Source organism: Paroedura picta, chromosome 1 (genome assembly GCF_049243985.1).
Source record: "Paroedura picta isolate Pp20150507F chromosome 1, Ppicta_v3.0, whole genome shotgun sequence".
Lineage (NCBI taxonomy): Eukaryota > Metazoa > Chordata > Lepidosauria > Squamata > Gekkonidae > Paroedura > Paroedura picta.
The window spans coordinates 89,000,065-89,131,280 of record NC_135369.1 but is presented as its reverse complement, the minus strand read 5'-3'; the positions used below and the strand labels follow the sequence as shown (position 1 = coordinate 89,131,280).

The window sequence follows — 131,216 nt, the reverse complement described above, 5'->3', positions numbered from 1 at the left end:
ATTCCAATGGTCTCCAAGGCAGCATTGGATTCCTGCTGTATTTTCTACAAACTAAAAGGGCTACCCATCTGGGATTATAATTATTTTGAGACATCTCCTTCCTCTTGTTTAAAACAAGTAAAGGGTTGTTCCTTTTCTCCGAATACTAAACAATGTATCTTATAATAAATAACAGTGAGAGCACAACTGAATTCCCTAATATTTTGGAAGGAGAACATTTTTTAAGCATTCTGAACATCTGTCTTTTAAATTTATTTATAATTTTATATACCACCCCTCCCAACATAGTTGGCTCCTGGCAGTTTACAATCAGGGAAGAACATAAAAATATCACTAACACTAAAAATATCATAAAACATACAATAAAATCCAACAATATCAATGTTGCAAAAATTGAAAAAAAATTTAGAAGAATCAAGATGACAGAGATAACAATTCTCAGTGGCTCAATGCCCTGGCACCAATTCACCACGGTGTCACCAATGGGTAGATGTAACCCGGGGGAGATTGTACCATAGTTCTGGACATGTCTAGCACTCAGTCCAGAAATCCAGGGGGCCCCTGCACCCAGCCTCAACCAAATACTTGGTGGAAGAACTCCATTTTGCAGGCCATGTGGAGCCCTGAAAACTCTGTCAGGGGCTGCAGCTCTCCTGGGAGCTCATTCCACCAGGTAAGGCCCAGATCTGAAAAAGCCCTGGCCCTGGTCAAGGCCAGGCGTGCCTCCCAGGGGCCGGGACAGCCAGCAGATTCATACCCACAGAGCGAAGTGCCCTGCAGGGGGCATAAGCAGGTAAGCGGTCCCATAGGTAGGTAAGACCAGCACATAGCCTTAAAGATCAAAACCAATACCTTGAACTTTATCCAGAAACAAACCGGCAACTAGTGAAGCTGTCTCAGCAATAGCTGAACATGGGTCCTCCATGATGACCTAGTGAGGACTTGCGCAGGTGCATTTTGTACCAGTTGCAGTTTCCGGATCAAGGACAAGGGTAAGCTCACATACAACGAGTTACAGAAGTCTAATGTGGAAGTGACTGCTGCATGGAGTACCATGGCCAGATGTTCAGAGAACAGGTAGGACGCTAGTAGCTGTGCCTAGCGCAAATGGAAAAATGCCATCTGGGCTACCTTGCTGACCTGTGCCTCCATGGACAAGGAGGCATCAAAAATCACCCCCAAATTCCTGGCCAGGGGTGCAGGGTGATGCAACAGACCACACTTTTAAAAAGCTTAGAAGTGCTGTGTAAACAGATACAGGGCTGTGAACAGGAGTGGTTTAAGTAGCACCAGAGTCAATTTAAAGATTTGTGGAGCCCTTGTAAAATACAATTTGGGCAGGAGCAGCTTGATCGGAGGCAGAGCCCCCCCCCCAGTGTAAAGAGGTGTCATTCCAAGTGTCCTTAAAGAAGAAAAAGGGGGGAGATATAACATCCTTATCCATTGTTGCTCCTCTATATATTTATGAAACAGCCTGGGGGGTGGGACGTGTCTGGCTGTCCAAGTTAGAATAGGGCCAATCAGGGTGCAGCCAGCTTTGCCCTGATTGGCCCTGCCACTGCAGCTCCCGCCCTCCATCCCTGGACTCTAGCCTCTTTGCTCTCAGACATCTCAGTCCCTGGAGCCAGCAGCAGGTAAGGGGAGAGGGCCCTGGGCAAAGGGTCATGGTGGAGGGCTTGCTAACGAGGGCCTCTTATCCTGCAAGGCTGGGCGTGCTGATGAGGGTCTCCTGGCATGCTGACTACCTGCTAAGGAGCTCTGTCTCGGCCCTGCTAATGAGCTGCCCAGCCCCCGCCCACCCCATTTGATCTGGCTGGGAGCTGCAACCCAAACCCACCTTAAGCTGCCTGGCCAAGGGCCAGGGGAAGGGGCCCTATCAAGGCCCATTTTTAGGAACGGGCTTTGAAGCTAGTTTATAATAAAATCATGCTGCAGAATAACTGGATGTGGCTCCACACCACTCAAGTGTGGTACAGTTGCCATCAATTATAAGGGCAGTTTCAGAAGACATCAGTAATTTCTTCCCTGTGACACTCCTGATTTTTTCAGGAGCCACAATACCCCCTAGTATTGTGTTCCAAGCTAGCCAGGATGAAGTTTGAGTCCAGTGGTACCTTAAGACCAACCAAGTTTATAGGGGAAGAGGCTGCACAAGTTTGCTGCCTGGGAAATAAATGCAAGATTAGCAAGTTGATGGTTTAATATCAATGAAGGGATGGGGAAATATTGAAATAGTGGCATGAAATAATTGTTGGTAGAGTTTAAATATGCAAAGAGGATACAGCACTAGGCTGCTGAAAAGAATAAAATAGTTTCATTGTGAAGAGAAACAAATTTTGTATAGAAAGAGGAGAGAGAATTCTTAACTAATGATCTAACTTTTCTGTTGCTTATTCTTTCTGTTCTGGAGGCAAGCAGGGAGGAAGTGTGCTCAAAAGGGTAGGAAGTCTCCTATTCAGCCAATCAGGACACTGGAGGTGATTATTTGAAAAAAAAAATCAGGAAGCTCCTAATCTAACTATGCTAAATACACATCTCCTCTCATGCTCCTGTAAGATATTCTTCATAAAGTTTTGAATCACACCCACTGCAGATTTGCATATTCCAATAATCATAGTGCAAACAGCAAAAGGAAGGTCATGGAGGGATACCTCTGCTGAAGTCAGCGAACAGGGAGTAAAGAGTAAAGAGTCAGGACAGGAGCATCCTCTGCACAGATGGGAACATTTTGATCCTCTCTTAATTCTACATGCCTGTAGGATTTGGACACTGTTGATTGGTTTGTGAAAAATACACTAAGGGTAAAGATGACAGTTCTTAGTGTTTCTCCTTTCTCTGACATGATCTCTCTGTCTATCCATCAGACTGTCTTTTCTTTTCTCCTTCACACACACACACACACACATCTCCAGGAGAAGGAGGAAGAAATGGAACTGTTTATTACTAAAAGCAGACCCCCCCCCCCCCCGCAAAAGGAACATGTCTAAGCTGAATAAATCCAGCAGAAAAAGTGATTACAGAAGACTTCAGTGGCTTTAATCTCTGGGAGCTTTCATTTAAAATACAGTAAAAACCTCCAAAGTAGAAGTTTAAAAAAAGGAGAAGGGGAGCAGTTGATCTATGAGGTTCATATCTTTTCAGTTTGTAGCTTTTTAGATAGGAATATCCTGTGGGTGGGTTGAAACGAAATACTGTATATATCACAGCAGTAGATACACTGGTCCAAACTCAGTTCTTATTTAACAGTAGAGAAATCTAATAAAAGCCAATTCTTTTGAATTTAAGCCTGTTCACAGGAGACTGTAATTCAGTTCAAGTAGAGTGCACATAACATAATTTCAGGGCAAAATGCAGGGCCAGTGTCACCGTAATGGTGGCCTGTGTAGTTTGGCCACTGGGACTGAACACAGCTTTCCACCCAAATGTAACAGCCTGCTGGGAGGCCTTGCCCAGGGAAGGGGCAAATACATAGGGCAACAGGCGGTCCCTCAGATATGTGAGTCCCAGACATATCAAAAACAAAATCTTGAACTGGATCCAGGCTGCAATGAAGCTGCCTCAGCACTGGCTGGATATGGGCCCTCCAAGATGTCCCTGTGAGAACTCTGGCAGCCACATTTTGCACCAGTTGCAATTTCTGGGTCAGGGACAAGGGCAGGCCCATGTAGAGCAAGTTACAGTAGGGAATCAAACCCAGCTCACCAGATTAGAAGTTGGCCACTACACCAAACTGGCTCCTAATCACTACACCAAGCTGGCAACATTTTGGAGAGCCACATGTTGGCCACCCCTATTCTAGAACAATAGTTCCCAAACTTTTTCGGACCGCCCCCCCCCCTTGATTCCCAGGCTGCATCCCTAGTGCTCACTCCCCCCCCTTGATTCCCAGGCTGCATCCCTAGTGCTCACCCCCCCCACACACACACACACTACATATGAACACAAACCTCTTTCATGGTGTTAGGTCTACTGCAAATTCAAAACATATTATATTGCTTACACTTCTTTTTTGATTTTTGTGCAGCAGCCATAACTTAATCTGGAATATATATATATAAATTCTTTGTAAAAGGCCTTTGTAAAAGCTACTTTGAGTCCCCATTGGGAAGAAAGAAAGATGAGAGAGAGAGAGAGAGAGAGAGAGAGAGCACATGCATAAGCACAAGAAAGAAGTAAGCAATGGCAAATCCTATAGCCAGGAGCAAGCAGAAGGCTTTTTCAGCCTCCCAAAGATGGAGATTTTTGGGGAAGGGTTGCCAACTCTTGGTTAAGAAATTCCTGGAGATCTGGGGAGGAGGCTGAGAGGAACAGAGTCTGAGGAGGGGAAGGAGCTCAGCTGGTATATGATCCCATCTAGCATACTTTCTGAAGTTCTCATTTTCTTCAGGAAGCTAAACAGGGTTGGCCCTGGTCAGCATTGGAATGGGAGAATACCAAGGACTGTTTCTGCACAGGGAATTTTCTCCTTGACAACCTCTGATTTTGGGTTTTAGAATCCCCTCTACATGGGGGGGACCTGCATCCTGAGGCTGTCCAGGGGCTGGCTCGTGTTTTGCCCTGATTTGCCTTGGGATGAGGGAAATTGCAAAAAGTGGATTTGCCACTTTTTATCTTGTATCCCATTGGTGACCAAGCAGCGACATCCCAGCCTCAAATCACAGACCAGTTGGGGAAGGGGGTGCATGTAGATGTTTAAAACATCAGGGAGAGGATAGCTTCCTGTGGGACTTTGCATATTAGAACTCACCACTGTGATATTCTGGGTGACTCTGGATGATTCACATATAGGTAAGCATTTTTGACACCCTATGCATCTTTCTTATATCAAATCATTTAAGTCCTAGCTAGTGGAAAATCTCAGCAACACTATAGGTTCATAAAGCAAACAAGTTAATACCATTAGAAAATCTTTGCTCCATTTTAATCTTTGTATTAAAGCATATTTATTGTATTCTTAACATACATCTACAAAACATTGTACCATCAATCCATCTTTGTTCCATAAATAATTAAAGGAGAGCAATTACATGAATCCATACCAGGGCTGGTTAATCCATGTAGCACACGTAGCACCTGTAGCACGTGCTACGGGCTCCATGCTTCCAGGAAACCAACATGGTGCCTCCCCCCCCCCCCGAACAGACCTGTAGCCTTTGTCCTTCCCTTTTCCTCTCTTTAAGAACACTTGGAGTGACAGCTCTTTCCCCTGTGGGGGCCCCGTCTGCCCTCAGAAGAAGCTGTCAACCAATGCAACTGCTAAGAAGAAGCTCTCAACCAATGCAACTCCTGTATTAATAGGGTTTTAACCTAACAAGGGTTAACTGTCCCATTTTATAATGGGGCACATTCTTATAGCAAGAATAATTTGGTCATTTAAAAAAAAATATATTGAAGAAGAGTTGGATTTTACGCCTCACTTTTGACTACCCAAAGGAGTCTCAGAGCAATTTACCTACCCTTCCTCTTACCACAACAGACAACCTGTGAAGTAGCTGAGGCTGAGAAAGCTCTGAGAGAACTGCAACTGGACCATGTGGATAAAGAGTGGGGAATCAAACTGAGTTTTCCAGACTAGAGTTTGCCACTTTTAAGCACTATATCATGCTGGCTCATAGAATCATAGAGTTGGAAGGGGCCATACAGGCCATCTAGTCCAACCCCCTGCTCAACGCAGGATCAGCCCTAAGCATCCTAAAGCATCCAAGAAAAGTGTGTATCCAACCTTTGCTTAAAGACTGCCAGTGAGGGGGGGGGGGGTTCACCACCTCCTTAGGCAGCCTATTCCACTGCTGAACTACTCTGACTGTGAAAAATTTTTTCCTGATATCTAGTGCTCTCTGATTGCTATGGTAATGTTTAAACATCCCTTCAAAATAAGATACAGACACGCCACAACAATGAACATAAGGAACATTTTATTTTCATGGAAATTTTAACTCATGACAATGACAAATCAATGGTAACCCTGAGCTTGTTTCTCTGCAACGAGATAGTCCCATCTGGGAGTGATGGGAGACAATGACACCCGAAGTGTGTTGTAAAGGGCCGGGGGGGGGATGAAGTAAAGGGCCGGGGGGGGGGGAAGGCGTCCTTCGGGGCCCACCTCCAATTAGTCAAAGGACCACATGTGGTCTGCGGCCCACAGGTTGGGGATCACTAATCTAGCCTATATTGTTGTACTTGTAGTTTAAATCCATTACTGCGTGTCCTCTCCTCTGCAGCCAACAGAAACAGCATCCTGCCCTCCTCCAAGTGACAACTTTTCAAATACTTAAAGAGGGCTATCATTTCCCCTCTCAACCTCCTTTTCTCCAGGCTGAACATTCCCAAGTCCCTCAACCTATCTTCATAGGGCTTGGTCCCTTGGCCCCAGATCATCTTCGTCGCTCTCCTCTGTACCCTTTCAATTTTATCTACGTCCTTCTTGAAGTGAGGCCTCCAGAACTGCACACAGTAGTCCAAGTGTGGTCTGACCAGTGCCGTATGCAATGGGACTATGACATCTTGTGATTTTGATGTGATGCCACTGTTGATACAGCCCAGAATGGCATTTGCCTTTTTTACCGCTGCATCACACTGCCTGCTCATGTTTAGTTTACAATCCACAAGTACCCCAAGGTCTCATTCACACACAGTGTTACCTAGAAGTGTATCCCCCATCCAGTAGGCATGCTTTTCATTTTTCTGACCCAGATGCAGAACTTTACACTTATCTTTATTAAATTGCATCTTGTTCTCATTTGCCCATTTTTCCATTGTGTTCAGATCTCGTTGAACTCTGTCTCTATCTTCCAGAGTATTTGCCAGTCCTCCCAATTTGGTGTCATCTGCAAACTTGATGAGTAGTCCCTCCACCCCCTCATCTAGATCGTTAGTACATATGTTAAAAAGTACCGGGCCAAGCACCGAGCCCTGAGGTACCCCGCTACTCACCTCTCTCCAGTCTGATGAAACACCATTGACAACAACTCTTTGAGTGCGGTTCTCTAACCAATTCCCTATCCACCTGACTATCTGAAAATCCAGATTGCAGTCCTTCAATTTATCTGAAAATCCAGATTGCAGTCCTTCAATTTATCCTTCAATTTATCCATCAGAACATCATGGGGAACCTTGTCAAAAGCTTTACTAAAATCCAAGTAAATGACATCAACTGAATTTCCCCGATCCAGCAAATCTGTTACTTGGTCAAAAAAGGAAACCAGGTTGTTCTGGCAGGACCTGTTGGAGACAAATCCATGCTGACTTCCTTGGATCACCAAATTGTCCTCCAGATGTGTGCAGATCGCTCCCTTTAATATCTGCTCCATTATCTTCCCCACAACAGAGGTCAGACTCACTGGTCTGTAGTTTCCCGAGTCATCCTTCCTCCCTTTTTTGAAGATCGGAATAACATTTGCTCTCTTCCAGTCCTCCGGGACATCTCCAGTCCTTAAAGAGGCTCCGAAGATGATGGACAAGGGCTGTGCAAGTTCTCTGGAAAGTTCTTTGAGTACTCTCGGGTGCATTTCATCCGGACCAGGGGATTTGAACTCATCCAGTGCAGCTAAATGCCTCTCGACAACCTCTCTATCCATGTTAACCTGCCACCCAGACACTGTCCTTTGGCTATGGCCATCTCTAGATGTGCCTAAACACTTTGACCTGTGGTTCTATTATTATTGTTACCGAAATTAGAAAAGCAAAATACAGGCTGCTTCATATGTGCCCGTTGACTCCCTAAGAACCATCTCAGATCAACACCACATACAGAGCATTCATATAATCTCACCTGCAGTGCTTTTCAACTTCACATTTTAAAACTGCTGGCCAAATGTCAAATAAGCAGCCGATATATGTGAACTGCTTTAAATGGCTTCTGTGAGTGACTTTTGGTAGATGGATCAGAGGACAAAAGACATGTGAATACCAAAAAAAGCAGTGCAGATGGCACAGAGTAATGCAGTACTTGCCTCTTCTGATTTTAAAGACCGGGCTTCTTATTGTTTTAACTCTGCCAGTATACTTCTTTTCTTCCCCCTTCAAGGATCGCTGCCTTGTTGTGGCAAGGGGGCTTGCGTAGCTCAGTGAAGCTATGAGCTATGCCGTGCAGGGCCACCCAAGACGGACAGGTCATAACTGAGAGCTCTGACAAAAGGTGATCCACTGGAGAAGGAAATGGCAAACCACTCCAGTATCTTTGCCATGAAAACTCTATGGACAGTTCCAAAAGGCAAAACGATATGACGCCGGAAGATGAGCCCCTCAGGTCGGAAGGTGTCCAATATGCTACTGGGGATGAGCAGACGGCTAGTACGAGTAGCGCCAGAATGAATGAAGCGGCTGGGCCAAAGCCGAAAGGACGCTCAGTTGTGGAAGTAACTGGTGGCGAAAAGACAGTCTGATGCTGTAAAGATTTTTATTCCATAGGAACCTGGAACGTCAGATCCATGAATCAAGGCAAGCTGGATGTGGTTAAACAAGAAATGACAAGACTGAACATCGACATTTTAGGAATCAGTGAACTAAAATGGACAGGAATGGGTGAATTTAATTCAGATGACCATCAGGTATACTACTGTGGACAAGAATCTTGCAGAAGAAATGGAGTAGCCTTCATAATCAATAAGAGACTAGGAAAAGCAGTCTTGGGATACAATCCCCAAAATGACAGAATGATCTCAGTTCGAATCCAAGGCAAGCCATTCAACATCACAGTGATCCAGGTCTATGCTCCAACCACTGCTGCTGAAGAGGATGAAGTTGATCAGTTCTATGAATCCCTACAACACCTTCTAGAAGCAACGCCAAAAAATGATGTGCTTATCATCATGGGGGATTGGAATGCTAAAGTAGGAAGCCAAAAGATAACCGGGATAACAGGCAAGTTTGGCCTTGGAGTACAAAATGAAGCAGGGCACAGGCTAGTAGAATACAATGGTCATAGCAAACACTCTTTTCCAACAACCCAAGAGATGACTCTACACATGGACATCACCAGACGGTCAACACAGAAATCAGATTGACTATGTGCTCTGCAGCCAAAGATGGAAAAGTTCTATCCAGTCAATAAAAACAAGACCAGGAGCTGATTGTGGTTCAGATCATGAGCTTCTTGTTGCAAAATTTAGGCTTGAATTGAAGAAAGTAGGGAAAAGCACTAGGCCACTCTGGTATGAACTAAACCATATCCCCGACGAATACACAGTAGAGGTGACAAATAGATTTAAGGAATTAGATCTGATAGACAGAGTGCCTGAAGAACTATGGACGTAGGTTTGCAACATTGTACAAGAGGTAGCAACTAAAACCATCTCAAAGAAAAAGAAATGCAAGAAATCAAAATGGCTGTCTGAGGAAGCTTTACAAATAGGTAAGGAGAGAAGAGAAGTGAAAGGCAAAGGAGAAAGAGAAAGATACACCCAATTGAATGCAGAATTCCAGAGAAAAGCTAGAAGAGGTAAGAATGCCTTCTTAAATGAACAGTGCAAACAAATAGAAGAAAACAATAGAATGGGGAGGACCAGAGATCTTTTCAAGAAAATTGGAGATACGCAAGAACGTTTCATGCAAAGATTGGTATGATAAGGGACCAAAATGGTAGGGACCTCACAGAAGCAGAAGAGATTAAACAAAGGTGGCAAAATTATACAGAAGAACTATACAAGAGCGATCTTAACATCCCTGATGACCACAATGGGGTAGTTACTGACCTGGAGCCAGACATCCTGGAATGTGAAGTCAAATGGGCCTTAGGAAGTATGAGCAACAATAAAGCTAGTGGTGGTGACAGCATTCCAGTTGACCTATTCAAAATCTTAAAAGACGATGCAGTAAAAGTGCTACACTCAATATGCCAGCAGATTTGGAAAACTCAACAATGGCCACAGGATTGGAAAAGGTCAGTTTACATTCCAATCCCAAAGAAGGGCAATGCCAAAGAATGTTCAAACTACCGCACCATTGCACTAATTTCTCATGCTAGCAAAGTTATGCTCAAAATCCTACAAGCTAGGCTCCAGCAATATGTGGACCGAGAACTTCCAGAAGTACAGGCAGGATTTCGAAGAGGCAGAGGAACTAGAGATCAAATTGCCAACATACGCTGGATCATGGAGAAAGCTAGGGAGTACCAGAAGAACGTCTACTTCTGCTTCATCGACTATGCTAAAGCCTTTGATTGTGTGGAGCACAACAAATTGTGGCAAGTTCTTAAAGAGATGGGAATACCAGAGCATCTTATTTGTCTCTTATATGCAGATCAAGAAGCAACAGTGAGAACTGAACATGGAATCACTAACTGGTTCAAAATTGAGAAAGGAGTTCGGCAAGGCTGTATACTGTTGCCTTGCCTATTCAACTTGTATGCAGAGCACATCATGAGAAATGCGGGATTAGAGGAGTCACAAATTGGGATCAAGATTGCAGGGAGAAATATCAACAACCTCAGATATGCAGATGATACCACTCTAATGGCAGAAAGTGAAGAGGAACTAAAGAGCCTGTTGATGCGGGTGAAGGAGGAGAGTGCAAAAGTTGGCTTGAAACTCAACATCAATAAAACAAAGATCATGGCATCCAGCCCTCTCAATTCCTGGCAAATAGATGGGGAAGAAATTGAGATAGTGACAGATTTTATTTTCCTGGGCTCCAAGATGGAGACTGCAGCAAAGAAATTAAAAGACGCTTGCTCCTGGGGAGGAAAGCTATGGCAAATCTAGACAGCATCCTAAAAAGCAGAGACATCACCCTGCCAACAAAAGTGCGTTTAGTGAAGGCTATGGTATTCCCAGTTGCAATGTATGGCTGCGAAAGTTGGACCATAAGGAAGGCTGAGCGTCAAAGAATTGAGGCTTTTGAACTCTGGTGCTGGAGAAGACTCTTGCGAGTCCCTTGGACTGCAAGGCGAACAAACCGGTCAGTCCTAGATGAGATCAGCCCTGACTGCTCTTTAGAAGGCCAGATCCTGAAGATGAAACTCAAATACTTTGGCCACCTCATGAGAAGGAAGGACTCCCTGGAGAAGAGCCTAATGCTGGGAGCGATCGAGGGCAAAAGAAGAAGGGGGCGACAGAGAATGAGGTGGCTGGATGGAGTCACTGAAGCAGTAGGTGCAAACTTAAATGGACTCCGGGGAATGGTAGAGGACAGGAAGGCCTGGAGGATCATTGTCCATGGGGTCGCGATGGGTTGGACACGACTTCGCACGTAACAACAACAAAATACTTCTTTTCTTAACAATTTCGCCTTTTTGCTTGGATGCTACATACAGCATAATGGCACAAGGGCTAAACTGTTGTTTTAACAAATGTTGTTTGACTTGCCTAATGGATGAGCCGGGAGGTCAAAAAGGGCTGCGTTTGTCACATTTCTGTATGCTAATTATCTGAAAGTTTCCATTAAGAGAATGTATTAGCTACTGCTATCCAGAGGTGGAGAGATACTCATGTGGCCACAATTAGCATGGATTTTCTGCTTTTATCTAGTGAGTTAGTCAATAAAACCATGGTTACTGCTGCAGCACAGGACCACTTCCATTACCTTCAGAGGTTTCCATCTCAAGGAAATAAATCTATACACTTCTCCAGTATCAGTGAAGGGTAAACACTTAACAAGAATTCTTCCTTACTGCTATGCACTTGCACATTGTTAAAAAGACTGGGTTGGATCCAAACATGCCCTTCCATTTAGAGAGGAAAGAGCCTAACCTCCACGGAACAGCTTTTGCTATAAATGGAAACAGTCCTTTTGTGCACAAAATATTCATGTGGAATGGAAGATTGCTCCTCGAGTGGAAGAATGCCTTTGAATCTGGCCCATGGTTCATGTTATACTGCATATCCATACAACTGTATGGATCCATGCATCTTCATATATGTGCTGAATAATTCTTGCATTACATCAAACATGTCTACAGTGGGCATATCATTCCTATCTGAATGTGCATTCAGTAATTCTTACTTTAGTGTTCTACATGTGATTTTTCTAGAGCCATCTGCTCACTAAGGGGCTTTGCTTCATCAAAGCATTCCCCGTGAGACTTCATTGAACTCTGGTGAGTTTTACTGTACTATAAAGGGCTGTCACTGAACAGGAGAAATCAACTTTTCTTCAGGTTTTAGTAGAAAGTGGACATAATTAAAAGGCATCCCACCCCCTTAAAATCATTTATTTGTGTTCGACACAAGTGCTTCCTGTCTTTAAAAAAATCTTGGAGGGGAATTAATCTCTGAGTGTGGCAGGATCCTGAACTCCTTGGGACTGAAGTAAAAAAAAATGTGTCTGAATATGTCAGGGTGAGTGGGTTCATATCTGATGCTCTAAGCTCCATGAAAGAAGATAAAAGATAAAGAGGAAGATGGGAGGATTGTATGTTGCCATTTCTTCTTTAAAGGGGGGGGGGGGGAGTTGCTTCATGTAAATTGCCCTGAGCTCTTTCAAGGAAGGGATGAAATAAAATTGGAATGTCTTGGAATTATTTGGTGGGTTAGCAGATGGCTCAAGGCACATAATGAAGCAGAAGTCTATCTGCTTATGTGTGCTGGTAAGGAACAAAATAACAAATGGAGCCTCTTTATCTTTGTAAATTCATTTATTGTAAGGAACTCCAATTTAGGCAGGATAGAGCCGGGATTCCCAATCAGGATTCCAGGGAAGCCTGAGGTTATGCAAGAGCTCCCCAGGGGTTACATAGCCTTTTCCTGAAGTTTGGATGGCCACTGATATAACTAGACATCACTGGAACCCGCTTCTCCTGTTGCTCCACAGGCCAAGGATTTTTCTCCACAATGGAAAAATGGTAAATGATGGAGTAATTGATTGGCTGGCTTCCACCTCTTATTTCCACTTCTCTGAAGGAGCATGTCACCTCTTCCAGGATTCCAAGAAGTCTGAAAAAAATATATCAGGGGTTCCTCCACAGTCAAAAGGATGAAAAGGGTTGGGATAGAGATTCTAATCTAGTCTAAGTAGCGAGAATATTGATTGATTGATTGATTGATTGGATTTTTATCCCGCCGCTCCCAGAAATGACTAGAGATGCAGCAGGCATGTCCTGCCCTCATTGTGCCAAGCTGGAGAAATCTGGCAGAGTATGGAAAGAAGGTGCCAAAGGAAGGAAGTTTCTCTAAAAGCAGCAGTCTACACATCAAAGGGATAGCAGCAGAACAGTGGAAAGCAATGCCCAGGGTCCTGGCCTATCACTCTGATTCTCTGCAGTCCTCCTCTGAAGCCAGAGGCAGAGGCATGTCTAGGGTGTGGCAGCTGGACACAAGGCCTCGGTGCCACATGAGGGGGCATGGGAGAGAGCAGCCTGTGCTATGATTGGCAAGAAAGGGAAGAGTGACCTGGCCACAGCTACAGAGGCGGCAGCAGGCATGCCTGATTCGCCCTCACCCATGCCGCCTCTCCCTCAGCTGCCCACCAGCCCTGGTGAAGGAGGAAGAAACACGGCCACATGTATCACAGCACAGTCTGTTCAAGACAATCTTGCTAGCTGCCAGCCAGCCCCACCTACCCCAAGACTGAAGCTGGAACCTCCTCTCTCCGCAGGCATAGAATCATAGAATCATAGAGTTGGAAGGGGCCATACAGGCCATCTAGTCCAACCCCCTGCTCAACGCAGGATTAGCCCTAAGCATCCTAAAGCATCCAAGAAAAGTGTGTATCCAACTTTTGTTTGAAGACTGCCAGTGAGGGGGAGCTCACCACCTCCTTAGGCAGCCTATTCCACTGCTGAACTACTCTGACTGTGATATTCCCCCCCCCCCGATATCTAGCTTATATCGTTGTACTTGTAGTTTAAACCCATTACTGCGTGTCCTTTCCTCTGCAGCCAATGGGAACAGCATCCTGCCCTCTTCCAAATGACAACCTTTCAAATACTTAAAGAGGGCTATCATATCCCCTCTCAGCCTCCTTTTCTCAAGGCTGAACATTCGCAAGTCCCTCAACCTATCTTCATAGGGCTTGGTCCCATGGCCCCAGATCATCCTCATCCCTCTCCTCTGTACCCTTTCAATTTTATCTACGTCCTTCTTGAAGTGAGGTCTCCAGAACTGCACACAGTACTCCAGTTATGGTCTGACCAGTGCCGTATACAATGGTACTATGACATCTTGTGATTTTGATGTGATGCCCCTGTTGATACAGCCCAAAATGGCATTTGCCTTTTTTACCGCTGCATCACACTGCTTGCTCATGTTTAGTTTACAATCCACAAGTACCCCAAGGTCTCGTTCACACACAGTGTTACCTAGAAGCGTATCCCCCATCCAGTAGGCATGCTTTTCATTTTTCTGACCCAGATGCAGAACTTTACACTTATCTTTATTAAATTGCATCTTGTTCTCATTTGCCCATTTTCCCATTGTGTTCAGATCTCGTTGAGCTCTGTCTCTATCTTCTGGAGTATTTGCCAGTCCTCCCAATCTGGTGTCATCTGAAAACTTGTTGAGTAGTCCCTCCACCCCCTCATCTAGATCATTAATAAATATGTTAAAAAGTACTGAACTGAGCACCGAGCCCTGAGGTACCCCGCTACTCACCTTCCTCCAGTCTGATGAAACACCATTGACAACAACCCTTTGAGTGCAGTTCGCTAACTTATTCCCTATCTACCTAACTATCTGAAAATCCAGATTGCAGTCCTTCAATTTTCCCTCAGCATGCCTCTCCTAGGCTTGGCCCCTCCCCATGGCACTCTGGTACCACAGACATTGGAGCTCAGGCAGGATAGCCTGAGGGCTGCTTCCGGTGTTTGAATTCTGGTGGCTCCAGGTTCCCACTGTCCCATGCCAGGCAGCCCTGCTACTGGAGGTGAGTGCTAGAAGCTGACGCTTCCCAGGCAGTCTACTGCTGTGAGTGGGCCTCTGGACTGCTGTGGAGCCTCCCCAGTCATTCACTCAAAGAGCTGGGACTTCCTCCCAACTATAAAAGAAGGAGAGCATTTGATCTGGCACCTGGTTAGTTCTGTCTCTTTAGCCACACAGGCAACTGGTTCATTGGGAAGGGTGGTTGTTGTTGTTGGTGGGGTGTCTTTCATTGTGGCCTTTTTGTTCTGAGAGGGTCAAGGCTTCCTGCCACTGCCCTCCCCATCTTCCCTGGATCTGGGGCAATGGGGTGGGCTGGGGTGCAGGCTACCCTCATGGGTGGCTACTGAGCATGGACCCCTGTGACTTCAAGCCCCAGTCCCATGTCACCAAATCCCACCCCTTGACTTCAAGCCCACCCCTGTGACTTCAAGCCCCAGTCCCATGTCACCAAGTCCCACATTGAAATTGCTAGGTATATGCCAAGGATTTTTTTTCTTTTTAAGAGGTGGCCTATTGATAATCAGCAATGTTTTGTACATCTTCCATTTTAAAGCAAAATGCACACGAACATAATTAAAAGGTAAAGGTAAGGAGCCGTCTGAAAGCTTTGCCCATGAGGCTGGGAGTTCAATCCCAGCAGCCGGCTCAAGGTTGACTCAGCCTTCCATCCTTCCGAGGTCGGTAAAATGAGTACCCAGCTTGCTGGGGGGTAAACGGTAATGACTGGGGAAGGCACTGGCAAACCACCCCGTATTGAGTCTGCCATGAAAACGCTGGAGGGCGTCACCCCAAGGGTCAGACATGACTCAGTGCTTGCACAGGGGATACCTTTACCTTTACCTTTATGCCTGGTCTGAGGCTAAGCAACAGCACAATGTCATTGACTTCCAACAGAATGTATGTAATTATGTTTGTGTGCATTTTGCTTTAAAATGGAAGATGTACAAAACATTGCTGATTATCAATAGGCCACCTCTTAAAAAGAAAAAAAAATCCTTGGATTGTGAGTGTCTAAATAGTATCTGTACTGTTTTTTCTCTTTACGTGACTTTTCCATAGCAAATATTTCATTTTTTAAAACACAGCAAGCTGAACTGCATACTGCTTTTTTACCTTAGAAGTATGTTTATGTTGAAGGAGAAGATATTGTTTATTATACTGCCACACGTATTGTTTATTATACTACCACACAGGATTGTTAGGATGATGATATATATGAAGTGCTTTGAGCACCTAAAAGCACTCTTCAAAGGTGAGGCATTATCTTTAACACTTTTCATTGTGAAAAGCCCTCCTGGGTGGAGACTGTCTTTATAGTCTGGAGATGAGCAGCAATTCTAGGAGATCTCCAGGCCCCACCTGGAGGCTGGCTGACCCTGGTCTGAGCATATTCCTTGAAGTCTGGAAGTGGGGCCTCAAAAGTGTGTAATGCTCCATAGCCACTTAGCATCCCCTGACCTATTTCAGGTCAAGAAAACATTGCAGAGAGGAGGAAAGGTTGCCAGATTGGTGTAGGTTCATGCTCTGGAATTCCACACTACCTAGGTGTGCATAAACCTGACTAGGGTCAAGACTGCTGTGCACAGAGTGATCTCCTCTTAGGGTTGCCAGCTTCAAAGTGAGGCACTAAACCTACACCAAAACGTGAGCTAGCACTCTCTCAACCCCACCTCCCTCACGGGGAGTCTGTTATGGGGAGAGGAAGAGAAGGTGATTGGAAACTGTTTTGAGACACCTGAGGGTTGCTGGGTGACTGTGGCCCATTCCCAGTTCTCTCAGACCTCTCTCAGCACCATATCCCTCACAGGTTGTCTATTGTGGGGAGATGAAAGGGAAAGGTATTTGTAAACTGCTTTGAGACTCCTTTGGGTAGTAAACAGCAGGGTACAAAAATCCAGCTCTTCTTCTTCTAATAGGCAACAGTGAAAGAAGAATGTGGGCACATAACATTATATCAACAGTAAAAAAAACAGTAAAAAATGGAGATAAAAGGAGCAGGGTGGACACCTGCGTACTGTGACTACCCCATGTGTATTAGGGCAGAGGGGCATTTCAGTGTCTGTGGCCTAATTCACACGAGAAGGAAATTACATTGAATGCAGAACTGGGAGGAATTGGTTGCCATGTAATCTCCTCCTAAGAAGAGTCTGCAATCTGATTTTTCCCTTCACATATCTGAAGACATAGCTCTGGAAAGCTCATCTGTAACCACTATGCCACAATTCCCAAAGGTCAGTCCTCTCCCACACTCAACTAACATTCCAAACCACAGGTTCTTAACACCCGGTTCTCCACACTCATGCCCTCATTTGTCACCATGCCACCACATCCCCACACACAACACACACATTCAACCTCATGCCCTTACAGACTGGACAACTCCTCCCCTTCCTCTTCCTCTTCCCAATGCCAAGCTCTTTCTATCTTAATCACTTCCTTTCTACCTCCCTCTCTCTTTGCTATTCCCCCCCACTAGCACCCATTGTATCAGCTATAACAGGCTTTAATTCTAGTAATAATGATAAATCAGCTTAAGTTTATCCATTTTCCCTAAGCATTCATAAACTCCAGGGATTTCCCGTTGTTCTAGTTCCATGCTAACAGAGGATTCACCAGACTGTCTATTAGCTCATACTATTTTCTATGGAAATTAGTTCTGAGTGCTTCTAGTTGCATGATTCAAAGGATGCAGAATGCCAGATGTTCATTTCTTCCTTGTCTTTAGCGTATCTGCACTAATGAGTAGCCAAATTTAAAGAGGCAAGGAAAATACTAGCAAGGCTGTGTATGCTGGGAAGAGGGAGAGTAAAATGATGCTTCTAAGCAATCCAAATTCTAGGTCAAGAAAGCTCTGTAATTTTTAAAGTATATGCAAACATAAATAACTTTTAAAGTTTCTGTAATTTATTCTCTCTCATCTAGGCTTGTTTGTGTTATTTGGTGGGTTTTATCGTTTTCTGGTTTGGTGAGTTGATAAGGTTTATATTCCTTTTCCTAGGATGTGCTTATTTGTTGTATTTTATTGTTTCATCTCCTGCTATATTATTCAGGGATTGTTGTTCTTATGATTTCTTGTATAAATGGCTTTGGAGAAGTTTGTCTTAAAGAAGCGGCATATAAATCTATTAAATTCCTCTACAATTATATTATGTAACTGACATTGAAAAGTACTATGACTGAAAAAGCCATAGCTGTAGTTTACTATAGCAATATGCCAATTTGGGGGGGGGGGGTTGCCATCAAATCACAGCTGATTTATGGTGAACTGCAAGGTTTTCTAGGCAAGATATTTCAGGGGTAGATTGCCATGGCCTGCCTCTGCGACATGACTCTGTATTCCTTGGAGGTTTCCCATCCAGGGCTGACCCTGCTTAGCTTCTGAGATCTCACTAGATCGGGCTAGCCTGGGCTATCCAAGTCAGAGCTAATATGTCAATTAACATTTTTAAAAGCCCTTAAAATTTTCAGTGGGAGTGATGGAGGTGACTGGTGAATGGAGGTGGGAATAGCAGCCAAGGGAAGGCTGGGTCAAACAAAGTGTGGGTAAAACCACTGAGTAGACACTTGCTATTGCAATTGCCTCTGCAGTGATGAAGGAATGCAGGGTGCTTGGATCAACATCTGAGAGGCCTTGCAAAGTCATGAATGCTTTGGGTTTCAGGTAGGGAGGATATTAGTTTCCTATTTATAGTGACAAATAACTAGGTCAGCAGAACCATTTTCCCACCTGTCAGGAAGGGGCAAGACAGATTTCTTTTGGGACACCCTGAGCTGAACCATAAAAGTCTGGAGGCATGCACTTTGGTGTGATTGGAGAAAGGTGCAGGGCAGTACCTGTGGGAACTCAAATTCAATCCCAGGTCCCAATCTGGATTCACAGTTTAATTTCAATTCTTACTGAATTAAAGCAGTGTACCTTTAATTCACATCCTGTTTGCATCTATTCCTGTACTCTGCATCTATCATCTTTCTTGTACTTTCTCTTCCAAATTGCAGAATTTAACTCTGCATGCTAATAAGAAAAAACTGGATTGCCAAGATTTCCCTCACCCCAATAGAGCTGTTGATTGGTCTCTGGTGATTGGTTTGCAGCAGGAGCAGGGCTTTGTACTTTAGTGCATTTTAATATTTCTTTCATTTTATGTAGCTTTACCAGCCCCCTCAAGTTATGTGATAAACATTAATGTCAGAAGAAGTAAAGAGGAGCCACACTCACCTCAAGCTACTTCTTCCTTCCTTCTTCCAGTCTGCACATGCGATGCACAGGTTAGGGTTGGGTGGAGGGTTAAATGCTCCCCAGTACTGCTGACTGGGGACTGATGCAGATTACTTTTTTTTAAAAAAACTGAGCCAATGAGCTTTAACAGCACAGTGCAGATAAGACCCAGGATATGTCATGGGGGGAAACTCCCAGCAGGGAAGGTAAGAGGTTAAAAGCTAAATACAGTGTGCAAAGCAAAGACTGAGGGAATGAGGTAGGGAGGGGAAGGGAGAAATAGTGTGAAGTTGGCTTTGACCAGCATCTGTTTTAAAGATCTATGTCCATTCCTTAGAATAGGATGGCAAGATAAAAAAATCTGTGACTTACACAATTTAACCTCATGTGATGTTTCCTTTTCTTAGTCTGTAACACCTCTGTAATATTTTGATATAGTTTCCCAATATTCCTTTAATCTGATGATTAAATAATCTTTTCCTTCTAAAGATCTCAAACTGTATCCAAAGATCTCACCCAGGACACCTGTCTGCTTGTTGACCTCTATTCTGTTTTCAAGAGACTTTGAATGAAGCTTGAATGAAACTTTTGGTTGCATACATAGCTGAAGAAGTTTCACAATGAAACTAGACATTACCCAGGAATCTAATCTGATGATATTAAAGATTCTGAAGACAAGAACTTTTCTTCATGCTTAATATTTCTCTCTAGTAAGAACATAGGAATTATCCTGTTAACTGTAAGATTTATTGAGCCACATGGTCCCCCCTTGTATTCATCCTCATGTGTATTTCCACCTTGTTATCTTCATTGTAGTAATGCCAGCTGATGTCAAGCACAGAATCACAGCCCAAACGGAGGGGGGGGGGTTGGAAGCCCAGCAGAACTAGTGCAATATATGGTGCCCAGCATACCTATTCCCTTCTGTTCATAATATTAACAAAGGTTTGCTATTCTACTACTCTCAGATACATTGTGTCACTAGGCAGGACAGGGATGAGAAGGTATTGAGACCGAGAAGTGAAAATAAGGAGGGGGAACAAGGAAAATTAGGGGAAGGCTGACAGAAATGAATGAGAAACTTGTGAAAAACAGAGAGATATAGAGAGGGAAAGGTTATTTTATCTTACTGCAACACTCCAAGTATTGCTTTGCAAGTTCTGGCTGAGCTGGATGCAAGGGAAGGAGGAGAAAAAGGCTGCACTATTGGAGAAAATGACCTGCAGATTGGCAATTACTGTAGCAGCTTTCAGTGTGCTGGCTTCATTGTATGATCGGTTAAGCAATTTTACTTCAGTTTTGGAGAAAGGGAAGTATAGCTACTCCAAGAGGGCTTTTTAAAATACTTTCTTGCACTCCTAGTAGCTGCAGTGTAAACTGCATTTTAAAAATAAAATAAAAAACGTTGGGTTGGACACAGCATGACACTGGTTTCAAGGGCCCTCCTTCATGCACCTTTCTCAAGTTACACTCAATGCGGAGCTCACCCCCTGCACCACACTTGGTATGCTGCTGTCTGAAGACTTAGCAGATTATGGTTTGACTGGTATCAGATGCAGAGGATAGTTTTCTCTTTGATTCTGAACTCCCTCTGCTTACCAAGAGGAACTTCCTCTGCTTGCCAAGAGGAATCTTACATTGTTTACTGCTCTGAGGGTTCTCCAGTATTCATTAGTCCCTTTCAGGAAGGGAGGACATCAAATCTGTGCTCTGCACACTGCGCCCTCTGGAACCAGTGTATGCTGTTGTATAGCCTAATTTAGTGTATACTATTATGGTGGGACTCTGAAACCTGTGTATCCCAATGTGTATTGTATTGTGGTGGGACTATGTTGGATACAATTAATACAATTACTCTGATCTGAGACTTTTGAACTATAATTGGCATATTTTTTCCTACTTTCATATGACATATTCATGTTGAAATACGATCTTAGTGTACTGGTTAAGAGCAATGGACTAATCTTAAGACTCAGGTTTGATTCTCCAGTCTTCCACATGAAGATTGCTGTTTGACCTTAGGCCAGTTACAGTTCTATCAGAACTCTCTCAGCACCAGCTACCTCACAAGATGCCTGTTGTGGGGAGTGGAAGGGAAGGTGTTGGCAAGCTGCTTTGAGACTCCTTTGGGCAGAGAAAAGTAGAGTATAAAAACCAACTCTTAGAAAACCCAGCTTTGATCAGGATGTTCTGACTTTCACTGTTAACTGCATGGGCAAATCAATGGGCTTACTTTATCAAGTTAATGCTTAAGGTGGGGTTTTGAATGGAGAGAGGCACTTACTATTTTCAAAATGGCTCCCTGCAAACATTTCCCCTCCTTTTCATGAAAATGATTACCTCTGCCCCTGCTACTTTTCTTTTCATATGAAACTTCATACGGATAAGCTACATGGAAATTTCCTCTGCTTCACATACAGATTTCACTGACCATTCTTTATGAGTTTTGTGGGAAGTATCACCCATGTAAGACCATGGGACTGACAGTTTTATCCTAAATACATTTTTCTGAAATGAGCGACTAATCTACTGTATTACTAGGGGGAAAAAGCCCACTTATTTCAATAGGCCTTATTTCCTGGTAAGCAGGCTTAAGATTGAAGCCTGAGTCATCAGCTTTGGTTTAAAGCTACCTTGATGGATATTTTTATGGTTATACAATTATACTGTTGTACTATCAGCAATAAAGATTAAGGGCAGACATGGACATACTTGTAAAAATATGTGTGTCTGAAGAATCTTGTCTTAGTGGTGCTTTTACAAAAACAGTTAGGGTATAGAACATTGCTTGTCAGCAAGAATATTCTTGTGCTAGCCTTACAGCATTATTTCTCAGTCAGAGTTGTGCATGTGCATTTGCATATAATGGCTTGAATGACAAACAATCATAGAATCATAGAGTTGTAAGGGGCCATACAGGCCATCTAGTCTAACCCCCTGCTCAATGCAGTATCAGCCTAAAGCATCCAGGTTAAGTACAGGCTGAACAGGCCCAACCACTGTTTAAAGATCTTCAAGGGGGAGCTCACTACTTCCTTAGGCAGCTGATTCCACTGTTGAACTGCTCTCACTGTGAAATCTCTCCCCTGATATCTATCCAATACCATTCAACATGTAGATTAAACCCATTACTGTGGTTCCTATCATCTGCTGCCAACAGAAACTACTCCCTGCCCTCGTCCAAGTGACAACCTTTCAAAAACTTAAAGAGAGCAATTACGTCCCCTCTCAACCTCCTTTTCTCCAAGTTGAACATTTCCAGGTCCCTCATAGGGCTTGGTCCCCTGGTCCCAGATCATCCTCACCACTGTCCTCTGAACCCTCTCCATTTTGTCCATGTCCTTTTTGAAGTGAGGCCTGCAGAACTGCACACAGTTTCTAAGTGCAGTCTCGCCAATGTGGTATACAGCAGGACTATGACATCTGGTGTTTTTGATGTGATACCTCTGTAGATACAGCTCAAGACTTCATTTGCTTTCTTTACCTCCACATCAAACTGTTTGCTCATACTTACCTTACAGTCCACAAGTACCCCAAGATCACATTCATACACACTGCTACCCAGAACTGTATCTCCCATTCAGTATGCATGTTTCTCATTTTGTGACCCAGATGTAGAACTCTGCACATCTCCTTCTTGAATTGCATCTCATTTTGCCCACTATTCCAGCATGTTCATATCTCTCTATCTTCTGGAGTGTTCACTACTCTTCCCAATTTGGTGTCATATGCAAATTTATTGGGTAGTCCCTCCACCCCCTCATCCATATCGTTGATAAAAATGTTGAAAATTACTGGACTCAGTACCAAGCCCTGTGGCACCTCACTGCTCTCTTCCCTCGAAACACCATTGACTACTCTTTAGGTGTGATTTTCGTACCCGTTCCCTATCCACTAACCATCTAAAAATCCAGTTTGCATGCAATAGCTCTTGTTTAAGGAGAGTCTGTCAATTGCTCTTTTCTCTTTCAACTTTCTTGTCCATGGAATGACACTCATCATGTCTCTGAGTTTATTAAAGTCTGCCCTACAAAAGTCTAACCTACATGTCTGACTATGAACTTCCTTGGGCCCTCACCTCAGAAGAAATTCTAGGAGGACATGGTCACTCCCCCCTGGATCTCCCCCTCCTTCACTCTATTCACCAGCTCTTGTCTGTTGATCAGTGTTAAGTCAAGTGTGGTCAAGCCTCTCATAGGTTCTTCCACCATTTGATAAATGAAATTATCAGACAGGCAGGTCAGAAATTTGCACTACTCTGGACATGTAACAGAGTCTGTTTCCCACTGGAATATTACAGCTGTGCAGCTGGGACAGCTTTTCCATGGTTCATGTCTGCATGCGTGATTGCAACAAAGGACCGCAACCCACCTGAAAATCACACTGATTCTGTCACCTCCATCCAGATAACAATTTCATGGCACATCCATATGAAACATTACAACTGTACTGTAGGATGAACCTACAGAATAGCAGCTGCCATACCACAGCTGTAAAAGTTACTTTGTCTTCTATTACAAAGAAGTGGGAAATAGGTCATCTAGTCCTCTTCACTTTATTTTATTACTTGATCTGCTCCCATAAGGTCTCAGGGCAGCTTTACCCTTCAGTGTTTTGATTCTCTGAAGAATTTTGTGGATGAGACTTTGCTTGCAGTGGGCTTAAAGAGGGGCGTGTGGAAGAGAAAACAGCTATCAAGGAGCAGAACTGACAACCTTTTCCTTTACGAGCCTCTCCTTGGTTTCATTTTAAATGACTAGAGGGAGTAATCCCACTTACTCTGGCTGTGGCTCATCAGGCAGTCTCCCTAAAAGAAATGATCTTGATTGGATTATAAGGGAACTTCAAAGATGCCCACCCTGGCAGCTGAAGAAATGGGATTGAATTAATAGACACAGCAGGGCAGTGGCACTGGAAGGCCACCATTCCTGAGGCTTCCTTCTTGTTTGGAGAGAAAGGCGAGTCACAGCTTCACAAGCGATCACATCCACAGGCCAAGCTGCTTAATCCAGGCGGTCTTGATTGGATGGAAATCTTCAATAACCTTCACAAAAGTGACCAAATAGTATGTAATGTTTGCATAGGTAAATCTTATGCATCTATCACAGTTGATGTACTCATCACAGCTCTTTATCACTTCTCTTCATACTAGTCAATTCAGGTAACTTCACAGGGGTTTTCACTGTTAATTAAGGTGACCAGATTGTCCTACTTTTGGAGGGACATCTGGGGACACCTGGCAAATTGTACTTATGTTGAAATTAAAAAAAATATTACAATACTATTTTGGCATTCTATGCGTTCTATGAAACTTTTTGTTGCTCCATATAGACCAAATTTTAAATCAAGAAACACCCCCACCCCCGGTCAATGGTGTCCCGCTTTACCAATGTTAAAATCTGGTCACCTTACTGTTAATCCATTTTATTCAAGGGAATGGGCTTTTAAAAGTTATGTATAAAAAGCAATGGTAAAAGCCAGTAGAACTTGCAGATGAGATTGCACTTTTCATTCCTACATCCAAAAATATAAGTGCTCATGATTTCTGAAGCAACTGCAAAAAACCTGTTCTACATTTTTGTGTATGGTTTGAGGAATTTGGGGTGAAGAGGAAAGGAAGATGAAATCAAATTGGTAAGAGGAATGAAGGAAAACCAGAGGGACTCATTTCATAAAAGTGACAATCAATTCTACAACATTTTCTCCATTAAAAAAATGGTTGTAAATTCAGAATTGTTCTGTGTTTTCAATGCAGGAAAATAATTGATTTTAATATTAAAGCCACTTGTTTTTCTGAGTACATAAAGACTTGTGAAAAGTACACAATGACAGATCTCTGTCAACTATTTTTAAAAACTTGATGAAGCATCACAGTGAATAAAGTTATTTTCTGTGTCCCATAATCTGCAAAAATAAAGGGGTTTCTTTTAACATGTATTGTATGTGCAAAACACACCTATCTCTTAAATGGATAGTGGGCCATAAACAGTTGCATCCTAACTGCAATAAAAGGGAATGCACAGATTTTTGAACATTTTTTAAAATATTAGTTTTAGGTATTGAATGGAATGCAGTGAATAAATAACAGGTATATTCAGAAATGTTAAGAACTATATATGGTCCACAGTGGCACCCAGTGGTATGTTGTTTCTTTGCACCTTAGGTATGAATGGATAGCTTGATGCATTTCTGGATGACTTCAGTTTGTAGGTGTTTGAAGACAAAAAGTTGATGGCATTTTTGTTACTCAGAGTAAACTCAAAAAGTTGACCTACAGACAGCATGGCATGCAAATGATAATTGCCATGAAGAAAAAAACTGGGAATAAATTTTAAAAAACCAAGAGATTAAGGCTAGCTTTGAAATACTCCTAGTTTGTGTCATAGACTGTTCAGATGTTGTACTTGCAGACTGATTCCACTACATAAAGAACCACAAAGCTATATGAGAAGAACGTGAAGACAAAGAAGAGCTGTTTTTTTCTGCTCCACTTTTCACTACCTGAAGGAATCCCACAGGGTCTTATATATTCCTTTCCCTTCCTCTCTCTACAACCGACATTCTATGAGGCGAGTGGGGCTGAGGGAGATCTTGTGACTAGCCCAAGGTCACTCAGTTGATTGCATGTGGAAGAGTGGGGGAATCAAACTCGGATCTCCAGATTACAGTCCGCCACTGTTTATCCAATGCTCCATGCTGGCTCTTAGTTTCAATCATTTTTAAGGATATCAATCAAGTAACTGCAAGAATAAAGTGTTACATTGCTGGGTTTGAAATAGTTTAATAGAAATGTCTTTCCAAAAGGTGGTGCAACAGCCACATGGCTTTATTATAGTGGGAATAATTGAACCACAAAATAAACATGGGAGTCAATGTAAGGTTTTGAACATCAAAAAAAGCAGTTGTGCCCTATTGCTAAACATTATAAAGTTGAAGTTGCATGCAGACGATTCTCCCTCCCTGATTGGCCCTCCCTGGTGGTGTGCTGCAAATAGGAAGAGAGCACTCTGTCAATGAGGGTCAGTCAGTTCAAACTGCATGCAGACCACTCATTCCCTACTGGATTGGCTCTCCTGAGGTGTGTGTCACCAATAGGGAAATAGCACTCTGCCAATGAGGGCCAATCAGTCCAAATAGCATGCAGAAATCTCACTTCTACCTGACTGGTACTCCCCTACAGTTGTGCCACCAATAGGGAGAGAGCACTCATCCAGTGAGGGCCAATCACTAGGCTTATCTGTCCTCTTCTTCCTCTTCCTGTTCCTCGTGGGGTAGAAGAGGTGCTGGCCTCTCTGCTGGTAAGTTGCCTCAGCCTCTTCCCACCCTCCCTCTCCCCCAGGCAAGGGAGGGAAGCCAGATGCTTCCTTTACCTCCTGTCTTGGTCTCAGTTCTCTGATGGAAGGATGCACAGACAAGCTGCAAGGAAGGCAGAGATGATCAGTATTTTAAACACAAAATACCAAAGTAAAGACAGAATGCAATGAATGTCTTAATTCAGTCCAGTGAGTCAAGGGCTCATTCAGGAAGTGTAAGGGCATCAGTTGAAAGAGCTGTTCCATAACCCAGGCCTCTCAGCCTCATTAATATAGGTTGTCAGCAGCCTCTCAGTCCTTACTTTGTGAATACTCCCAGTCTTCTGCAGTTAGCAACTGTCTTGCTAATGCAGTGTGGTGCATTTTAGACTGGAGCTCTCTTAATTGACTCAGGTGGGCTGACAAGGAAGGGAGCTGCAGCTGGAGGATGGGCAGAGGAATGAGGAGCTCTACAACAACTTTGGCATCTAAGCCCTGGCTTGTCTGCTGCTCCATTCCTTCCTCCTAGTCAGAGCTGTCTTCCTAATGAACATTTGGCTGGGCTAAGCTCTCATTCAGCTGAAGCACAGGTAAAGCAGGGAGCTTCTAGCACAGCTTTCCTCCCAGAGTCCTCCCTAACAGGACCTGGGCTCACAACACCTCCCCAGAGGTCTGCGGCTGGCCAATGAAGCACTCTTTACTTTCCCCCACCCTCCCTCTCCTCAAAAGGGCTGGGGGATCCAGCAGCCTCCCCACCCAGCCTGGTCCTTGGGAGATTTGAGGGAATGGGAAGGAGGCAACTCCTCCACAGCCTTAACTGTCCAGTCTTTCCTTTGGGAGATGTGGGTGGGGGTAGGAAGGAAGCAGCCCCCCTGCAACCTTCTTTGCCTGGCCCAGCATTTGGGAAATGGGGGGGGGGGGAGTGAAGAAGGTGGCAGCTCCACCTGTGACCTTCCTGACCTGGCTTTTGGAAGATACAGGGGGTAGGAAGGTGGCAGCCCACCCCTCCATGTCCTGCCCAACCTGGACTTTGCTACCACTTTACCACACTGGATCTCAGGATTGAGCAGGGAGCAGGGAGCAGGGAGCAGGGGGGGGAGGGCCCAAACCCAGGAAGGCCATAGTGCAGATGTATGTGCTAACACCTGTTGTATTCCTGTTTGCAACGGGCTTTTATTTATTTATTATATTTATTATATTTATATACTGCCCACCCCAGAGGTTCTAGTCATAAATATATTTAAGAGGTAATGTCACATTTATTTTAGTAGTGCTCTGTGATGATGAGGATGTTAGCCATTCAGTCATGTCCATCTCTTGGTGTTCCTATGGGTCAATTGCTTTTCAATCTTGCACTGCTTCTTTTAGTTGTATAATGCTCTGCTCAGTGTCCATTTTGGTTGTATCTAAGTACCATGTTGATTGTTGGTCTGGTTTCCTTTTACCCTACTAGTCCTAGCATAATTGCTAATTATGCTAATTGTGTGCTTACGAAGCATACAACATTAAAGCCCCTCAACCCTGGTAGTATCCTTGAAGAGGTGAAGCCTTGCTCACCAGGACTCCAGGTGGTGGCTGGCAATCTCTTGCAATTCCAACTGATCCAGGTGACAGAGATCAATTAAGCTGGAGAAAATGCCTGCTTTGGAAGGTAGACTCTATGGCATGATACCCCATTGAAGTCCCTCCCCTCCACAAACTCTGCCCTCCTCAAGCTCCACCCCCAAAATCTTCACTTATTTATCTACTCAGAGATGACAATCCTATTGCTGCATCTGCAAAAACATGTGCACTTCCCCGCAGAGGAGGCCAGGCTGGCACTCATCAATGCTGGGTTCAATACACTCACTGGCTTTCCAAATCTAATGGGGACCATTGACTGCACCCACATCTCACTCATTGTCCTTGAGAGGAAGATCTACCTGAATCCACATAGATGGGGTTTAGATTGCCTGCCAGGTACCACCATTGGCCATGCTAAGATGTGTGGGCAGGAGAATCAGTGGCTCAGCATGAGGGGCATAGTGTGCTGGCTCTGGCACCTATTGGCATTCAGTGGTTCTTGGACCAACAGGCATGGTGGCTGTGGGGGAAGATTGGATTTTGTGGACTCCAGAAGCACTGATGGGCTATGCCATGGGTTTTGCTGGTTTTACCTCTACCAGTTCTAGGGAGCATTCCCAGACTGGATTGATATCTGCCACTCCCCTGAACTGCCATCTCCCCCATCGACACAGGAGGTTATGTTATTGGTGTCCCAGTAGGGTGCTGGGGCATTGTGCCAGTGTATCTCCTGTTTATGCTGTTGTCTCTCCAGGACATGCTGGCATAGCAGCCAATGGGCTCCCCTCAGGACTGCACTATTAATTTTCCAGTTTAATCCATAGTTATTCAATGTGTAAATCAAAAGATCTTTTTATGTAAGAGTGAATTTTGTGTACTGATCTAGTTAAATCTGTGAAGCTTAATACATTCCATAGCAAAGAACTTGTAATTCTATAAAGTGTGCCCATAGTCCAGGACATATTTGATATTGCATCCCTAGTCTGATGCCTGGTTTTGTTTTAGTGCTTGGTAGTTCATGTTTCTGGAGATCTGTTGATCCTTCCCAGGTGGAACAATTGGCATGAACACATGGCCATTTATTTTTGCCGCCTTGGGCGTGTTTTTTTCATATTAGATTACCTTTTTATAATGTTAACTGGAAGGTTTTTATTGTTCAGATTTGCCAGACTTAAGCCTTTCCTTTGCTAGAGGTTATACAAGTGATTTGTGCAGCTCCATTTTCTCTCATGAAGCTTGTTTTTGTTCTTGGAGGAAGCTTTACATTGGGGTTCCAAGTTTATGAAAAGCTTTTCCATTAAAGGCAGTTTGCATAGTTTGTAAATTGTCTTTATTATTTCTCCTTAATGCTTCAAATTATTTTAGGATTGGTTTTGACATTGTATTATTCTTTTATGACATGAGTTTTCACATTGCAAGCTCATGTGAATCTTGAAGACTGCATGGTATAAGGCACAAAGATCATATCGGCCATCATTTTCCCTGTTGGAGAGCTATCTTCAGGTGTACAAAACCCAAGGTGGATTAGCTCAAGCGGAATCGGCTGAAGTTAAATACAGCTAAAACAGAGTTCCTCTGGCTGGGGCAGCACGCCCAAGTGCAACTCCCGGCTCTTGACACATTCAGTTAACAGCTTCACTGCTCATCGGGAATCTGGATGCCTTCTTGTCTATGGACAATGTTGCTCACCGGGCATTTTACCATCTTTGCCAGGCACGACAATTAGCACCTTAACTGTTGGTGTCCAACCTTACCACTGTGTTCTCTACAATGGCCACCTCCAGGTTAGATTATTGTAACTCACTCTATATGAGTTGCTCTGGAAACATCGGCGGGTCCAGAATACAGCAGCACAAGTCCTCATGGGACCCAAGGGAGAGCACATATTTGACCTGTGCTTTCCCAACTGCACTGGCTCCAGATTGGAGACTGGATTAAGTACAAGGTTTTGGTTTTAATCTTTAAGCCAGTGGTTCCCAACCCCCAGTCCGGGGACCGGTACCGGTCCGTAGATCAGTCGGTACTGGGCCACGGCTCCTCCTCGTCCTCCTCCCCGGCTGCGGCCTTGGGGGCCGCCCGCCACTCTGCCGCCGGCTCACCTTTGGTGCTCTCCAGCAGCTGCCATGGCTGGGGCTCCCCCTTGGCATGGCACTGTGCTGATGCTGCTGGCAGTGCCTCCAGTGGGCAGTGCTAAGGCAGGGGCACCGGTGGGAAAGCAAGTGGAACAGAGGCTCAGGCGACGACATCCCTTGGCAAAAGACTACCCCCCCTCAGGCCTCAGTAAAATTGTCAAGTGTTGACCGGTCCCCAGTGATAAAAAGGTTGGGGACCACTGCTTTAAGTCTTAAATGGTATGGGATTATTGTATTGGCAGGATTACTTTTCCCAATATGTTTCCCAAAGAACACTTAGAGTAAGCAATCAAAACCTGCTTAGAATCCCTGGCTCCCAAAAAATTCAAACTGGCCTTGACCAAAGCCAGGGCCTTTTTGGTCATGGCTCCACCTATTGGAATACTCTGCCTGATGAGATCAGGGCCCAGTGGAACCTTAAACAGTTCTGCAGGGCCTGCAAGACAGAGTTGTTCCACTAGAGTCTAGTGATTCTCAACCTGGGGGGTCAGGACATTTTCACAAGGGTCATGGCAGGGTGAGCAACTTGGCTGGGGTAGATCGAGATAGAGTGTTCATCTGTCTGGAGCAGCAGAAAACAGCGAGATCAGCATGGTGGGACAAGAGGCAGAATTGAACTGAGAAACCCTGGGGGGGGGGAACAATTTATATACAATCATGAACAGCCATTGGTCACTTTCGGTTTAATTTCTGTGAAAGAACACTTGCATAATTTTATGATTGGGGTCACCACTACATGAGGAACTGTATTAAAGGGTGGCAGCATTAGGAAGGTTGAGAACCACTGCACTAGATCTTTGGTTGGGGTCTCAGGGTACATCTGATTTCAGATGATCTCCCTGCTACCTACCTAAATCCATCAAGCCAACTCCAATTTAATGTAGTGGTACTTTCATACATTATCCTCCTCCTTTTTAAACATAGGTTGCCATACTAGGCAAACAGTGCTGTATTTTTGTATTTATAGAAAATTTATAATTTTGTATGTTTAGAATTAGAAGAGCCTCTTGTGGAGCAGAGTGGTAAGACAGCAGAAATACAGTCTGAAAGCTCTGACCATGAGGCTGGGAGTTCGATCCCAGCAGCTGGCTCAAGGTTGACTTCCATCCTTCCGAGGTCGGTAAAATGAGTATCCAGCTTGCTGGGGGAAGTACTGGCAAACCACCCCGCATTGAGTCTGACATGAAAACGCTAGAGGGCATCACCCCAAGGGTCAGACATGACCCAGTGCTTGCACAGGGAATACTTTTACCTTTACCTTTATGTTTAGAATTATATTTTTAAGTAAATTAATTTAAGATATAAAATTTTAGGACATGTCAAATTGTACTATTTTATCTGTTGGAAAACAGAGCCTACAGGGAAGGGTAGGCTAAAAGTATGATAATAACTAAATACAATCATTTTTTAAAGTCTGAAATTAGTTCTCCATTTTTATATTATTTACAGTTTCATTTATATACTGCCCCTGTTGGACTCACTGTCTTGGGGTGGCAAACAACAGAGTCAGATCAACAGTTCATTGCAAACAACAAAACTATATATATTAAATTATAGTTTAAAAGTGCTGTTATCAGCAACTGATGGGATGATATATACTGGCTTATTGATATTGCTAGCGAGGAGGTGGTATGAAATGCGGGGGGGGGGGGGGGTAGGACCAATTTGTTGTTTTAGTATATTTCCATAGCCATAAGCCTGGCAGAAGAGCTCCATTTTGTAGGACCTGAAGAACTTGGCAAGCCAGAACCACACATGCTTCTTTGGGGCCCGGGATCCTCAGTTGGCTGTCATTGGCTGACCAAAGTGCTCTCTGGGGAATTTATTCAGATAGACAGTCTCTTTTTATTATGCTTTAGCTGTCAGTTGCATCTTCAATAGAGAATGGAATCACACCTCTGAAACTTGTTCAAATATTCAATGGACCTGGAGAAAGGAAAATCAGAATCTCCTATGTTGACTTCCATATGTTCCTTTGGTTATCTGTACATGCATGCCTGCTGTATATGTGTAGTCTTTGTATAGATAAATAAGTTGAACTCTAGAATGGGAACACAGGACACTATTTCCATTCCACATTGTCACTGAAAATGATTATTGTCCTTGCTGGGTTCTTTTTTTCGGGGGGGGGGGGGTAGATCCTACCTGACACAAACTTAAAGGTAACCCCAAGGGACGCACAAAACAAGCCAAGGCATCTCTTAGAGAAAAGTCCAATAGCTGTTTATTCAAGTCCACAGAGAGCACTGGTAGGAACCTTCATGATAGATAGGCTGGGCATTGCTGAAAGCAGGGATCTCAGGTACAACTGGGATTCATATAGGCAATCTGCCTTTCCCCTCTTCACACACAAACTGCATGCCAGAATCTGATCCCACCATAACTAGGCTTTTATCATCAAAGAGACAACCAAACAGAGTATTTGCACCTAAATGTCAGTGAAGCTGCTTGGCAGCAAGAACTCTGATAACACCCCAGAGAAAGAAGCACCAAAGCAACCTGGGAGCTAAATGGACAATGGGAGGGAGGGAAGGGTTAGGCAGCCCCGGAAACCAGAGTGAACACCCTGGAAAGATCAGGCATGTAGCACACTCAAAATTCACTACAAACAAGGGGCGGGTTACATGACACTTGCCCACCCCTCTACCCCCATTTTCTCAAGGTGGTTTGGGACAGGGTTTCTCTGAATAAGCATCACAGAAGCACTACTGGAGCTTGCACGTCTGCGGCATCCACCCGTTCATTGACATTCCACAACAGAAAAATTTTAAAATTTGAAGTAAGTTGATCAATAAGACTGCCAACTCTGACCTGGGAAATTCCTGGACGTTTTGGGGGCAGAGCCTGTAGAGGGCAAGGGTTAGAGAGGGGAGGGACTTTGGTAGGGTATAATGTCATGCTGTTTTCTCCAGGGTACCTTATCTTTATAGTCTGGGGATTAGTTGCAATTCTAGGAACTCTTTCTGCTCCACACGGAGTTGGGCAACCCTATGCAACTAGCCAAAGCAGCATCTTAATCCAGGGTAAGACATGCTCTGTATCACAGCAGCCTATGAAGCCCCTTCTAGAAAAGCACCCCCAGCACCCAGGACCTGAAACCCCATTAAGAGCAAACACTGATTGGCAGCAGTACTGAGACAAGCACAAAGTTAATTTAACTTTGTATGGGTGGGTTGATGAGGAGGAGTGGGGAGCCACCACGGTCCTCTCCGTTATCCTCTCCCCTCAAACTACCTTTGAGGTGACATCACTGGAAGTGGGCAGGTGGGCAAGGATGATGGGAGCCTCCCCCCCAGCTATGCTTTCTCCACTACTAGGTCCAAGAGAGAAAGCACCCCACAGCAAATATCTGAGTGAATGAAGGGACAGAGAAGGGATGGGGAGGGAGACATGAGTGACACAGAAAGAGTGGTGGAGAGGAAAGGAAAGGCAAGCTGAAGGGAATGCTCCATCCTAGCAAGTCCTTGTGGGTTTCTGCTTGTATAATTTGTCCATTATGGAAACGATGCCACCGACCTCAATGAGCAAATGTTTTAGTAGTGTGCAATTACATAGAACAACCAAAAGGTGGCAGACTTTACCAGACTTTACCAGGACTATGGTGAGATTGCTATGGGGCTGCTGTCCTTTTCTTAAGCCTGTAGCTGGAAGTTCCTGCTGTGCCATTGTTATTCCTTTTGTCCCAGTATATTTGAGCCATCAGGAGAAGACTACAAAGAAATAATGGATGTGAAAATAACAAGAAAGTTCACTTGAGAAATACCCAGTAGGGACGCTGCTGAACTTCCATTCAAGCTTTCTAAGAACCTCCTGGTAATGGAACAAATATCCATAGTTCAAAATAAAAATGGAATATTGATTGAGTATATTGATATGGTTATTTTTTTTATGATAATTTTATTGTTTATTATTATATAAAGCATTTACAGAGAAGTTGTAAAGAAAAAGCGACCAGTTGATATGGTTTGCCATCTCTTTTAACATAGATATTTAGTTCTCATCACATATTATTCCTAGTCTAAAAGTTTTTACCATTTTTCTTAGCCAAGTGATTGTTAATACATATGAGATCTGTTATAGGAATACATTCTGTTATTATCTTAAATGATATTAGGTCAGTCTCCTTCACTACTGTTGTCTTGTTAATGCCTATAAAATATGGTTTGTCATCCTCTTTTGGCATACATGTTAACATACATATTCAATTCCCATCGCATATTAATCCTGATCTAGGAGTTATTACCATCTTTCTTAACAAAGTAGTTGTTGATACATAGGAAGGTATAATCTATTATAAGGATATATTCTATTATTGTCTTAAGTGATATAAAGTCAGTTCCCTTCATATATTAGACCTGTCCTAAAGGTTGCTACTGCTTTTTTTTTTTTTCTCACAAGAAGCCAGGAGAGTACTCCATTGTTCAGCTCATCTTTCAGGTGGTCGCAGAAAATGAAATTGTATTTTTTTCCATAGTAGAGTGTTTCTGATTGTCCTTCTGTCAGGGCCAGAGAAATCTCTTGCTTGATTCTTGCTTGTAATCGCCTTTGAGGGGGCTCTGAATCCTTTGTCAATCTGGATCTCTTCCTCTGGTCGCACAGAAATATCTCCTGATAGCTTCCTAGTTGCTGTCGCTTTTGAATAGACTCTTTTTATTTTGCTGATCCAAGTCATTTCCTGCTCTGAATAGACTTCCAGGTTTTTGGTACTTTCCTTCCATGAATCTGTTTTCCCAGGTTCTTTAAAGATACTTTGGGTTTTTACATCTCTGGCACTCTCTCCCTCCAGTTGGTTAACTTCCAGACATTGAAGTTTCACTTGATTTACTGTTAGCTGAGCTGCGTCATCAGCTGGTCTCTCCGGATCTTGGGCTCCATCCAAAAGCTCCCCCTTAGTCCCACGAATTTCCTTTTCCAGCTTATTGACTGCTTTCAGTATCTCTGAGTTTCCTTTGCATAACAGATAGAGAAGCTGTGCCTTTGTTAATTCTCCAGTTGTTAATTCTTCCATAGTTCTAGGCAGACACAAACTATAAACAGAAAGTCTCGTGAGGTCTCGCGGGAGCACGAGCGATCCCAAATTATCAGTTTGTCGATCTCCGTATCAAGTCAAATTCTCCCACTGAACGTTCACCCATAAATCTTCAAAGCACTCTCTTTGTTTGGTTAATGGGTGTAATTAGCTGGGAGTCTCTCACTCGGGGAAAGAAGGAATTCGCTTGTAAATTGGTTGAGGGGGGGGAGGGAAGAGCTTGTGAGAGGAGAGAGAGAAAAGCCAGAAAGCTTTCAATTCTTACTGTTGTAGGTTCCAGCTTCTGTCAGCTTCTGCTCCTATCGATCTGGTAAATGATGGTCTGGGAAGAATGTGAGGTCGGCTGGTCGTTTCAAGCTTGTAAAGTTGTTTGCGACAAAGACGCCATCTTGACCTTGAGCTCAAGCCGCTATTAATCCAGGGAGGTCTTGCTTCTCCCTACGGATCTGTAGGACCCTCAGTTCACCGTTCCCGGTTCCTGGGGCGACCGGTGAGCAGATTTGCGTATCTGTTCAGGTCTGCCAGGTGCATAAGCCCCTGACCCTCGGCATGGCTTAAGAGCTGAACTGAAGTCCAGCTTTCTTATGGCGCCATCTTGAGGTCTCTCCTCTTATCCTCTATTGATATGGTTATTGATCCTCAGAGTCAAAGCACAGTAATCTCTGGTTCTAAAATTTTTGAAGATATCTGGAAAAGCTTGTCTGAATCTCACTAAGTGCATCAATATAGATTCGAGTGGGTAGCCATGCTGGTCTGAAGTAGCACAACAAAAATTGTGTCCAATGACACCTTTGAGACCAATAAAAATTTATTCAAGGTGTGAGCTTTCGTGTGCACCAATGTGGTCCTTTCCCTTTACTCAAGAAATTTCAGCCCCAAATCCATGAATTTGCTGGTTTCTGGGGAAAATATTCCACCCACCCACTCCCTTCCCTGTAGATGCAGCTACGTCACATATTCTAGTTGAAAACCGAAGTGCTTTTTCTTGATTTTTGTCCTGACTCGTAGTATATAAGAATATGACAAAAATGAAGAATTACAGGAGGAATTGCTCTCAGAATGGCTACTTTCCCTGTTTTAAAAGGTCACTGTGTAAATGCAACCTTTCAAATGATAATGTCATAGGTCAAGATGAAGAATGTCTATTTTAAGTTCACAGTAATTCTAATCTGTTTTTAAAATCTAAACCTTTGCTTTAAATGTATAGCAAAAGATAAGACTCTCCATTTTTTTTGGGGGGGGGGGACTAGAGACATGACCCTCCAACTCTGCTTGACAGCCCTGTAGCACTCCTCTACTAAAAATGATTTCAGAACAAGGAAATTGCCAACAACCTAACAACAACAGGCCACTGCCTTAAACCATCTCTAATCCAACTTCTCTACTCAGGCCACATCCTGAGAGAGCCCTGACAGAGCTGTTCTGGGAGAACAGCCCTGGCAGCAGCAAAAAGACAAATCTGCGCGCGCACAACAACAAACTCCTCCTGGGCACCCTCTGAGAAATGCTCAGTTACTTCTTGGGTTTAAGATGAGCTCTAAGGCTCACTTTGGGACTTTGAAAAGTTTACAAATGGGTGGCATGACTGAGGGACCCAGATTTAATCTCTGGCCCTCTGGTGATTGCAGAATTTCTGTGTGAGGGGTGGGGGGGGCAATTTAGATTGTCCAGGGCACTGCTCCTGTCTGAATCTTTAACTTGGCTGAGCGTTTTCAACCCCGCCACCCAGAACAGACTCAGAGGGGATGCAGTCACAGCAATTCTGTCCTCACCTCAGTCCTTCTCCAAGAATAGTTCTGGATGGCCAAGAGCCAGCAAGTTGACCTTGAGGAAGACCAATTGCTGGACTCTTTTGGGCACCAAGTGGGAGCGATACTCACAGACGGTGCTGCTCGCATGAGAAAATGCCCGCTCACTCTGGATGCTTGTTGGCGGGCACAAAAGGCAGACACGGGCCAGGCGGGAGAGTGCCAGCCAGACTGCCTCCATCCTGGCCCAGTATCTCAAGGGACAGGCATTCTCAGACTCCTGGCGCTCACTGAGGTAACCCCTCACCATCCCAGATGCACTGTCCTCCCTCAGGCACCCGCTGCCCTCAGGAGAAGGAGTGGGCTGGAGGAACCCCAGCAAGAAGTTGCCCTGCTCAGCCTTCTTGCTGGGGTGGCCCGCAGTGGCTGATGTGCCAACGTGCTGGCTCCTTCCTCCCCTGCCTGGCCTGCCACCTCAGCCTCTAGACAAGCCTCTGAATGAGCAGCTCACGCCATTCAGGAAGGCTCCTCTCCCTCCCCGCTATGGTGCCCTTGATGCACGGATCACACATGGCGGCAAGCCTGTATATCACTGATTTGCAGAAGGACTCAAAGCAGCTGTCAAGCCTTCTCAGAAGCCTCCTCACAAGGGCATACCGTGTCCTGAGGTGGGGACAGAAGCAGGTGAGAGAGGGGGAAGGGGTCAAGATAGCGGGGCAGGGGTGCCACCTCCATCTCTCCTCTTGCTCCACCTTTTCCATCTGCTCCTGTTCCACCCCCCCCAACTGAAGCCTGCTGGATCCTGGAGGAGAAAGGGGAGTAGACTGGTGGGCCAATCCCTCACCCATCTCCTCCAGGGCTCTCTGCACCCCCGAGGTGATGCCTGGGGACATGAAGGACAAGCCACTCATGTCCCCAAGCCTCACCCCAAGGGAGAGATCAGGCAACTCCTCCTGACGCCCCCATGCCTCACTAGCAAAAGGAGCGGCACGAGGGGCTGCCTGATCAGCAGGACCCACAGAAGTGCCAGCAAAGACCCCTGCCTGACGCACCTTAGAAGGGGGCACCCCGGCAGCCACCTCAATAAAGAGACCCTTGCGGACGCTCTTTATTGCACCACTCCGGTTAGAGGTCAGAGTGGTGGAAGGTCAACCCAAGACAGGCCTCTGCTCAGGTGGGGGAAAGGACACTTCCTTCCCCCTGTCGCTCCTCTCCACCCCTCTAGTTTTCTGTTGGGCCTTTCCCCCAGGGCCCCTAGCCTGACCTTCCTTCTTCCCACTCATGTTCCCTTGGACAAACTGTTTCTAGTTCTAATCTAAGAGACAGGGAAATTTGAGGCCCTACCACTAACTGCCCTAACACCTGTTTCTAAGGAAACCTTGCAACTTATAAAACCTCCCACCAGCTACCTGTTTTTTTTTTTGTTTGTTTGTTTTAGATAGACCCTAAGCTGACCTGACTTCTATGGAGTTTTCCTTGTTCTCTCCCTCTCTCTTACTTTTTAAACTTAAGGAACCTGTCTGGGCCTAGCTAACCTACAGCAGGGAAAAATTAGAAAAAAAAACCCTTTTTACACTTTTAAAGTGTTTTAAGCTACCTGAGTGTTACTAGCTAAAAGGAAGGCTGGTGCAGATTTGTGCACTAAGCCCCCACCTGATCTGTTAAGAAGACCCCTAAACCTGTTGGCCTCTAAATCAAGAGAAAAAAGAGAAAAATAGGAAAGAGAGGGGGGAAAAAACCCTAAAACAAACTATTTGCTGTCTTTTCCAGCGATGTCCAAGCCAGGTCCAGGAGGGTCCAGGAGGCAGGCAGGCAGGCAGGCCACTCAACCGGCGGGGTGCTTGGGAGCAGCACAGCCAGCCAGCCAGCCAGAGTTCAAGTGAGCTCCAGCAAGCAGCCCCTTGTTTTAAGTAGCCTCCTCCTGGGCAGGCTACAAAGCAAGGGATTTAAAAATCAAAAGTCTTCTGTGAGTGGCCAGAATGCCTGAGCTGAAAAGCTACAGGCATTCTGATTGGCCACTCACTCCCCCCTGCCGCTATTTTCAGTGGGAAAAAGCAGGGGGAAAAATAGAAAGGGCAGCCAGAGGCTACAGGCAACGGCTGCCTGGCCTCCGACTCCGAATTGCCGAATCTTGGCGATTTGGACTGTTTTAAAGGTGCAGGGGCCCGATTCGGACCATTTCTGATTCGGAAACGTCCAAATCGGGCCCGATTTGGGCGATTCGGACGTTTCTGAATCCGAATCGCCCATCCCTAATCGGGACTGCCACTCCTCTACTAATGCCGCCAATGATGCTCAGCTACTGGATGTCCAGACTGGTTTTCTACATGGTCACAGCACCCAAGACCACATTGCAAATCTGGGCTGGATTCTTGAAAAAAACTATGAATATCAAAAGGCCAGATTTATGCTTTATTGATTATTCTAAGGCATTTGACTGTGTTGATCACAAGAAGCTAAGGGATATCTTACATGAATTGGGAATATTGTCCCACTTAACCCACCTCATCAGTTCATTGTACACCCCCCAGGAGGCCACAGTACGAACAATATATGGAGACACTGATTGGTTCATGGTCAGCCAAGGAGTGAGACAAGGGTGTATCTTATCATTCTTTATTTTAACCTATATGCAGAGGTAATTATGCGGAAGCTTAATCTGAAAGAATCTACGATCGGAGTCAAAATTGGAGGTTATAACATCAATAATCTCTGCTATGCAGATGATGCCACACTCCTTGCTGAATCAGAGCATGATCTGAAGACCCTGATAAAGATACTGAAAGAAGAAAGTGAAAAGATGGGATTATACCTAAATATCTAAAAGACCAAGATCATGACAACTACTGGCAGTAGCACCAAAGTCACAATTGACAATGAGAACATTGAACGTATTGATGAATTAATCTTTCTTGGCTCTATGATCACTCGAAGCGGTGGATGCAGCTGTGAGATCAAACGGCAAATAACACTGGGCCGGAATGCAGTGTTAAGCATGAACCAAATATGGAACGATAAGGATATCAGCCTTAATACAAAATGCCGGCTAGTCTACGCCATTGTCTTCCCATAACAAGCTATTTCTTCTTATTCCCAGCATTCGTGAATGGGGTAAGAAAATTGATGATAAGGGTAGAAACCTTCACCTATGAAAAAAATAGCTTGTATCAGTCTGTTTCCTATGTAAGTCAATATGTATCATATTGCCAACTTTCCTAACCTCCACATGCCAAAATTTGATTTTTTATCTTATCAAATGTCATTTCAAACCCAATTGATGGATGTATTAATAAAATGTCCAATTTATAATAGTTGGTGTTCTCAGCCTTTTCAAATAATAAAGACATCAAGGTAATGCTTGTACAAAATTATGTTGTTTTTAAATAGATTGCCTCCATCATGAAAAGATTGTCAAGTTCTGGGGCAAATTTGTATCCAATAGCTGTACCTGAAATTTGCCAAAAATATTTTTTCTCCTCTCAGTCATCTCCTCTCCAAACTAAACAGACCAAGCTCCCCCAACATTTCCTCATATGTCTTGGTCTCCAAACCCCTCACCATCTTTGTTGCCCTCCTCTGGACATGCTCCAGTTTGTCTACAGCCTTCTTCAAATGGGGTGCCCAAAACTGAACACAGGACTCCAAGTGAGGCCAAACCAGAGCAGAGTAAAGGGTACCATCACCTCCCGTGATCTGGACACATTACTCCATTTGATACAGCCCAAAATCCCATTTGCCTTTTTAGCCACTGAGTCACAATGCTGACTCATGTTCAATGTATGGTCTACTAAGTCTCCTAGATCTTTTTCGCACATACTACTGCCAAGACAAGTCTCCCCCTCCTATATTGGTATCTATGGTTTTTCCTACCTAAATGCAGAACTTTACATTTGTCCCTATTGAATTTCATTTTATTCAGTTTAGCCCACTTCTTGAGCCTATCAAGATCATCCTGTATTTTGATTCTGCCTTCTGTTGTGTTTGCTACCCCCCCCCCCATTTTAGTATCATCTGCAATTTTAGTAAGTGTCCCCTATAATCCCTCATCCAAATCATTTATAAATATTTTGAACTACACAGGCCCCAGGACAGATCCCTGGGGCACGCCACTAGTCACTGTTCTCTAAGAGGAAGCTGAACTATTAACAAGTACCATTTGGATATGATCTGTCAACCAGTTATCGATTCACCTGACAGAATTGGTATCCGTACCGTATTTTACAAATTTATCAACAAGAATATCATGTGGAACTTTATGAAAAGCTTTACTGAAATCCAGAAAAACTATGTCCACAGCATTCCCCTGATTCAGCAAGGTAGTCACTTTCTTGAAAAAAGAGATAAGGTTGGTCTGTCATGACTTGTTCTTATGAAACCTGTGCTGAGTCTTACAAATCACAGCTTTCTGTTCCAGCTGCTCAATGACTGACTGATGATTTGTTCCAGAATTTTGCCAGCTGCAGATGTCAAGTTGATGGGTCAGTAGTTACCCAGATCCTCCTTTTCCCCTTTCTTGATGGTGGGGACAACATTTGCCAACTTCCAATCATCTGGCACCGCACCTGTTCTCCAAGAAGTGTCAAAAATAATGGACTTTATTGCATGTCCAGAGCCATCAAATGATTTAAAGGCAGCTCTATTATGTGAATCAACTCAAGTGATATATTAATATTTTTGGAAATCTGCCTGTTTTTGGTAGTGTACATAATATCATCTTTCTTCTCTGCACTGTGTGTTAAGCTTTTGCAAAGCAAGCTGGCATCCTCTTACAAATGATTATATAACATGGATCAAATCTTGTGTGTTTTAAATTCGGTTTGTATATGTGTTGAAATACTTCCCTCTTTTGTTTATTTATATGCTTTAATGATATTAAAAAATCTCCCATCCAATGGAAATGCCATTAATGCTGAAATGAAAGCACTGTAAACTGAGTAGGCCTGTTGTGGCCTGTAGCCTTCTCACTGGCCCATTATGCACGGCCGCCGAAACGGTGATTTCGGGTAACATGGAAAACGTGGAGGGGGAAGAGGTGAAGCAAACCATTTAGGGATGGGACGCAATGGCGGCATAACCCAGAGTAACCAATTATGCATGCGGCGACCCCAGCACCGCTTCTGGTTGCCCCCCGGTCACCTGGAAACTGCGCCTTCTTCCGTGTTTCGCTAGTGCAGCTTTTTCGGTGGCATGCACCGAATCTGCAGCCGGTTGGAGCCGGATCCATACGTTATCGGTGATTTTAGCCGCCGCCATCCCACCCCGAATGCGCGCTATCCCCCCCGTGCATAATGGGCCACTGGGAAGCAAGGCTTGATACCTTCAGAGGTTTCCCTTCTATATCTAAAGCAGGACTACAAAGAAGTTAAAGTATATAGTAGATGTTCATAACTTTCCCCTTGAAAGTTATTCAATCCAAAAAAGGATGGAGGCATTTTTAAAAGCCACTCCACTTCCCTTAGGTTTGCCAGCTCTGGGTTTAGAAATTCCTGGAGATGTTGGAAGTAGTGACAGGGAATTATGGGGTTCAGGGAAGGGAAGGATCTCAGTAGGGTAGAATGCCATAGGGCCCAGTTTCCAAAGCAACCACTTTCTGGGAACTGATCTCTGAATCAGTTGTATTTCCAGGAGATCTCCAGCAATCTTATTATTGTTGTTGTTGTTATATCCCACAATCAACTCCAAAAGGACTCACTGTGCTGAACTCCAGCCACCACTAACAGAGGAACAAAACAGAGGAACCTCAGCTGGCAAAGGTTTGTATGACCAAGGCCCCTTTCATTCCCACCCCCTCCATGGGTATCACTGGCCATTTTGGGAGGGGGTGGGTCCACCGGCCCAAATAAGGAGAAATCCAACTGGATCCTTTTAAAAATCATATATATCCCCCCACCTGCTTAACTCCTCTGGGTCTCTGCAGTAACCCTGGGGTTATGCATATCCCTGGTTGGGAAATGCTGCTGCAACCCCTACAGGTCACTGACTCTCTTTTAGGTCAAGTGAAACTGATCTCCTATCCTTTGTTGTTCCTTCATTTATTTTATTTTTTAAAAATCAGAAAAGTAGAACAGAAACATATACAACAAGTGATAATTCTCTACAAAGGCTACTTCATCCTGTTACAAGAAGACTCATTTCTGAAGTCCAGTTGAATGCTTCCTTGTTTCTTGCAGAATAGTCTTATTCTTGCAGAATAGTCTTATTCTGCAGAATTATTCCAAAAAGTGATGAAAGGCAGCTGTCATTGGCCAAATATAGAATCTTCCCATGATTTCTTGTTTGAGTCTTGTTTAAAGCATAGAAAGTTTGCTCATTACCACCACAGACCACAATTTTCAATACTTTAACTCCAGTTTTGGCTTGTATAGATTGTTTTCCATTCTGGGCCAGTATCAGTTTGGCTGCACCCACAGGCACATTGTCGTATACTACTGAGGTATTGTTGTTCTGCATTCAATCCTCATGAATATATCAGTGGCAATCTTGGTAAAATGATGCCACTGAATCATTCAATCCTTGCCTAAATGGCACTCCAATTCACAGCTTGAGGCACAATTTTTACCTGGCCTTATGACTGGACTGACTTCGATGTTAGTGCATGTATGTCTGGGATATTGAGCCATGACTTATGTTGCTGCTCCACACAGGTTATATAACTTTCAATAGCCTGACATCGCCCTCTTATCTTTCCCAACCATCATTCTCAAGTGAATTAATAGCACAGTGATGTAACAAGGCTCAAATATACTTGAGATTTTTCAGTTGCTTATTTCTGCAGCTGCAATCACATTGGGAAATTCTCCAATAAAAACAATGAAGAAATAATGCTTATTAAAAACACATGACGGTGTGAACTCCTAACATTTTGGTGGAAGAAAAGATTAAAATCCTGTCTTCAGAAATACGGAGTGCCAGCTTTGATACCTGATCCCAAGACTGTGACTAATAACTGCCTTTATTTGCCACATTTCTTCCCACATAGAAATCAAGGCCCCTTACATAAGATTCCAAGCAAAGGTACTGACTTGCTTCATTTCTGAAATGTTGTTATATTGTGTGCTCACTATGCCTCACACTCCTTTTCCTGGTGGTACAGCAACAGCCCTCATTAATTTCTGATATGCACATCTAGATACATACATGTGAATCATTGCAGCAAATATTTGGTCACATTTGGTGCAGGGAGCAGGAAGGAAAGAGCTAAAGGCTATGGAGGCTACTCAGAGAAAGTCTGGAATGGGGAACTGATGGACAAGACTTGACAGGTTTGAAATCTGGCCTCAGCTTAATGCTGAGCTATGAAGAGGGTTCCAGATATATTGTTCAATAAATAATAGACTTTTGGAGTTCCCTCGATGTTAGTCAACCCAAGCAACAATTGAGAAAAATTTTAAAGAGATATGCAATCTGGTTCTATGAGAACAAATAATCTTTAAAAGAAATATTGACATTTACTGTAAGGGATGGGAACTTGAAAAGTAAACAGGCAGAGCAGGAATATGATATTACATAAGTAGAGAAGAAAAAAGAACTGAATTGATTTTTAAAAAATCAGTTTATTTTATTCATGTTGATCTAGGCTGGTTCATTTGGCAATATTTAGGTATAGCTGCTATCTCCCTCGCCCCCCTCCCCCCACTAAAGGATGGAAAGACGCAAGTCACAGTGTAACATTCAGGCTCTGCTAGATGTTGTCATATGTTCTCTACACCTGAGAGATTGTCTGACAATACTTCACTTAACTCTGTTTCTGGTTTTATCCAGATTGAGGGTTTTTATCTTGAGGGCTTAAAGTAGATAGCATAAACCAAACAACAATTAGGCACAGAAAGCAAAATAAGTATTTTAGAATGAACATTAAAATCTACTGACTACAAAGAAGAGTTCCTGTCCCTTTGGGCTTTTTGCAATTTCCTTAAATTAGATCATTTCTCACTGCTTCCTAGCTCTGCCACATAGTATCAGAGACAGCCTCACTGATTCTAAGCCCCTGAGCAAAAGTCCAGGTTGGCAGCCTGAGCCTTGGACACAGCAGACATAAGCAACCCTGTGCCATGATGACTATAGCATTGGAGGCTTGGCAGCAAGTTATTTTGGGGAAAGCAGACCGCTGCACGCTTACTCATGCTGCTTTTTCAAATTTCGAGAGTTATAACCACTCCAGGATATCACAGGGGACAGGTAGGGTTACTCTGGATCAATCATGCTTGTTGCAGATAAAAAATTTAGGTAAAGGTAAAGGTATCCCCTGTGCAATCACCGAGTCATGTCTGACCCTTGGGGTGACGCCCTCCAGCGTTTTCATGGCAGACTCAATATGGGGTGGTTTGCCAGTGCCTTCCCCAGTCATTACCGTTTACCCCCCAGCAAGCTGGGTACTCATTTTACCGACCTCGGAAGGATGGAAGGCCGAGTCAACCTTGAGCCGGCTGCTGGGATTGAACTCCCAGCCTCATGGGCAAAGCTTTCAGACGGCTGCCTTACCACTCTGCGCCACAAGAGGCTCATAAAAAATTTAAATTGCCCCAAATCAAAATGGAAATCACATTCGTTGTAGAGGGCAGGGATTGAATTGACCTGGGATTGGAATAAAAAATCCGTGCAGATTCAACCCTGATCTCCCTGCTTAGTTTTTGAGATCTGATCAGGCCATTCCACATACATCCTTCTTCCTTCTCGACCATTGTTGTCTCTTATTTTCTGTCATACTTTGGAATTATACCCATGACAAGCAGGGGACCGGTAATACTTGTGGGGAGAAGAAATAACGTCCTTTCCCCAACTCCTATATTAGGTCTCCCTCTCATCAACCAGCTCATCTGACTACAACACTTCTGCCTCCACCTAAGTGACTCATGTGGCAGCGTGGGTAATGGTGGGGGCTCTCATTTTTTTCTGATTAGTAGAGGCTCAGCTAAATACTGGCACTACATCTGGCTTAGGCAACAGGTCTCCCCCTCTCTTTTGTTCCCTCAAAACGGCTGCTGAAATCTTGCAATATAGCTCTGTGAGATCGGTTGTTTTCCAACATTTTTTCTTTCCCCCTCTACTTTTTGTAATTTTGTGCAGACATGGGGGCTTGACTTGGTTTGTCCAAACTTCCCCCTGCTCTGTAAGTTCACTCAGTGTATGGATTTAATAATAAATGTCAGTTTAATATTAGATTTGGGATAGCCAGGGGAAATGCAAATGTTATATTTTGAAACCAAATAGGTGTCTTGATTAAATAAGCTGTTAAATTCTGTTTCCTCCCCTTTTGAGTCTGATCCATTCCAAGTAAAGTAGATGAGATTATTTTAAATTACTCTGAATTGGTGCTCTTTGTTCATAGCTATATTCCTTTATATAAATGTGTGCCAGAATCAGGTGTTCTTCCTCATGCTCACAAGGCTTATTAAGAGGAAGCCTGGAGCCATACCCACAGTTCCTTCCATCTAAAGTGAGGGGAGGGTGTGTAGAGGACAGAAAAATGTCAAAGCACAGGAAGAAGTTCATTGCCCTTGTAGATAAAGCCCTGGCTGAAGGTAAAACGATGGCACCAGAAGAATTGATGTTTACTTATAAAGGGATTTTGTATCCAGCTACTGTTTGCAGTCCAGAAATCTTCAAAGCCCTTGAATCCTTTGAAGCAAGAAGTGATGATGTGATTCTAGCAGGATACCCCAAATCTGGTAAAGAACTTTTTTTTTAATGAATGTTCTAAATTCTAAATGCTAAAAGATAGAATGGGCCAACTCCAGTAGAACATATGCATCACAGGGACAATCCTTCTACTTTAAAAGAGAAAGAAAATCTAAGCAAACCATCAGGCATAATAAGGGCAGATTTGAGGGTGGGGAAGGACTTCATGGAATTGTGATCCCACCTGCATCTGAAATAGCTTGTGTGACAATCATGCAAGGAAGACAAAGGATGCTAGTCACCATTGCTAGGAATGATCTGATGTGAGAGTTTTCATTTGTTTTTTACTTTGTGTTGTTATTATTGTACTGGGAATACATTTACTGCAAAAGTTTAGCTTCTGTTATTTGTGTAGGTAATATTGACAAACTGCATATTTTTCCAAAGAGCGGCCGCTGCTCAGCGCGGGCCGCAGTTGACGAGGCAGATGGGAGGAGCAAGGAAGACGCGATGCGGCCGGGCAGAAGACCGTCGTCACGCTGAGGGCGTCAGCGCAGCAGAGAGGGGGCCGGCCGCTTTACAAGCACCACATAGCCGTAGAACGCCCTTTCTGCCGCTGCTTGAGCCGGAGGACAGCCCACCCACCCGCCCCCTGTTGGAAGTGGAGTATTTTGTCACAGCTGCGGAAAAGGGGGCACGAGGTGGAGTATATGAAGCAGGGACCAGTTTGCGCACTGGGACCTGTGGTGGGGGGTCTCTTTAAGAGATCGGCCGACACTGAGCGCTGCCTTACCCGGCTGGGAAGTTCAGGGGCTCAGAGCCAGGAGGCAGGGATGGTTGCATGTGGTGGGCACCCAGCAGCCATAACTCGCCTTCTCCCCGGGGAGGGCTACAAGGGGCAAGGGATCCTTCCTCCCGGCTGGGAGGAAGAGGGACCCAGGGCGCCCCTTGAGCCTAAGTTAGCAGTTGGATGACTGTGCGGGGATTACTCTACACCTCGTGCCAGGCCAACCCCTGGTTATTGTTAATAAAGCTGTGGCCTTGTTCATGCCAAACCCAGCTTGTGTCTTTATTGGCCTGGTACATCATGCCAATCAACCTAATATGCTGCTACTTCTCTCTTTTTTCTAAATAAAAGTAATGAAATTAAATAACTTCTGTGTATGGATTTATACACTGTATATGTAGTATATACAGGAATCCCACCTTCTTGAGATCTGATAATCTGCAGGGATGCCAATTAACTGCAACTGTAAATTTCTTCTGGTTTGAGTCTATTCCAATAATTTGTAAGCAGAGACCATTTTTGGATGAAAAGATCCTGTGGATGTTTTCTCCACTGTCTCAACTGTTTACATACACTATTTTGTCCATAATCATCATGTGAACACTTCTAAAGACATACATTAATAGGTGGGATACTGACTAGGAACATTTTGACTTTACCTGCCACAGAAGTGGAAATGACAGTACTGACTGGATCTTAATTGTCATGTAAATTCTCCATCCAGGGAGAAGTGATAGTTACTGATAGTAATCATAGGTTCGCTACAAATTGTGACTTCCATAAGATAATTTATGAGTGAATTATTTTAATAGTCTTTTGAATTATTACTTTTGTGTGTTTCTTGACATGCAAATGATTATATTCTTCTGAGGTGTAAGGTGAAAAACACTGAGACAAAAATATCTCAACTTCAAGTACAGGCTAATGGGTATGAACTTGCTGAGACTGAGGGGGGAAAAGATCTTGGGGTCATGGTGGACAACTCAGTGAACATGACTGCAGTGGTAAAAAAGGCAAACTCTGTGTTTTATTAGGAAAGGTATTGAGAATAAAACAACCAGTATTGTAATGCCCCTGTGTAGATCTGTAGTATGGACATTTAAAATACTGTGTACAGTTCTAGTCACTATATTTCAAAAAAGGACATTGTAGAGCTGGAAAAAGTACAGAGAAGGGCAAATAAAATGACTAACAGATTGGAGCACCTTCCCTATGAGAAAAGGCTGGGACTTTTCAGTTTAGAAAAGAGATGAAGAAGAAGAAGAAGAAGAAGAGTTGGTCCTTATATGCTGCTTTTCCCTACCCGAAGGAGGCTCAAAGCGGCTTACAGTCGCCTTCCTTTTCCTCTCCCCACAACAGACACCCTGTGGGGTGGGTGAGGCTGAGAGAGCGCTGATATCACTGCTCGGTCAGAACAGTTTTATCAGTGCCGTGGCGAGCCCAAGGTCACCCAGCTGGTTGCATGTGGGGGAGCGCAGAATCGAACCTGGCATGCCAGATTAGAAGTCAGCACTCCTAACCACTACACCAAACTGGCTCTCTGTAATGCATGGGGTGGAGTTGACAAGGAGAACTTTTGTTCCTCTCCCAAAAAACTAGAACTCAAGGGCATCCAATGAAGCCGATGGGAAGTAGGTTCAGAATGAACAAAAGAAAGTACTAGTTTATACAGAGAGTGATTAAAATATGAATTCACCACCAGAGAATGTAGTAATTAAGGATGGACATGAACCAAATAAATGTGGTTCATGTTAATTCATGGATTGGTGAATTGAATCAAACCAGGAGGTTCATTCACAAACTGAACCAGCATGTGGCCCTACAAGGGATGGGGTTTGAAAGGGATGGGGTTTGCAGAAAAATCTAAAAAAAAACAACAACCCTGTGCAACAGGGAGCAGTCTATTCCCTACCACTCAGCTGTTTTTGCAGCTTCTGTGGCGAACCGAAAGAAGGGATTTAAATCCCTGTTTTCTGCTGTATCCTCGAACCATCACAAACCACCATAACAACTTTAAATGTTCATGGAAATTTGTGATGGTAGACCCAGCATGAAGTTTGCCAATCACAAACAGGGGGAAAATGTGATGAATTATGCTTCATGTTTTGGGACAGCCATAAGAACAAACAGCTTTAAAAGGGGGTTAGATAGATTAATGGAAGATAAGCCCATCAATGGCTACTAGCCATGGTGACTGAGAACTTCCACATCCAGGCTCTGCATCCCAGAGACAGGATGCAACATCAGGGGAAGGCCTCCACCTCTATGCCCTCTTTTGGCTCTCTATAGGAGCTGGTTGACCACTGTGTGAGACTCAATGGACTTTTGGTCTGATCCATCAGGGCTCTTCTTCTGTTTTGATCATTATGGCTGTATAATTAAAACCATGCTATCCATCTATCTTCAGGTACTAACTGGGTTGGCCAGATCATAACTGATTTGGTAGATGCATCTAAAAAGAAGAATGAAGACACAAATAGCACCGACGATGAACTGGAAGAATTTCCATATCTTGAAGTTGGAGATCCTGAGAAATATCAGGTGAGCACTGAAAATATGCAGAGAAGCTCTGAATTGTTTTGATGAATTTCTTTTGCTTAAGATAGAATCTCATGATGACATAATTGGCATTTGAATAACCAAGGCTCTGTCTCCAAGAAAAAGAAAACCTACTACAAAGATTTTCCCCAGTCAATCATCTGTAATGGAAGAGAAGCTGTCAGGATCGCTTCCATTGGTAGAATTCTGCTCTACCTGTCCCCAGTGTCCATTTTCATGTGCTCACTGTGCTATGCTCCCAATTTTTATTTATATAGATAGTTATACCCCACTTTCTTTCCAAAAGGAATCAAAACAGCTCTATTCTTCCCTCCTCTGTTTTCTCCTTTAAAAACTGCCCTTTGAGGTAGGATAGACTGCAAGAGAGTGACAGAGTCACAATCACCTAGTAAGCTTCCATAGCAGGGTCAGTTAATCTTAATCTGACATCATTGTTCTACTGAACATGATTTAAAATAAAATAACCCAGGTGGCTACTCAAGGAACTGTTAACATGTAGTTTTGTCTGCAGATCCCCCCCCCCCCTTGATCATTGTTAGGTTGATTTTTATAATCTGTGTTATATTTGACTTTGCAATTAGCCCTTCTAACAGCAAATAGCTATTATTATACAGAATTATATGACTGATGTATCATTAATTTATTAAGTTTTCTTTTCTTTCCATCTTTCAATTTGTTAAAGAGGATGGCAAATCTACCTTCCAGAAGAGTTATGTTTACACACCTTGTTCCTCAGAATCTACCTGCATCTGTCTTTGAGAACAAGGTCAAGGTGAGAATTCCAATTGCCTTTAAGTCATTGTAGCAGATATACAATGCTTTGAACTTTTGTTACAATATAGCAGTTTCACAGTTCATTATCAGGCTTGCCTATGACAACAGGACTTTCCCATTATGCATGCAGACATCTAGCTACCCAAAATAGAGGAAATTTGTACTTTCCTTCTGTTCCTTGTACTTCTATTGAGAGGGGCTGCATGGATTTGAAGCTCTAAACAGGATGAATTAATGTCATTTCTTACTGATGGATAGAATTGTAAAACATGGAACCGGGGACTCAGGTTCTGGACCCGAAGCAAAACATCATCAGGACCTCCTCTCCACCCGCTAGTAGTGGGAGGGAGGGGGGGGGGAAGTTGAGCTGCCGTTCTTGCCATGCTGGCAATATTGGCAATGTTATTATTGTTTTTATGGGGTTTTAATGGGGATTTGTGATATTGTTACCTGCCACGAGCCGCAAGGGAGTGGTGGGCTATAAATCTAATAATAATAACAACAACAACAACAACAACAACAACAAAATGGATTAAGAATCCCTTTGGTCTGTTCCAAATCAAATACTGATATAAAAACCTCATAGATAATGTTTATGTACCTGATGCAAGTGCTTCTTTTAGATGATGTCCAACAATCACACTGGTAACATAGACACTATGGGAAACCCACCTCATGTGGAGGCAATTTGACTGTATCATTGTAATCAATGAAATTTATGTAGATACATAACTGCAGTCTTCTTTTGAATCTTTTGTATGATGCAGAACATCTATTCATAAAAAAACAATTGGGGTGGTATGTTCTGATAAACAGATTTGCAATGAATATGGTTGATAGTTATGTGATAAAGTATAAAGGGAGAAGATGAAATATCTGAGGTGGTAGATGATTAGATTATTAATCCTGTAATTTTGTGGCACTCATGTACTACTACATTATCTTCATTATCTCTTGAAATACTGTATATATATTCTTCAATTTTAGATACTGCTGCTCCTTCGAAATCCAAAAGATGTAGCCACATCTTTTTACCACTTTTCCAATGAATTGTCTCCACTTCCTTCTTACAGCTCCTGGGATGACTACTTCAAAGCCTTTATGACTGGACAAAGTATGTTTTCTCCCCCGTCAAGTAACACTGCAGTTCTAACCTGAGTTACACTCAGAGCACTGTAGAAATGTATTGAACAGAAGTAGGTCCATGCAAGCATAAATACATAAAAATAAAATAAAATTAAGAACTATAATACATTAAATGACATTTCTCTAAATATTCAACAAAGACATCAGTGTATCAGGGACTAAGACCATTACCCCTGCACTAATTGTCCAAATGTTAATTTATTGAAGAGCAATCAAATTTGCCCATGATTTGGGTAATCCTTGTATCTATGCAGGGGGTGTATTGTCTCATATAGGAATGGCTAAGTTTGCAACTGTTTCCCATATTAAAGAAAGTTGCTAGATTTGGACAGGTGAAAACAGAAGCGGAGTTGAAATACTTAAGGAAGGGGAGGAAACTGAATCACAGCTCCATCTTCACAGGAATACATTATACTTGTAATATATGTAAACTCCATTGCATTCCAGTAGCCAAAAAAATACTCTACCTTTTTTTATACTTCCAGTGCCATGGGGCTCTTATTTTGACTATGTCTTTGAATGGAACAAGCATGCTGATGATGAACATATCATGACAATCACTTATGAGGAACTGAAGGAGGTAAGGTTAATCCTTTGTGGAAGACACACAGTAAAGATTTGCTAAGGAACTGGGATAATGAGATCACAAGCACTGATTTGAGATGAAGGGTAATGCTGCACCTTCACAGCAAACACGTTGCTTGGACTGCACTTCAAAGATTACTGTGTACATGCTTCTTCCTTTGAGTTGATCTACAGCAATGATGAAGATGTTGAATTACATAACCAATAAAGTTAGTGTATGCTGGAAACAAATCAGCAAAGTGCCTTGACGTGCCCTATAACCCAGTTCTGTAGACATCCCATTAGAAGAAGAAGAGTTGTTTCTTATATGCCGCTTTTCTCTACCCGGAGGAGTCTCAAAGCAGTTTACAATCCCCTTTCCTCTCCCCACAACAGACACCCGGTGAGTTAGGCGAGGCTGAGAGAGCCCCGATACTACTGATCAGTCAGAACAGTTTTATCAGTGCTGTGGCGAGCCCGAGGTCACCCAGCTGGCTGCATGTGGGGGAGAGCGGAATCAAACCCAGCTTGCCAGATTAGAAGTCCACATGTATTTGATCACCTCTGAGTTGGACTTATTCTGTAGGGATGGTATAAGTTCTCTCCTGAATTGAGTACATTGGAGTAATACATGTTCAGATGTCTCAATGCTCCCATCCTAGCAGATGCATAAATAATCACAAATGGGTATATTTTTGAATAAGCCTTCCCTAAGGACAGGAAGGCCTGGAGGATCATTGTCCATGGGGTCGCGATGGGTCGGACACGACTTCGCACATAACAACAACAACAAAAAACGGATGGGAGCATGTTATATCGTAGGAGAGTAAATGATCTGGGAAAACAAAATTAGATAAATAAGGTAATGGCTTCAAATTATTAAGTGGAGGCATTGGAAAAAGTGGATTTGTTACTTGATTGAAATCCTGTTGGTGATGGATATCTAAAATTCTTTGTTTTATCGTTTCCTTTGCTCGGTTGAAACCCAGAGACAGTATTAACTGGTTGGATAGACCATATGCACAAAGTTTTTTTCTCAAGAGTGGATATCCCTGGCACAACCAATGATTCAGACATCATTAGATAAAGCAAACCCTTTGTGGAAAAAAGCAATTTTAACCAGTACATGGACGTACATATCCATATTCAGGTCTGGACAGAATACATTCCTGTTTCTACCCGGATTGCAGTATTGGAAATGCTGGTTGGTACTTGGAACAGGGATCTTAAGAATTTAACCTGAATCATTTCTAGGCTGGAAATATTGGCATTTATACACAATGGGGCCCCATACATCATCTATGCTAGAGGTTTTGCCTTGAACAGCTTAAGGACTGCGGGAACATTACGCCCAACTTTGTGGCAGAAGAATTTCTGAATGGCATCTGAGCTTCTCTGGGCATTTGAGGAAATATATGATATATATGGGCATTTCTATAGCCATTTGATTGGAATAATACTCCCAGATATTTGTAAAATCTGACCTGTTCTATGGGTGATGAATTAAGACACCATACTTGCCGAAAGCCATAATCTTTGTTTTTGAATGATTGACCTCTAGCTGGTTCAATTGGCAGTAAGTAGCCAGTAGAACCAAGGCCCTTCTCATTCCATTTGGCGTTCTTGATAACAGGACAGCATCATCTGCATACAGCAGTAGTGAGATATGTTTGCTATCTAATCTGAGGGGATGTAATTCACTATTCCGGAAATGTTCAACCATCTGTACACAGCCTGTGGCGCCACGGGCGCCACGGACTGTATAAAAGACTAAGGGGTAGTGGGGAGGAGTTAGGGCGGGACCGGTCCGGGATAAAAACTCGGAGGGGCCAATCAGGAGCCGTGAAGTGGCTCCTGATTGGCCCCTCCAAGTGTCCATCCCGCCCGAAGCAGGCAATGGGGAGCCGCGCAAAGCGCGGCTCCCCATTCCCTGCTTCACCCGCACAGCGACAGGTGAGCGGTCGCCCGCGCCGCCTTCTCCCGGGCGCCGGAGCGGCCTCGTGGCGTCGGAGCGGCCTCGTGGCGCCTCGTGGCGCTCCGCCAGCCGGGAGAAGGCTTCGGACAGCCTCGGGGGCGGGTGGGCCTGGGCGGGTGGGCCTGGCCGCCTTCTCTCAGCCGGCGGAGCGGCTTCGCGGCGTCGTAGACACCGCGAGGCCGCTCTGCCGGCCGAGAGAAGGCTGGGGAGAGCCCCATTCGTTTGGGGAGGGTGGGGGTGGTGGGATCCGGCCTTCTCTCGGCCTCCGGAGCATATTGTTAATAATATAGAATACTTCTTTGCCAAATCTCTCCTTATTATTTAACTTTTAAAATTAAGGTTTGAATCACATTTCTTATTTTTAGAGTGCTCATAAGACAGCAAGTCTCCTCTGTCCCCTTTTTCGTTCGTTGGTTGACATTTACAGTGTGTGGTGGTGTTTTGGGACTTATTTTGTGATTTTCTTTCTTTCTCTATTGACTTCCATTATACATTTCTGAATGTACAAGATATATAATACATGAATTTGGACTGAGTATAAACATTTGCTGCTCTTCTTTTGGAAGAAGTCCCAAAGATTGTTGAGTGCTAGGTTTGTCTGGGTTATACTGATATTAAGCATCTTCTAAACTCACAGACACTTTTTTCATTCTAGAATAGAGCTTCGGGGGTGAAACGAATAAGTGAATTCTTTGAATTGAACCTGACTGAGCAAGAGATTCAAGAAGTTGTAGATAAAAGCAGTTTCCAAGCTATGAAAGAAAATTCCCAAAAAACCCATGGCGAATTTGGCAAAGTTCTTTTCCGCAAAGGTAACTTTCCAAAGAGCTCCAAATTAAAAAATTAATTTTACATTATGTTTGAAAAAAAAATGAACACAGAATTAACCCCATAATCACACTTTAAGCAATACCAGACTAATTTATCCCCTTCTAAATCCCCTGATCCATGAACTGCCAGTGTTCATGCAGGGTAGTGTAGTTTGTACATCAGTTTGTATATGATAAAATTCAGACCATCCATTCTTACTGATGTTCAGACATGCATTCTGATCCATACTGCTACAAGGTGACTGCATATTCCCCTTGGTCTGTGGGTCTACTACTTCTGTTGTAACAAATATGGCAGCTGTTTGGGATATGAAGCTCCAGTGTCCATGGAAGTTGTCTTTAGTTCTAAGCAGTGAGAGATGAAATGGCATTATGGTAGCATTAGAAGTGCTCTTCAGTAGCTGGGACTAAATTAGCAGCCACAACTGGCCTATTCTGTTAGTAATTTCTTTTAATATCACAGTGTGGCTGCTTTTCCCTTTCATTCTTTGAAAAATACTGTTGAGTCATCTGATTCTATTTTGTAAAAATGGCTGTTGAAGCAGTAATTATTGCAATATGTAATGAAAATGTGTTGGGATTAGGAAACATCCGAAATGACAGTAGAATGATTGATCAAAATGTATTGAGAATATAATGGATAGTAACACAGATACTCTGTCTGTGCAGGTGGAGTTAGTGACTGGAAGAACCTTTTCAATGAAGATCACAACCAGGGAATGGATACAACATTTGAAGAACGTTTAGGGGGAACTAAATTAGGAGAAAAAATAAAATATGGGGTGTATTGCAAGGCCTGAAGGCAACAATAGAACTGTGGAAATACAATCTCATGACAGTAACATCCAGACTTTGCTTTATATACAGCATTATGTACCAGTTAGGCCAGCCCTTTTCAACCTTTTGACTGTGGAGGACCCCCTGAACTAATTTTTCAGACTTTGAGGAGCCCCAGAAGCGATGTCAGCTTGCTACGACCCCTGTGACATCCCTAGCAGTGACATCATTACCTGGACCCTTAGCCCTCCTTTTGCTCCCTCCTACTGCCTTTACTACTGCTATGGTGGCTCTGCCTCATGTTGGCCAGAAAGAAGAGTACAAGCTGAAAATAGAAGAAGAAGAAGAAGAGTTGGTTCTTATATGCCGCTTTTCCCTACCCGAAGGAGGCTCAAAGCGGCTTAACAGTCGCCTTCCCTTTCCTCTCCCTACAACAGACACCCTGTGAGATGGGTGAGGCTGAGAGAGCCCTGATATCACTGCTCGGTCAGAACAGTTTTATCAGTGCCGTGGCGAGCCAGGTCACCCAGCTGGTTGCATGTGGGGGAGCCTGGACCCCCCTCATATCATGCTACTTCAGAGCTCCTGTGGACCCCAGGGGTCCATGGACCCCGGGTTGGGAATCCCTGAGTTTAGATGGTTTCACAAAGTTATCCCAAAGAAGTACAAAGAATAGGACATACCCTTAACTTCCTTAATGCTATGAACAAAGATAGATCTAATGAAAAAAGTGGTTGCAGTGGGTTACTAAGCCCAGCTTCTCCTGCTTTCCTCTTGAAATGTCAGATATGAATTCCAACAAACTGAACAATGGTTCAGTCCAGTGCTTCAGTTATGGAAGAAAGGAAAGGTGAGACCTTAATAAAAACCACCAGCCCTACCAGGTATCTTAATGTTAGCCACTGCCTCTAATCCTAATTATCCATACCTAGAGTTGTCAACTACTTGTTGCAATATTCCTGGAGAATTGGGGGAGTGGGGGTAGAGACTTGAGATGATGGGGTTTGGGAAGAGGAAGGAATTCAGTGAGGTGTAATGGCATACAGCCCACCTTCCAGAGCAGCCATTTTCTCCATTGCAGCTGATTTCTGTCATGTGGAGATCAGTCATAAATGTGGTATATCTCAAGGCATCACCAGAAATTAGGTTATGTCTAGTTTCGTTGTGAGACTTCCTCAGCTTTGTAATAATCATTGCATGTGATCAAAATAGAGTATAAGGTCTCAAGAAGGTTGTTTACCCAATTGAACTACACCACAGGATGTGTTGCCAGTATAAGATAGGGTATATGCCTGAGGATGAATGTGATTAATAATGAATTGTTCATTCCAGTGATAATATTCTCCTTGGCTGGTGACTATACCTGTCCATCTCCTCTCTACATTGTGATGAAATAATATTCATAGAGTCCTCATCCTTTTGGGATAAAACCTTGCCACCTCCTTCATTCCAGAAAGTGTTGTTGAAGATTGTTCATGATTTCCCTCAAGCCCAGGGTTCTTTAGGATCTTAACTTTGCTATTGAGAGATAGGATTCGTTAAGCAGTCAGTGGGTTGCTTTCCCGTCTGCTAGCAATATTCCTCACCCTTTGTATGCCATAGACTCTGGGGCACCAGAGTGTATTGGGAACAAGAGACTATGACTGACAGGAAGGTCAAATATGCGGATTTACTGAAAGCAATAACTATGTCAATGACAGATTTTTACACCCACTCACCCTGCTGAAGACAACAGATAAATCTGCTTTAATCAAGATGCTATAATAAATTATACCTAGTTTATAGAATACTGCAAAGTTCTTGTAACACATTTACTATGAAACTATAGCCTTTTAAAATAACTATATTTTAATAGTAAATTGTCAAATATTTACTGTAGAGTGTCATGTTATTTTTATTCAAGTATCTGAATGTATGCATCGCTATAGGCTGAATTTAACCCAAACTGCTCTAGCTTGTAACTCCAGGTTGCCAACAGGCCTGGAGAAATTGCCCTCTGCTTGTTAATAAATAGAAATTGGCAACTGAAGCTTTACATGACATAGAGTTAAATTATGTCACCAGGTAAATAATATCCAATTGTGGCTTAAGCCTTGGATAGAGAGACAGGACATTTTTTTCCCCGTCTTGAGGTATGTAGAAATTCTACATATGACTGAGCCAGCTGAGAAGCCTTGAATTTAACACAGACTGACTACCCATTGATGGGTGTGCAGTGAACTCATGTGGGTTCCTTGGCTGAGTTTCCACATACATTATACCCTCCCAGCTGGCATTGGGGTAGGGCACTTTGGGAAGCCCTCATCAAAATTCTGGGGGTGCTTGCCTTCCCTTCTCTCCTTTAGGTACCGGCTTTGTGTTTCCGCCTGGGTGTGTGTATGAATATGTGGTCACACTTTGGGTGTTGTGTGTTAGGTTTGGATTCAGGGCTTCAACTTACCATATCTACTTACTGCTCAGACTTACATGTTGACTTACTTCTTAGGGCATCATCAGCATAAAAATGTCTATATCACCCCTTCCCCTATGGGCTCAGGGTGGTTTACAAGAATAAAATATATTCAATAAAATTCAATTACAATAATAGAATAAAATTTTAAAAGTATATTCCCCACTCCTTGATGCCCTCTGCTAGCTTCCCCTGACTGGAGATGACATCCAATAGGGGGAGCCAAGAGGGAGGAGATGGAAGGAGGCCCATAAAAAATCAGCCTGCCCTGGTCTCAACCATAGGCCTAGTTGAAGAATGCTATTTTAGAGGCCATGTGGAACTTTGACAGCTCTGTCAGGGCCTAGATCTTAACACGTCTAACCACGTCTCATGGCTTTGAGCCATCATGTCTACTTATATCTTATGGCTTTGAGCCATCATGGTTAGTTACTTCTCAGAACTTTAAGCCACTATACTAACTACTTCTCAGGGCTTCAAGCAACCAAATGTACTTACATTTCAGTGCTTTAAGCTACCATGTCTACATATGTCTCATATAGAGGACCTATAGAGGACCGATTATGCCCTTGCAGTTCAGGTGTAATTGAATCAATTGCCCACATTATATTATATTGTGACTTTTATAAGGTTGCCAGAAGCCGTTTAATCTTGCCCTTGCTATCAAGGTTACCTGGACTTACAGATGATCATAGAATCATAGAATCCTAGAGTTGGAAGGGGCCATACAGGCCATCTAGTCCAACCCCCTGCTCAACGCAGGATTAGCCCTAAGCATGATAAAGCATCCAAGAAAAGTGTGTATCCAACCTTTGCTTGAAGACTTCCAGTGAGGGGGAGCTCACCACCTCCTTAGGCAGCCTATTCCACTGCTGAACTACTCTGACTGTGAAAAACGTTTTCCTGATATCTAGCCTAAATCGTTGTACTTGAAGTTTAAACCCATTACTGCGTGTCCTCTCCTCTGCAGCCAGCAGAAACAGCATCCTGCCCTCCTCCAAGTGACAACCTTTCAAATACTTAAAGAGGGCTATCATGTCCCCTCTCAACCTCCTTTTCTCCAGGCTGAACATTCCCAAGTCCCTCAACCTATCTTCATAGGGCTTGGTCCCTTGGCCCCAGATCATCTTCGTCGCTCTCCTCTGTACCCTTTCAATTTTATCTACGTCCTTCTTGAAGTGAGGCCTCCAGAACTGCACACAGTACTCCAGGTGTGGTCTGACCAGTGCCGTATACAATGGGACTATGACATCTTGTGATTTTGATGTGATGCCTCTGTTGATACAGCCCAAAATGGCATTTGCCTTTTTTACCGCTGCATCACACTGCCTGCTCATGTTTAGTTTACAATCCACAAGTACCCCAAGGTCTCATTCACACACAGTGCTACCTAGAAGCGTATCCCCCATCCAGTAGGCATGCTTTTCATTTTTCTGACCCAGATGCAGAACTTTACACTTATCTTTATTAAATTTCATTTTGTTCTCATTTGCCCATTTTTCCATTGTGTTCAGATCTCGTTGAGATCTGTCTCTATCTTCTGGAGTATTTGCCAGTCCTCCCAATTTCGTGTCATCTGCAAACTTGATGAGTAGTCCCTCCACCCCCTCATCTAGATCATTAATAAATATGTTAAAAAGTACCGGGCCGAGCACCGAGCCCTGAGGTACCCCGCTACTCACCTCTCTCCAGTCTGATGAAACACCATTGACAACAACTCTTTGAGTGCGGTTCTCTAACCAATTCCCTATCCACCTAACTATCTGAAAATCCAGATTGCAGTCCTTCAACTTATCCATCAGAACATCATGGGGAACCTTGTCAAAAGCTTTACTAAAATCCAAGTAAATGACATCAACCGATGATCATCTAATTAACATCTTGCTTGCAGATAAAGATAATTCTGTTTCTTACATGGTGACAAAGTTTTGCTATACTGCCAGCAGAGTGCAGAAATATTTGGTTACTGTTGATGCTGAATGACCTGACTGTCAAAATGCTGTATTAATGTTTTGTGCCTTTGTTAACTCCCTGATGCCGAATGTCCTGTTAAAACGCTGTAATAATGTATGTGGTCTGTAGATACTTTGATGCTGGTCAATGACCGTAATAAATAATCAATCAAGCAAGCAAGCAAGCATACATATGTCTCAGGGTTTGGAGTTACAGCATCTATAGATGTAATTGCATGCTGGTTTGGGTCTCAGATGGTCTCGGGAGACATTGCCCTATTTCTCCTGAGTTAGCAAAAATGGCTGTTACCTTCAGTTTCTACTGCCAAGCTATTCAGGAACTTTGATTCTGTTTTTGTTCTGCTGGGCTTTTGCTTTTTTGATGCCCCCTCCCACTTAAGAACAATGGAGGATGGAGCATCTTGGGGGAACTGTAACTCAAACCTCATAAATCCAATCCTCACTAAATCTGGAGGGCAGGTAGTCAGCTGGAGATCTGTGAATTTGGTATCTCTAGCACTCCAAGAACTTCACATCAAGAAGTTACCACATCAAGAACTTCACAAACTGGTTTGGTTTGTAGAAATAGGGTTTTGTCCACAACTGTCTGTAGCTTTTGCAGGAAACACTAAGCAACTTCCATGGGGAATAAAAAGCAGACGGCAGCTTTCATAGGGAACGGTTCTGTCCATGAACTGCCATGAACTACTTTGAGGAAGTTCGTGTATATCTGTCATCAACTTCGGTTCACAAACTACAAACAGAGGAAAATTCGTTATGAATTTTGCTGTTTTCAGTTTGTGTTCATCCTTTCTCATAATCTGCTTCACTGACAAAATACACTATTATTTTCATAGTCTATTCAATCAATACTTGCTAAATATTACCTACCATAATATAGTTCAAATGGGCGTGAACATATTTACTTTGCGCTTTTCAGCACTGAGCTTCCCCCCCCCCCACTCAGAGAGACTCAAGAATTGCTGCAGAGGAACAAGCTAGATTACCTAGTAAAGCACACATACAACCTCCTGGTGCAAAGCCAAAGCAACAATCAATATTTGTGCATGCACTTAAATGTTCTTTTGGCCAAGTAAAACCTGTTTGTGGGTATGTGGCTCTCACACAGCTGGGGGAATATATGAAAATCACTCAAAAGGACCTGCTTTCATATCACATCAAGGATAAATAAATGAACCACAAAAATCCCTCAAATACAAAAAATATTATGCAAATTGAAAAATTATACAAACAATTCTAATCACAATATACAAACTCTACAAACTCTTCTCAAATACAATATACTCTGTGAATTGTCAAAGGATCATATGATATGTGAAAAAGTCAGAGAAAATTATCCAACATTTCATAATACACACATTTCAAAAAGTCACAAAAGTGCAAGATTTGTTCTCAAAAATGGAATTCAAGTAGCATAAGTAGAGGAAGATGTGGGAATAAAACTCCCCTGGATGGTAATTCCTATATTCCATTCACATTTAAAAAGGAAGTAACTGAAACTTCTTATAATTAAGGAATACTTTTCTTTGCTTAATACACAAAGCAAACATCTGGGTTTACCAAAGGGATTTGGAGCAGTGGCAGATTTAGGAATGGAAAATTACTAAGACGAAAACAAACGTCAAACTGGCTTCCACAGCTTGATTTTCTGCATTTGAGTCAATCTATCTAATGTTAGGTCTTCCTTTATTTCCACTGCCTTCAATTTGTTCTAGTTTATTTCCTGGCTTTTGGGGGGATGAATCTATCAGTGGTTAGTCACCATGGTAACTAAAGAGAACAAAAGAAGAACCCTGCTAGACCCGTAATAATAAATAATCATAACATACCTCAGTCTGGAGATAGCTTTTAACAAAAACTTACAGGGTATCACTGTGGCTTGAGCTCAAATGTTAGGGGTCATTCTAGAATGACCCCAACATTTGAGCTCAAGCCAAAATGATACCCTTTAAGTTTTTGTTAAAATCTATCTGTAGACTGAGGTATGTTATGTTTATTTATTATTACAATGTTAAAAAGTGGCTGCAACTTACCATGGCCACAATTGATGAAGTGGCAGGTAGGGCTGGAGGACACTTGTTAGTGAGCATTGGGGGTGGGATCTGATTGGTTTTATGCAAGGCATCCCAAGACCACTTGGAGAGTGGCGGCCTAAAAATCACATACATTCATACATACATACATACATACATACATACATACATACATACATACATGCCATCCAAAGCACTCATTTGATAGGAATTCTTCCCCCCCCCCCCATGAATCACTCATCTGCAAACCTAGATGTAGTCTGCACGGAGCTTTTTACCTACTCCCAGATCGACTAAATCCCTGCAGTGTATACTGATTTCCATTTTGATTTTGGACACTTTAAATTTTCTCTCTGCAGCATGCATGATTGATTCGTGGTGACCCTACCTATCCCCCTGGAGTGGATATAAGCCTCAATATTTCAAAAACTACCATGAGTAAATATGCAGATTTGTTCTCAAAAATGGAATTCAAGTAGCATAAGTAGAGGAAGATGTGGGAATAAAACTCCCCTGGATGGTAATTCCTATATTCCATTCATATTTAAAAAGGAAGTAACTGAAACTTCTTATAATTAAGGAATACTTTTCTTTGCTTAATACACAAAGCAAACATCTGGGTTTACCAAAGGGATTTGGAGCAGTGGCAGATTTAGGAATGGAAAATTACTAAGACGAAAACAAACATCAAACTGGCTTCCACAGCTTGATTTTCTGCATTTGAGTCAATCTATCTAATGTTAGGTCTTCCTTTATTTCCACTGCCTTCAATTTGTTCTAATTTATTTCCTGGCTTTTGGGGGGATGAATCTATCAATGGTTAGTCACCATGGTAACTAAGGAGAACAAAAGAAGAACCCTGCTAGACCCGATTTCTGCAGTGACCAGCAGTTATTATGGAGGTCAAACAAGGCCGAGGTCTTGAATTAGTAAGTGCAGAATCAGCCCTAATCAATCTAGTGGGTTTATGTGTGAGCATGATGTTGAAAATCCATGATGAGAAAGTTTTTAGTGTATTTCTATGAGTCCACAACTTGTAATGTGCTCCCATTTAATGAGACTGAGAGAGAGCAAGACAGCCCTAATCTGAGAATTTATCAATGATAAATTCCAATTTAAAAAATGTACAGTTCCAACTCAAAACCTACAGATAAAACTTTAGACTCAGGGCAGTTGGATGCCTATTTTCCTAACAGTGGCCAAACCACTGATTAGTTTTAGCTGTGTGTCTGTCAAGAAAAACTGAGTAGGAGGAATACAATGTACTTGCATAAGTGCTGTAAAAGGACAAGGAAATCTTGTGTTAGTTCCCTGTTAAGAAGCCAGATTATTTGAGATGGGAGGCAGGTTTACCAAGCCTTGGAATTTGGAGTACATCTTGAAAATAAGTTTTCAGTGCTTGATAAACACAGCTATCCCTCCAGGGAGGTTTCTAGGCTAGGGTTTATCAGTCAAAGGGCATGACTGTGGGCAGGAATGGAACTTGAAATGCCATGTGCCTTCAGGTCACAGCTGACTTAGGTATTCCTTGGTGGGCACCTATCAAAATACTTATGGGAACTGTCAAGATTAGGCTAGCCTGGGCTGTTCAAGTCAGCTTGGAATGCAATTGTTCTTCTGTTTGTACATTTCTTTCAGAAGTTTCATTTGTTTTCATTATGCTTGTCATTGCATGTCTAATATTTTTTTCCATTTCCATTCAATGGAAAATATATTTCTGGCTACAACTCCATTATTTTCTGTCCAAATTGGATGACATTTCAGAGACAGTACACTTTACACCAGCCTTTCTCTACATTTTACTGTTGAGAACCCCCTGAAACATTATCAGGCTTCAAGAAACCCCAGAAGTGGCAAAGCCATGTAGAATATAGTGAGGAAGCAGAGCTTTGTACCCACCCACCTGGGGCCCTTCCCCTCCCTACGCCTCCAGGCCCATAATTGGCTACTTTGGGAGGGACCGGTGGGTTGACAATGACCATATATATATATATATATATAGGCCAAGTTGTGGAAGATCAAGTATTCCTCCTCAGGATGTCCTGAGCATCTAAGACAGGAAGTACCCCCCTCCCAATGCATGTGAGTGGGAGGTGTAGGGGGGGTGGACTGGTGAGAGGTGTGTAAGTACTAGGGGTTATGCTGCCTGGAAATTTCTGTAATTTTATCAATGTTTTATTGCAACCCGCCACAAGCTAGCTTGGTCTGGAAATGGCAGTCAATAAATTTAAATAATAAATAAATAATAATAAATAATAAATGACCGATATCTTAACAGCTGGGTGTTCCGTTTAGGAAACTTTTCCAGAGCCATCAAGAAACCCCAGGGTTTCATAGAAACCTGGTTAAGAAAGTCTGCTTTACATAGTTTCTAAGATACAAAAGAAACTGACAGCAAAATGTATTTCCAGCTGTTAAGATATAGGTCATTTATTCAATTTAGGTGACATTCAGAGAGTTTCTTACTCAGCAAATCACTCTTTTCATATTTCGGAGAGATACAAAAAGAGCTGATAAAAGCAAAGAAGTTATGCAGCCACTGTTTTTCTATAGAATCAAGGAAACCTTCGCTGAGGCTCCCCCACACCAGACTTCCATTGTCCTGCCACCAAAGAGAACATCTTGCCCAGGAGCATATACTAGGGTGGGGGTGCAGAGGAGCTCAGCTTCCCCAGGATTTCCTGATGGGGGCCGTGCCCCTTCTGAGCTGTTAGGCCCTCCAGGATTTCATATCAGGGAAAATTCTCCTCTCCCCCAGATTGCCAGATAGCATCATAAAGTTGCTCAGGTTGTCAGCTTCTCAAGTCCAGTCAGTCCAGTTTAACTTCTTAGCAAGTCAACAAAATTCTAAGAGGTACAGGGCTGGGTTTTCATGTTTGTTTTTGTAGAAATGAGAAGGGGACATTCAGTGGATAATACTGTATGTGAAGAAACTATATACAGAGAGAAAGAGCATGGACTGAGGAAGGGAAAGATCAACCCACTGAAAAATCCAGAGGCCTCAGTGGCTGGAGCATGCAACACAAACTCCCATGTAAGTACAGCTAGCTTCAAATTCATTAGCAACTTAGAGACCAATAAGATTTGGGAGGTATAAACTTTTGAGAGTTAAAGTTTCCTTCGTTGGTATCTGACAAACTCTCGAAATTTTATACCCTGAGAAACTTGTTGGACTCCAGGGTGCTAATGGACCTGAATCTAGCTGCACTTACACTGGAGATTGTGTTGCTGTTCTACTGCAGACCAATATGGTTACCCTCTGAAACTATTTCATGATAAGAAATGGGTTGTGAGAATGATGGCTTGTCTTCACAGATGGGATTCTAATTATTGCATTATTACTGTGTCCTGGTGGGCAAGCTTTAGAGGAAGAATGGTCCCATCTCTATATTATCTTTAGTTATGCATTTGGGGGAGGGTTACCAAGGACCCTCTTCCTACCTAGGTGTGTGTTGTCCACCAGGGCTAAATTTGCCCTGGCAGCCATTTTAGGAGCTAGCAATGCTTTGATCTGGAGAAGATGAGGTCAAGGCACACCAAACAGTGCTCAAAACCTTGGGCGGGAGAGTGATGAATTGATGGGACATCTGCATGTCTATCCATTGCCACAGGGGCACTCACTCTGGTCCATCAAGATAATTTCATTAGAAAATGCAAGTCTCGTTGAGTGCAAAATCTGATTACTATCAAGCAGCCAGGGGAATTGATTACCTTTGGCTGACCTTCCGCCTCCACCCTTACTGGATGCAATCTAGTTGCCTTTCTGGAGTCCTCTCACTCAGTCAGGTCCAAGAAATCCATAAATCCTCATCCTGGGCTTACCCTGAATTCCTGGACTTTATTTCTTTGAAATACTTTTGTGCTGGCTCCTTTAATTATTGCTGATCTGCTGCTTTTCTTTCTCCCGGACTTTGGGGCAATTACTCACCACAAAAGAGCACCCCTCCACTGAATTACTTTATTTATTTCTTGGAATCTTTGGAAGTTCTGCTTAAAGCCCCCAATCTGTGGATTGTTGAAACAGACAGTAAACTGTAAGTTAAAGAAAGTTAAAGAAAAAGAAATGGAATTGATGGTACGGGGGGGGGGGGAGCAAAGGTCTGGGGCTCAAATTAGGTACGTGCACACCAAAAAAATCCGACCAATTTAGATTTGACCCAAACCAATTTGGGCCAAATCCAAAGCACCCAAAGCATCCTTCACTTTTTGGATTTTGCTGCAATGATTCAGCTGAATCTGAGAATGTTCAGGGTTTGTTTGTTTTTTTGGTGCACATGCTCTCCTTCCCAGGCAGCAAATAGCATCTCCACTTCCTGAGAAGTGGGAGGGGGGGGGGGAGGAGAGACAGCACCTGCCGAAAGGCTGAACTGTCCTTGTCAGCTGTTTTGTATAGCACTCTGCAAAAATTCCTCTAAAGAGCACCCATTTAGCTACAAAGCACCCTGTAACCTTGGGCCAGTCACACAGTCAGCTTAAATTGTTAGAGGCAGGAAGTATTGCCTTTCATGGAAGGATGAAATATTGACTAGAATTGTTCCAGTGAAGGAACATAACATCTTTCTCCTCTTATAGAATCCTTTTTCTTTGACTGAGATTGTCTATTACAGGTGGGTTTTTTTAAAGGCCATGTGATTAATTGTTGATAACATGGTTGTTCGGCCAAGATGTCATCCTGAGAGGATTGCAGTACAATCACTGAAGCCTGACAGGGGCCAATTGTGGAAGCAATTGGCAGAAAAGAGGAGGGGTATGCAAACCCCACCTCACCTTTCTACCCAGGAAGTTCTAGGGAACTCTTGGGGCCATCTCCAATCCTTTAGGGAGTATATCTCCCTGGATTACAGGCTGTCAGCGTTTCAGGTCAAGAGGACGACCGCCATATTCTATCTTGGACTTTTTTCTCTCTCTTTCTTAAAGAATCTGCTCTTACCCTCCACTACGATTTACTGCAGATGAACACTGTGAACTGAGGGGAGGACATCTGCTGAATTCCAAACCATCAATTACAGCAAGTATTTTTTGGGTTTTTTCGTCTCTCTTCCTGCATTAAAGCTCTCTTTTCCCCCCCTCTCTGCTCTGCCCGAAGCCACCTCATTATGAGGCAGGCTAATTCTCTTTCCTAAGCAGAAGAAGGACTTAAATCAACTCAAATTAATTGGCAATAGCTTTTACTGCAATTGTTTTGGTTCTCAGAGATAAGAGATAAGAGCCGTGAATGGGAAGATCTCACGAGAATTCTGCTCCAGTACGAGAATATCTGCTTTACTGACTTCAATACGTCACATGCCAGTGCCAGGAACGTCAGAGGACAAAACAGAGGACCTCTACTGGCCATTTGCAAAATTATCTGAGGCTGACTTTCAAGCCTAAAACATGTCCATGTTAAAAAGAATGGCTCATCTAATAGAGAAACAAACCCAAGATTTGAAAGCATTCACAGAAGGATTGCTTAAGAATATTTTCAAGGAGATCCAAGACGGCAAGGAAGAAGTTTTTAACAGGAATGATGGATCAATAACAGTGGCTGATGATAGCTCTAAACAAGGTGGAAAACCATCAGCAGAAGAGAAATTTGAAATTTTGGAGATGGAAAAGGGGATGTCGGATCTTGCAGCCTAGATAAGGACACCCTTCTTAAAAAGACATACAGCCATTTCAAAGCAACAGTACACAAGAACCAATCAAAAGATATATGGATCTTCTGTGAAAGTAATCAATTTAAAGGAGCTTTTCAGGAAAAAAATTGTATTGATATTGGAGTCCAGGAGGTGCAACTGCCTCAAGATTCATCGATGCATACTCTGCGGGAAAGAGTACAACTGCACTTTCTATGCCAAAGGTCAACTGGACAGAACATAAGTCTACGGGAACAACAAGATGTAGCAAGCCTCAATATGAGACCCCCTTAAGAAGACCGGGGAAGAGAAAGGAGAAGCAGGGGTTGAAATTCTTTCTCTCTTTTTTCTTTTCTTCTGTAGGCACATAGGCAATATAATTGTTAGTGCCAGAAATATAAAACGGGGTTTTCCCTCCTTTATTCCTTATTAGTGTATTGCCATAGGGCCAAAGCCCATACTGGTCTGTAGAAAATGTTTAATGTTAAGCATTTAACTCAAATCTGAAAATATACCTGTCAGGATGGCTCTTAGATTGTGTCAAGTATAAATTGTTTTATAGATGCATGTGACACTAAAAGTGACTGTAAAGGTAAAGGTAAAGGTATCCCCTGTGCAAGCACCGAGTCATGTCTGACCCTTGGGGTGACGCCCTCTAGCGTTTTCATGGCAGACTCAATACGGGGTGGTTTGCCAGTGCCTTCCCCAGTCATGACCGTTTACCCCCCAGCAAGCTGGGTACTCATTTTACCGACCTCGGAAGGATGGAAGGCTGAGTCAACCTTGAGCCGGCTGCTGGGATTGAACTCCCAGCCTTATGGGCAAAGCTTTCAGACGGCTGCCTTACCACTCTGCGCCACAAGAGGCTCATAAAAGTGACTGTAAAAATTACTAAAAACTATGTTAAATGTGGTAATAAAGTAGGCTTTTTTCCTATATATGGCGAAAATGTGAAAAAGCTTATAAGTTTGGGGCAAAAGTCTATACCATTGTGTAGTCAACATGGGGACTCAGATTTCCTATGTAAGCTGAATCTGTATTAAGGGAAAGGAGAAGCAATGACTGAAATCCTCTTGTAATTCTCTTGTACATTTTTAAGGCAATGTCACGAAAAAGTGGGGCTTTTTCCCTTCTTTCTTTTCTTTTTTATTAGGGTATTGATACAGGGCCAAAGCTCATATTGTTCTACAAGAAATGTTTAATGTTAAGCATTTAATTTAAATCTGGAAATATCTGTCAGGGTGGCTCTCAGACTGTGTCAAAGCAGTTAACGTGGGGTCTAAGATCTTCTAAGTTGAATCTGTATTATTAAATATATCTCCGCAGTGCCTTCCAGCCTAAAATTAAAGCTTAACTAAAAGAAGATACCTAATGAAGTGGGTTTAAGTAGAACAGATGAAGACTATATTTTACTGTTTCTTCTAAGTTTATACCATTATGTAGTTAGTGCGGGGTCTTTGATTTCCTATGCAAGCTGAATCTGTATTATTAAATATATCTCTGCAGTGACTCCCAGACCAAACTTAAAGCATAACTAAAAGGAGGCACCTAATGGAGGAGGTGCAAATGTAACCAATGAAGACTTTATTTTACCATTTTTTATATTAACAACTTATACTATCTCTTTTTTATAGAAGACTGGGGAAGGGAAAGGAGAAGCAATGTTTGAAATCTTTTCTATTTTTCTTCTGTACAACTAAGTAGGCCTCTTTTCCTAAATGTGGTGGAAATGTGGATGGCTCTTAGACTGTGTAAAGTATAAATTGTTTTATAGGTGTTATGGGACACCAAAAATGACCGTTAAAATTGTTAAAACGATGTAAACAAATGTTGGAAAGGTGGTAACAAAGTAGGCTTCTCTTCTTAAACGTGGTGGAAACGTGAATAAGTTTATAAGCTTTGGGCAAAAGTTCATACCATTGTGTAGTTAATGTGGGGTCTTCTATTTTCAAACGAAGACTATATTTTACTATTCTCTGTACTAATAACTTATATTGTATTCTATATTTCTATCTTTATGAAAATAAAAATATATAGAAAAAAATGTTGATAACATGAAGTTTTCTGAAATATGAATGATTTCATATTGAAATAATTTAATATAAATAACTAAGTATGGGCCTGGGTGAAGTTCAGCCCTGTGCCTTCCCCCAGGGATAACTGAGATCTACATCTCTGGACTGGCCTAACAGCTTCAGAATTGGGAAGGAAAAGGGATTTCCACATCAAGTCCTCTTTGTTCCTGAGAATGGCTGTGCTCCTCTCTCTTCCCACTGTTGCTCAGTCAGTCCTTCCTCTTCCCCTTGCTGCCTGTCTCCCTGCTCTGCTCTGCTCCTCCTCCTCATTGTTCAGTGCTGCCTCTTTAGCCTCTCCCATCCTGGCCCTCCCTATGTCTGGGCCCAGCTATGCCTTCTGACCACACTGCTCTCTGACGGTGCCTGGGTCCCAGACTTATTCTCAGCTGTGTCAGAGGGATCTGCCTGGACCCTAGCCATCACTCTCTCCTGGCCTTCCTTGCATGGGTGAGTCAGACACCTGGGCATCCTCAGCTTGGGCGAGGTTGAGTCAGGGTGGATCGGAGATTCTGGGATTCCTTTGGGCTAGGGGTCAGGTATGAAGTAGCAACAGGAGGAAATCTGCTGGCTTCTAAATAAGTAAGCTGGAATGGTATCCTACATAAACACTATTTTCATATTTAAAAAAAGAGTGCATGAAACTAACAAAAAAAAAGAAACAGTGTGGACTGTTCAGTAATTGTCCTTCAGACTAAAGGTTTCCAGCCTCAGTGTTTCCCATCTGTAAAACTTGTCAATTAAAAATATACTTAGGTATTTATATCCAACTTTACTTTTCAGTGGGGACCCAAAGCAACTTATAATGTCATTCTTATAGCTCATCATTTAATTGACACAATTATCTTCTCTTTCACAACATTCATTTGAAGTAGGTTAGACTGAGAATGGGGCTGGCCCAAGGTCATTCAGCAAGTTTGTATGGCAGAGTGGGGATTCAAACCTGATATCTCCCAAATCTTCATCTGGCAATATAATTGCTATATAACATTGGCCTTTTAGAACATGCTTAAATCCTTAATATCATGGCTGTACATGTAGCCTATAGATGGGTTTACCTGCTTCAGTTGTGCACTTTCAGTTCTTGCTTTGTGCTTGTGGTATAGATGGCATCTGGATTGGGTTAGGTCAGTATGTGTTGGTCTGATGTCATATGGATATTTCTGGCAGAGGGCTTGCAAGCACATCACCCTTATGGTTACTTCTAATTCTTGTAAAAAAAGAACAGCCCCCCCCACACACACACAATACAAATGGAGAATAACATTCATGTAAGTGGGTAGGTTTGCAAACCTTGGAGATCAAAATTTGTGCAGAGTGCATCTCAGGATTCTAAGACAGCACATTGCCTCCAAAAGTTTCTGGACTGGCTGATGGTATGGGGAAAAGAACAATTGTTACTGAGAGGAATGACAGTAGATGGTAAACAAATGAGACCAATGCACAGAAGGAACAGGGAACACAAAATTAAGAAGGGAAGAAAAAGTGGTATGAGAAAGAGAGAGAAACCAGGACTACCTATTTTTGAGAAACATAGAACTAAAGGAGAAAGGGGAAGGGGAGGGGAGAGGAAGAATAAGTGTGGAGTGGAGCATTTACCCATGGCAGGCAACTTATGTTGCTGCAATAGACACAGGGGATTTTAGTGTGGGAGTTTCATCTGCCAAGAAATTGGAATTAACTAGTCTGAGTTGGCAAGCAAGGGCTTCTTCCTAGCAGTCCCCCTCTAGTTCTGATGCAGATTCCCTGAACAAATAAGGTGTGTGTGTGTGTGTGTGTGTGTGTGTGTGTGTGTGTGTGTGTGTGAGGGGCTGACACCTCCCCCCTCCTTTGACTATTTGATACAGACAGCAAAATTATTTGTCATTCTGGATAAAAGGTTCTTTGGATAGACACCCAAATAATACTATTGCAGAATCTGGAACTCTTACCACAGTCTGGTTGAAATTATACTTTGAACTGACGTTTTTGTTTTGTTTTTTTTAAGCTAACATATTGCAAAACATGCAGCTGTTTCACACACAAGAAAAATATCCAAGGACTATAGGAGGTCCAAATATTTGGTCCCTAAGGGGATGAGGGAGTGGAAGGAGGAACAGACGTGGAGGCAGGTCAAAGGTTTCATGGGTTTGGACAAAACTATGCTTCAAAGATCTGTATTTCCATTTAACAGGAACTCATCAAGTTACAGAAAGACTCCATAAGGCAGATTAGAGCTCCAGCTTTCTTCACTCAGCCAGCAGACGAGGAAGCAGCAGGCAAAAGAAAAGATAAAATGGCTCCTGTTAGAAAGAAGTTTATTGAGATCCTGGAAAAGGCAATGGAAGAGGGGGAAAAGATGACCCGAGAGGAGATGCTGTTCACTTATGATGGGGTCGTGTACCCAACGGCTCTTTGCAATCTAGGGGTCTTCAAGGCTCTTGAGTCCTTTGAAGCAAGGAGTGATGATGTCATGTTGGCTGGATACTGTAAATCTGGTGAGTATGATCTGTTTGATATAAAACAAATTAGCACAAGGAGTTAGGCTTGAATTTAATTGGCTAGTAGGAATCAGTTAGAAGGGCTTTTAAATAATGGCTTCAGTAATTCTGGATATATGCAATAGAAACTGATGACAGCTTGGGGGGGGGAACTACCAGCATAACTCTCAACAGCACATACTTGAAATTAGTGCTGCAGTTACTAAAGGTGGGGAAATGTATTGTTCTCACTTCCTTTGTTACTTATCCCACATAGCCATTCTCTGTAACTGAATTTTTGTGTTAATGTTCTCAATGAACACCGAAGGCTGTAACTCTGCTTAGAATGACACTTCATAAAGCACTAAGCTATATATAAATGGGAAGGCTTTAGCTGGGATGCATTAAAGGCATCCAGATATAGGGATCAGAGGGCTTCCCCTGCTCTATTCCAGAATTTCTCTCTGCACTGCTATCCAGTTCTCCTTTATTCCGATTTAATGAAGAGAATCTTCATTATGGTACTAAATCTTGCAGAGCTTCCCATGGTATCCAGTTCTTTCTGTTCTTTTGGATCTCTCTCTGCTCCCTTTACAGCTATGCCTATTTGGGAGGAAAATGGGTCACTTGAATAAAAGCTAAATTGAGATAACCAAGGAGCAAATTCCTTCCCTCAATATGGGAAAACTTTGTTCTTCCTAAAACACTGTCAAAAAGAGAGATATATTGCTGTTGCAATCTGTGAACAGGACAGAGAAACTGGAAAGATTATTCAGTTCAACCCTATGTACTGTTTATACAGACTGATGAGATATAAGTATGTATGTTGACATATGAGCTCCGTTAGATCTGTCTAGACCAGGGTGGACAATTCTGGCTTGTGAAATTCCTGGACATTTGGGGATGGTAGGTGGGAAGTTGCTCAGTGGGGCTGTGGTACATGTATTAGAACAAACAGAGAACAAATCACTTTAGAATTTGTTCAACACATGTATATCATTATTACAAAACATGATACAAGGGTTTTTAACAAGTCAGAGTTTAAGTGACAGTGATGAAAGTCCAAAGTCTGCAGTTGATATGACACAAATAGGCTAACGTTTAAGCTAGTCAAATTTGTATTTTAAAAAATGTCTGGAAAATGAAGCCTCTAGTGTTACAAAGAAAGCACTTAAAAATTAGCACATTTTTGGTCATATAGAAACCTCAGGTAAATTCAACGCCTTCCAAACCTACTTTTTTATTTTGAGATTTTAAAAATTAAAATACATAAAAAATAAACAAGAATAACCATCTCCCCGTACCCTCCCTCTATTAAAAATAACATATTTCTAGGAAAGATGAAAAACTTGGTGTAGCGGTTAAGAGCAATGACTTCTAGTCCAGAAAACTAGGTTTGATTTCCCCACTCCTCCACATGCAGCCAGTTGGGTGACCTTGAACCACAATTCTCAGAGCTCTTTCAGCCTGATCTGTCTCACAGAGACTGATTATGCATGGTGGCTGCTGTGCTGGGCTGCCACCTGTTTCTTGCTGCAAAGCAGCATACTCCACTGCTTCCCATGTATGCATAGGGGATAATTCCCCCTGGCACACACAGTCCACTCTGGAGTTGTGTGTGTGTATGCACAACTCCATAGTGGAAAGATTCTTCAATTCTTTGCCGCAACGTGGGTGGGTAGATTTACTTCCATGAGGATTTGATTGTATGACAACACAATTCTACCTTAGTGAAAGGCAAAAACCCACCCCCTTTGGCTCTATGATGCTGCAAAACCTAAGGGGGCATTTTCTGTTCCTGCTGGGAAACTGTAGGTGCATATGCATGGGCCTGGCCCGGTATGGTCACCAATGGTGACTGCGGCAAAAATGGATATGCAAAAAAAATCAGTGTTCCCTTGGTGAGGGCATTGGAGGCCCTAAAGTGGGCCAGGGCCAGGAGGGAGCTTAGCAATAGTTAACATTGTGTTCAAGCAGGAATTTACCCCACTGCCATGTGAGTGCTGGCCCACCCCATCCCCCATGTATAATCAGTGAGAGTGTATATTATGGGAAGAGGAAGGGTAAGCTGCTTTCAGACTCCAACAGGTAGTAAAAACTGGGGTACAAAAAGGAGCTTTTTCAGTTCTTATTTATAACATCCATCCATCTAAATAATTTATCTTTGGTTGCCTCTTATTTGTACAATATCCTGCTTGCAAACATGGAATGGTTTGCAGCCCTCCTCACGGGGAGCTCCTCTTGCGTTTCCCTCTGCTCTGTCACGGCTTTTTGCCTCCTGAGGCAAAAAGGAAAGGAATGGGAAGGCAACTGTAAGCTGCTTTGAGCCTCCTTCGGGTAGGGAAAAGCAGCATATAAGAACCAACTCTTCTTCTTCTTCTTCTTCTTCTTCTTCTTCTTCTTCTTCTTCTTCTTCTTCTTCTTCTTCTTCCTTTTCTTCTGATGATGATGATGATGATGATGATGATGAAGCTGCAAAGGAAAACAAGCCAAACTTCTCCCTTCACTCCTTGGCTTGTCAATCATAGCAAGCCACCAATCACAGCACAGCAGTTTTCTCTTGTGGACTGAAACTTTCTCCTCCCTGCAGCCTCCAAATTATTTTTTTAAGGCACTTATGAGTTGCTATGCAGTAATGCCACAACACAGATGCATTTTTAATAAAAATCAACACTGCTGTGTTGTTGTGGAGAAACGATTCAGCATTCACCTCCTTTTTGGGATTCCTGTTCTTTGAGACTTTATTTCTGTCTGGGTGGATTTTGGAGATGCTGAACATGGTCCCTGGAGCCCAAAAAGATATTTTGTGTTAATGGTTGGCTTAAAAATAAGGTGCCCAGACACCTGTATAATTGGGAGGAGGCTGCCCGATCTCCCCCCCCCCTTTTCCCCAGCTCAGTTCCCACCTCCAGAAAACAGAAACAGGGCTGTTTTTGCCTGCCTGAGTTTTGAGAAGGTTGCAAATGGTCCCTGGAGCCCCCCGCCCCCCCAAAAAACATTTTTTGGGGTTGGCTTAAAAACAAGGTGCTCAGTCCCCAGTATAATCAGGAGAAGAATGATTGAACACTTGCCCCCTTTCTCAGGTCATTCCACACTTCCAGAAAACAGAAAAGGGGCTGTGTTTTGCATACTGATCCCCAAACCATCATGGATACTTTGCAGAAGATTAATTATACTGAGGTGTATATTAATTAATATATAAGTAAAGTTAATATATAAGTATGAGGACCAAATCAGGTTCAAGGTGCTGCTGTTGACTTTTAAGGCTCTAAACCAGGGGTAGTCAAACTGCGGCCCTCCAGATGTCCATGGACTACAATTCCCACGAGCCCCCTGCCAGCATTTGCTGGCAGGGGGCTCCTGGGAATTGTAGTCCATGGACATCTGGAGGGCCGCAGTTTGACTACCCCTGCTCTAAACAGTCTGGGATCTTTGTGCCTGTAGGACTGCCTCCTCCCTTATGCCCCTTTGAAAAGTTTCGGATCGAACACACAAAAAGTTGTTTCAGTCTTTTGTAATTTACTCACCCACTAGCCAAAAATCTGTGAAGGAACTTGTTAGTTTAAACTCTGCTCCAATGGGAATGTAATGTTGATTTAATCACAGAATAGTATCATATTCAAAGTTTATTGCCTATGTAATTTTACTCTTCAAATCCTGGAGCTTGGAATCATTTTTTTAAGTTTAAAGGAATGATAAGCTACTACTCTGAGCTATCCTATATAATACTCTTTTTATAAATTTTCTGGTAGTGAACATTACAAATATATTGAAGAGTTAAAATGTTCCTGTTTCTTTGTTTTGCAACTGAAGAATCTGATAGGAAACATGAAGACTTGAAGCCAGAATTTCTTGAACTATACTGATCCCCTTGTCACAAATAGGCAGGTTGTCGAAGTACCTTATATAAGTTTTCAGCTCAACAATGTTCCATTTCCAGTTTTTACCTTCATTTTGTTTTTCTAGGTACCAACTGGGTTGGCCAGATAGTTACAGATCTAGTAATAACATCTGCAAAGAAACATGAACCACACAAGCTTAATGAAGAACTACTGCTGGCAGAATTTCCTTATCTTGAAATTGGAGATACTGAAAAGTATAAGGTGAGAAATGAATATTTTGGAAAGATTTTAAAGACTGTAAAATAATATGGTTATGTAGTCCCTGAATGGCCATCTGTCTACCATTCATTCTCTTCCCCTCACTCTTTATTACTTCCTCAAATGTATTTGATAGGCTTGAGAGTAGGCTAAACTGAATAAAATGAAGTTTAATAGGGACAAGTGTAAAGTTCTGCATTTAGGTAGGAAAAACCAAACACACCCATATAGGATGGAGGAGACTTGACTTGGCAGTAGCATGTGAGAAAAGGATCTAGGAGTCTTAGTAGACCACACATTGAATATGAGTCAACAGTGTGACTCGGTGCCTAAAAAGGTGAATGGGATTTTGGGCTGTATCAAATGGAGTATTGTGTCCAGATGACAGGAGGTGATGGTACCACTTTACTCTGCTCTGGTTTAGCTTCACTTGGAGTACTGTGTTTGGTTTTGGGCACCCCAGCTAAAGAGGGATGTAGACAAACTGGATCATGTCCAGAGGAGGGCAACAAAGATGGTGAGGGGTTTGGAGACCAAGACGTATGAAGAAAGGTTGGGGGAGCTTGGTCTGTTGAGACTGGAGAGGATACAACTGAAAGGGGATTTGATAACCATCTTCAAATATTTAAAAGGCTACCATATAGAGGATGGAGCAGAGTTGTTCTCTCTTGCCCCGGAGGGATGGACCAGAACCAATGGGATGAAATTAACTCAAAAGAAATTCCATCTAAACATCAGGAAGAAGTTCCTGACAGTTAGAGTGGTTTCTCAGTGGAACAGGCTTCCTCGGGAGGTGGTGGGTTCTCCATCTTTGGAAATTTTTAAACAAAGGCTGGATAGCCATCTGACAGAGAGGCTGATTCTGTAAAGGCTTAAGGGGTGGCAGGATACAGTGTATGAATAATAGGGTTGTGAGTGTCCTGCATAGCGCAGGGGGTTAGACTAGATGACCCATGAGGTCCCTTCTTACTCTATGATTCTATGATTCTATTTCCATCTTGCTATTGTCTGACATTTGGTTGGTCCAGTACAGGAGAAAGGTTCTCAGTGGACTGTTTGGATTGTTATGGCTCACTGCCCTAGCTTGGAAATAATCTATGGCTTACAATAACTAGTTTGCTAAGTATTGATGTAACAGCAAACCATGATTAATTTCATAGCAGGAACTTAGGAGAATTGGTAAGCGTAGGAGGAAAGAAGGGAACATGCTGAAGCCTAAGATGCAGTACTGATGAACAAACTATAGTTTGGATATTATGGTTTAAGTGGGTCAGTCTCTGAAATGGACTTCCATAGCAAGCTACGTATTGTTATTTCCAGAGAAGGTATGAGGCCTCCTCCATTCCTTGCCCATCATGGTTGGGTATCACCAAGGAAAATGTCTAATTTCTTTTGTTTCTACTCAGTATAGTAAACATTATATTGCTCATAGCTATACCTTCTAGAGCTGTTCTTGTTTCTCATTTGGGAATCCTGGGTTCATTCATAATGTTGATTTTGGACTGGAAGTTGGGAATGTATTTTCCAAATAGTTCTTTAATACTAAAAATATCTACTTCCCGCCCCCCCCCCCCATCATGATACTTTTTTATACCATTATCTTCCTTTTTTTGAGTGCTTTGCTGCTTTAGAGCTATTTCTTTTTCCTTCATTATACAGGTGGTCCCAGTCAAATGGGGAACATACAGTGAACATGGTGATGTTATGACACGTGCTAACCATCAAATTTTGCTTTAACAATATCAGCAAATGAAGCCAAATGAGAATGGGAGCAGGAAAAAAAGCGGCAAAGAATTAGCTGCAGCCGCCATTGATGCGGCAGAGGAGCGGGCAGTGAGAAGACACACTGGGGGGAAGTTCTACTGCAGCAGGAAGGGCATTGTGCAGGCACCATTTGTCACCTGGGCATAGGCTCAGGGCACCTTAAAAAGTGCCACATGGAGGAGTCCAGCCTCTCACCAAGCTCGCCACCCGAGCAGCTTCCCACCCACCCTGTTATGTTGGCTGTTAGACTATGTCTTTATGGCCACTGGATTATATATTTATATTGCATTTTGTCACAGCTCATGGTTTTGGCATGGGATGAAGCCTGTTTCGGGGGAATTTGGTCTGTGCATTGGACTCCCCAGGTTATGGACTTCCCTACGAGGTGGCAGGTCTGCAAGCAGGGCTGACTCAGCTGGGGAGGCTTGGGGCTAGCAGAGCCAGGTAGCCTGAGGTGGGACCAAGAAGGAGGTGGATGCCTGTCCTTGGCACCCCAGGGCATACAGTGCCAAGTAACCTGGGGCAAGGCTAAGGGAAGTGGGTGCTTCCTCTTGGCACCCCAGATGGACACTTCCCTATGGTGGGAATCCAGCGGAAAGGGAACCCGCATTCCCAGCAGGGGAACCAGGTGGCCCCAGGACACCGCTGGCTCTTCCTGTGAGTGGGATCCCAGCAGCAAGGAGACCTGTGTTCCCAGCGGGGATCTGGATGGGCTCCAGGGTGCTGCTGGGGGCTAGGTTCTTGTGGTCTTCTGACTGCAAGACAGGCTCCATCTCCCATGTTGTGCCAACACTCCTGTGGAGTATTAATACAGCTGTGACCTTGTTTAAGCCAATGGAAATGTGTGAGCATCTTCCTTGAGACCAAAATGCCCTCCTGCAAGTCAATATTCTCTGCCATTGGATAACCAGTGATTGTTTTTGTAGATGATCTATATTTTTATCTCAGACTGAAACTGATGGGAATTGGTAGAACACAATGGATGGTTCCCTCTCCTCCCTTAACTGGAACTTTACAAAAACAAATACACACATTTTGAAGCTTTTAGTGGGCCATCCTTAACCGTGAAATATTTAGAAGCAAATGTATTGATGTGTTGAAGTCCCTGAAAAAGAATTCTCAAAAGGCAGACAAAAGGCCCATATTACCTAATCAATGTTGCCAGCAGCAGACAGCCAAAGGGACAGTTTGAACAAAAAGTAAATTTTGTGCTCTCTTTAATGGATTGCTAACTTTTCTTATTTTGCTTGTATATTTTGGCTCTAAAAGAGGATGAACACCTATCCCTCAAGGAGAGTTATGTTCACTCACCTCCGTGCTGATAAGCTTCCAAAATCTTTCTTCGAGAATAAAGCTCAAGTGAGTAACCCTTGTACTACACATTGTAGTTATTCAAATTGTTGATAATGCTTTTAGTGGCCCCAGGTCAATAAATCATATTAACAAAACAAAACACAAAGTCAGGTTTGGAGCAACTGTCATTACATAATGACATTGCTAATGAGGTGGCTGCCACAATTATTTATACTCATTCATTATCCAGTCATCATGTGGGGCTGGAAAGCTCACTCTGTCTAATTCTCAGCATACCCAAAAGAGTGTACATGTAAATCCAGAAAATAGAGCCATGGACAGACAGTACAAACCTTTTACAAACCTGAGGGCAGGGGGAAACAACTCTGCAGAAAAATCTGAAATCTAAAAATAAATATGCTTAAAGCCCTCCAAAATTATAGTAGTGACTGTAGTTTTAAAAAGCAAATGCCCTCAGTGGCCTTTACTAGGCAACCACAACAATACTGCCAGCGTTCCAACCTTGGTTTCTATCAGGTAAAAGGGAGGCCCCCTTCCATGAGTTGTTTTGGACTTTGAAAGAGGACTCATGGATACAGGCTCAACAGCAACTAGGTTTTCCAGTTCTGGGTTGCCAAATTCTTGGAGATTTGGTGATGAAGATGGGGAAGGAAGAGTTTTGGCGAGGGGAGGAACCTCACCGGGGTATAATGCCATACAGTCCACCCTCTATAGCAGCTGATGTTTTCAGTCTGGTATTTCCAGGAGATCTTCAGGCCCTGCATTGAGGTTAGCAATCCTACCAGCAATCACTGGGCAATTTGTTGCCATTTGACTTGCACAGCTCACTAAGGCTCAGCTGCTCATTACTGTTCAACAGCAGCCATCCTGTAAAGTCCTGGGCTCAGTTGTATACTGAGTCCAAAAGACACCTGTGGGCCTGTCTAGACCATAGCTCTTGCTACCACTAATAGAGAGGAATATGGAAACAACTATGATGACTTCACCCAATTCCCTCCCTCAGAGGCAAGGTTCTCCCTCTGTTTTTCTCTCTCTTTGTGTCTAAGCAGCCCTTTTAATCTATTTTCTTCTTTTCTGAAGAACAACGGCTATCCTACCCTTTAATGGTAAGATATTTTACTGCTTGCTCAGCCCTGGAACTGGATGGAAGGGTCAAGATCTCCCTTTAACTTAAACCAGTGAAGCAATACTCAAGGATTTTTAAGTTTAAAAATATCAAAATATTTTATTCAGGATAGAGGTCAAGTGAAATCAGGGATAAATTTCTGAGCTAAATCAATATGAGTATACAGTTCATATGTTTCAAGTAACCGAGACTTTCTTAAGCTTTTCACAGTAACGTAAAGGTAAAGGTAAAGGTAAAGGTATCCCCTGTGCAAGCACCGAGTCATGTCTGACCCTTGGGGTGGCACCCTCTAGCGTTTTCATGGCAGATTCAATACGGGGTGGTTTGCCAGTGCCTTCCCCAGTCATGACCGTTTACCCCCCAGCAAGCTGGGTACTCATTTTACCGACCTCGGAAGGATGGAAGGCTGAGTCAACCTTGAGCCGGCTGCTGGGATTGAACTCCCAACCTTATGAACAGACAGCTTCAGACAGCATTTCTGCTGCCTTACCGCTCTGCGCCACAAGAGGCTCTAGAGGGCATCACCCCAAGGTAACTTAGAATATTTAAAATGAGAGACTTTTGTTTCATTGTTTTCTAAACAGTATACTTTCTTGAGAGTATTTGACTCTGGTTTCCAGAAGGCAGGCATACTCTGTTGAGTACACAAACTCCTTCACTAAACACACCAGTACTTTTCTTGAGTTTTTACTGATTCCTCAGGATTTAAAAGGTAGTAAACACACCAGATCTCAACACTCTTCAGAGCTACTTCCCTGTTTTAAGTGGGTAGGGAAATCCATCTCTCACTACAAGATCTATCCCCTTTTCTGGCCTGAATGAATATTTCACATAACCAGCCACTCCTACCAAGTTTCTGTGTTAAACTGTGTTAAACAGAGTAAACACTCTGTGTTAAACTGCTCTCAGTCAAGGCTAAGCACAAACCCTGTGAACACTAAACCTTTCTCAGTCAGGGCTAGACTCTGTCACTATTAGACTCTTCTCAGTCAGGGCTGAATTCAGACTCAGTCAGCACATAACTCTTCTCTGTCAGGGCTAGACCCAGATTGAATTCTCCTTCATATTCATATTCAGCTCAGAAGTCTTTCTCGACTCAACTGATGCTAACCAATCAAATTCCTTGGAACATCCTGTCACCCTTTTGCTTTGTGAGAATTAACTCTTCCAAAAGGACAGTCCATCACAACAAAAAAGTGCAAAAGTTCAAAAGCACCCTTGAACAACAAGTTGAAATTTGTTGCAGTGGAGGAAGTGCTTTGGAAGGTGGGAACGTACTCATCACGCCTTCTTCCATGGAAATGCCTGATAGCCACATTCAGATGTCACCCATGATTCATCTGCCAGTGTGTCCTTGTAATGTATACAGCTCTCTTTAAGGATGTGGGCCTATATTCATTAGTATAGAATTTCCATAGGACTCATTGACAGGTATGGGGGTATTTTACCTTTTAGGCTTGGTGCTGGCTTTCCTGTGCAACAATATTGCTGCTGCAGCAGTGGCCATTGGTGCAATTTATCTGCCATCCACAAAAAAATCAGAGAGATTGGATTTGGGGGAATCAGAGACTGGGTAGTACTTGCAAATCAGCCACCATTGGGCTTTTCTTCCAAATGTGAAAGCAGAAGTTCATCAATCAGCAGTATTATGGTCCAGTTCTATGCATGTCTCTCTCTCTTCCCTTTCTCACACACAGGATTTTCCATTTTTTCTTCTTTTTTTGCTGAGCAGTCCCTATATCTACTTTCTTATTTGTTTGTCTATGTCTGTACCACCTAGTCTCTCTCTCTCTCTTTCTCTCTCTCTCTCTCTCTCTCTCTCTCTCTCTCTCTCTCTCTCACACACACACACAAAAGTTTTGATGCTGGCCTAGTCCAGAGAACTGAGGAAAGAGACAAAACCAGCTTCTGAAATGGAATACAAGAGGCTTTAGAGAGTTCAAAATAAACAACATGCTTTATTTAACTAAGAGGAGAAAAGGTCAGGTGAAATCAGGAGGAGGACATATGAGGTGAACTGATAACAAAATGTAGGGAACTTTGTAATCACACTAACTCCAGACAATTTGTTGCCAACAAGTCAGTGTTCTGCTATACAAAGAGGACATAGAGGTTTGCTTTATTTTCAGTTTCTGCTTAAACATTTTTAAAGTCTAGAAGGCAAGAACATCCAATGAAGTTGCCCAAATCCTTCATTATGCACAGACCAGGGGTCACTCATCTTTTAAGAGCTATCTCCCTTTTCAATGGGCAGGGTTTACTTCTCTTAACTAGAAGCCATTTCCCTGTTTGTCCTGAATGTGAATCCTCTCTGATCCTCTCACTCCTTTTGCCTCCTTCCCAGTCCACAGTCAGTGTTTAACTGTCTCTTCAACAGTCAGTTCCCAACTGTGATTTTAACTGACTTTCTCCACAGATTTCTGTTTGAACAATCTGTCAATCAGATGTTATTAAGACATTAATACTTGAATGTTGGTCCCAGTAAGCCATACTGAATGTAATGGAACTTATTCTCAGAATAGATGGTAAAGGAATTGAAATATTGAAATGTGATGTTTGAGATAAAATTACTAGGAACTGATACATTTTAGATGGCCACTGTTTCATCCTTTCTCTGATTTTATTCTAATTTATTTTATTTATTTATTTTTTAGATAGTGTTGCTGCTTCGGAATCCGAAAGATGTAGCTGCATCTTTTTTCCATTTTTCAAACAATTTTTCTCCATATCCTCCTTATGACAACTTCAACGACTACTTCCGAGCTTTAATGGAAGGACAAAGTAGAGATTCCCTTTTCTATCCATATTTAAACATATATAATCAGTCCAAGTGTTTCTCACTTGTGACCAGCTAATGTTGTATGAAATGCAAATAGGCCGTGTTTAAATGAACAAATGTGTTAGTGTCTCATAAACATCTTATGAGAAGAAGGGAGAAAGTATATGTAGTAGAATAATTCTGGAGATAAATTTCCTGCTTTATCAGTTCCTTGAAGATATCCACATCTTCTTTGCTGGTGCTCATTTAAAAAAAAATGAAAGTGAGCAAGAGAAGTAGTGGAAAGACTGCTTAAGCAGGAGCTCTATGTAAGAACTGGCCAAAGCAGAGAACTCCTCGTAATGGGCAAGGAATTGTGCATTGTTAATGGCATAGCTCTTGAACATCATGGACTGAACCTTTTTCTTTTCCTACTCATAAAACTGATGATACTGTGTGAGTATCTACAAGGCTGGCCCTAATATTCAGTCTGCACTGACCTTTTATAGTTAAAGTAGATGAAATCTGTACAAAGGGGAGTAGCCACCTGATTCCTGTAATCCCAGCCCTTGATACACCAGGAAGCCTAAATTTTATTTATGAGATGCAGTTTAATGAGAAGCTTGGTATTTTGCCAGGTACTGATTCCTGTATTTCCCAAAATTTTGGTATGTAGGGCACATGGTTTTTTAAAGGGAAAGTCAATGAGAGCAGTGAAGGCATTAATAAATGTTTTCTTAATCATCTCCCAGAAGAATGGGAAAACATGTTCTCTGTAATTGCAAAAGAACCCAGTCAGTACTGCTGACCTTTTTGCCTTAGAAAATCAGGGTGTTTCTGGGATTCTCCCATATATCTCAATTGCAGCATAGGGTCCATGCCACTGTATTCTTACTACTGTCCTTGCCAAAATGTCACATTCCATAGTTAAATATTAAATAACGGGTAGAAGGAATGATGCTAAACAAGGCCTTCCCACACTGAGGTACACAGATTGCTAGATGCATCCATGATGACTTATTTTTTCAAGTCAGGTTTCAGCAACTTGTGACCCACCATTTGGGAATGATGGGCTTATTTAAACCAGTTAATGCAAATTCAGTAAACAATCACAATCAGTCTTATTGCTTCTACATTGGTAAAGCACAAATGAATTATCATAGCTAGGCAGTTTAAAAAAAATACATTGGTCTTCCAGTTTAATTATAATTCGTCCAGTTAGGCTAATATTTGATAAAGAAGAATTTAGGGTGAAGCACGCAAATAATTTCAAGCAACATCAGAAATTAAGCTAGCTGTCCCAGCACAGATGACATTTAAGAGGACATTTTTGACACACCCCCTCAACATCTTCATAAGCTATAACCCAACGTTTAATCACTTTTGCTCTACTTAGCCATGCAGAATGAGAGCTGGGTAAGTCTGGAACTATAGTGAATTAATTCAACTTTTAAAAGCCTGTATTGGACTTGTTCTAACTAGTGTTTTATGATATGTGGTTTCCACTAGTGCCCTGGGGAAGTTACATTGAATATCTTTGTGTGTGGAATAAGTATATCGATAAGAAAAATGTCATGCCAATAACGTATGAAGAAATAAAAGAGGTAGGATTATTACAGTTGATCATCATCATCATCATCTGTTGGCTTTTTATACTACCTCTCTCCCATAATAGACTTGTGGCAGGGTACAGCATAGTTAAAATACATAAAACAGTTAATTCATTTGAATTTAAAAGTAAGATTTTAAAAATTAAAATTTACTCCTCAACTCACTAAGAATTAACAATTTACTATTTAACTCCCCCCTCCCCTAATCATCATTTGTCATTTCCTGCCCATTGACTATGGCAGTTATATCTGTTCAGTGGAATGGAAAAAGAGAGGGAAGAGCCTGTGAGGGACAGAGGGAGGCCCGTTTTACTAGATCAATCTGGCCTCAACCATAGGCCTGGTGGAAGAGTCTTATAGGTTCTTACAGGCAGAACTGTGATAGCTCCCTCAGGGCCTTGGTCTCGGCTGACTGCTCATTCCACCTGGCTCTGATCAAGGCCGGGCAGATGAAAGAGCCAGCCAATAAATCAATTGATCGATCATTTACCATTTCCATTGTATACCATTTCCATTCCCCTAGTATATATACCATTTCCATTGTGGAGAAAGAACAACACAGCTTGTAGAACAACACAGAAAGTGGGCTCCAGTGACATCTAGTGACCAAACTCCTGGGAATGGTTGCATAACTCCTGCGGAGGTCTTGTGTAACCCCACAGGGTTTTCTAGAACCTTGATTGGGAATCCGTGGAATAGGTACATCAATGGCTACACCTATGCTTCTACATAGGAGCAAATGAAGCCAGCAGGTTCTACAAAATCACCTTCCTTAAGCAAGCCAGATTTTTCTTTTGTTAGAAACAAAATTTACATAAGACATAGGTTACTTCCGCAAATGCATAAACTGATCATAAATACTGCTTTACTTTTCTTAATTGCAGAACCCTGTTGCAGGAACCAAAAAGCTTGCTGAATTCTTAGGCCTGAAACTAGATGATAAAGATATTTGTGGTGTTGCAGAGAGGAGCACTTTCAAGTCTATGAAGGAGAATTCCAAATCAACTCATGGTGAATTTGGAGATGTTCTCTTCCGTAAAGGTAACATTCGGAAAGTGCTGCTGAAACAACTGGGGAATCTCCCATCCTGATTTTAGTGGATAAATATGATATCTCAATTCTTCTCTAACAATAAGTCAGAGCTGTGAAAAAGAGCATGATTTCAATTGTATGTCAAATGCTTAATTCTATTTTAATTATCTATATGTGTTCATTATTCACAGATGTACATTAAGGGTAGATGAATATATGTTTTTTTTTCATTTTTTAAAGTTATTTCTATAAAGTGTCTTTGGGGACATCATTTATATCACATATATAAATTAATTTGTTTCTTAAAATGGATGAATATGTCATTATAAATAAATTGAATTCTCAACCTGGCCCCAGATGTGGGTATTTTAGTGCAGACTGGGACCAGGTGGAGAGAAGGGAGATTTTGCCCTGATTCTGCAGAATCTTAGCAGGCCTTGCATTCCTGCAGGATGCTAGCAGGGAGATTGCAAAGAGAAGCACTGAATTTCTCCTGCTTACTCAGTGGTCTACTGAGATGGTCTCTTAAAGAGGCAGTAAACAATGAAGGGATCCCAGTCAAGCCAGCGACCTCATTAAATTCAACAGCATCTCTAATGTGCACCTTTTTGAAGAATGTTTGGACCATGTCACTATGTTTCCATATCTATATGCTCTCATTGCATACTTGGAACGGTTTCCAACAGAAGCATGTCTGGGGAGTTTGTGGTGCAGTTTGTATGATCAGTTAATGCCTTTTTCACAGAGACAAGGATAATATGACAGGCTTCATTGGGACACAATCTATAATAGCTCGTTTACAAATCAGATGTATACATTCATACAAAGTCACAGTCACCCTAATATGTTTCCTTAATTGTCAGGGGGTGTCAGCGACTGGAAGACACTTTTCAATGAAGAAAACAATCAGGAAATGGACACAATATTTCAAGAGCGTTTAGGAGGAACCAAAGTGGGAGAAAAGATAAAGTACAACATTTACTGCAAGCCTTGAAGACTGAGGAAGAGCCACTCATAAATGATAATCTTCTCCATTCTTATCTATAGGTTTCACAACTCTACACAGGAATTATTTTTCAATAGTCACATGCTATTTCCTTCTTGATGGCTGAATGTGAAGTGAATATTCCTGTTTTTGCTCCTTATACTTCCTTGCTACATTACCATGCTCATGTGTTTCACTGTCACTTCTGCATTCTATTGAGCTGTTTATATGTTAGCAACATATTCAAAATGCTTTAGAATTAATTGCATGGCAGTTATCGATGGACAAGATTAAAGGCATTTGCAAATGGTCAGGGCTCAGCTGAGGATTTATGCATACATAGCAAGTTATTATTGTATTCTGGTTAAGCAGGCAAATATTAGCAAATGCACAAAACAGGATGTGGCAAAGTGGGTAAGATGTCCTATAACACAGCTGATTAGGCAAAACAGGTTTTTGGTGAAAAGGGAAGTGGGATTACAAGAATAGCAGGGCAAATGTACTTATAAGAAAAAGAAAATAAGTGTATACTTCAGCAAATATATATAGCATAAAGGAAGGCAAAGATCTACAGCATAACAGACAACTGCATATGTTTAAAAGTTTCTAAGCCTGTTTCAGTGAAATCTTTGATTTTAAATCCAAGATCCCTTTATTCAAATAAAGTTTTTGTCTACTTCTGTGCTCATCACTGGGCGTTGGCATGCCAGGCAAAAAGCCTATTTGGCTATTATTGACTTGCAGGAGTGGATTTGGGCAAAGGACAACGCTTAAAAACATATGAACTGGTAGCCATGTTGATCTTTCTAATGGAGTGTTTGACACTCTCCATTGCCATGGCCCCACACCAGGACCGCCATTCCACCATTGAAGACCATATGATTTTTGTCTCTGGAAGCCTCCGCCGGATTGCTGCCAATATACCCGCCTTCAGGTGGACCCTCTTCAACCCAGGCAAGCTGTTGCCACCAAGTTGTATTATAAGCACCGTGGGAGGTCCGTCACACATCACCATCTTTGTGTTCTCATCCTGGAGGACACCCCTCACTGACCAAACCAATTGATGGTTCCCCAGATTGGGTCCCCATGCAGAGCTGCTGGTGTACTCATCCACCCAATGGACATAGCTGTAACCCATCATGCATATTGGGAGCCCTGTCGGGCTTGGTCCTAAAACAAGTCAACAGTTAGTGTCTGATACTGGCCAAACATAGTACTTATAAGCCCTAGAACGCTATTGCCCCAATCCCATAATTTGGCCCAGAGTATCCCCATCCACATAGGCCTAATCCTCAGGGACTGTGCCCCATAATTTCTGTCTGCAACCCTAGTTTCCTTAAACTGGCCCTTAAGATGGCCACAAATTGGAAACATGATAAGCACGTCCCATCCAAGTGGATAAGCAGAGGCCCTTCTGACCCAGGGCACACTGCCAAGTAAACCCTCAGGCTTTCCACCAGGCATGGCCCACCATGTCCTGACTTCCACAGCACACCCCACCCTTTCTGGTCTGTCTTTGAATGGCCCAGGTGAATTTGTACCAGGTCCACTTCTAAGACCACATCCCCCTTGCCAATCAGGGCCCTCACCCCTGGGACCCTGGATGGGGCCACCAATTCCCTACTCCAGAAGTCTCCATAAAATGCCAGTGTGAAGACCGCTGCTGCCAATTTTTCCTCATAAGAATCAAAACACATGTGCCCCAATTGCCCCAAGCTCTGTCCTAGCAGTGGCCTGGTAATGGGCGTATGCAAATTCCCGCCTAGGAGAATTGATCCTCCTCCATCCCTCCACTGCTTTCCTTGCTAGAAAGGACCTGTCCGGATCCCAGGCCCCCATCAGTTTGCTCAAAAATGACAATCCTGCCATGGTCCCAGGTATGATCCCCTTCTCTCTCAGTTGTGCAAGATACTGAAAGTCTGAATGATTCAGATATCGGCCATACCCCCATGGCATCCTGCTCGTTCTGCAAATACCAGAAATCCCTGGGTGGCTCCTTCATGCATTTGATGAGTGGATGGAACCAGGTATCCCAATACTCCCTGGATAAATCTCATCACCTTCCAAATTGGCCTGTGGTTGTTAGCCTGGGATTAGTCTGGGGATCATCCTAACATCTTTATCCTAAAGATAAAGATTCTAGAGTTAAGGAATCATGTCCAGTGACCTACAAGGAGTGTGCCATCATTTCATAATTATAAACTGATAGGGCATTTAGAAGAGAAGATTAAAGGCCTGGAGGAGAGGATTAAAATCCTGGCTTTTGTGGCCTTTTTTGTATCCTCAGGGAAATACCAATCATCACTTTGGGATCAGAAGGCAAATTTCTTCCAGGCCAGACTGGCCAGTGATTCTGATTTTTTGGGAGGGGCATCAACTGGGCATGGAATTGAGGTCACTGTGGATGGGCAGATAGTTGTGAATTTCTTGCATTCTGCAGGGGGATAGACTAAATGGCCGTAGCGGTACCTTCCAAGCCTATGTTTCTATGATTCTGTGAGAAGATTTCATTGAAAGGAGTTGTGCAAACCTGCATAGCAATGAAGATAACATTGCAAAGGAGAATGGGGTGGGGGTTCACTTCTTACTTCTTACTGCTACAACACAAGCCTGAAGACATAAAAAAAAGATGACATTTGGAGTCATTAGAGCTCAGGAATAGGTTTCAGGCACTTATAGGGGAGATAGAAGCAGCAACAAGGGCAGAGAAGGAACCAAAATGAAATCAAAGATGGTATGAAGAATCCATGGGGTTAGCAGGTAATGGCATTCAAAGGAAAAGGGAAGTGTTGGTAATCGGTACATCTCTGCTGAGGAGCATGGAATGTCATGTGGTGAGGCCTGATCCCCTAGTCCAAGAGGTGTGTTGCTTGCCAGGGCAAAGATTAAGGATATTACAGATGAAGAGCCCAAACTGATCAAACTTGTGGATCATTACCCATTTGTAATGATTCAGTGGGAACAAATGACATAGCCATGAACACAACTGCACATATTATGGCTAACTGAAAGTCTTGGGAGGCAGCTGAAACAAATGGGTACACAAGTGGTTTTCTCTTCGATTCTGCCTCTCAGGGGAAGATAAAAGAGGTAATAATAGAGGTGAATCACTGGCTGCATTGATGGTGCCAGCAAGTAGGATTTGGATTCTGGGATCGTGGGATAGGTATTCTAGAAATCCTAATAGCACATGATAGACTTCACTTATCCAAGTTGGGGAAGAATGTATTGGGCAGGAACCTGGGAGAGCTTTAAACTGAATTCACAAGGGGAAAAAGCTTTGAGCCTCCTTTGGGTAGAGAAAAGTGGCATATAAGAACCAATTCTTCTTCTTCTTCTAAGGAAGGGGAAAAAAGAGCATTGTTTAACTTATCAAATGGTGGAAGAATCTATGAGAGGCTTGACCATACTTGACTTAATACTGACCAACAGACAAGAGTGAATGGATGGGGTGAAGGAGATGGGGACCCCGGGGGGAGGGACCAGATCTTTCTATAAATCACACTGTGTGTGAATGAGACCTTGGGGTACTTGTGGACTGTAAACTAAACATGAGCAGACAATGTGATGTGACGGTAAAAAAGGCGAATGCCATTTTGGGCTGTATCAACAGAGGCATCACATCAAAATCACAAGATGTCATAGTCCCATTGTATACGGCACTGGTCAGACCACACCTGGAGTACAGTGTGCAGTTCTGGAGGCCTCACTTCAAGAAGGACGTAGATAAAATTGAAAGGATACAGAGGAGAGCGATGAAGATTATCTGGGGCCAAGGGACCAAGCCCTATGAAGATAGGTTGAGGGACTTGCGAATGTTCAGCCTGGAGAAAAGGAGGTTGAGAGGGGACATGATAGCCCTCTTTAAGTATTTGAAAGGTTGTCACTTGGAGGAGGGCAGGATGCTGTTTCTGTTGGCAGCAGAGGAGAGGACACGCAGTAATGGGTTTAAACTACAAGTACAATGATATAGGCTAGATATCAGGAAAAAATTTTTCACAGTCAGAGTAGTTCAGCAGTGGAATAGGCTGCCTAAGGAGGAGATGAGCTCCCCCTCGCTGGCAGTCTTCAAGCAAAGGTTGGATACACACTTTTCTTGGATGCTTTAGGATGCTTAGGGCTGATCCTGCATAGAGCAGGGGGTTGGACTAGATGGCCTGCATGGCCCCTTCCAACTCTATGGTTCTACGATTCTATGATTCTATGATTCTTTTGAGGGGAGGAGGAAGTTCATAATCACAGGTGTACGTTAAATTTTCATAAGGCAGTATTTAATAATTTCCGACATATTGAGAATCATTCCATGGATAAGAATGCTGGATGAAAAAGGAATAAGTTAATGGTGGGCTCTCCTTAAACAGGAGCTCTCCTTTAAAAAGAGGTACTGCATACTCAAGCTATGAGTATTCCAGAAAGATGGAAATCTGGTAGGGGCTCCAAGAAGCCTATTTTTGGATGAACAGAGTTTCAGGAGGAGCTAATGAAGAAAAAGGAAATTTTCAACAAAAGGAGGGAAGGAAAAACCTCTAAAGAACAGTATCTTTGATTTACTAGGCACTGTATGTCCACCATCGGAGAAGCCAAATCTGGGAGTGAGCTGAGAGTGGCCAAAGATGTCCACTGTAAAGAACGGCCACGAGTCAGCGGCGGCCGTGGTTGCCGCGGCGGGGAGGCGGGGCAAAAGGACGCAAAGGTGTCTGCCTGGCAAGGGTTGGGACGCGCCGGCAGGACAGGGGCAAGGGGCGGGCCTCAGGCGCAGTACTTAAGCACCACGAGGCTGGGGACTCGCCCCTTTGCCTCGGGACGAGCCAGAGGACAGCGTGCTGTCCGGAGCTCCAGCAGAGGCCTTGCCATGCACCAGAGGGAGGGATCGGGATGCGGCTCGCCCGTCCTTGCAGTCTGCCGCGAGGGAGGCAGGGCCACAGAAGGCCAGGCGGGACCGCGTGGAGCGGCTGCAGCGATCCGGTTCAAGCGGGTCCCAGCGTCCGACAACACAAGGACAAAGCGAGGAGCGGAGGTCCCAGCAAGAAACTGACTGGTTTCGTATGCTGGGATTATAACCGTACGGGGTGCAAACGCAAACGGTGCAAGTTCGAGCACAAATGCGAGGGCTGTGGGGGGACCCACAGCTTATCTGCTTGCACCCAGGGGGCAGGGAGTGGTCCCTTTCAAGGGACCCGGCTCTCCGGCAAGAAGGACGGAGGGTCGGGTGGAGCAGGACCTTCAGCAGTAGGCAAGACAGCGTAATGCTCCCTCGGAGTTGCGCCAGGTGGCGTCTACCCCTATCAAGTTGGGGCCCTTAATTGAATGGCTGGGGGAATATCCCAAGGGGAGGGATGCATTGTACTTAGCCAAAGGGTTCACAGAAGGGTTTCAGATCCCTTTCATGGGGGACCGGATTCTCACTGTGTGCATGAATCTCCGTTCTGCATGGGACCTCCCGGATGTTGTTGCGGATAAGTTAAGGAAGGAATGCCAGGCAAGGCGCATGGCGAGCCCCTACAATAGCCCGCCCATACCCAACCTGAGGGTGTCAACACTGGGGGTCGTGCCAAAGAAGGCAGCTGGATAATTCCGGCTTATCCACCACTTGTCCTATCCGTCCGGAGGGTCTGTCAACGATGGCATACCGGAGGAGGAATGCACAGTGCGATACGCTTCCTTCGATGACGCGGTGGCCATGATACGGGGCTGTGGGCCTGGTGCGCTGCTAGCCAAGAGTGACATTCAGTCAGCGTTCCGGCTGCTGCCCATTCATCCCGAGGATTTCGATCTCCTGGGAATACAGTTCGGCAGACAGTGGTACGTTGATAGAACCATGCCCATGGGCTGTTCGGTGGCTTGCGCGGCCTTCAAACGGTTCAGCACATTTTTGGAATGGGCCGTAAAACGGAAGGGGGGGCGGTTTCAGGAAGTCACCCATTTTTTCGATGACTTCCTGTTTGCCACCCCTGGGGGGACGGGAGCCTGTGCAGACCGCATGAGGGTTTTCCAAGACTTAGCAGAGGAGTTAGTCATCCCCTTGGCCCATGACAAGACGGAGGGTCCAGCCACGAGACTGACACACTTGGGAATCCTATTGGATTCAGAGGCGGGCACCTCTAGCTTGCCAACGGACAAAATTGAGGTCTTGAAGGCTTTGATCGCCTCCATGTTGAAAAGGCACAAGTACAAGTTGAAGGACATGCAGGTGCTCCTGGGGCACTTGAACTTTACTTGCAAGGTGGTGTCGCCGGGGAGGGCATTCTGCGCCCGATTGGCGCACGCAACCAGGGGCTTGACACGGCCACACCAGCACTTGCGCGTCACCAAGGGCATCAAGAATGACTTGAGAGTGTGGAGCAGCTTCTTAGCTCATTTCAACGGCATCGCCATTTGGCAGTCCGACTGCAAACTCGGGGATGAACTGCAGGTTCATTCTGATGCTGCCGGCGGTGTGGGGTTTGGGATCTTGTTCCGAGACAGGTGGTGCACCAAGGCTTGGTCCGCATGGTGGTCTGAGACCCTGCGCAGGAACCTCACATTCTTGGAATTCTTTCCACTGCTAGTGGCTGTGGTACTGTGGTAGGAGGAGTTTCAGAACAAGAAGGTCGAGTTTTGGTGCAACAATCAGGCCGCAGTTCGCATTTTAAACAAGCAGTCGGCCAGGACTGAACAGGTTATGTGCCTGGTGAGATGCTTGGTCCTGGTCTGTTTAGATGGCAACATTTCTTTCAAGGCCCGGCATGTGGCCAGGGCCCGGAACGTGGTGGCTGACAGTTTATCTCGATTGCAGGTCGAGAAATTCCATTTGCTCGCACCGCAAGCCCGGAGAGAGCCAGACGCCTTTTCGGAAGACCTTTGGGACCTTGGAGCTGCGTGATTTGGGACGGTGTGCTGGGGTCCATCGCCCCTTCTATGCGGCGGAGCTACGAAAGGGCGGCCAGTGACTTCGTGTCCTTTGCCCAAGGGGCGGGGTGTGGGGGTCCTTGGCCCATGACGGAGGGCTGCTTCTCACCTATCTGGCCCACATGAAGGGCCGCGGGTCGGTCCATACGGGTCACCATGGCAGGGCTGTGATTTTTTAGCATGCTTTGGGGATCTTGGGACCCCGGCACCTCCTTTTTAGCACGGACAGCTATAAACGGTTGGGGGCGATCGGCGGCAGCCTCGACCAATGCCAGGCGTCCAATAACGTTGGACATACTGCTGCTGATTATACGTTAGCTACCGGCTGTTTGTTCCTCGGGGTTTGAGGCAACACTGTTCCGGGCAGTTTTCGCACTAGCCTTTCGCACTAGTTCAGGTGCTCTGAGCTGGTGGCCTCGAACAAGGGGGCAGGCTGGTCGCCTGCTCTCCGGATCGAGGACGTCAGATTCACAGTGGGTGGAGTGGAGCTGTGGGTCAGGCGGTCAAAAACTGACCAGGGCGGTAAGGGCGCAGTGGTTTTCCTTCGCTGCTCGTAACACAGGGCCGCATGCCCGGTGCGGAACTTGCGTGGGTACTTGGCCATCAGGCCAGGCCACGCGGGATTGCTGCTCATCCACAGGGATGGCTCGTTCTTGTCCCGCTTCCAACTGGCAGCAGTATTGAAGCTCTGCTTGCGGGAAGCGGGGCTGCGCCCAGAGTGGTATGGCACACACTCTTTCAGGATAGGCGCAGCCACGCAGGCATTCAGGGAAGGGGCCAAGCCCAGCGTGATTCAGGCCATTGGGAGGTGGAGGTCGGGGGCCTTTGCGGCCTATATAAGGTTAAGCTCATTTCATGTCATGTCAATTGATTACAGGATTGAGCACGCGGAAGCCAGTGGCCATGATCGTGGGTCACAGCATCGTCTTTTGGGCGAGTCAGTACGCTGGAACTTCCGGATGGGGGTCCCAGCTGGGATTGGAAGCGAAACTTGGCGTCAAGTGGTCCGGCCACCGTGGTATGAAGTGGCCAGCCCTACTGGACGTGGTGTCCCGTGAGGTTCATGACTCTGGCCCCCCAGCGATACTTGTGATTCAGTTGGGTGAGAATGACCTGCCAGACACGACGCATGGTGTTTGACGACATGAGGCTGCTATGGCAGCAGCTGCCTCGAACATATTTGATTTGGTCGGAACTGTTGGATAGGAGGGCGTGGAGACATGCCCACTGGCCAGAGAAAGTGCACCGGGCCAAGGAGAAGATTAACCGGGAAGTCCGCAAATTAATGGCTGAGTTGGGGGGGGGCAGTTATTCGGCACGCCGGGATCACGCACGAAGCTGCGACGGTGTTTCGGAGGGACGGAGTTCATCTCTCCGATCATGGGAACGAGTTATGGTTGCACAGTTTAAAGGTGGCCTTGCTGCTTTGCGGGACGGGGTCAGCGGGGTTGGCGGGAACGGGGGGAACCCCCCCGTTCAGTGGCGGAAGAGGGGCACGAGGCGGAGTAGTTTGGCCAGGGACCAGTTTGCGTACTGGTCCCTGGGGTTGGGGGTCTCAATAAGAGACCGGCTACAACGAGTGCGGCCTTGCCCGGCAGGGAAGGTCTGGGGCTCGGGGCCAGGAGGCAGGGATGGTTGTATGCGGTGGACGCCCGACAACCATTAACCAGCCTCCTCCCAGGGGAGGTCATTCAAGGGGCAAGGGAACCTTCCTCCCGGCTGGGAGGGAGGAGGACCCAGGGCGCCCCTTGAGCCCATGTCAGCAGCCGGACGGCTGCATGGGGATCACTCCTCACCTCGTGCCAAGCCAACCCCTGCGTTTTAGGGCAGTTAATAAAGTTGTGGCCTTTTTGACGCCAAATAAAGGTGTTGCGTCTTTATTGGCCGCTTACCACACTGCCAGGCAACAAGAAAAGCTTCTTCAGATGTGTGGTGCAAACATAAGGTAAATGAGGCAATATGCCTGCTGTTGGGTGATGCTGGAGAGACTCTGACAGAGGACAGACAGAAAGCAGAAAGACTAAGTACCTATTTTGCCTCTGTTTTCCCCGGAAGAATGTGTACACATCTAGGGCTGGTAGTAGGCAAGGTATCGTGTCTTGGTTGCAGGTTGACATGGTAGAAAGATTTTCGAGTAAAAATGGGAAATTTGGTTTGGATAAGCCAAAAAGTACCCAGATCAATGCTGATTCGGGTACTTTTCAACCTTATCTGATCCAAATCGCCCATCCCTGTTTTTAAAACAGCCGAAGCAGTGGTGGCTGAATTGCCCCAATTTGGTCAGTTTAAACTACTCTCACCCCCACAACCTTCTCAGGCCATGGAGAATGTCTCTGATGCCTGAGAAGGCTAACGGGGGAGAGCCTATGGAAAACACTTGATTTTTAATTTTATGAACAGCTATTTGGGGTGCCTTTCAAATGCCTCCTGCCCAATATTCTCAGGCACAGAGACACTCTTAAATGTCTGAGAAGATTGGGGGGAGGTGTGCACCCTTGAAATTTCTCCCACCCAGCCTTCTCAGGCTTGGAGATGGCTGGGTGGGAGGCATTTCAAGGGTGCACAATGTCTGAGAAGTGTCTCCAATGTCTGAGAAGGCTGTCTCTGTGTGTGTGTGTGTGTGTGTGAGAGAGAGAGTATGATTGCAAATCCTTCACTGAGTTGGACTTCAAAATCTCAGGCAAGAGCACTTTTGAAAGTTTTCCTATGAACTCTCATGGATCAAAATTGAACAAAAGAAGTTTCTTCTGTTTTGAACAATCTGGAAACCTGGCTACATTTCAATAGTTTTTTTATTATTATTAAGTCAATATTTTCTCCTTTAACAAGAAATATTTCTCAGAAGTTTTCTGGCTAAGAAAGACTTGGCCACTCCACTAGGGAGAGTGAGAGAGTCGAATCTGTGCAAAGAGAAAGATAAGGTAGGTTTACTTTTCACAAATCTAGTCTGGGAACACAGTTAATAAGTAACACAAGCTCCTTTCCTTTGGATTGTAGTACTCCCACTATCTCAGTTTTTTTTTTTTTGTAATTATATTTGCCTGTTTCGCTGAGCCAGCCAAGACTTCTCTTTGCCCCCATACTAGTTGTTTCAGATTTAGAACAAGCATAGTCATGGCTCAGGCAAGAATGCATGAACTTCTTCAAAAGGCATTGGCAGAAAGTAAAGATATCAATCCTTCAGATCCATTGTTTTTCCATAATGGAGTGATGTATCCTACTATAATTTGTTGTCCAGGAACACTGAACATTCTTGACACATTTGAAGCCAGGAGTGATGATGTGATTTTAGTAGGATACCCCAAAACCGGTGAGTAGCTCTGTCTTTCAAGGAGTACCATGGTCTCTGTGTTTGCATGAGTGGGAATGCATGTGAAAATTCAATTAATATTACCAGAGAGAGAGATAATAAAGACAGTGCTTTTCTGCCAGGCATATGGCTGAGGCTAACACAAGCTCTTATGGACTTCAGAACAAGCCTCCCTCCTCTCCTTTCTACCTATCCCTATCACAAGGATAAGGGCTCTCGGTCCCAAAACTCAATGTAGAAATTATACTTAGAGGGATGGTTGGAGCATTTAATACATTTTAAATAACAAATTAGATTTTAACTGTTTATTATTTTTAAAGCTATGTATGTATGGGTTTTACATGTTGTTAACTGCCCCAAGACAGGGGTGGCCTACAAATCAATCAATCAATCAATCATAAGCATCTGTTGTCCACAGCATTATAGTGGTAGTCATCTTATATGCATACCATTAGACATCTCAGATATTATACTGTGAACCTAAGTTTGTTATTATTGTTGTTGTTATATCCTAACACAGGGGTAGTCAACCTGTGGTCCTCCAGATGTCCATGGACTACAATTCCCACGAGTCCCTGTCAGCATTTGCTGGCAGGGGCTCATGGGAATTGTAGTCCATGGATTCTGGAGGACCACAGGTTGACTACCCCAGTCCTAACACACCCACAAGTGGCTTGTGGAGGGTAACAATATCACAAGCCCCCCATAAAACCATAAAAATTATACAAGCATTTTGGGCGGGGTAAAAGCTCCCCCCCCAACCCTGCTCTCAGACTGTATTCTTGTACCACAGGAGGCCGATGACAAGTCGGGTCTGATGTACTGGCAACCCAGGAGGAGCCCTGAGTCTTAAATGTACTGGCCTCAACCATAGAACTGGTGGAAGAGCTCCATTTTGCAGTCCCTGAGGAACTGTGACACTGTCACTACATATCACCTTTTTGTGCTTCCTGCATTATTTCAGGTACTAATTGGGTTGGTCAGATTTTAGTTGAATTGGAAGCTGCATCTGGAAAATATGATGAAGAAGAAAGGGAAAAGAGGAGTATGCGGAAAAGAGAAAGTGAATTATCATTATTTCCATATCTTGAATTTGGAGATCCAGCAAAATTAGAGGTCAGTAACTGAAAAAAATGTACTACAGCTTCTTTCATCATCCAAAATATCTTATAATAGACTGGGATATTATTATTATTATTATTATTATTATTATTATTATTATTATTATTATTATTATTATTATTATTATTATTATTATTATTATTATTATTATTATTATTAAATTTATTACCTGCCACACCCAAGCAGGCTTGTGGTAATTTACAGATGTCCAGTTAACCCCCCTCCATTAAAACCTCATTAAAATTGAGAGAAAAATACCAATACAGTAAACCAACAGTCCCCAACAAGGCAGAGAACCCCCAACCCCTACCCCTACATCAAGAGGGAGGAGGAGGGAGAGACAAGGTAATCAAAATTGGAACATTCATTTATAAGAGTACCTAACTCTGAGGAATTGGAAACATAGCAACTGCACTGGAATTCATAGCAGTTCTCTCAAGCCTCACCAATTCAGTGATGCCATGATCAGTCATATATGGAAGCATCATAAACTGATGTCAGAAGGTCTCTCTGACATCAGCAATCCCCTACTCAATTGCAGAACACAACAAGGGGGAAGAGCAGTCACCCAGTAGTTACTTTATTTAAATTCCAACTATCTGTGTAATGCATTAATCTGTTTTATGATGGCCATCTGCTGCTATTCATCCCAGCAACCCATATTCTCCATTTCCCCACACTTTATCATGCAGTTTGTGTTACTTATAATGCTTCAACAGCACTTGGAGGGTTATGCCCCACCTCCTTGCAGGAGCATATCTGTTCTGAACAGTGAACAACCCTGTCAAATAGCTGAAGTCAGTAATGAGCATAGAAGGTTGCCCCCCAAACCTAATAAAATAGCATCAGAAATGGAATTTTGAAAATAAATTGGATGAAAGAGATGACAACTCTTATTCTCGCAAGGCCTTTGTAAGTTGTACGGGATAGACTACAAAATCGTCAAGTATTTAAAAGTGTGCTATATGGAGGATGGAGCAGAATTGTTCTCTCTTGCCCCAGAGGGACAGACCACAACGAATGGGATGAAATTAATTCAAAATAAATTCCATCTAAACATGCAGAAGAAGTTCCTGACAGAGCGGTTTCTCAGTAGAACAGACTTCCTCGGGAGGTGGTGGGTTCTCCATCTCTGGAAATTTTTAAACAGAGGCTGGATAGCCATCTGATGGAGAGGCTGATTCTGTGAAGACTCAAAGGGGTGGCAGGTTACAGTAGATGAGCAATAGGGTTGTGAGTGTCCTGCATAGTGCAGGGGGTTGGACTAGATGACCCATGAGATCCCTTCCAACTCTATGATTCTGTGATTCTATGATTCTAGAGTACAGCTGTCACTATCATACCCATGATCGGTAAAACTGTACTGGTCAAACAACTATCTGTTAAACTGCTTGCAATGACAGAGAAAACAAAAATAAAGGGGGAAAAAGGTTGGCAACCTCATAGAATCATAGAATCATAGAATCATAGAGTTGGAAGGGGCCATATAGGCCATCTAGTCCAACCCCCTACTCAATGCAGGATTAGCCCTAAGCATCCTAAAGCATCCAAGAAAAGTGTGTATCCAACCTTTGCTTGAAGACTGCCAGTGAGGGGGAGCTCACCACCTCCTTAGGCAGCCTATTCCACTGCTGAACTACTCTGACTGTGAAAATTTTTTTCCTGATATCTAGCCTATATCGTTGTACTTGAAGTTTAAACCCATTACTGCGTGTCCTCTCCTCTGCAGCCAACGGAAACAGCATCCTGCCCTCCTCCAAGTGACAACCTTTCAAATACTTAAAGAGGGCTATCATGTCCCCTCTCAACCTCCTTTTCTCCAGGCTGAACATTCCCAAGTCCCTCAACCTATCTTCATAGGGCTTGGTACCTTGGCCCCAGATCATCTTCGTCACTCTCCTCTGTACCCTTTCAATTTTATCTACGTCCTTCTTGAAGTGAGACCTCCAGAACTGCACACTGTACTCCAGGTGTGGTCTGACCAGTGCCGTATACAATGGGACTATGACATCTTGTGATTTTGATGTGATACCTCTGTTGATACAGCCCAAAATGGCATTCGCTTTTTTTACCGCTGCATCACACTGCCTGCTCATGTTTAGTTTACAATCCACAAGTACCCCAAGGTCTTGTTCACACACAGTGTTACCTAGAAACGTATCCCCCATCCAGTAGGCATGCTTTTCATTTTTCTGACCCAGATGCAGAACTTTACACTTATCTTTATTAAATTGCATCTTGTTCTCATTTGCCCATTTTTCCATTGTGTTCAGATCTCGTTGAACTTTGTCTCTATCTTCCGGAGTATTTGCCAGTCCTCCCAATTTGGTGTTATCTGCAAACTTGATGAGTAGTCCCTCCACCCCCTCATCTAGATCATTAATAAATATGTTAAAAAGTACCGGGCCGAGCACCGAGCTCTCCCTTTAATATCTGCTCCATTATCTTCCCCACAACAGAGGTCAGACTCATTGGTCTGTAGTTTCCCGGGTCATCCTTCCTCCCTTTTTTGAAGATCGGAATAACGTTTGCTCTCTTCCAGTCCTCCGGGACATCTCCAGTCCTTAAAGAGGTTCTGAAGATGATGGACAAGGGCTGTGCAAGTTCTCCGGAAAGTTCTTTGAGTACTCTCGGGTGCATTTCATCCGGACCAGGGGATTTGAACTCATCCAGTGCAGCTAAATGCCTCTCGACAACCTCTCTATCCATGTTAACCTGCCACCCAGACACTATCCTTTGGTTACGGCCATCTCTAGATGTGCCTAAACACTTTGACCTGTGGGAAAAAACAGATGTAAAATAGGCACTAAGCCTTTCTGCTTTCTCTGCATCTTCCATTAGAGTTTGTCCATCTGCACCCAACAGTGGGCCTATTGCCTCCTTTACTTTACGTTTGCTCCTCACATAACTGAAAAATCTTTTCTTGTTACAATGGGCTTCCCTGGCCAATCTTAGCTCACTCTCAGCTAAGTCTCCTTCCCCTAGTGGCTTTAGTTTAAAGCTCTCCTGATGAATCTCCCCAGGTTCCTGCCAAACACATTCTCCCCCAGTGTCGATAAGTGCAGTCCATCAGGTGCTAGTAGACCTTCCTCAAGAAAGCCTATCCCATGGTCCCAGAAACCAAATCTCTCCTACCGGCACCAACTACGCAGCCAGTGATTCACCTCCATTATCTTCCTCTCCCGACGCATTCCTCTTCCCTTGACAGGCAAGATTGAAGAGAATACGACTTGTGCCCCCATTTGCTTGAGCTTCCTCCCCAGATCTTGATAGTCTTTTTTAATAGGAGCGATGGTATTCAGGGACATGTCATTCGTTCCCACATGGACCATCACAAATGGGTAGTGATCCGTAGATTTGAGGAGTTTGGGCAGCCGTTCTGAAACATCTTTAAGCAACACACCTCTCGGGTTAGGGGGTTGGGCCCAGCCACATGGCGATCCATTCCTCTTAGCAGGGAGTCTCCAGTTACCAGTACTCTCCTTTTTTTTTTTATTCTCAACTCCATTTCCTTCTGTCCCCGTGGCCTCACAGCAGAACATCTAGATATGTTCTAATCACTGTAGCTGATGAGCATGACATGGGCTCTGCAGATGGTTGGTTCTTCACTGTGAATGGGCATCCTGGCCTCTATCTCTGTAGAAAGTAGGAGGGCTACCTGGAAACAACAAAATTAGAAATAATAAGCCAAGTTCAACAGTAGCAAGGAAGGTCAAGTAGATTTAGATAGACTGTTTCCACAAGGAGGGGTAAAACATTTGTGCCCCCCTGCTTGCAAACATGGGATGGTAAACCTTGTGTTTGTAGCCCTCCTCATGGGAACCCCGCTCCCCTCCCCCACATCTCCCCTCTGCTCTGTCTTGGACTGAACATCTCTTCCCGCTCCTTAGTTTGTCAATCACAGCAAATCACTAATCACAGCACAGCAGCTCTCTTGTGGACTGAATATTTCTCCCACCCCAGCCCCAAAATTAATTACAAAAAAGGCACTTCTGTGTTGCTATGTGGTAATGCCACAACACAGATGCATTTTTAATAAAAATCAACACTGCTATGGAGAAATACCAGAATGATACAGCACCCCCCCTTCTTTTAGGATTCATGTTCTTTTGGACTTTATGTCTGGGTGGATTTCTGAGATGCTGAACATGGTTCCTGGAGCCCAAAAAGTCATTTTGTGTAAATGGTTGGCTTAAAAACAAAGTGCGTAGACCCCTGTATGATCGGAAGAAGGATGCTTGATCACCCACCCACCCCTCTTTCCCAGCTCACTTCCCACCTCCAGAAAACAGAAAAGGGGCTGTATTTTGCCTGCCGGATCCCAGAAAGACCATGGACACTTTAAATAAGATTTAAAACTTCTACCACAGTTGATGTATTGTGTATAAATGTCAATATTTCCAGCCTAGAAATGATTCAGGTTAAATTCTTAAGATCCCTGCTCCAAGTACCAACCAGCATTTCCAATGCTGCAATCTGGGTGGAAATAGAATGTATTCTGTCCAAACCAGAATATGGATATGTATGTCCATGTACTGTTTAAAATTGCTTTTTTTCCACAATTAGTTTGCTTTATCTAATGATGTCTGATTCATTGGTTGTGCCATGGATACCCACTCTTGAGAAAAAAACTTTGCTCATATGTTTTATCAAAACAGTTAATACTGTCTCTTGGTTTCAACCGAGCAAAGGAGATGATAAAACAAAGAATCTTGGATATCCACCGTCAACAAGACTTCAATCAAGAAAAAAATCCACTTTTTCCAATGCCTCAATTTAATAATTTGAGGCCATTACCTTATTTATCTAATCTCGTTTTCCCAGATCATAGGAGATCATTTACACTCCTACGAAATAAGATTTTATTTTACCTTTGATAATGTAGTTTTGTGGTCATGCAGCAATGCAGACTGTGACATTCTTTAAACATTACTTGGAACAGAAAATGGAGAGGGTAGGGAGGGTGTGAGGGTGGGACAACACTGTAGAGACTATCACACCTTTCCCCCTCCATAAAGGCTCATCTCTGGTAGCTCACTGGGTGCTCACCAATGGGATGCAAGATAAAAATTGGCAGATCCACTTTTTCCAATTTCCCTCTTTCCAAATCTGAACAAATGCAAACCAGCCACTGGACATCCTTGGGATGCAGGCAATATCATGTGGAGGGGATTCTAAAACCCGCCAGCAACCAGAGGCTGTCCAGGGGCAGATTCCTCATGTGGAAATGGTCATAGTCTATACAGGATGTTTTACAAGTTTCTGAGTGCTGACCTTCTGCATATAAGGAGTCACTGTTGAATCCTTCTATGTAATCCTGTTTGACAATCTATGAAATAAGTCTCAAATGGGACTGATCAGCCTAACTTGCATAGGATTCTACTCAAAGTGGCAGTGCAAAAAATGATATTTTGATATCATCTCAGTTCAATTTCCCAAAACTTGGGAAGACTGCTTTGTTTAGGGAAAGTTTTAAACCAAGTTAGCAAGTTCTACTATGGCAAACCTTTCAGCTTTCAATGTATTTGCTTAAAACAATTTTTAACAATTTTAGGTTATATATTGACTACTTTGTGATTAAGAAGCATTTTTAATTGATGGCACCTTGTGAAGCACTTTGGGAATCTACAGAAACTGGACTATAAGTATTTTAACAAATAAATAAAAATGTTATTCACCAAAAAGGGGATGTTTACTTTTCTATTTTTTCCATTCTTTTAAAGAGGATTAAGCAACTACCTTCCAGAAGAGTGATAAAAACACATCTTGCTCCTCAAAACTTACCCAAGTCAATCTTTCAAAAGAAGGCAAAGGTAAGTGCTCTATATAAGATTTCATGTGTGGAGAAACAATGAGGGAACCTCAGAAGGACAACAAATATCAAATGCTGTTTGAAACCAAAACCTGAGGGAAAGCTTTTATGTGAAAGACCCTTCAGATAGTTTGGCTTTCAGTCCTATCACGGGGATGTCCTTCCAGGAAGGATTCCTGTGCAAGCTCCATCTGAAAAGAATGGAAGGAGAACAAGAGCACAGCACTGTGATTAACTGGCTGAAAATTAATGCTTAATACCCCTGCTCTCTGAATGGCAAAGTTTAAATGTGCAAAGTGTAGGTCAGCACTAGGCTACTTTAAAGAATTCAGTAGTTTTATTTAGAAGAGAAACAAATTTGTATAAAAAGAGAGAGAGATTTCTGTCTAACTGCCCTATTCTGTTGTTCTGTCTGCTCTGCAGGTAAGCATAGAGGAAATGTGCTGAAAGAGCCAACCAGGACACTGGAGAGGATTATTTGGCAATATCAGGAAGTTCTCAGGCTATGCTAAATATACATCTCCTCTGATGCCCCTGGCATTCTCCAGATTCTGTTCAGTCATGCATTATAGATCTTGCATATTCCAATAGTTTATTAGAAGACCTTTTTTGCATGTGTGTTTGTGTTTTATAGATGCTGGTTTTGTTTCGGAATCCAAAGGACACAGCTGTCTCTTACTTACATTTTGCAAATGGCATGAAATTGTTTCCAACCCAAAAAACCTGGGATGAATTCTTTTCAGACTTTAACAGTGGAAAAGGTGTGTTTGCTTCTTCTTTTAGCCTTTCCAGTACATTCTAGGATAAACAGGAGTAACAGACAAAAAGGGTCTAATTCTTCTTAGCTATGTGATTTCATGGAATGTCTCCTGCAATCATTTTATAAAGAAAGTTAAAGAAAACATGGCAGAATTGTTTGATGTTTTACTGTAAAGCACATTTTGGCAATCCCTAGTAGCTTAATAGCTCCACAATAAATGCACAGCACACTGACTGTGTTTAATGGTCCCATCTGTTCCACTTAATACTTCTGGTAAGACCTTGGAAGAGGAGCATGTCTCATGGCTTAAGTGCCACTCAGTGCTTAACACCCACTCAGGGCTGTCCCACCCATGAGTGCCTTTTCCTCCAACTGTCTTGCCTGGCTGTCCAGCAGCCAGCCAATTGCCTTCCGTACCCTACCCCTGACCACCCCCTCCTCCTTCCACTTCCCTCTGAGGCTTGGAGACTGCAGATCCCTGCTGCATGAGAGCTGCCCCTGCCGGTGAGTTTCCTAAAAGCTGCCTGCAGCCTTTCCGGATCCTGGGGGGAGGAGGAGGCCATCCGCAGAGTTCTTCCCCCCCCCACCCCCCTAATCTAGCTCCTGTTGTATTCCTGAATGCAATGGGCTGGGCCCCTAGTAACACATAATTGCTTGTCACATAGAGATAAGGAAATCCATAGCAGGATAGCATTATGTCACTGCAACACACCTTTGTCTACTCACGCAAAATGCATACCAACTTCTACAACCTCTCTTTTTTACATTATGGTTTGTTAAGTGGGTTAGATGTCACACTCACCTTCCTTCTTGGCTCTCTTAAAACCTATAGAGAGCTATGACTATTTCACACCTTGGGTCCTCTCTTTCACATTCAGATATATCCACAGATAGGGTAGCTCAGTCCCCTTTAGAAATCAATCCTCACTCACATAGAGCTTTCAGGGCTGGGGCTCAAACACTGTTCCAATCAGTCATTGCCACCATTAATTCATATTCTAGAATATATGTACTTTGACAGAGATATTAACTCCCCTTCAACACTGAGGGAAATGCCTAAGAAACGTTTCACTTCCATTGATCTTTTGCACAGAACTCCTCACCTACAACTATAATCCTTTAATTACAAATGTATTATTTTCAGCCTGTTCCTAGCAGCTCTTCTATACAGTTCCTGTCAGTCAGAAAACCTCTTTCCTCTTCAGCCCTTATCTGGCAGTTTCTCAGCTACTAACCTCTGACTGTTGTTTCTCAATTGCAGTCTTTCAGGTCTCCCTCTCTCGTCATTCCATCCAGTCTTGCTCCTAGAGAGAGGTGGCAACCATCCTGTCATCTCTTCAGAGTTCAAGTGGATTGTGCAGGGGAGATTTTCATATCTCTCCTGTGAGTTCTGGTGTGTGATCTTTTGTTGCCCATGCAAAATTTAAATCAGAAGCATGACTTATATATGTCCTTTGTAGGTATTGCCACATGACATGAGAAACTGTTGGTATATTTCTAACCGAAACTGCCCGACAGTCTTTGCACACAGGGCATGACTTTCAATACTAAGGCCTCACACTGGAAAGTTCATTAAAATTTTATAGAAATCCTTAAATATTGACTTTAATATTAAAGCTAATATTAACTTCGTTATAAGAACATTTTTGGCTGATTTCCTTTCAGTGCCTTGGGGTCTTTATTTCGACCATATTATTGAATGGAACAAGTATCTGGATGACAAAAATGTCATGTTTATTACCTATGAGGAAATAAAAGAGGTGAGCATTTTTTTAACTTCTGACATACCGTGTCAATCAAATGCTATCCAAGAAATAATGCTAATAGAATTTAATTCCAGATTTCTGCTTGATACTTTTACATGCTTCAGTCTATCAGAAATATTTTGTTTTAAAATTCAGCCTCTGTATCTATTAGTTCAACCTTTCTATCTCTTTGTTTGTATAATCATGATCAGTTATTAATAATTAATAAACAATTTCAGCCTGTTGAGTGTTAGAATGTCTTTGTGTGTCCTTGTGAACTGCATAAGTTCGCATCTGGAAGTTCATGTCTGGAAATGGTAAGATACAACAGTTCCTAAAGCAACATTGCTTTAATTTTAAAATACAAATAAACTGCCTGGATTGAGCAGGGTTTTGGACTAGATGACTTGTATGGCCTCTTCCAACCCTATGATCTTATCTCTTCTGAATGAAGGTTAACTGAGGATTTTTAAAGTTTCTGTGAAGGTTATTTCATTCAATAGCAATGCATTTGTTTATTTTTCTTTATTCAGAATGCAGCTCTGGGAATGAAAAGAATGGCTGACTTCTTTGATTTTTCTGTGAGTGAACAAGAGATTCAGTCCATTGTGGAGAAAACTAGTTTCAAAAGCATGAAAGAGGAAGCTTCAAAAACTCATGGAGAAATGGGCAAGAGTCTTTTCCGTAAAGGTACATTGTCATCTATTTGATAGGATTGGTGAACTGTCTATAGCTTGTTGTCCATCTGAGCTTGCTTTGATTCGTCCTCTGCTTCCAGGGTACTTTTCATATTTTTAATGTAATGTAGGTGTTGGAACCAAAGGCAAATTCAAGTTCTAGGGTCTTCTTCTACTCACAAAATTTGCTTAAAGCAAAACAGCTTAAAGCAAATTGGGAGGATTGGCAAATACTCCAGAAGATAGAGATAGAGTTCAACAAGATCTGAACACAATGGGAAAATGAGCAAATGAGAACAAGATGCAGTTTAATAAAGATAAGTGTAAAGCTCTGCATCTGGGTCAGAAAAATGAAAAGCATGCCTACTGGATGGGGGATACGCTTCTAGGTAACACTGTGTGTGAACGAGACCTTGGGGTACTTGTGGATTGTAAACTAAACATGAGCAGGCAGTGTGATGCAGCGGTAGAAAAGGCAAATGCCATTTTGGGCTGTATCAACAGGAGCATCACATCAAAATCACAAGATGTCATAGTCCCATTGTATACGGCACTGGTCAGACCACACCTGGAGTACTGTGTGCAGTTCTGGAGGCCTCGTTTCAAGAAGCACGTAGATAAAATTGAAAGGGTACAGAGGAGAACAACGAGGATGATCTGGGGCCAAGGGACCAAGCCCTATGAAGATAGGTTGAGGGACTTGGGAATGTTCAGCCTTGAGAAAAGGAGGTTGAGAGGGGACATGATAGCCCTCTTTAAGTATTTGAAAGGTTGTCACTTGGAGGAGGGCAGGATGCTGTTTCTGTTGGCTGCAGAGGAGAGGACACGCAATAATGGGTTTAACGCTCCCCCTCACTGGCAGTCTTCAAGCAAAGGCTGGATACACACTTTTCTTGGATGCTTTAGGATGCTTAGGGCTAATCCTGCATAGAGCAGGGGGTTGGACTAGATGGCCTGTATGGCCCCTTCCAACTCTATGATTCTATGATTCTGGGTGAGAGAGATCTGGTCCCTCCTCCGGTTTCTGCCCTTGGTTACATCACCGTGCGATGCATACAGCTGTAACTGACAGCTTGATATTGGAGGTTCGGAGAGGGTGGGTGGAAGGGTTTTTTTTAGTTGTGTGCCACTGTGAGCTTGTGGGCTATTAGCGGCAGCATAAAAATTAAAAAATATAATAACTATAATAATGCATACTGCAGGTTTTGCTTATTCTAACAAGTATGAAAGAAAAACTATCTTGGCCATGAAACAATAGTATCAGGGAAGAGGCAGTTCTCTCTTTTACTGTAATAGTTATTATACTTTAAATTTGCAGGAATAGTGGGTGACTGGAAAAATATCTTCTCAGAGGAACAAAATGAAGAAATGGATAAAACATTTGAAGAGAATATAGCAAGGACAAAGCTTGGAATGATGTTAAAATATGATGTTTACTGTAAGTGTTGAATACAACAAGGTTCTAGATTTCATATGGCATGATGGGAAATAGATTAATTTGAATAAGAATCAATTTTGTTTGTACTTTAAAAAATTATGTTATTTCTTTTTTTTTTTTTTTTATTTTTTTTTATAATGATTTTTTTTATTTTCATAAAGATAGAAATATAGTCATCATTTGAGAATATACGACCCCACATTGACTCCACAGTGATATAAACTTTTGCCCAAAACTCTAAGAGCCATGAGTCTAAGAGCCATCCACATTTCCACTACATTAAAAAAAAAAAAAAAGCCTGTTTAGATATACAAAAGAAAAGTTATTATTAATCAACTTACTTGAGAGATCGTAGACCTCACATTAACTGCTTGATACAATCTGAGAGCTATCCTAGCAGATATTTCTAGGTTTGAGTTAGATGCTTAACATTAAACATTTCTTATAGCACAGTATTAGTTTTGGCCCTGTATCAATACCCTGATAAAGGGAGAGGAAAGTAGGGCTTTGCCTTAAAGATGTACAAAGAAAAAAAATTACAAAAGGATTTCATAATTTCTCCTTATCCTTAATACAGATACATCTACAAACCATTTATACTTGGCCCATTCTAAGAGCCATCCTGACAGGTATAAGTTGAGAGCTTTGCATTTTCTACAGATCAATATGAGCTTTGGCCCTATAACAATACACCAATAAAAAAAATAATAAGAGGGGAAAGCCCCATTTTATATTTCCAACGCTAACGATTATATTACCTATATGCCTACTAAGAAAAAGAAACAAGAGAGAAAAAAGGCACTGCTTCCCCTTTTTCATAAAAATAGCAATATAGGATACAGTATATGTTGTTAATACAGAGAATAATAAGATTTCCAGGTTTAGATTAAATGCTTAACATTAAACATAGAACAATATAAGCTTTCAGTCTTCTATAGCTTCTCCTTATCCTTGGTTCTAATACATCTACAAAACAATTTTTGCTTGACCCATTCTAAGAACCATCCTCAGTGTAGGCTTTAGTCCTAGGACAATTCACTAATAGAAGAAAGAAAAAATAAGGGGGGAGAACCCCATTTTACATTTTCAGCACTAATGATTATATTACCTATATGCCTATAAAAGAAAAGAGACAAAAAAAAAAAACAAGAGCGAAAGAGACACTGCTTCCCCTTTTTCATAAAAATGGAAATATAGAATACGGTATAACATTAAACATAGAACAATATGAGCTTTCGGTCTTCTTAAGGGGGTCTCATCTCGAGGCTTGCTACATCTTGTCGTTCCCGTAAAATTATATTCTGTCCCATTGGCCTTTGGCGTAGAAAGTGCAGTTGTACTCTTTCCCGCAAAATATGCATCGATAAATCTTGAGGCCGTTGCACCTCCTGGACTCCAGTATCAATACAATTTTTTCCCCAGAGAGATCCTTTAAATCGGTTACTTTCACTGCAGATCCATATTTCTTTTGATTGATTTTTGTACACTCTTGCTTTGAGATGGCTGTATGTCTTTTTAAAAAGGGTGTCCTTATCTGGGCTGCAGAACTCCGGCATCCCATTTTCCGTCTCCAGAATTTCAGATTTCTCTTCTACTGTTGGTTTTCCACCTTGTTTAGAGCTGTCATCAGCCACTGTTATTGATCCATTATTCCTGTTAAAGACGTCTTCCTTGGCATCTTGGATCTCCTTGAAGATATGAATTTCAGATTTCTCTTCTGCTGTTGGTTTTCCACCTTGTTTAAAGCTGTCATCAGTCACTGTTATTGATCCATCATTCCTATTGAAGACTTCTTCCTTGCCATCTTGGATCTCCTTGGAGATATTTTTGATCAATCCATCTAAGAATACTTTGTAATCTTGGGTTTGTATCTCTATTAGATGAGCCAATCTTTTTAACATAGACATGATTTTGACTTTAAAAAAACCCGGCCCCAAACAATTTTACAAGTGGCCAGTAGAGGTCCTCTGTTTTATCCTCTAATGTTCCGGCACAGGCATGTGACGTATTGAAGCCGGTTAAGGCAGGGATTCTCGTACTGGCACAAAGTTCTCGTGAGATTTTCACATTCACTGCTCTTATCTCTATCTCCGAAAACCAAAACAATTACAATAAGAGCTTTTGCCAATTAATTCGAGTTGATTTGAATCCTTCTTCTGCTTAGTTAGGAGAATTAGCCTGCCTCTTAACGAGGTGGCTTCAGGCAGAGCAGAGTAAGAGGAGGGGGGAAACAAAGGGCTTTGATGCAGGAAGAGAGACGGAGAAAAAAAAAGCGAGAGATACTTGCAGTAAATGATGTTTTGGAACTCAGCCGAAGTCCTCCCCTCAGTTCAAAGCGTTCATTTGTGGTAAATCATCATGTAGGGTTGAAGCAGATACTTTAAGATTAAAGAAAGAAAAGAAAGTCCGAGGTAGAAAATGGCAGTCGTCCTCTGGACCTGGAACGCTGACAGCCTATAATCCAGGGAGATATACTCCCTAAAGGATTGGAGACGGCCCCAAGAACTTCCTGGGTAGAAAGGTGAGGTGAGGTTTGCGTACCCCTCCTCTTTTCTGCCAATTGCTTGCACAATTGACCCCTGTCAGGCTTCAGAGATAGCAGAGCAGATGCCCTGCCACCCTCTCAGGACGACATCTTTAGCCACACCCCCAAATTATGTTATTTCTGATGTTAAGATTGCCTTTAGTGATCAACAATACATTTGAACCAGTTTTGTTGAGTACATTTTGTTCTAGTACATCACCTCTTTTTACATTGTTGATTCGCTGTATTTTTTTAAGTGGAACAATGTTGTGAATGTTAATAAAGTGTTCAACAATATAAGTATGGTCTCTCTCCTTTCCTCTCACTCCCATTTTGTCTCTTATAAATGAAAATATACACTGACAGAGAGGAGGAGATACAAACCAAATTCATCGTTTACCAGGTTACCAAAACCCCTTGGGCTGGTCCTTTCTTTATTCTGATCTTTATTCATGACCATTTGGTTTATTTTTTAAAAACAGTATGCAATAATTATTTATTATATATTTATGTATGTTTAGATTTATATACTGCCCTTCTCAGGCCGGCCATTTTGGGGCAGTGAACACCATATGAGTATACAAGCATTTCAAGGTAGTAAGAACAATACAATAAGTCATCATAAAATTGAGTTATAATTAAAGAATTGCTGCCTCCTGCTGACCAATTGGTGTTATATAATAAGGGCAATTGAGTCAGGAGGAGTCAAGAGGAAGAGGGAGGGGAAGAGGGATGGGGAGAGATAGAGGCCTGGTGTTGATGTGAGGTGTTAATGATTCCCAAAGGTTCACTTTATACATCAGGATGAAAATGAAGCATACAAATATACTGTCCACTCATTGCACATAACAAAAAAAAAGTATCCAGAGATATTATAGTAAATCTGAAAAAAAAACACTCTTAAAACACCAAGAAATCCTGTTTAAACAGCTGAGATGCATGGAGCAAACACCCCATGGAGTAATTCCTTTTGTTCCTGCCAGCTACTTAAAGGGGCTTTCTTGGGCAGCCAGTGCTGGGTATCACTGCCCAAGAAATCCCCTTTATATAGCTGAGCCACATGTTCAGGTCTTGGCAGCTCAGTTATTTAAAGGGGCTTTCTTTGATTCAGATCCCAGCCATTTAAACCAAACATCTCAGCAGTGCTCTTGAGCCCTTTAAACCAGTACCCTTTGCTGTCTCTGGAATGGCAGAACAGGCCTGCTTTGGCCTCTAAACTGTATTCCATCCTGCACACACAAAGAGGCTCCCAACTCCTCAAGTCCACACTCCTAACCATTACACCAAACTAGCTCTTACACCAAACCCCTGAACTTGATCCGGGCCAAAACTGGCAATCAATGCAGCTACCTCAGCACAAGCTGGATGATGCAACATACACTGCATCAGAACCACCTGTCCTTCAGATGAAATATAGTTTTCTGCTTTAAAGATCTGGATGGGAAACTGGGTGTGATATGGGTGAAAATTACATGGAAGGAGGGCTTAGTTATTCATTAAAAGAAAAGTTTATGACACGGGAATGAATCTGGACAAAGGTTGTGATTTTAATTATACAGTAGCTTGCCACCAGTTTGCTTTGGAAACAACTGTTGGGTGTGTATTTACTGTCATGATAGTGCCCTCAAATAGGAACTAAATTTGCTGGGATGTAATCAGTGATTAGATATTTTTAGGAAAGGAGAAACCTGAAGCACCGATTTTGTGACTCTTTAAAAGGAGCACGAATTAAAAGTAAATCCACAAACTTCCACACTTGTTACTCTCTCCTACATCTTTTTGCAACATATAAAAATGCTGATGAAAGAAAATGACCCACTTCTTTGTAGTCCCAGTAGCAATTCTACCATATTCAAGTATCACTTCTGTCATATATTTCTGTGTGGGTGGGAAGAAGGGATTGTGTCAGCACTTGGCTCTTGTGGCCCTTTTTTGCACACCCAGGGATATGCCAATGGCCACTTTGAGGGACAGGAGATGAATTTCCTCCATGCCAAGTTGGGGGGAGAGGCATCATCTGGGCATTAAATTGGGATCACTGTGGGTAGGCAGGTAGTTGTGAGGGCCATTCCACACAACCACCAATGTAGCTAAATGTAAGTGCTATTGTAAAGTGCTACAATTAATAGCAGCAGGTCTTGACAACTCACACAGCCGTTTCTAGCAGAAAAAAGGCTCTCCCACTAATGCTGTTTTCGTTACCCACAAGTTTCCGGTCTTGCCGGAATCGCAACAAAGGAGGTGATATTTTCCCATGCTTCTTCCCACTCCTGGCCATCAATCAAACAGAACAGCCAATGAACTGTTGAGTTTGAGCTCACGGAAAGCCCCTTTCCCTTTAAAATCTTTCAAAAAAACCCCAAAATACCAGTAGCAAAAAATATTTGTTCATTTGATGTTTCAGAAAGACCTTTTTCACTGGCGTAGGAGCTGGCGCTTAATCGTTTACACGATCTTTAAGTACAAAAATCCCCCCCCCGATGGGTGCAATTTCTTGCCAAAAATGACAGGCAGTGTCGAACAGGGGCCTGTATTGTGCTCAGAAAGTTTAAAGACAATTGCAGAAGGGAGCTTTGTTTTACTGTTAGGCACTTCTGTGGAGGGACTTCAGCCGAAGAAGCCTCACTTATTTGTTGCTTTCACTGGTTTAAGGGGGGGAAATGGTGATCCGGAACCTCGGGGGTGAGACCTAGGGAGGGACATTCTTTCTCCCGCTACATTGAGAATGCACATGTCTTTTTTGGATGTGTTGCAGGTTGTTCTCAGGAGTGAAGCATTTTTTTTTAGTGGGAATCCAATTTTTACGATTCCCTGAAAAGCGCTACATTGAAGCGCTTTTTGCAAGAGTGTTGCAGATTGTGCACGACGTCGTGCATAACGTTAAAAAAAACAGTGTTACACAACAGTTAGACTTCAGCAACATTAGCGCTGTGCAGAATGGCCCTGAGTCTCTTGCATTGTACAGGGTTTGGACTAGATAACCCTGGAGGTCTCTTCCAACACTATGATTCTAATTTTTGAGAATAATAAAAGCCAAATGATAACATTTGCTGGCAGATGAAATAAAGGATCCTCTTTACTTTTAATTCGTGCTCCTTTTAAAGAGTCACAAAATCGATGCTTCAGGTTTCTCCTTTCGTGCAAAGATCGAATTACTGAATACATCCCACCATACTTTGGTTCCTATTTGAGGGCACTATCACTACAATAAAGACACACCCAACAGTTGTTCTCAAAGCAAACTAGTGGCAAGCTACCGGTATAATTAAAATTGCAACCTTTGTCCAGATTCATTCCTGTGTCATAAACTTTCCTTTTAATGAATAACTGAGCCCTCCCGTGTAACTTTGACCCACATCACACCCTGTTCCCCATTCAGATCTATAATCAGAAAACTATATATTACCTCACAGAGAGGTGATTCAGATTGCAGTTTAGGCCAAATTGGGTTTGTTGAATACAGCCACTGCAATGTTTGCAAAGAAACCTCCAGAGATATGGTAACGCAATAGTCAAAATGGTGATTTTGATTGATTTAAAAAACTCAAATATCTATAGAAACAGGCTCTGAGAGAAGGATAATACAACTGACTTGGGAAGGAATATTCTCGCTCAGCATTTCAAATTAAAGGTTTGCACTTAGGTTACTACATGTCCTTATAGTCTCCCTATATCAGCGTGACCAGACTGATGTTGTGAGCTTGGACTCTGCTTCATATTGGGATTCAACAAGGAGGGAGTGGAGGGTTAGTCCCCCATCCCCTCTGCCATTTTTTCAGCCCGAAGCAGCCCTGGCCAGCCACTGTTTGGAGAAACTTATGTGCAGCTCATCAGGACTCACCGTTTTTTCAGTGAAGCAAATGGTGTCTCCTCTTGGCTATTTCAGGTCAGAATGATGGCACAGGGGAAGCTTACCTTCCTATATTTTTATGTTGCTAGAATCTACATTTTATGGATCTTCTAAGTATAGACTTCTAATTTAATTTTATTAAAATACTTTTATCTTTCCAATCAAAGCCTCTTTATGGCCTCCACCCATCTATGTTAAGGATCTGGTCATGACTGCCAGGTCTCAAGGTTCAGCAAGACATCAGTTAAGCCACATGAATGAATGGTAGCACATCTCCAGCTATGTGATAGCTTTCAGACTTCCTGAAGGTCAACAAGAAATCAGACTTTTTGATTTCTTATGGAAGGCCATTTTTTGTTCTATGCTTGTAGTCTGTATCACATTGACCATGGTATGTCAATGATTCAAAGAAGAAGAGTTGGTTCTTATAGGCCACTTTTCTTTACCCGAAGGAGTCTCAAAGCAGCTTACAATTGCCTTCCCTTTCCTCTCCCCTCAACAGACACCCTGTGAGGTGGGTGAGGCTGAGAGAGCCCTGATATTACTGGTCAGTCAGAACAGCTTTATCAGTGCTGTGGTGAGCCCAAGGTCTCCCAGCTGGCTGCTTGTGGAGAAGTGGGATATCAAACCCGACTCACCAGATTATAAATTTGCACTCCTAACGACTACACCAAGCTGGCTGTCTAACTTCCCCTTCCTGCCAGGGAGCTAGATGTGTCCCTTTTAAATTGTCTCCCTCTATGAATTCATGAACCTATGTAAATTTGGGGAAGAGGAAGAGCATATGGCATATATTCAGAATTTCATTATCAGATTTTTGCAAAGACAATGAAATAAATAGATATCACTTTGATATCAAATATACATGCTGTCAACAGTCCTCTCCAGGCACATCCAAGATCTTCAGGAATTTACCAAACTAAAGTTGGCAACTATACATGTACATTCTGGGGTCTGGCAACTAGTGCAAGATGCAGAAGGTAGGGATATGGAAGGCAATGGTTGGCAATGGCAAGTTTTCACTTCCAGAAAAACCCAGAAGTGACATCATGTCTCTCTATGAATCACTTTGGTAAACCCTAACATTTCTGGAAATGAACAGAGATGACTGACATCACTTTTGAGGGCTCCCCAGAAGTGACATCACACTGCTGACCCAGTGGCCATTTTTTCTCCTTCCCCTGGAAATGGGAACTGACAACTCTGGATCCCTTCCAGTGGCTCCACAAAACCCATTCACAGTGAATCTGCAATGAGGAAAGCAAAGGCTAGAGTTACTTTCCAACAGCTCTCTTGGTTAAATAGTAATTTTTCTACCTCTGCACCTCCCTGCATGCACACAGAAACCACAATGTTTAGGTTTTTTTGTCTTCTGGGTGACCTGTATATAAATGTTGGCTGATTCAGGAATGTCATAGCGAAAGATCAATCTATACATGGTCTCTATTGTAAGAGACACAAGAATGCCTAAGAATAAGAAAGTTACTGCTGAGTTTCTGAATAAGATGTTAAGTGAGGGTGCCAAGATACCTCCAGAAGACATGATCTTTTCCTACAATGGAGTGTCATATCCTGCTGCAGTTTGTAACCCAAACACTTTGCAGGCTTTGGAATCCTTTGAAGCCAGGATGGATGATATAATCTTGGCAGGATATCCCAAAACTGGTGAGTCTCTCTTTTTTCCTCATAAAAATGTCCCATAGAAGCTGTACAGATATAAATTCATGCAACTGAGAAACTACATACTAATTATACATAGTATCACTACTGAATTGTCCATTTCCTTAAGAATTTTTGCTTCCACTTTCAAGGCATAATCATTGTAATATGAAGAACATATTGTAATATAAACATAATGTAAGGGTAATAAAAGTCATTTGTTATTACTCTTTTCCTCCTCTCCCTCTTCATTTTTTCTTCATTTCAAAATCACCTTCAGAGTTTTGGTCACACAGGTGATAGTATGTCCCAATATTATCTTTCATGCCTCACATTTCCATCCAGACCAGTTTGTAAGGGAGTCTATTCCTTCACAGGTTTGTAGTTCATTGCACTCTGTGCAAGGATAGTTTTTTGCACTCTAGAGCAATCAAACTACAATGATTTTAGTCATTACTTTTTTTTATGGGGGGAGGCATTGCATAGAACTAAATAACTTTTTAACAAGATCACTCCCATTAATTTCCCAAACTGGGGAGGCATTTTTGAGGGAGTGTGGAAGAGAGTAGCTTTTTAATAAAAAGGATCAGGTGAATATTGTTTGTTTGAATGCTATAAATGGTAGACTGTGGGCATCATTTATCATTTAAACCACCACCACCACAAGTATTATCTAGTAAGTCTTCAGGATACTTGCATGGTCACCCAAACTCACCTTTTCCCCTACCTTTGGGCTACCGTGACTATTTTTCAGTCACCAGTGAAGAAGCTGCTGTGTTAATAGTCCCTAGAAAATTATCAGTAGCCTCCCTGCAATGCCCTGCAAGCCTCCCTGAAAGGCCTGAGGCTTCAGAGGTATGGCTGCTCTTATTGGAATATAGTAGGGAACAAAAGCAGAGGTCAAAGGGGGAAACTCTAGATCATGCTGCCGAAGAAGGATATGTGCAATTGAGGTATTTTTCAAAGCAACTTAAAATGCAGGTGGGATATGTTGGGCATCTCCAAGGGCATGCTCTCCACGTTCTTCTTGTTCTTCAGGCACCAACTGGCTTGATCACATCCTAAACTTTATGGAAAATACAGCTGCAAAATATACAGAAGAAGAAATGAAAAAGATTATGGAGCTTGAAAAGGAATTGGAAGTAACTCCACGCCTTGAATTTGGAAATCCAGATAAATTCCAGGTGAGCATGAGAGAAAAGTTACTGATGACAGAAGTGCCCTCTTTGAAAGGATAAACAGAACATTTTGGAGAAGAGCTATTTTTTATACTGTGCTTTTCACTACCAGAAGTCCCAAAGCGGCTTATAAACACCTTTCCCTTCCTCTCCCACAACAGACGCCCTGTGAGGTAGGTGGGGCTGAACCACCAAAAGTAATCTAATTGCAAACAAGGCTATATAAATACAATGGTCATAAAGGGATGAGCACAGTTATATCAAACACAGTAAGACATAATTATTTGTACTGATAACATATGTTGCTAAATACATGCAATGGGAGCATAGTAATGAATGCAAAATTCATTACTAGATAGTTATAACCAAGCTTTATAGCCCTTGTTCTCCAAATTGTTGAACATTTCTAGTCATGTTGTCATTTCCAAACAAACTGAAGCAGCTAAGGGTTGCAAGCTACAATTGTTGCCCATTTCATCCTTTGCCATGAAGGAAGTTTTCTCAAGATGTGGAGCAATACTAAAATATGGACTAAAATATGGTGCTTTTCCTCAAAATATTGTGCTGAACAGTCTTTAAACTTGAAGAAAAATCCTTATCTTATTTATTTATTTCATCATTTGTATACCATCACTCTTGACCAAGGCTGTCTTGTGGTGGTTCACCGGATAATACAATAAGATCACAATATAAAACTCCCATTAAAACCTCATACAACAAATGACAGATGGCAGCTTACTCAATTTTCAATCATTCCACCCAACCCCACTGTTCCAGCCTATGGGCCCATGCTGATAACCCCCGACAAGATGACCCAAGGGTGTTGAGGTGGGCAGAATCCGCAGTTCAAAACTCTGGGCATCGCCCTGGCCTCTACCAAACGCCTGGCAGATGAGCTCCATCTTGCAGGCCCTGCAGAACTCAGAAAGCTCCATCAGGGCCCTCAGCTCTCCCAGGAGCTCATTCCACCAGGTAAGGGCCAGGACCTAAAAGGCCTTGGCCCTGGTCAAGGCCAGGCAGACATCCATCAAATTCATACCCACAGAGTGAAAAGCCCTGGGGGCGGCATAAGCAGAAAAGCAGTCCCTCAGATAAGTAGAACTCAGACCTCATATAGCCTAAAGATCAAAACCAAAACCTTGAACCTGACCCAGAAGCAGATCAGTAATCTGCCTCAGCACTGGCTGAATATGGGCCCTCCAAGGTGTTCTAGTGAGGACCCTCACAGCTGCGTTTTGTACCAGCTGCAGTTTCCAGGTCAAAGACAAGGACAGGCCCACATAGAGCAAATTACAGAAGTCTAGTCTGGAAGTGACCATTGCATGGATCACTGTGGCCAAATGTTCAGAGGGCAGGTAGGGCACTAGTAGCCGTGCTCGGCATGGATGGAAAAATGCCATTTGGGCTACTTTCATGATCTGAGCCTCCATGACAAGGAGGCATCAAAGATCACCCCCAAATTCCTGTTGCAGGTGTTAGTGCTTGAACTAAGAGTAAACCTCTAGAAGACATAGGACTTTGATTTCATACCCTGGAAGAAAATGCTGTTTTATAGAGAGAGTCTGTGAAGTAAAATTTTGAAACAACCAATTCCTGTTGCTTCAAGATGAAGCAGGCCCTTGTGATTCATATGTGCCTACTCCCCTCCTTCTGCTGACTTGCTCAAGGACATTGGCACACAGGAGGTCCGACAGTTCCAGTTTTTGAGGCCCCTAGCCATATTAAAAAATTTAAAAGATGGCACATAAAACAAGTTAATGAACTTATTGAATGCCTCAAATTCACAAGCGTCTGAATCTGATACCCCCTTTGAGGCCATTGGCCAATCTGCTTTCCACCACTGGCCAGGTATACATCTGCACTGGTAGCTCAAAGAAATGTTAGGGTCATTGAATGAAGGTGCATTTCCAGTGTTAGCCACCAGGTGGTGCTGTTGCCAATTGTTTTGCTAGTTTTTAACTTGGGTTTTGCTTTTAGTGTCAGAGGCAGAAACAATTACAAGTTGAAATGAAGCTGTTACCAGAGAAAATGGTATCATTCATAGTAACAAATAGTCCACTAACTGAGCTGTTCTATAAATAAATCCACCATTTCAGGAAATCTGATTTCTAGCTCACTGTCAGGTTTACTTGAACAAAGGAGAGCTCTCTGAGGTCTAATATTGCAAAGGGTGAATTCCAGAAATGATGTCCATTTGGTGAGCATCCCCCTCCCGCAGAGAAAAAAGGCACAGTAATGTGCCAGGAAAGGAACAAATTATTGCAGACACGTGAATTGCATATTGCTTTGTATGAGCATATTACATATCTATGAGCATATTACCTTTAAGCAGGGATGAACGAGCACTGTATGTTACTGAGAAAGTTCCTGGTAGGAAGGAAAAATCTGGGCTGAGTCTGAATGGCATCAGAAGTTACCTTACCCATCCCGTCCTCCGTGGCTTCACCAGCCAGGCCAAATCCAAGCAGCCCATGCAGAGTTGCCGTGCAGGGACCATTCAGCCCAGACCTGCTAGCAGTAGAGATGACTGGACTTGGCTGGCCTGCTGTCCCATATCACCAGCCAGGTCTGAAGTGAGCGGTCTCTGCAGAGTTGTCCCATCAGGGCCACACAACTCAGATTCTTCCCAGACTGTTTTGGCCTTGCAGTCCACCTCTGCCTGTGCAATATTATCCTACATAGCCTTGATAGATCAGGTATTAGTCCGTTCTTAGTAAGTTGGGGGTCTGCAGGGAAAGCATGTGTCTATATAGCCCCTACCTCTTGACTTTATTACACTTTATCAAAGTTGTTCGCAATTACCTCCAAGAGTTTGCATTTGGCAGCATCTGTCTCATCCAAACCCATCAGAAATAAAACTACTCATGTTGTTCCCAGGTCTTCATGCAGCAATATTTGGCCTACAGGTTGTACTTGTATTTGAAGATGATGCTCACAAAGCCTTTGAAGATAATGTAATCAGTGATGGGATTATACAAAAAGAAATGGTTCTGCTGGTTTAAATTGGTTGGCAGAGTCTGAATATGCAAAGGAGCAGAGCACCAGGCTGCTCAAAAGAATTAAAACATTTTATTAAGAAGAGAAACAAACTTTGTGTAGAGAGAGGTTCCTAACTGCCTGTTTAACGATGGTACGTAGTCATTATGTGTTCATTCTTTCTGCTACTTCAGTAGGTGAGCAATGAGGAAGAAATCTCCAATTAGCCAATCAGGTCATGGGAGGAGACTCTTTGAAAAATATTAGGAAGTTCCTAATCTAACTATGCTAGAAACACATCTTCTCCAATGCCCCCTGTAGGAAACTCTTCTTATTCTGTTCCATCATGCGTACTGCGGATCTTGCATACTTCAAATAAGATATATTTAAAAGGTGGGAGCTGATTAAATGCAATTTGTTTTTTCTTTCTTTGAAGCGGATGAAGAAATTACCTTCCAGAAGAATAATTGTTACGCATCTGTCTCCTCATGCACTACCATCATCTATTTTTAAAAATAAAGCCAAGGTGAGCAAACCTAAGTCTTATGTATAACCAAAGATGATTTTGTAATTGGCCAGATGAGGCTTAGGCATCTCAATTATTCACCACAAAGGAACTTGAAAGCATGTTCCTCCTAGCTGCTCAGTCCCTGACTGGGTAATACAGCTTAGTAGCCCCCCAAAACGTGGCTAGCCAAGCTTCCAACAATACACTTCTGTTAGTCATTTTGGGCCTTAAAAAGGCAGATGAAAGGAAGACCTTGAGTGATACAATTTATCCTCAGTTACTTCTCCTCAATAACCTGTGCTATGAAATATTTGTTGTTGTTATGTGCAAAGTCGTGTCCGACCAATCGCGACCCCATGGACAATGATCCTCCAGGCCTTCCTGTCCTCTACCATTCCCTGGAGTCCATTTAAGTTTGCACCTACTGCTTCAGTGACTCCATCCAGCCACCTCATTCTCTGTCGTCCCCTTCTTCTTTTGCCCTCGATCGCTCCCAGCATTAGGCTCTTCTCCAGGGAGTCCTTCCTTCTCATGAGGTGGCCAAAATATTTGAGTTTCATCTTCAGGATCTGGCCTTCTAAAGAGCAGTCAGGGCTGATCTCCTCTAGGACTGACCGGTTTGTTCGCCTTGCAGTCCAAGGGACTCGCAAGAGTCTTCTCCAGCACCAGAGTTCAAAAGCCTCAATTCTTTGACGCTCAGCCTTCCTTATGGTCCAACTTTCGCAGCCATACATTGCAACTGGGAAGACCATAGCCTTGACTAAACGCACTTTTGTTGGCAGGGTGATGTCTCTGCTTTTTAGGATGCTGTCTAGATTTGCCATAGCTTTCCTCCCCAGGAGCAAGCGTCTTTTAATTTCTTTGCTGCAGTCCCCATCTGCAGTGATCTTGGAGCCCAGGAAAATAAAATCTGTCACTATCTCCATTTCTTCCCCTTCTATTTGCCAGGAATGAAATATTTAGGTGACAGCAAAATTGTAAATGCATGATTTTGTTCCTTTGTCTTGCAGATACTGGTGCTGATTCGAAACCCCAAAGACACTCTGGTATCTTATTATCATTTTATAAACAAAATTGGGATTTTTCCTCCTTCAACATGGGACGATCATTTTACCAGTTTTATGGATGGGAAAGGTATCCTTCCTATCTTACATCAATGTAGGGACTCATTTGCCCGTTGGCAGGCATCCTGTACCCAGCTCTGCTTTTAGATGGCTAGGCAGGGACTGGGGCTGTAACTGGGCCCACTGGTTGATAGACCAGCTGCACCCTTTCCTTGAAAGGTAAGCCCTGGCCATAATGACAAAAGCTATGGCAGCAGCTCCACTGAACTGCAGCTAGGCACTTATTCGGGAATGCCTTTATATAGAGCCAATTTGGTTTAGTGGTTAGGAGTACAGACTTCTAATCTGGCATGCTGGGTTTGATTCTGCACTCCCCCACATGCAACCAGCTGGGTGACCTTGGGCTCGCCACAGCACTGATAATGCTGTTCTGACCAAGTAGTGATATCATGGCTCTTTCAGCCTCACCCACCTCACAGGGTGTCTGTTGTGGGGAGAGGAAAGGGAAGGCGACTGTAAGTCACTTTGAGTCTCCTTCGGGTAGGGAAAAGCCGCATATAAGAACCAACTCTTCTTCTTCTTCTTCTTCTTCTTCTTCTTCTTCTTCTTCTTCTTCTTCTTCTTCAAGCAGTGGCAGACCAACTATGAACATCTCTTGCCTTGAAATCCCGACTAGGCTTGTGCGATTCGGCCGCTTCGGCGGCTATTCCCTCCGGCCGCAGCTAGCACCACGCCACAGGGGGGGGGGGTAGCAGCGGCATGACAGCGGGCGCAACCACGCAGGTGCAGAATTCCGTGCCAGGAGGGAATGGCTGCTTTGGTGGCCGAATCACACAAGTCTAATCCCTACAGAGACATCATAAGTCGACGGCAACTTGATGGCGCTTTCCACCACCACCAGTGGCTGGGAAATGTGTGTCAGCTGGGAACTCCACTGCTTGCCATGTTGTTTCCAGATTAGATTTAAAGTCTTTGATTCTAAGTTTCAAACTTTGTAACTGAATCTGTTCCTCTCAGAATCAGCCCACACAAGCAATTGCTGAAAATGTTTCTGGCTGCTCCATTTCTGCTGAATCTGAGTGGGAAGTCAAAAGCCGGTTCTCAGCTGATTGTGGGGATGAGCTGAAAACTGGCATCTGATCAACTGCCCTGGATACTTTACTGGCATCCAGCCTTGCAATGAGGGTGTTTTTCTGGGTGGGGGGAGGGAGGTTTCAGAAATTGACAGTTGACCCGGAAATTCAAATGAGAATTGACTCCTGATTTCCCATCCAGGAAACTGGGTTGGCTCTCAGGAGGCGCCATAGTATAAAGCAGGGTTGGGCAAGCTGTGGCCCTCCAGATGTCTGGGGGGGCACAGTTTGCCTGGTGGGCCACAGTTTGCCCACCCCTGACATAAAGACATGTTTATGCAACTTTGAACACCTGAGAGGGAATCTTGACCCAAGCAGGGATTCGAGATGCATGTACAATGGGTATAAAGATGCAAGCAATATTCATTTTATTTCTCTCCAGTGGCCTGGGGTTCCTACTTTGACTATCTTGCAGAATGGGATAAATATATTGATGAAGAAAACATTACAGCTATCAGTTATGAAGAACTAAAGGAGGTGAGGCTTCTGTGATACCCAAGTCACAAGATGTTTCTTACTGTACCAGTACAGAAGTCACATATGTACAAAAGCCCTCTATATGTGGGATTCATATCTGTGATAGCTTACTTACCTAACATTCCATAAGTTTTAAAAGTGGTTTGTATGTTTACACCAGAATATTTGTTTATTTACTCTAGTTTATAGCCTACCTTTCTCACTAAGACTCAAGGTGGATTACGCTTTCTATAAAAAGCTCTGTATGTGTGGGGATGACTGTGAAGGCTGAAGTTTTATCTGCTGTTTATTATTAATAACTAGGGGCAAAGCCCGTTGCACCCAAGAATACAACGGGCGCTAGAGCTTGGCAGTGGGAAGAGGAAGGGGAGGAGTTGTCCAGTCTGTAAGGGCATGGGGTTGTCATGTGTGTTGTGTGGAAGGTTGTGGTGGCATGGTGGCAAATGAGGGCATGGGTGTGGAGATATGAGTGTTAAGAACCTGTGGTGTGGAATGTTCATGGTAGAGGACCAACCTTTGGGAATTGTGGCATAGTGGTTACAGATGAGCTTTCCAGAGCCATGTCTTCAGATATGTGAAGGAAAAATCAGACTGAACGCTCTTCTTAGGGGAACCAATTCCCCCCAGTTCTGCATCATTTCCCTTCTTGTGTGAATTAGACCACAGACACCGAAATTCCTCTCTGCCCTAATACACATGGGGTAGTTACAGTACACAGGTGTCCACCCTGTTCCTTCTTTTCCATTTTTTCACTGTTGATAAAATGTTATGTGAGCACATGCTTCTTTCATGGTTGCTCTTTAGAAAAAGAACGGATTTTTGTACCCTGTTGTTTACTACCCAAAGGAGTCTCAAAGTGGTTTACAAACACCTTTTCCCTTTGTCTCCCTACAACAGTCAACCTGTGAGGTATGTGGGGCGGTGAGAGGTCTGAGAGAACTGGGAATGGGCCGCAGTGACCCAGCAGGCCTCAGGTGTCTCAAAGCATTCTCCAAATGTCTTCCCTTTCTCTCCCGATAGCAGACTCCCCATGAGGGAGGTGGGGTAAAGAGCCTCACAGGGAAGCTGGCAACCCTAAGAGGAAGACTCTCTGTGCACAGCAGTCTTGACCTTAGTAAGGTTTTTATCCTATTTTTTATTTGCCAGGCCAAGGTTGAAAAAAAATTACAATTCCCATGTGTCTCCAGCCATTTACTTGTTCACGATTTACAGTTTCAGGCTGTAAATATTTATTTAGATCTTCCTGCACTTTCCAGACTCACAGGACTGATGCTGGTCTGCCTGTCTGTGCCCCAGAATACAAACAGTTGCTGGTAAGGGCTGGCCATAGCCTAGGAGGGACACACCTGCACCACTCCCTCCCAACTGCAGGCAAAAATGGCTCATTTGAAGGCTGGACTCTGAGGCATTGTACGATTTTGAAGTCCCACCTCCAAACCTCCAGGAATATTTCCAACCCAGGGGTAGCCAACCTCCAGGTGGGGCCTGGAGAGCTCCTGGAATTACAGCTCACCTGCAGAGTATAAAGATCAGCTCCCAGGCAGAAAGCACTACTTTGGACAGGGTTGTGGTAGAGAAGAAACATTTAAGGCCTTCCACACAGGTTGTTGTTGAATTGAAATACTTGAGGCCTACTGCACAGGGTTGTTGTACAGATGAAACAGGTGACAAAAGAACCAATTTCATCTGCAGAATAACACTGTGCAGTGGTCTCAAATCTGCAGAGAGTTGCAAAGAAGAAAGACATATGATTTAATATACCATCTTTGTTTTTTATGTATAGAATCTGAATGTGGGATTGAAAAAAATAGCTCAGTTCCTTGGATTTTCTCTGAATGAAGAAGAGATTCAAAGTATAGTAGACAAGAGTACCTTCGCTGCTATGAAACAGAAAGGCTCAGAAACCCATGGAGAATTTGGTGACATCTTGTTCCGTAAAGGTACATTTCAATGGGGAAAAGGATTCACTTGTATTTTCCAAAGTGAGCGCTGCATCACTTGTGAACCTGATCTGATGCATGTGCGTGTATTAAAGATATGTGGTAGAGTGCTATGCTCCAGCTCCCAAAGGACAAGTCCCAGGGATGCAGCAACCTCCTGTACCACAGACAAAGCCTCAATTATTTATTTGGGTGAGGAAAGCATGGTGCCTCAACCTCTGTCTCTTGCTCCTCTTCCACCCTCAGCCACCTGCTTCTTTGGAAGGACTTCCTGTGGGCGGGGCAGCCCTGGGCTCATTTAAAGGTCATACTGTACAAAGCGTCTTGTCTAATCTGTGAGGTATCTTTGTCTGGGTTTAGAAATGGATGATGGAAAAAGATTTTGTGTTTCAAATGGTCAAGTGAGATGATACAGTTTTCAATGTGTGTGTTTTTCTTTCCTTACCTGACTGCCAATCAGTCACATGTCACCTGTGAGGTCCCTACTGGGAACTCATTCCTAAATATACCAGGTCCCAATTCAGATTGGGACTGTGGTATGTGGGGAAAAGGTATACAGCTTTCCTCTCTGTGCTGTTCTTGTAACCTGAAAAGGCCCTTGGGGTGCTAGTTGCCCCACTGGAACCAATGCATGTTGCCCATCAGTACATGTGCAGCCATCCCAATGGTACAAATATCTAAGGGACTTTTTTGAAAGGAATTACAGAACAGAAGTAAGAATGACAGTCCTGCCAAATGTTACAGACTCAGCTGGATTGCTTAAGAAACCATTTCCCAGTCTGCAGCTGATAAATGGTAGAATGATTCATAGAATTCTGATTCATAGAATCATAGAATAATAGAGTTGGAAGGGACCTCCTGGGTCATCTAGCCCAACCCCCTACACAATGCAGGACACTCACAACCCTATCGCTCATCCAAAAATTTCCAAAGATGGAGAACCCACCACCTCCCAAGGAAAGGAAGCCTGTTCCACTGAGAAATCCCTTTGTCAGGAACTTCTTCTGGAGGTTTAGAGGGAATTTCTTTTGAATTAATTTCATCCCATTGGTTCTGGCCCATCCCTCTGGGGCAAGAGAGAACAACTCTGCTCCATCCTCTACATGGCAGCCTTTTAAATACTTGAAGATGGCTATCAGATCCTCTCTTAGTCGTCTCCTCTCCAGGCTAAACAGACCAAGCTCCCTCAACCTTCTGCATCTGGGTCAGAAAAATGAAAAGCATGCCTACTGGATGGGGGATACGCTTCTAGGTAACACTGTGTGTGAACGAGACCTTGGAGTACTTGTGGATTGTAAACTAAACATGAGCAGGCAGTGTGATGCAGCGGTAAAAAAGGCAAATGCCATTTTGGGCTGTATCAACAGAGGCATCACATCAAAATCACAAGATGTCATAGTCCCATTGTATACGGCACTGGTCAGACCACACTTGGAGTACTGTGTGCAGTTCTGGAGGCCTCACTTCAAGAAGGACGTAGATAAAATTGAAAGGGTACAGAGGAGAGCGACGAAGATGATCTGGGGCCAAGGGACCAAGCCCTATGAGGATAGGTTGAGGGACTTGGGAATGTTCAGCCTGGAGAAAAGGAGATTGAGAGGGGACATGATAGCCCTCTTTAAGTATTTGAAAGGTTGTCACTTGGAGGAGGGCAGGATGCTGTTTCTGTTGGCTGCAGAGGAGAGGACACGCAGTAATGGGTTTAAACTTCAAGTACAACGATATAGGCTAGATATCAGGAAAAAGTTTTTCACAGTCAGAGTAGTTCAGCAGTGGAATAGGCTGCCTAAGGAGGTGGTGAGCTCCCCCTCACTGGCAGTCTTCAAGCAAAGGTTGGATACACACTTTTCTTGGATGCTTTAGGATGCTCTGGGCTGATCCTGCGTTGAGCAGGGGGTTGGACTAGATGGCCTGTATGGCCCCTTCCAACTCTATGATTCTATGATTCTATGATTCTAACCTTTTCTCATACGCCTTGGTCTCAAAAGCAAACCTGACACACTGAAAGTATTAATGTGAAGTTTGGCCCTGGAGAGCCACACTGGAATATTGGCAGTCATTCCAATATTCCCAGGGCAAAAGATTCCCACAAGAGATGGCCAAAGCAAAGATCATGAAGTGAGAATCAACATGCTGCCCATGCTTAAAAAGTTTTATAACTTTAAAGTTATTCAGAGACGCGAGTAGTTTTATGATTAATACTGTGTAACTTTGTAGCTGCAAAATAAATCTTGTGGAATAAAGTGTCCAGTATTCAAATGGAAAACACTCTATTCAGGTTCTTATCTACATAAGCAGATTGTCTACCTTGATCATTACTCTCAAAATTCAAATAGCAGAAAACTCCTACTTAAGAAAATGTCATCCTGACAAATATATAACAGTATTTTAAAATGTCTATAGGATCTGTTGGCGACTGGAAAAGCATGCTCTCAGAATCTCAGAACAAAGAAATGGACAAGAGGTTTGAAGAGTGTTTATCAAGAACGAAAGTTGGAGCCAAGATAAAATATGATCTTTACTGCAAGGTCTGAGGAAATAGGGAGGCCTTCTGAAACAGCACTCCTGAAGTCCGTAAAATTTACTGTACTTTTCTAGGCACACAGTGACAGGACAGTGTGCATGTTTGCTTTTTTAAATGGTATCATATTAGCTGAACAGACAATGGTGGCAATTTCTATGTGGTGTTTTTAGCAGCAGTCCCCACTCTGCTATGGGAGCTCACCGAATGATCTACGCTGAGTGCCTCACAGGGTTGCTGGTGTAAGGATAAAGGAGGAGGAGGGGAGTCTGCACTTGTATACCACCCTGGATCCCCATTGGGAGAAAAGCAGGGTATAAGTATTCAAAAATAAAAAACGAATAAATCCCCATGAAATCAAGATGTATAATGTTTAAGTACCCTGAGCAAGTGTAGGATTACAACCAAGAACATTAATTTCCTGATAGTATTGTTTTAGGAATCACATCTAAAGCTTTAGTGACTTATCATAGGCATATGAAGCCCCCTGGGTTCATTTATACTCTCATTTCCAGTGTCTCCAATAAAAGGCAGATACCAAGAGAATCATTGATTTGTCTGATATAACACACTTTTGGGTTCACCTGGCTGATTACAGTCTGGAGGTCCACCTTATGGCCTCCACCCATCTATGTTAAGGATCTGGTCATGACTGCCAGGTCTCAAGGTTCAGCAAGACATCAGTTAAGCCACAGAGTTCTGAATGAATGGTAGCGCATCACCAGCTATGTGAATACTCAATGTGGTGTAGTGCATAAGAGCCACATACCCTAATCGAGAAAACCAGGTTTGAATCCCCAGAGACTGCAACACCAGCCTTAGCTTCTACACCCTGTTGGCCATCCATGGAAACTGGTTGGCTATTATATGAAACCGGTTGTTGGACTAAATGGACTGCTGGTCTAATCCAGCAGGGCTCCCCTAATGGGTTAATGAGGACCAAGAAACCTTTGTATTGTCTAAGCCACTGATAACCAAATTGTGCACCAGGGCACAATAATGTGTGATGAGAAATTCCAAATTTTGCCATGAAAATGTAAGCCACCATGTGGATTTACCTGTTGCTCTGTGCCCCATGCAGCATTGGTATGAGGAGGCTCCTGTCATATAGGCTGTGAGATCATCCTCAGAGAGGAGTGAGGGCACACTGAGTTCCTTGGTGTAGACTACATGGTACTTCCCAGGCAAAGGAGAATCCTAGATGCAGTTCCAGTCCCATCCCAGAGACCTGAAAGTACAGGGCAAAAGGGTCAACAAGGCCCCAGGAGTCAATACTAAGGGTAGAGTTGCATGCATTTCCTGGCAACTGGAAGGAGGGTTGGGGGCAAGGGTATGGGCATGGGAGGGCTGTGATGTCATCTGTACCACTACATCGCTTCTGAGGAAGGGATGTAGTGTATCTCTAGGAAACATCAGAAACTTTATGGTAAAACCAGGGATTTCTAAATGTAGAGACCATTTTGCTTAAAAAAACCTACCTCCCATTGCTTGGAGTGGTGGCACATAACTAAAACTGCCAGTGGGTCACCTCCCTCCACAAGGGATGGGGCTGATAACCTACTAAGGAGGATGATCATTCATAAAAACTGTCCCTCTCACAATAGAATGATACTGTACTAAATATTCACATAGTTGTTTGGAAAAATAGGACATGTGGTCTATGCTGCTGTGTATAGCTTGCTGAAACTAGAATCCTGCTATGGAGTTTGACATAATTTAATATGCCATGTCAATACTTACATTTTGCTTCCATTCTGTTTTTAGATTTATTTTTCTTATTTTATTTTATACCACACCTCTCAGTAATTGCTATCTCAGGGTGATGAACAATATGACCAGCATTATGATCAATAAAATTCATGAACAATTAAGCTCTGTTAAAACAATAGTTCCTTATTTGAAATCCATGGACCATTTCACACCTGATAAATATAGTGAAACACTCACCTAATGCAGACCCATTTTTGGCATTTTGCACAGTGTCACCAACATCCAGCGTCCAAGCAGCAAACCGGTAGCTACATCCTCCATTTTAAAGCACTAGCTGGGGAATCACATAAAGTGGGTTCCCCCAACTAAAAAGTGCCAGCTAGAAGAGAGCAACCAGCAAGCCACATGGTAAGGAAATGTGTGGAGCCAAAGAAGCGCTATCTCTGCCTCCCTTCCTCTCCCTTCTCCCGGGGATGGGGTGTTTTTTTAAGAAGTAAACTGCCTGAAGCAATGAATAGGCAATTTAATCGTGTAGGTAAAGCAACCCTCCCCCCCCAGTTAAAACACAAAGCACGTCTCTCTAAAACCACCCTCCAAATCAGGAATGAGCTTAATTTTTAAAAGATTCAAGGCTCATGATTCCATAAGGGGTGGCATTATAAAAAGCACTATGCATCTATGATTAGATCGGTCAGAGAGACCTTCTCCTTCAGGGCTCTCCCTGCGCCAATGCAGGGTGGGAATTGGTCTTGGGTGGGAATCGGTCGAGAACGTGGCGATCTGGTTGGTGTATCGATCACCCACCGCCCCACCAGATTCCCTGCCAGGCCTG

The 131,216-nt window shown here is 43.1% G+C and overlaps 3 protein-coding genes across 4 annotated transcripts; all 3 read left to right on the top strand.

The window, feature by feature from the left end:
* Positions 1 to 46,238: 46,238 nt before the first annotated feature.
* On the top strand, positions 46,239 to 55,825 carry LOC143839753 (sulfotransferase 6B1-like). The gene is made up of 7 exons (XM_077342239.1): positions 46,239 to 46,440; positions 49,585 to 49,718; positions 50,419 to 50,508; positions 51,498 to 51,624; positions 52,142 to 52,236; positions 54,851 to 55,007; positions 55,695 to 55,825. The coding sequence occupies exons 1-7, from the start codon at positions 46,239 to 46,241 to the stop codon at positions 55,823 to 55,825; spliced, it is 936 nt and encodes a 311-aa protein (XP_077198354.1).
* Positions 55,826 to 70,241: 14,416 nt separating this feature from the next.
* Positions 70,242 to 87,768, top strand: LOC143842244 (sulfotransferase 6B1-like). Of its 2 annotated transcripts, none has more exons than XM_077347129.1 (8): positions 70,242 to 70,394; positions 72,118 to 72,421; positions 76,370 to 76,506; positions 79,537 to 79,626; positions 83,362 to 83,488; positions 84,975 to 85,069; positions 85,960 to 86,116; positions 86,971 to 87,768. In XM_077347129.1, the coding sequence occupies exons 2-8, from the start codon at positions 72,220 to 72,222 to the stop codon at positions 87,099 to 87,101; spliced, it is 939 nt and encodes a 312-aa protein (XP_077203244.1). In that variant the 5' UTR covers positions 70,242 to 70,394; positions 72,118 to 72,219; the 3' UTR covers positions 87,102 to 87,768. The 2 variants fall into 2 exon arrangements, with proteins under 2 accessions (XP_077203244.1, XP_077203254.1); XM_077347139.1 differs by lacking the exon at positions 70,242 to 70,394 and adding an exon at positions 71,686 to 71,703.
* Positions 87,769 to 97,040: 9,272 nt separating this feature from the next.
* On the top strand, positions 97,041 to 128,833 carry LOC143842226 (sulfotransferase 6B1-like). The gene is made up of 13 exons (XM_077347095.1): positions 97,041 to 97,290; positions 98,255 to 98,406; positions 104,136 to 104,225; positions 104,859 to 104,985; positions 106,650 to 106,744; positions 107,263 to 107,419; positions 108,725 to 108,844; positions 117,916 to 118,061; positions 121,468 to 121,557; positions 122,550 to 122,673; positions 124,119 to 124,213; positions 125,997 to 126,153; positions 128,557 to 128,833. The coding sequence occupies exons 1-13, from the start codon at positions 97,095 to 97,097 to the stop codon at positions 128,685 to 128,687; spliced, it is 1,680 nt and encodes a 559-aa protein (XP_077203210.1). The 5' UTR covers positions 97,041 to 97,094; the 3' UTR covers positions 128,688 to 128,833.
* Positions 128,834 to 131,216: the final 2,383 nt, after the last annotated feature.

Coding starts and splice junctions, on each gene's coding strand:
- LOC143839753 (XM_077342239.1), top strand. CDS start 46,239: ATGTCAAAGCACAGGAAGAAGTTCATTGCCCTTGTAGATAAAGCCCTG. Junction 49,719..50,418: donor GAGATCCTGAGAAATATCAG/GTGAGCACTGAA, acceptor AATTTGTTAAAG/AGGATGGCAAATCTACCTTC. Junction 50,509..51,497: donor TCTTTGAGAACAAGGTCAAG/GTGAGAATTCCA, acceptor CTTCAATTTTAG/ATACTGCTGCTCCTTCGAAA.
- LOC143842244 (XM_077347129.1), top strand. CDS start 72,220: ATGGCTCCTGTTAGAAAGAAGTTTATTGAGATCCTGGAAAAGGCAATG. Junction 76,507..79,536: donor GAGATACTGAAAAGTATAAG/GTGAGAAATGAA, acceptor TGGCTCTAAAAG/AGGATGAACACCTATCCCTC. Junction 86,117..86,970: donor AGATGTTCTCTTCCGTAAAG/GTAACATTCGGA, acceptor CTTAATTGTCAG/GGGGTGTCAGCGACTGGAAG.
- LOC143842226 (XM_077347095.1), top strand. CDS start 97,095: ATGGCTCAGGCAAGAATGCATGAACTTCTTCAAAAGGCATTGGCAGAA. Junction 97,291..98,254: donor AGTAGGATACCCCAAAACCG/GTGAGTAGCTCT, acceptor GCATTATTTCAG/GTACTAATTGGGTTGGTCAG. Junction 118,062..121,467: donor GAAATCCAGATAAATTCCAG/GTGAGCATGAGA, acceptor CTTTCTTTGAAG/CGGATGAAGAAATTACCTTC.